This window comes from Myodes glareolus, chromosome 4 (assembly GCF_982192425.1).
Source record: "Myodes glareolus chromosome 4, mMyoGla1.1, whole genome shotgun sequence".
Classification (NCBI taxonomy): Eukaryota; Metazoa; Chordata; class Mammalia; order Rodentia; family Cricetidae; genus Myodes; species Myodes glareolus.
This window is the reverse complement of record NC_142029.1, coordinates 117,153,747-117,256,595: the sequence shown is the minus strand read 5'-3', so window position 1 is coordinate 117,256,595 and position 102,849 is coordinate 117,153,747. Positions and strand designations below refer to the sequence as shown.

General features: G+C 44.9%; 2 protein-coding genes, 1 long non-coding RNA gene, 1 other non-coding gene and 1 pseudogene across 9 annotated transcripts; 2 read left to right on the top strand and 3 right to left on the bottom strand.

Moving 5' to 3' along the window:
- Window positions 1–25,358: 25,358 nt before the first annotated feature.
- LOC125399693 (baculoviral IAP repeat-containing protein 2) lies at window positions 25,359–43,196 on the bottom strand. The gene is made up of 8 exons (XM_048433229.3): window positions 42,323–43,196; window positions 42,136–42,235; window positions 36,648–36,726; window positions 33,926–33,971; window positions 29,470–29,706; window positions 26,550–26,804; window positions 26,074–26,115; window positions 25,359–25,992 (listed from the first exon to the last, which is right to left on the bottom strand). Exons 1-8 carry the CDS (start codon window positions 43,194–43,196, stop codon window positions 25,799–25,801), a joined length of 1,827 nt encoding a protein of 608 aa, XP_048289186.3. The 3' UTR covers window positions 25,359–25,798.
- A 319-nt stretch (window positions 43,197–43,515) lies between these two features.
- On the top strand, window positions 43,516–44,510 carry LOC146894760 (GTP-binding nuclear protein Ran-like; annotated as a pseudogene).
- Window positions 44,511–54,920: 10,410 nt separating this feature from the next.
- Birc3 (baculoviral IAP repeat containing 3) lies at window positions 54,921–72,040 on the bottom strand. 3 transcript variants are annotated; one of them, XM_085689940.2, is made up of 9 exons: window positions 71,916–72,040; window positions 65,673–66,606; window positions 65,470–65,569; window positions 63,706–63,784; window positions 62,909–62,957; window positions 59,600–59,839; window positions 57,022–57,273; window positions 55,992–56,033; window positions 54,921–55,727 (listed from the first exon to the last, which is right to left on the bottom strand). In XM_085689940.2, exons 2-9 carry the CDS (start codon window positions 66,511–66,513, stop codon window positions 55,534–55,536), a joined length of 1,797 nt encoding a protein of 598 aa, XP_085546066.1. In that variant the 5' UTR covers window positions 66,514–66,606; window positions 71,916–72,040; the 3' UTR covers window positions 54,921–55,533. The 3 variants fall into 3 exon arrangements, with proteins under 3 accessions (XP_085546066.1, XP_085546064.1, XP_085546065.1); XM_085689938.2 differs by lacking the exon at window positions 71,916–72,040 and adding an exon at window positions 71,691–71,844; XM_085689939.2 differs by lacking the exon at window positions 71,916–72,040 and adding an exon at window positions 71,691–71,828 and having other exon boundaries at window positions 65,673–68,265.
- Window positions 72,041–73,464: 1,424 nt separating this feature from the next.
- Window positions 73,465–88,884, bottom strand: LOC148122441 (uncharacterized). Of its 4 annotated transcripts, none has more exons than XR_015737768.1 (5): window positions 88,666–88,878; window positions 85,105–85,647; window positions 79,123–79,268; window positions 76,380–76,809; window positions 73,465–76,071 (listed from the first exon to the last, which is right to left on the bottom strand). It is a non-coding gene; the product is annotated as an uncharacterized LOC148122441 (long non-coding RNA). The 4 variants fall into 4 exon arrangements; XR_015737767.1 differs by adding an exon at window positions 79,606–79,661 and having other exon boundaries at window positions 74,986–76,809; window positions 88,666–88,884; XR_015737766.1 differs by having other exon boundaries at window positions 74,986–76,809; window positions 88,666–88,879.
- Window positions 74,817–74,922, top strand: LOC125400944 (U6 spliceosomal RNA). Its single transcript, XR_007232150.1, has one exon. It is a non-coding gene; the product is annotated as a U6 spliceosomal RNA (small nuclear RNA).
- Window positions 88,885–102,849: the final 13,965 nt, after the last annotated feature.

Sequence of the window (102,849 nt, the reverse complement as noted above, 5' to 3'; positions counted from 1 at the left end):
TAGAGGCATGTAAATCTGGAAGTCACCCTGTGACCTCTGCATACACATGCGCAGATGAACACACATAGCACATCCTAAAGTCACCCTCTGACCTCTGCATACATGCGCAGATGAACACATGCTCACCACATCCTAAAGTCACCCTCTGACCTCTGCATACACATGCACAGATGAACACACGCCCACTACATCCTAAAGTCACCCTCTGACCTCTGCATACATGCGCAGATGAACACACACAGCGCATCCTAAAGTCACCCTCTGACCTCTGCATACACATGTGCAGATGAACACACGCCCACCACATCCTAAAGTCACCCTCTGACCTCTGCATACATGCGCAGATGAACACACACAGCACATCCTAAAGTCACCCTCTGACCTCTGCATACATGCGCAGATGAACACACTCAGCACATCCTAAAGTCACCCTCTGACCTCTGCATACACACGCGCAGATGAACACATGCCCACCACATCTTAAAGTCACCCTCTGACCTCTGCATACATGTGCGCAGATGAACACACAAGCATACCCTGAATAGGTTTAATAAACAATACTCAACTTCATGCTCCTTGTGAGAAATTCACTTTGCTTTTAAAGACAAAGTTGAAAAGTGTGGGGATGGAAAAAGATATTTGTATATGAAAAAAGCAAAGTCTACATTTAGATGTATCAACTAAGTTAAAAACTGAAAAGAAGGTTAGTATATGATAGGTCAGTCTGTCAAGGGGATCTGTGTAAAATACTTAACTGTGTTGTATGCATAAGAGAGACCCTCAATACCACAGTCAGTGGTAATCATCACACAGAAAGTCAGCAGGTTAATACTACATAGTAGAACAAGAAGGCCTAAGTCATAGTAATAAAGCAAACCTAAAAGACTATAGAAGTGCCCATATATAAAATAAATCAGATCTAAAATAATAACACTGCAAAATAGTAAAAAAAAAGTGTGCAAATCATACATGTGATATGGGCTAATATTCAAATTTATAAGAACCTCAACAGTAAAAAAAATATTAAAAATGGGCAAAGTACCTGAAACAAACATTTTTTAAAAGAATGTATACAAATGCCCAAAATGTTCATAAAAAAATCTGATGAACATAATTAACCATCAGAAACATGCAAATTAAAGCCACTGTGAAATCCCACCTGACCTGTTCCATCAAAGGGAGGGCAGGGTAAAGGTTGAGAGAGGCCAGAGGAGGGGCCATTGCACAGCTGTTACTGGCAAAGTATGTTGGCACAGCTGCCATCATGGAAAACAGCAGAGAAGTACCTCCAAAAATTGAAAACAAGAACTGTGCACGCTGTCATTCTTACTGCTGGGTCAACACCCGAAGAGACAGGTCAGTGTGGTAAGATCTGCACGGATGTGTCAGGACACAACAACTGTAGCCACAAACCTCTAGTACTGCTGGGAAGGGTGTGCACAGGTGTTAAAAGGGGGTGTGGGAAATCTGGACGTCCCACTTTGTCATGCCCGCCTCGCCAGCAAGGATGATGCAATATCAGACTCTTCTTACTGTGGTTTATTCAGGACCTTTGAATAATCTTCTCACCCTTTCGCCCCGGGGCAAAGCCAGCCTACAGCTTAAATAACCTCTGGGTAGCCAACCCCAGAAAGCCATGTGGGAAACGCAGATAGGTCCAGAAACGCGAAAGCAAGCCAGATCCTTAGCGTTAGCCATATATGGAGTTGTTCACAGCTGAGAGCACTCACCGTTGGGAAGGTGGAAGGCAGAAACCAACGCCACCTTTAAGGTGCGGCATCACACAGCTCTCTACAGTTTCCCCTTTTTGTTTTAGATGCAACACGCAAGAGTAGAGGCCTGATCTCTGAATATAGAATGACATTGGGGCCTTGTACTGATCCTCATTCAGGTGTCATCCACCCGAAGAGTATCAGACCAGTCCGATACCTTTTTTCAGAGGTGGGATCTAGGGTATCAACCCACATGCAATCAGGCATGCTCTTCTCTGGGCCCAAAGTGGCTGACCCTGAGTGCAGTGCTTAGCCTTGCATCCCGAGCATAACAATTCTATGGTCGTCAACCATGTGTGGGGAACTGTCCTGCTTCAATGGCTGTAAAAGCTTGAATAATCATGGCTGCATTGCGTTGTTAAGGAAACCTGATCTTGCATATACACCACAGGCAAGCCAGGGAGACCAACACCAAGAGGTCTGCTAACGTTCCCATGCCTGCCCACTCTTTTAGATGATTCATGGCAGCGGAGATCCAGGACGAGAGTCCTTCAGCCATTCCAGCATCCACTCGGGTAGAATTCATGATGACGATGGCCACCCTCGGCTGCTCCATCATGGCATCAAACTCTCCAGTCCAATTATCTAAAAGATAGCTAGACAATTGCTTAGACAAGTTTGCAGCATGGGTAAAGTTCTCATATTGTATGCTAGTCACACAAAGTCCAACATATCTCCATTGGCAGCCTAGCTGAGCGATTTGCCAGAGGACATCGATTTCATTAGTCCTCCTTTCAGTTGTGCATTGACCCCTTTCTGAACATCCAAAGTCAATGCAACGTTGGCCGAAAGGTTATTCAAAGTTTGCGCAGTCTGCACAGTATGGCTCATGGTAATTGCCGCAATAGTCCTGTGATCTGGTAATATGTAGGAAGAATGCACATGACAATATCCTGACCTTCTCGAAATCTCTGCAATAAGGCACCTTGTAATCTTTCTTCCACCTTTTGTAAAGCCTTTCTTGCCTCATCAGTCAATTGCCTCGGAGAATTTAAAGCAGAATCTCCATTTAAAACATTATATAAGCTAACTTATCCTGACTTATCCTATCTTATCCTAACTTATCTTAACTTATTCTTCCTTATCCTAACTTATCTTAACTTATCCTTCCTTATCTTAACTTATCCTATCTTATCCTAACTTATCTTAACTTATCCTAACTTAACTTATCCTATCTTATCCTAACTTATCTTTCCTTATCTTAACTTATAACTTATCCTATCTTACTTCCCCTTTATTAGGTAAGGCCTTCCAAGCTTTTATACCAATCTTATTAATCTGTTATTGGGTATCCTGCCTGCTGATTGGCAAAACGGCCCTGTTCGAGCAGCATAGCTCTGTCCCACGCTGGATTTCCAGCTGCCTGATGAGCCGCAGCCTGCTCGCTGGTAAACTCAAACAAAAAGGCTTTTCAATCTAAGTACTGTCCAGGGCTCAGGCATGCCCAAGCAAGCCCACTCCAGTCATCAGGTGTCATGCAGTATCTATTCAAGGCTTGTGCCACAGTAAAAGAAGCTGCAACCCCACAAGTTTCCACAGATTCAGCCAATGATCCAGTCACCTTAAAAATCCAGGGCTCTTTGTATCTATTTCCTTGCAGATCCTTAGGCTCTCATTTTCTGTGGAGACGAAAACAGAACCTCTTTTCCAAAACATAAATCCTTAGGCCCATATTTTAAAGTCAAAATACCTTTTTTAGCAGTTCCTAAAATCAAATGTCTTTCTCCTGTCCAGAACACAAAAGACAACACAGTCAACATAACATGCATACCCCGCTTTTGTCGTGGTCACTAACCCACTCTTGTCGTGGTCATTAACCCCACTCTTGACGTAGACTCCCGCTTTACCTGGGAATTTACCAGTGCACTACCCTGCCCGCAGCAAGTTCTGAGTCCAGACGAGAGGTTGTGTCCCCATACGGCTCTTGTCGTTCCCTGTACGGGCCACCAACTGTCACGCCCGCCTCGCCAGCAAGGATGATGCAACACCGGACTCTTCTTACTGTGGTTTATTCAGGACCTTTGAATCATCTTCTCACCCTCTTGCCCAGGGGCAAAGCCAGCCTACAGCTTAAATAACCTCTGAGTAGCCAACCCCAGAAAGCCATGTGGGAAACGCAGATAGGTTCAGAAACGCGGAAGCAAGGCAGATTCTTAGCGTTAGCCATATGTGGAGTTGTTCACAGCTGAGAGCACTCACCATTGGGAAGGTGGAAGGCAGAAACCAGCGCCACCTTTAAGGTGTGGCATCACGCAGCTCTCTACACCACTTCATTAAGCATCACACCTAAAGCTGCCAAGGTCCTCTGAAGGAACAGAACTGGCAAAATGAAAACATAAACAGGGTTTCTTGGGACTGGCCTACAGGGTGTGATCTGCAGAGCCTAACAATGGCTGTCTCAGCCAGTAATTGTTCAGTCCACAGGGCTGCATGTCTCAACAGTCTGATGTGAAGTACTGGAGGATCTGGTTTGCAGAGGACAGTGAAATTCTGAAGAAGTTGCTTCTAATATCAGTGAAGGAATGCTGTACATGAACTTACCGCCAGAGAGAGGGAAAGCAGGCGAAAAGCAGTTTCTTCCTTTACCTTTTCATGCAGGCTGCTATAATGGTTTAAGTAAAATGCTGCAGGTCCCGAGTGGCGGCAGTGGGCAGTGGGCCATGAGACCACGCCACAGGTCACCGAGCAGCAGCGGCAGTGGGTCCTGAGACCATGACGGGTCACGAAGGCAGCCAGTTCCAGGCAGGGAGCAAGTCCCAGGCAGGGAGGCACATGGTGGGTGAGAGACTGAGATGGATAGACACATCACAAGACCATGCCACAGGTCTCTGGTGGCAGCTGGTCCCAGGCAGGGAGCCACACCCCAGGTGAGAGACAGACATGGAAAGACATGCCATGCAGAGTGAGGTTGGATATTTAGTGGGTTGTGGAAGGGAAGGGGAGAAGGGGGAAGAGCAAAGAGAGAAACAAGAGGGAAGGGGAGAAGTGGGGAGAAGGGAGAGACAGAAGCTGCCTCTTTGAGAGAGAAGGAAAAGAAAAAAGCTCAGACTGGAAGTTTGCCTCAGAAGACAGGGGTGGGAAGGGAGTGGGGTGTGGCTTGTCTCTTAAAGGCACAGGACAGACCATTACATTCCCGTCTATTTTTTTATGATAAAAATTTTTTTTTAAAAAAAAGGCAAGAGGTTAGGCACAACAGGTTAAAGGAATTGAGGTGGTGGAGTCTCAAGACTGCTTCCTGCTTATATGTGGGTGTTGTCTTGGGGGGACCTGAGAAAGCTGGGTACTAGTCACATCCTGCGTTAGCTGGTCTGTTTGTTCCTGTCCAGTATTTGTGGTATGGAAATGTCTGATGTCTCTTATACCTGTTTAAGGTACTGACAGAACAGAACAAAGTTAAATTTAGGAAAAAAAATTTAGGACCAGTAAATTGAGAGGGTTATATCTGACCTGTTTAAGGTGGATCCTTCAATTTGGTTCCCTGGAACTCACAAAAATTTTTTGGCTTTGTGGAAACAGAAATTTTAGACATAAACATTGTATAAACAATAGCGTATTTATGTCAGAATGACTGTGACAGATATTTTTGCACAATGAAAAGGCAGCGTGAGAGAAAAATTTTATAACTTCTATTTGTTCTCACACCTTTATAACTTGCAGGTACACACCTTAATAATTTGTGTTTGTATTTTACTGAAATTTGTTTGGTGAGGTTGTTCTTTTAAATGACAAAAATCTTTCAGCTGTCAAACTGTACCAGAAATCTTTGAGAAGGATAAAATTTTACTTGAGTTATTGATTAAAAAGCAACAGAGAACTTACTTGGTTGGCACCTAGAGCTACTCCTCAGGGTCCTCCATGGTCTCTGAGGGTTGTATTTGCCTTTGTTGTTTAGTGCAGGGCTTGCCAGGCTCCAGAAGATCCTGTGGGTTAAAAAATCTGCAGGAAGCCAAGCCTACCTTGACTTAAGCAGCTAGGCTGCCAATTTCAATGATTCTGTCCACTGTCTGGTGATCTTTATTCAGTTTAGATGAAAGACAGTTTGCCTAGTGGTCAGCGCTTGGCAGTTGAAATGAAGTGTGAATGGACATCGTTTTGTGCCCATTTGTCTTCTGTCTTCTTTGGAGGAAGTAGAGTACGGCTGCTAGGAGCCAACCTGTCTTTTTTTGTTATGAAAAGTCTTTTAATAATTAAATATTTAAATGCCATATTCCCTAGATCTCTGAGCAGTTGAGAGCTGTTTATCAAGTACAGCTACAGTATAGAATCTGCCTGGAGAACTGGGTCTAAGCTTGACTGTACTGGCTCTCAACAGTTAAAGCAGAGTTGGATTAAATATAAAGTATTTTTTATAAAAGACTTAAAAGTACATACCAGCTTAAAACATGAGACTTATTGTTTTTGTAGTCTGAAATGAGATGCAATGAACAGATAATTATAACATTTAACAGTAAACATAGGTGCATTTAAGGTACATGTATGAACACACACACAGAGTGAACAGGAGTTGGGTGAAGTGGATGCTCTTGGTGCTGTCACTCAAAGGTATGTCACTGCACAAAGCACACATGCAACAGAGTCAACAAGAGGAATTTAGAGACAAACGCATAAGTAAACCAGGACCAGGCAGAGAATACCTCAGTAAAGATGGCAGTACTTGGTCACCTGACCTGGCTATCAGTTAAGATGGCGGCAAAGTCACCTGACCTCAATTAAGATGGTAGTAAGGTCACGTGACCTCAGTTAAAATGGCAGTGGTCACATGATGTATGGAAGAGAGACGGAGAGGTGTGATCCGCCCTGTTGCCAAGCCGCCATGCCACAAGTCATGGCGGGGAGCAAAAGGCTGGAATTGAAAACAGCCACCTCATGGTTCCCACCAATCTTGTTGGCAGCAGTAGCGGTGGCAGGATCAGTTTGAAGAAAAGTGAAGCCAGTGGAGCCTGCAGGATACCAACAGAGTACGGGTTTATATCATAGCCAAAAACATGAAAACCTGCAATAACAGCAACACCACAAGGCTTACAGGGGGACATCTCCTCTCTACAGAAGGGGTGTGAGATGGCGAACACTGCAGGGCCTGTAGAGGAGCGTCTTCTATCTACAGGCGGGGTGTTAAAGCCTGACTGGCTCTGGTCTGGACAACTAGAAAACCAGAGAGTTAGAGGCCGCTCTGAGCAGTCTCTCACGGTAGGGACCACTGATGAGTGCTCCAAAAGACAAGAAAAAAGGAGAAAGAAAAATCCGAGGGACCCTGGGCCCCCAGTCGAATGTACCACACAGCCAGCGTGTGCAGTGCTAGGACAGGAGGACTGACCCCAGGTCATCTGGCATGTTTTTAGCTATGGAAAACAGCAAACGGCTTAACTGTAGCCATGAAGACTGTGGTCGGGGCTGGAAGTGGAAAACTCACCACCAAAGCTACTGGTGTGCATAGAGGTCAGTGCACAGGCAGATGGAACATGCGACCCTGGGAGAGGGGCAGGAGGGACTACTGAGGCCAACGGCACCAATGTAATGGTTTAAGTAAATGTTGCAGGTCCCCAAGTGGTGGCAGTGGGCGGTGGGCCATGAGACCATGGCGGACCATGAAGGCAGCCAGGTCCCAGGCAGGAAGCTGCATGGTGGGTGAGAGACTGAGACAGGCACACCATGCAGAGTGAAGTTGGATATTTATTTAGTGGGTTATGGAAGGGAATGGGAGAAGGGGGGAAGAGCAGAGAGATAGGCAGAAAGACAGAGAGAAAGAGAGAGAGAGAGAGAGAGAGAGAGAGAGAGAGAGAGAGAGAGAGAGAAATAGGGGAGAAGGGGAGAAGTGGGGAGAAGTGAGAGACAGAAGCTGCGTTTTAGAGAGAGAGATGGAAAAGAAAACCTAAGGCTGGAAGTTGAAGATCAACTTGCCTCAGTGGACTGGGGGTGGAGTGGGCGTGGCTTGTCTCTTAAAGGGACAGGACACTGCCACCAGAAAGAGCAGCTAGAATTTAGGCCTTTTTGCTTCAAATAATATAACTGAGAAAAACCCTTCAGGAATGCCCAGTAGCTTGTGTTTCAGTTGTCGACTCGACAATCAAGATTAGCCACCACAGCTCTTCTAAAAGTTTTACTGTATCTACTTAAAAGGGTCGTTGCGGGGGCGGGGGGCAAGTCTAGTTCCCAGCCACAACTGTAGTGGTATTTTATTTGTATTTTAATAAATAAATCTTGCCTGAAGGCCAGAGGCAAAGCTAAAGCCACTAGAGGTCAGGTGGTGATGACACACACCTTTAATCCCAGGATTTGAGAGACAAAGGCAGATGGATCTCTGAGTCCAAGGCCACCCTGGGCTACACAAGATCAATGGTGAAACAAATGCAGGTGGTGATGGCTCACACCTTTTATCCCAGTACTAGGGAGTCATGCCTTTAATCCCAGCACTACAGGGAATATAGAATGGGAGGAGAGAGAAGCTTAGTCTGTTTAGTTTGCAATCACCGAGCCTTGGCAGAGGTAAGACTTCTCTAATGACTTGGCTGCTTTGCTTTTCTAGTTTTCAGATTGAACCCCAATTTCTGTCTCTGGGTTTTTATTATTCATGCTACACACAACCTACTGTAAACTCAGCTTCAGGAGATCCAATGGCTCTGACCCCTTGAACACCGCTGGACTGTCATGCACATACCCACACATAAGACACAAAAGGATTAAATAAATCCTTTCAAAGAAAGTCACTGAGCTTTGGAGGATAGACTGGAGTGGAGACGGCCCTGAAATGTGGTCGTTTCACCCCTCCCCAGAGTCATGCCAGCAAGGCCAGTGTGGACAGTCAAACTGCCACTTGACATTGCTCCCAAGTGTATGTGGTTAAATGTCCCAGACACTGAGATGTGAAATGCTCTGTTTGCCTTCCGAGAATGTAGCATGCTAAAGGGGAACTTGAGATACTCCGAGCTTCCTGTAATTCTGACTTGTCCTCTGCTTCCCCGTTTGAGGGTATGAAAAAAACCTGCCATTAATATAGTTGGTGGCCTGGGTCACCAATCCTGGCAGCCCTCCAGTCCCGACTCTTGACTCTTTCATTATCTCTTTATTTATTTTTCCCCAGTCCTCCCTTTTGAGATGCTGTCTAAAACCCTGATACAGCTGAGGGACCAGTGAGGTGGCTCATCAGGTAATGCATCTGCCACACAGCCTGATCTGAGTTTGAGCCCTGGAATGCTAGTGAAAATGAAAGAGGGGACCAGCTCCATAAAGCTGTCATCTCATCTCCACTCATGTGCCCTTGACACATGCATACCTAAACACATACCATAAATTAAAAACATTAATATTAGTGTTTTTTATTTCATGTTCCCACTCATGTGCCCTTGACACATTGTTATGAGTCTGTAAGGACAAATAAGTCCAGGAGTTTTAGGAGACAATATTAAATGAAATGATATGAGTTTATAAAAATAAGCCTAGAAATGTTAGACGCAATATTAGGTGTCACACACAAAATGAAACTAAAAAGCATGAAGCAATGTGTGCAGTGGTGATAAGAGATTGAGCTGGTGAACAAGTGTGACGTAACTATATGATAAGCAGACATGTGTGCTAATCTAAAAAGAAAAAAAGTACCATAGCCACAAAATAGTATAAAAACTTGAGGCTCACGACCAGGAGACATTCTCAAAATGACTTGCTAGACATGCTGTCAGAGCGGTCATAGAGAATCCAACGAACCAGCAACTTCACAGCTGAGACTGTCCAAGAGCCAGAGAACTAGCTCTTGCCTGCGGATCAAGACTTGCTGATCCAGAGGCCTACGTCGAGAGCCACGGACCATTATCAGGTCGTATATACAAATGCCTCAGTAAGATAGAATAGAAGACCTTGCCTAGGACACATAGGAACCTTTTGCTGAATGTGTGATGTGATTGAAGGTGTGATGTGATTGATTGGCTAGGATTGTTATAGGTGTGATGTTTACTTATATTTGATATAAGAATAATTAGGGATTTAAATGATTGTTATAGTTTTGATGTTTGCCCATACCTGCTAACAATTGGAGATTTGACTATTGGCATAATAAACTTGTTCCTAGAACAAACACTGTGGTCATCCTGAGTATTTACTTGCAGACCTCTAAGTAAGGGCAGAATGCCCACTCAGGAATAGGGCTCGCGACACACATGCATACCTAAACACACACCATAAATTAAAATATTAATATTAGTGTTTTTTATTTCACGTTCCCACTCATGTGCCCTTGACACATGCATACCTAAACACATACCATAAATTAAATATATTAATATTAGTGTTTTTTATTTCACGTTCCCACTGCTCTTACGAAACGGCTACCTGTCAGAGGTCTGGGAGAACATGAATACCCTCTAACTGTACAGCAGCCTACCTTTTTCATGTGTGCACTTTAGAGGCTCAACTGTCTTTCTGCTGCCACCAAAGAATACCCTGAGCAGTGCTGTTCAAACAGGCTGTGTCTTAAGGCAGATAAAACTTTGCTAAATAGGAGCTACCACTCCTAAGTCTTCTTTCTTATAAAGCATATTTACATCTAATGGTGCTATTGATTCAGTGAATTGATACTTAAATTCTTGTTTTAATTTCCAAGGGGATTTCAGAATATCCAACCAATGTTTTAAAATACTTACTGGGGGCAGGGGTGTGTGCACCACAGCACCACTGGAGGACAGAAGACACTTTGCTGGCATTGGTTCTCTCTTCCCACCATGTGGGCTGCAGAGACTGAACTCAAGATAAATCGACCTTGACAGCAGTGCCTTTAGCCATTGAGCTATTTTGTGGACTCTAAAGAGAGGTTTTTTTTCTTTCCTTCTATTTACCCTTAGTTCTTTAGATTTTTCAATAATTTTTAGGATCATAAAAGGGGTTCTGAGCCTGGCATGGTGGCATTTAGACCCAGCACTAAGGAGGCAGAGGTGAACAGATCTCCATGAGTTAAAGGCCAGCCTGATCTATAGAGCAAGTTCCAGAAAAACCCTGTCTCAAAAAACATAAATAAGGCATGAGTCTAGAGCCTCAGAGAGAGGAGGCATGAGTCAGGACCTCTGTCAGTTCAGCCATTGGTCTGGGAAGAATGGAATAGGCAGGAACCTGCAGGTCTGAGCATGAGTCTGGGAACTCTGAGGAAGTAAGCAGGTCCTCTGCAGATCCAGGCCCACTCGAGCCTAGGACCTCCCAGGCAGTAGACCGCAACCAGAGACCTTTCCAAGTTCAACGCCAACCTAAGGACTTCTGCGGGAAGGAATTCACACCAGGATTTACAGGTGCAGGTCAAAGCCAGTAAACTAGGCCAAAGTTGCCTGAGGCAAGGAACTCCACCTTGGGCAACAAATTCCACTGGAGTGGGGCAGAAGGAGACTCCTAGGACAGAGAGGGCCTGAGGAAACAAGCTCCACCAGGAACAGAAGCCAGGAGCAAATTCAGTCCTGGGAGCTAACCCAGCACCAGAACACTGGTGGATCATGACTGAGCCAGCAACCACATCCAGAGTCAGCAATCTCCACCAGAATGGCTCCAACTCCAAGCCAGGGACTTCTGCAGGAGGGGATCCAGACCAGGTTTTACAGAAACAGATCAAAACCAGCAACCTAGGCCAAAGTAGGCCTAAGACTGCAAACTCCAAGGGAATAGAAAAAAGCACAGAAGACTGAGCTATCTCCAGGAACAGAAGTAACCAATGGGGTAACTAGAACTGTGACACTGACTGTACCATGAGGAAAACCATCTGAGCTTTGGATTCACTGGCATCTAGAAGATTATTCAACAGAATCTCAGACAGCCCCAACCACACCTATTAGAGGAAAAGATGAGTAGAAAAGGTAAGATCACATGCTATAACACAAAGAGCAACATAATACCAGTAAAATCTAAAGACCCAACAACAGCAAGACCTGAACAACCAAATATGGATGAACCAGAAGAAAATGACATAAAAAACAACTTCAAGAGAATGTTTGAAATTCTTAAAGATGAAATGAAAAATTCTCTTAAAAAATCAAGGAAAAGACAAGCAAAAAATTGAAAGATATCAGCAAATCACTTAAAGAAAACCAAGAAAAAGAAATCAAACATATAAAAGAAACTATCCAGGACTTGAAAACTGAAATAGAAACAATAAAGAAAACATAAGCCGAAGGAATTATAGAAACAGAAATAATGAGAAAAAGATCAGAAACCACAAACACAAGCATGAACAGCAGAATACAAGAAATGGAAGAGAGAATCTCAAGCACTGAAGATACAAAAGAGGAAATAGACTCATCAATTAAAGAAAACATTAAATCTAACAAAAGCTTTACCCAAAATATCCATGAAATATGGGGTACCATGAAAAGGCTAAATCTTACAATAATAGGTATTCTATTATTAGAATTCTATAGTAGAAGTTCAACTCAAAGGCACAGAAAATTTACTTAACAAAATCATAGAAGAAAACTTTCCCTACATAAAGAAAGATATGCCTATGAAGATACAAGAAGCTTACAGAACACCAAATAGACTGGATCCAAAAAAAAGTTCTCTTGTCACATAATAATCAAAACATTAAACATACAGAGTAAAGAAAGAATATTAAAAGCTGCAAAGGAAAAAGGCCAAGTAACATATAAAGGTAGACCTATCAGAATTACACCTGACTTCTCATTGCAGACAATGAAAGCCAGAAGGTCATGGTCAAGTATTATGCAAACATTAAGAGACCATAGATGCCAGCCCAGACAACTATACCCAGCAAAACTGTCAATCACCATAGAAGGACAAAACAAGATATTCCATGACAAATCTTAATTTCACCAATACCTAGCCACAAACACAGCCCTACACAAAATACTAGAAGAAAAACTCCAACCCAAGGAAGATGGCTACACCAACAAAAACACAGACAATTGATGATCTTATAGCAGCAAATCCCAAAGAAGAAAAAATGCACAAATTAACATCACCAGCGATAAAAACTAAATTAACAGGAGATAGCAACCACTGGTAATTAATAACCCTTAATATAAATGGACTCAACTTATCTATAAAAAGGCACAGGCTAACAGATTGGATACAAAAACAGAATCCATCCAACTTCTGCATACAAGAAACATATCTCAACCTCAAATACAGACATGGTCTAATAGCTAAAGGGTTGGGGAAAATATACCAATCAAATGAACCTAAAAAACAAGCAGGTGTAGCTATCCTAATTTCTAACACAATAGATTTCAAGCTAAAATCAATCAAAAGAGACAAATAAGGTCATTTCATATTACTCACAGGAAAAATCCATCAAGAAGAAATTTCAATACTGAACATCTATGCCCCAAATACAAAGAAACCCTCATATGGCAAAGAAACACCTCTAAAGCTTAAAACATACATTAAACCCCACACACTAATAGTGGAAGACTTCAACCCTCTATTCTCACTGTTAGGAATATTTCTTAATATTAGCACCTTGCCGACGCAAAAATTCCCAATCAAGTCAAATCAAAACAAGCCAAATTAAGAAATATCCAGGTTTAATGGGAGATCTGCGCTCTCAGGTGGCCCCGAGGGGGAAACCGGGAAGCTGTGGAAGTGCGACTCCCAGGAGGAAGAAAGGGAGACCACATGTTTCTCTTTTAGGGAATCACTTAAATACCCTGGGGAGGGGTCCTGACCCCACCAGGACCTGGTCTGCTGGGATCTGAAGTCCAGACCAGACCTGGGGACTGGGATAGATGCGAGGGGCAGGGGCCTACACTCCCAACTTAACACTCACCACTAAACAGGTCAATCAGACAAAAAATGAGCAGAGAAATAAGAGAACTAACAGATGTTGTGACTCAAATGAACTTTACAGACATCTATAGAATATTCCATCCAAACAGAAAAGAACGTATCTTCTTCTCAGCATCTCATTGAACCTTCTCAAAAATTGACCACGTACTTGATAACAAAACACACCTCAACAAATACAAAAAAAATTGTAATAACCCAATGTACCTTATCAGATCACCATGGTTTAAAACTAGAAGTCAACAACAATACCTATTTCAGAAAACCCACAAACACATGAAAATTAAACAATGCTCACCTGAATCATCAATAGGTCAAGGAAGAAATAAAGAGGGAAATTAAAGACTTCCTAAAATTCAAAGAAAGTGACCACACAACCTACCCAAATTTATGGAACACAATGAAAGCAGTGTTAAGAGGCAACTTCATAGCACTAAATGCCTACATAAAGAAGCTGGAAAAACCCTACACTAAGTGAATTAACAGAACATTTGAGAACTTTAGAACAAAAAGAAGCAAACTCACCCAAGAGAACTAGATGGCAGGAAAATAACCAAATTAAGAGCTGAAATCAACAAAATAGAAAAGAAGAAAACAATTCAAAGAATCAATGAGACAAAGAGTTGGTTCTTCGAGAAATCAACAAACTAGACAAACCTTTATCCAAACTAACCAGAAGGCATAGAGAGAATATCCAAATTAGCAAAATCAGAAATGAAAAGAAGGACATAACTAAAATGCCCTGCAGAGATGAGGAGAGAGCACAAGACACAAACAAACCCACATGTATAAGTTTATTAAGAAGATCTGGACAGACGAGCTGGGGGTGGGGGGGAACGGTGAACAGAAGGGGAGGAAGAGAGTGTGGGAATGGTGCGTTAACTTTTAAAGGTTTCCCAGCACATGAGGGGAAAGATATGCCCATGTCAGAGGCTGATGACGGGCGATGCTACGGGCTGATCACAGGGCTGTGCCTGCGTAAGGGGACTTCTACGTCAGATGCTGGTGACGCAGATGGTGGGCAATTTACGCATGTGCGCCTGGGATACATGCGCCAGCCTCAGGCCTGGAAGTACAGTCTTACAGTCTTACAGGCTAAGGGAATTATAATAACAACAGATATGGAGGAAATACTGAGGATCATCAGGTCATATTTTGAAAACCTGTACTCCACAAAATTGGAAAACTTAAAGGAAATGGACAACTTTCTGGATAAATACCACTTAACAAATTTAAATCAAGACCAGATAAGCAAATTAAACAAACCTATAACTGCTGAAGAAATAGAAATAGTCATCAAAAGCCTCCCAACCAAAAAAGGCTCAGGACCAGATGGTTTCAGCTCAGAATTCTATAAGACTTTCAAAGATGAACTAATACCAATACTCCTTAAATTATTTCACACAATAGAAACAGAAGGAACATTGCCAAACTCTTTTTATGAGGCTACAATTACCCTGATAAGCAAACCACAGAAAGACATTACTAAGAAAGAAAATTACAGACCAATCTCACTCATGAACACTGATGCAAAAATACTAAATAAAATACTGGCAAATCAAATCCAAGAACACATCAGAACCATCATCCTTCATGATCAAGTCAGCTTCATCCCACAGATACAGGGATGGTTCAACATACAAAAATCTGTCAATGTAATTCACCATATAAATAAGATGAAAAATAAAAACCACATGATCATCTCATTAGATTTCAAAAAAGTTGTTGACAAAATACAACATCCCTTCATTTTAAAGGTCTTGGAGAGAACAGAATACAAGGAACACACCTAAACATAATAAAGGCAATATACAGCAAACCAACAGTCAACATCAAACTAAATGGAAAGAAACTTCCAGCACTTCCAATGAAATCAGAAACAAGACAAAGTTGTCCACCCTCACCATATCTATTCAATATAGTTTTTGAGGTACTAAGTAGAGCAATAAGACACCAAAAGGAGATCAAGGGGATACAAATTGGAAAAAAAGAAGTCAAACTCTCACTGTTTTCTGATATGATAGTTTACATAGACAATTCCAAAAATTCTACTAAGGGACTTCTACAACTCATAAACACTTTCAGTAATGTAGCAGGATACAAGATTAACTCAAAAAAATCAGTAGCCTCCTGTACACAGATGATAAAAGGGCTGAGGGAAAAAAAAATCAGAGAATCAACACCCTTCACAATAGCCACAAATAGTATAACATACCTCAAAGTAACTATAACCAAACAAGTGGAAGACTTGTATGATAAGAACTTTAAATCTTTGAAGAAAGAAATTAAAGAAGACACCAGAAAGTGGAAAGATCTCCCATGCTCTTGGGTAGGCAGAATTAACATAGTAAATATGGCAATCTGACCAAAAGAAATCTACAGATTCAATGCAATGCCCATCAAAATCCCAGCAAAATTCTTCAAAGACCTGGAAAGAATTGTACTCAAATTCATATGGAAAAGCAAAAAACGCAGGATAGCCAAAACAATTTTGTACAATGAAAGAACTTCTGGAGGCATCACAATCCCTGACTTCAAACTCTATTACAGAGCTACAGTACTGAAAACAGTCTGGTATTGGCATAAAAACAGACAGGAGGACCAATGGAACCAAATAGAAGACCCTGATATCAATCCACACATCTTTGAACACCTGATTTTTGACAAAGAAACAAAAATATCAAATGGAAAAAAAGCATATTTAACAAGTGGTGCTGGCATACCTGGATATCAACATGTAGAAGAATGAAAACAGACCCATATCTATCACCATGCACAAAACTCAAGTCCAAATGGATCAAAAACCTCAACATAAAGCCAGTCACACTGGATCTTATAGAAGAGAAAGTGGAAAGTACACCTGGATACATTGGCACTGGAGACCACTTTCTCAATATAACCCCAGCAGCACAGACACTGAGATAAACAATTAATAAATGGGACCTCCTAAAACTGAAAAGCTTCTGTAAAGCAAAGGACATGGTCAACAAGACAAAAAGACAGCTCATAGAATGGGAAAAAATCTTTACTAACCCCACATCAGACAGAGGTCTGATCTCCAAAATATACAAAGAACTCAAGAAACTGGTCACCAAAAGCACACATAATCCAATAAAAAAAATATGCAGTACAGACCTGAACAGAGAACTCTCAACAGAGGAATCTAAAATGACTGAAAGACACTTAAGGAAATGCTCAACATCCTTAGTCATCAGAAAAATGCAAATCAAAAGAACTCTGATATTCTGCCTTACACCTGTAAGAATGGCCAAGATCAAAAACACTGATGACAACTTATGCTGGAGAGGTTGTGGGGAAAAGGGAACACTTCTGCATTGCTGGTGGGAATGCAAGCTGGTACAAACCCTTTGGATGTCAGTGTGGTGATTTCTCAGAAAATTAGGAAACAACCTTCTTCAAGACCCCGTAATACCACTTTTGGGTATATACCCAAAGGATGCTCAAATTGTGCCACAAGGACATGCGCTTAACTATGTTCATAGCAGCATTGTTTGTCATAGCCAGAACCTGGAAACAACCTAAATGCCCCTTGACCAAGAATGGAGAAGGAAAATGTGGTACATTTACACAATGGAGTACTACACAGCAGAAAAAAACAATGACATCTTGAATTTTGCAGGCAAATGGATGGAGCTAGAAAACATTATTTTGAGTGAGGTAACCCAGAGACAGAAAGACAATTATCACATGTACTCACTCATAGGTGGTTTTTAAACATAAAGTAAACCAGCCTACAAACCACAATCCCAGAGAACTTAGACAACAGTGAGAACACTAAGAAAGACTTACATAGATGTAATCTACATGGGAAGTAGAAAAAGACAAGATCTCCTGAGTAAATTGGGAGCATGGGGACCTTGGGGGAGGGTTCAAGGGGGGAGGGGAGAGGCAGGGAGAGGAGCAGGGAAAAATGTAGAGCTCAATAAAAATAAATTTAAAAAAAGAAAAGAAAAAAACAAAGCTGGCAAAAATACCTGTGGTGTAGGAGGTCTGCTTAATAACTTAGGACTTTTCATGACAATGAGACATGTCTGCTCCTGGTAGCACCAATCTACTTCAAGAGGAAGATGGGCATCAAAGAGGCTTCTTATGGAATTGGTTAGCCATTTGGGCAAGAAACTGCTCTTGCCTAGATTAATGCGTAAACTAGATATGATGAACCCACAGAGAGAGGACTGCTGAACTTGCCTAAAGGTAAGATGATCCTTCGGGGTTCCTATTTCATAAAAGAGTCTGTGAGACATTCTGCAGGACACAGAAGAAAGTGACTGAACTCTCTTTGAAATTTTTTGCTTCATGGAAAAGACTGCTGGATACTATGGGCCTGTAGGCTGAAGATGGATACCCCAGTGGTACAAAAGAACTTTGGGTGACTGTACAGACAGTGAAATGTCTCTGTCATTTCTAGAGTTTTGGAAGTTGCTAACTTCTTGTTTACTTAGGTAATATATCCTTCTGGAGTCTTTGATGGAGTTGAAGAATAGATAGTTATAGTTTTCCTTTGTTATGATAAAAGATAAAATAGATATAAATGTTGTCAACTGTAATTCTTGCTTGATACATGTTATATGTAATTTCACTATGTAAAAGTCAAAGCCTAGGGGAAATGGTGTAGGAGGTCCTTCTGTTTATGTGTTGCTTTCATTGGTTGAATAAAGAAACTGCCTTGGCCTTTTGATAGGGCATAACTTAGGTAGGCGGAGTAGACAGAACTGAATGCTGGAAAGAAGGGAAGAGTGACAGATGCTATGGTTTTCCTGCCTGAGACTGACGCTGATTAGAATGTTGCTGGTAAGCCACAGTCATGTGGCAATACACATTAATGGAGATGGGTTAAACTAATATGTAAGAGTTAGCCAATAAGAAGTTAGAGCTAATAGGCCAGGCAGTGTTTAAATGAATACAGTTTCTGTGTGATTATTTCAGGCGTAAGCTAGCCAGGCAGCCGGGACAGAACAAAGGGCCCACTCTCCATGTATCATACCTGATGCTACCTAAGGGTTTTCAGTCAGCCATAGCAGCTGCCCAGGTTCCCAAAGCCAGGAACATCTGGGTTCCCATGTGAGAAGTGGTAGTGGTGGTGGTCACTGGACCTGGGTCTGTCTAAGCCTTCACAAACTATTCTGACTATGCCTATGGCGCTATCAAGATGGACACTGGGCTGCTGACTATCCTCATGTCCTTTGCAGTGTAGAGCCATCAAGCCCAGATAACCCTCCAGCTGACCTAGATCTGGCTGGCCATGGAGGATGGAAGGGCCCAGCCTTCCCTTGTTCTGACCACCACCATCTCTGACAGGGAGTCTTGTATGGTCATCACCACGGTATAGCAACCCACCTCTTTCCTTCTGATCACCAGTGCCACTTTTTTGGTACTGATGGAGTTTTAGGACCTACCTCTCCTTCTTGTTTCCCTATTGTCAAAGTAGGGGGACAGCCTTACCAGCATCACCAGACCCCACCACTTAGCTGTATTCTAGGAATAATCCCTTACCTACTCCTTCCTATGGTACCAACCTGTCCTGTCCCATTGCTAGGAAGGGACCTCCTAGCTAAGGTAGGAGCCCCTATGTCTTTTGCTCCCCCATCCTCTTGACCCCAGGCTTACCAGCTGTAAGCTCCTCTTCCATACCACACAATCTGACACACCTTTGCTCTTTTCTTTCCAGCTCCCTTGGTGGATCCCTGGGTATGGGACACCAAAAAGCCCCTCTATAGTCAAACGTTGCTCCCTTCTCATTCAATTACAAAATCCTTTCACTCCCATCCAGTGCAAAAGGGGAGCTGTAGCCCGCCTGCCTGGTTCTGGTTGTTTGGAAAGTTTTGTCTGTTTTTCATACACATTGGGTCTATGTTTTCTGGTGTATCTGTATGCTTCATTCATGGAAGCCGAGATGGAAATGGGCCAGGCTCAGCTGAAGGTCTGAATGATAGTGGCTACTGCATGCTTTGTTTCTGACTGATCATTGAGGTGTGAGATTTCTGTATTCTCTCTCCAACTGCCAGCCACCACTGCTAACACTGACTGCTATGGCTGCTTTGATGGCCAGAGCTCAGAATTTATCTCTGCACTTCCTGGAAACTAGATTCACTTTATGAAAGACAGGACTTGAAAACAATTCCTGTTTAATAGGGGATCAAAGCTCCACCTTCAGGCTTTAACACGAGACTGTACCTCTTGCCATAACCCAACTTCTTACACATGAATCGGCAGTTTCCCTTGGGGTCACCTGAGGGGTCTCCTTCTCCCTCAACTCTTGCCCCACCTTCTAACATACAAGGCTGTGGTGAATCCACAAGTATGCAGTAAACAGACAGTTGACAGAGCTATTGGACTCTCCACGGAAGTATATATGTACACTTCACCTGGAGAACCCGCTTTTGCAGAGCTACGGGAACACCTGTCCTTTGGATAAGTCATTGTCGATTCTGTAGAAATCCTGTGAAATCATGACATTTCTCCCTTCTGTAGTATCCCAGCAGTATATAAACCTGACTTTTCCTGTAGGGCAATCGGATACCTCCCCTCACACCATAAAGCCATGGTGTGAAAAGGATTCAGCCAAGTCCTTGTTCTCACAGCCAAAATCTACATAAAAAGAGTCCCTCACAAACTTTCTCTATTGCAGTAAACACTGATAAGAGAGGAGTCTCATACAGGAAGAGATATGTCTGCTGTTACATACATATCCTGAGGTGTGGTCTACTTCTGCTCTGACCTAACAAGCTACTAATATTCTGTATTACCCTTCACCTTGGGTTCAACTAACATAAGATCATAGCCCAGGAAATTAAGGCCTGAGTTGCTAAAATTAGCTTCAGAGAGAAAAATTCTCACCTGGGCACCCTTCTGGAGTAAAAAGCAAGGTGCCTCCGCCCAAGAGATTCCTTTTAACTCAACCAGCTAGACGCTTATGCAAATCAAGCCCACAGGTTAGCACAGCTGCCAAGGCTGTGTTCCCAGACACAGGGGAACTTCAGAGTCACGCCCACTCTGAGACACAAGGTAGCAGATCCACACCTGTTTTTGTGACTCTGTGAAAATGCATGCATGCTACCATTGTTCTGCCTGTGGGACTGCTAACTTGCCCGTGTTCCTATAGAAACTGAAAGCTTTGTGGAGATCACCCCCTTTCTTACCCTTATGCTTTGCCCTAAATCTTATACCTTATGCCCCATGCTTCTTTTCCCTTCTTTCGTCTTCCCCTAAGGAATAAAGAAACACCAGGTGAAACGTGCCTGAGTCAGCTAGTTTTCTACCTCTCAGATCCTGTTCCTAAGCTGGTCTTCTCTGCTCTGACCCCTGGCTCTCAGCAGCTCTCACACAAGGTCCTCAAACACTCCTCCCTTCCCAACTTCTCTCTTCAGGATGCTGCACTTGTCAGTCATGCTCACGTCTGCCTGTCCACTTCGGAGAGTGCTGGTAGTGTGTCCATCCTGGGTCAAATCCATTAGCTGCTCTGAGCCAGTTACCACTCCCATCCATATCTCTGATCACAGTTTTAACTCCTCCGGAACAAACTTTGACTCAGCACTGCCACCTAGTCCTTCCGTCTGAAAGTTCACAATGCCACAATCCTCTGCAGTACTCATATTTGCGCTGCCTACCCATTGGGTGGTCTGGGACTTGTGCCCTGGTGTTCCTTTTTTTCATAATTAGGGGTTGTACCTGGTAAAGAACCCTTGCAGGTTCCTATCACAGGGTTTACAGAGCATGGCATGACAAATGAGTGGTCCAGGTCCCGCCCTTCCTCACAGTCCTGCTTTAACACCACTGACATCGCCGGCAAAACAGGACTGACTACTTCCCTAGCTATTACCATCAGTTTTCCTCTCAGTTCATCCAGGATCTCCAATGAGTAGCTCTGATCATCTTTACTCTCCAGGGTCAAATAGACTAACTTGCTGCCATCAATGCTACTGTTACGGTTAATTGTCACTTTAAGAGACAAGCCACACCCACTCCCGGTGACCCCTGCCCTTCTCTCGCCATCTTGATTCTCACTGTCCCCTCTTGGCGTGCGCCCCTCTTCTCTCCCGCTCCCCCATTTCTGTTTCCTCTTCTCCTCCCCCTCTCCCCTCTAAGTATTAAATATCTAATTCTACTCTGTATGATGTGTCTGTCCATGTGTCTCCCACCCGCTCACCTGCCCAGCCGCTAGCCGCTGGGAAACTGCACCTTCCGGGAACTCACTGTCACCAGGGACTCACTGTCGCCGGGACCAGCCCAGTCAGGGACCTGCTGCTAGCTGTGAGCTGCTCACTGCCTGCTCACACCCCCAGGCTCGCTGAGACCAGCCCACCCAGGACCAGCCACTGCTTGGGACCGGCAGCGGTCTCTGCCTGGGACTAGCTGCTCTGCTCCCAGAGCTCACTGGCTGTCTACTGCCGCGGATCTTGCAGCATTTTTAACAGCTGCAAAGTCAGCAAGGATGAGATTTACAAACAGCACAGAAAGGTGATCCTTGTCTCTTCCTCAGGAGGAATGTTGTTTCTGTATCAACCAATCAGGTATAGGAAGAGACAAGTGCTGACAACTCCAGATAGGTCTCTGTCTGGTGACTGACCAGTGACTCAGTCTAATAGGAGTTGGATGCTGCCCTTAACCACCTTTCTCCTCTTCTTAGTCCTGGTTGCACCATGCCTTATAAACTTGTCTAGATTTCTTGAACAACAGATTCAAAAGATTTCTAACCGGACTTTTAATCAGTTGCTATTACAGGATTACTGAGCTAGAAAGCCAGAAGCCAATGACTCTCAATTATACCAACAATGAAAATTCAGCGGGAAGTAATCTAATGATAACATCATCTCCCTTTCCCATAACCTGTTTATCAATAATAATCAAAAAGGGGAGACATAAGCCCCTCAAGCCACACAAGTGGCCAGGCCCCTCCCCCAGGACCTCCAACTTGCCAGGTTCCACCCATAGAACACTCTAACTGTCCTAAAGTTTGGACCCACCCCTGCCCTACAGAGCAAAAAGTCCAAGCTCTAGACCTGAAATGCCATCAATGCCCACCGTGGAAAGCTCCACTCCACCCCATTCCCAAGAAACCCTATATAAGCCCTGCCTTCTGCTCAGTTCCTGCTGTTCCTCGCCATAGCAGAGGCAGCCACCCTTCTGGATTCTTCCTTCCCAACCTCTTGTTGTGAGGTGTGCTGTGTGGCTGACTTTGTAGTATTCCTTGGCTCCTGAATACAAGGATAGTATTCCCCTCAGAGCTGGAACACAGATTAGAGCTCTCCTTCATATCGTTTCTCCTTGATCACTGCTTGGAAAGACCTATTTCCCAATACTACTGCATTTTCTGTTACCATATTATAAACTCCAGCACCAAAATTCTGCCCAGAAAACAGTTCCGTTTCTTACAGCACCTAGCACTATGCTTGGCACACAAGTGGGTCCTCAATGCATACTAGTCGGTTAGTAAGCAAAGGGCCAAAGAGAAGAAACAGTGAGTTTTGAAAGGACTGCCTGCCATTTAAGAGAAGGGCACAAAGGGCTTGCTTTTAAGTGCAGCGTCTGAGATAAAATGCGGATGGCCTGGCACACCCTCATCTTGGGTACGTTCTAACTGGGTTACTTGACTGACAAACTACTAATTTTACTTCCTGAGAAAGCTGAAAGCCTCATCAGAAATCATTCATAATAGGTCCAGGTTGAAGATAAAGTTTGGAGAATTTTAGACGTGTTGCGTATTCGGGATGTAAGAGACTTCTTTACATTCCCCCCGGACTTTCTGCTGCTAAAACAAGGTTTTGGACTGAGGCAGCACCATTTATTTACCCTTACATACATGGATCCTGACAGCGCCAGAGAAGCAGCTCGGGGATTTATAGCATTTGCTGCTCGTAGAGATGACCAGAGTTCACTACTCCAGCGCCAGGGTACCACCACCCTCTGCAGACAACTGCACATGTACAGACAGAAACACAGACACAAACAGAAATAAATCTTTACAAAGTATCAGGACAGGAATGGGAACATTCCCAAAATTAGAATGAAGGGCAAAGATTTTAGCCACCTTTCTTAAGTCTAAACCCTAACTTTGTAGAGTAAGAAAACGTGGGGGGTATGATGGCCATTCTTGGTTCTCAACTTGACATCTGAAATTAATGAAAGCCCAAAAGATAGAGGACACACCAATGAGGGACTTTTGCTTAATTTGAAGTGAGAAGATCCACTTGAGATGGGGTCTCTGTGTAGACCAGGCTGGCCTTGAACTCAGAGCTCTGCCTACCTCTGCTTCTCAAGTGCTAGGATTAAAGGTGTGCGCTACCTGCCTGGAGATCCATTTCCCCTCAGGATCTTAAGCTGAGAAGACATGCCTCTAATCCATACGCTTTGAGCTAGGAAACTTACCTCTAATCTGGACCGCACCTTCTGCTGGAAGCCTGCGTAAGGACACAGAAGAAGGAAGCATTTGCTCTTTGCCTCCTTGCTCTCACCTCCCAAGCAGGTCCATTCCTTCACCGGCTTTAGAGCCTACTTCAGGATTCTGGTGCATACTGAAGACCAGCTGAGACACCCAGCCTTGTGGACTGAGCAGCTCCAGATTCTTGGACTTTCCATTCATAGCTAGCCACTGTTGGATTAGCTGTAAGTCATTCTGATAAATCCACTTTCTATACATACCGAGAGTGAGTCATTCTAAAAGTTCTGTTCCTCTAGAGAGCCCTAATACAGAGGGTTCTGTTCTGTGTGTGGTTCTGTCTCACAAGCTGCTCTGGAACTCACTGTATAGTCCAGGTCATCTGTGCTTTATCTTGGTTAGCTTTTTATTGCTATGATAAACACCATAACCAAAAGCAACTTGGGGAGGACAGGGTTTGTCTCAGCTCACAGCTCTCAGGTCACACTCCGTCACTGAGGGGAGTCAGGGCAGGAGCTGAAACAGGCCATGGAGGAGAGCTGCTTACTGGCTTGCTTTTGTGTACCACCCAGGACCACCTGCTCAGAGGTGGCACCACCTACAATGGACTGGGACTTCCCACATCAATCATTAATCAAGAAAATGCCCCACAGACTCTCTGACAAACCAATCTTTGTATTTTCTCAGTTAAGATTCCCTCTTCCCAGGTATGTCTTAATTTGCTGTCAAAATCCAATCAGCAGAGATCCACCTGCCTCTGGTGAGACTGAAGGTCTCTGTACCACCACGCTTTGTTTCATGTGTTTTTTGTTTTTTGAGACAGGGCTTCTCTGTGTAAATCTCCAGCCTGTCCTGGAACTCTCTCTGTAGACCAGGCTGGCCTCGAACTCACAGAGATCCACTTGTTTCTGCCTCCTGAGTGATGGGATTAAAAGTGTGTGCCACCATGTCTAGCTTGTTTTGTGTTTTAAAATACATTTCACATCTTCACAAATCTACCAGACCTACATCTGGGACAGGTCACATCTTCACAAATGTACCAGACCTACATCTGGGACAGGTCACATCTTCAGAAATGTACCAGACCTACATCTGGGACAGGTCACACATGATCCACTCCACAAACACGGTATTGCTTATCACTGTCTGTGTTCTATCTCCGAACCCCACCAAAACCTCCACACCAGGCAAGTTCACTGCTTCTTGTATGTTCTCATGTGAACTGTGCTGAGTGTTTTGATAGTGAAGTCTTCGCCCAATGCTTTATTTGCAAAGCATACACAGTTTGTTAGCTAAAGGGATTTTCATGAATCACATTATTAGAAACACTTTAGCAATTTATTTTATGAATTCATTTATTTTAACCTAAGAGCAAATGAGTGCAACTAAGTCTTCGGGAAATTACTTTTCAGTCGGGAGAAAAGTATGATGCAAGCCTTTAAAACCACTTTATTAGTATGTTTCTCACAAATAGGGGGAAATCTTATTACCAAGTAACACAAAAATCCTTATTTTCCAGAGGGAAAAACACCAAAAAGCATGGGGTACCCTAACCGCTGAGGGCCAGGGCTACCGGTTTCCAGGATTTCTGAGCTCCACGTCACCCAAATCTAAAGTTTCACAAACTCCAAGCCCAGAAACTCCTGAATGACACACAGAAGCACCCACTCCTTCCATAGCTTATCAGCAGAGGAACTTCCCTTGCAACTACACAGATTAAGATTACATATACAACACTACCTTTCATGAAGCAAGATTATTAATTCTGAAGAAGAACAAACATGAATGTACTAGCTGAACTGGTAATTCATTCTTTGTTCAAACGGCTTCTGGTACCCAGCAATACTTTAGAACCACTCTTCATTTATGAGAGAAAAGTACGCACAGTCCCCTTGATTGTACCCCTGCAGATGGGGCACTTTCTCAAGGAAGGGGCACATTCCTGACAGACTACCAGATGACCACAAGGAATGAACACAATAGAAACCTCTCTGTCCATACACACTTTGCAAGTTCGTTCTTCTTGCAATCTCCGCAACTGCTCTTCCAACGACAAGCCTAAGACCAGAAAAGAGTGTGAGTGAAATGTGATGTCTAGGAAGTAACAGAGACAATGGTGGAGTGCTGACTGCACCGTACCTGAGACATCTTCTGCTGGAATATACTTCATATTCTTTTCCACTGAAAAAAGACAGCATACAAAAATCATTACTCTAGCAATATAAAACTTTTTAACTTACTATTTTTATATAGATTTTTGCTATAGTACAAGGAATACTACCTAGACAGTAAAATACACCAGGTTTTTTTGGTTTTTTTAAATATTTATTTATTTGTTTATTATGTATACAGTATTCTGTCTGCAGGCCAGAAGAGGACACCAGGCTTCATGACAGATGGTTGTGAGCCACCATGTGGTTGCTGGGAATTGAACTCAGGACCTTTGGAAGAGCAGGCAATGCTCTTAACCGCTGAGCCATCTCTCCAGCCCCCTGGGGTTTTTTTTAAATAGGTAATATGTAAAGATTACAGTTCAACTGGATTTATTCTGCTTGCTCAACAGAGAGATGAACAAAACCCTAAGGGTATCTAAATACTTTCTCCAACAAACTCACCAAATAAGTTCTCATACAATGTGGAGTCGATTTCCTTCAGACAGGTTTTGAAGATGTTGGCTGCAGCATTTCCTTTGACTAAAATGGTGTCAATCAGTTCTCTTGCTTGTAAGGGTATCTGTGTTTTCTGTCTGATAATATCATGCTCCTGCTTAGTAATTACACTGGCTTCAAGAAGACTGTCCAAGATCGGAAGGACACATGTCAACTGCTGAAAGAGGGCCATTCTATTCTTCCGAATTAACTGCAAGTCACCTTCAGTTAAAAACAAGCAAGAAGAAGGATACATTAAATTTCAAATGCCCCCAAATACACCCAAATGAAGCATTGAGTGTGAAGGAGAAGGAAAATATCGTTTGTATGTCGATACTGCCTTCCTAAACTAAACTCCAGATTAAACTCAGAGTTCCATACAAGCACATACTTTCAAGTATGAACGCTGATGGACCCAGACACATGTCTTCAAATTGTTGAGAACAAACAGAAAACTTTAGAGTAGTAAAACATGTGCCCTCTTTTCTTTCTTTCTCTACCATGGAATTAAAATGTAATTTATTTTTATCTGTATTATATCACTTTACTTCTTAAGTACAGGCAAACTGTTATATTCAAAAAGGCCAAGTATCTTCCAGATAGGGAGCCTCTGAATGGCATGACTGGCTTGTCAAGGGCCACAAAATGAGTTGTCAAACCAGTCCTAAACTAGTTGAGGTTTCTGGTTTGTTAGTTACTGAGACAGGACCTTATATATCCAGGCTCTGATGTAGTCAGGATAGCCCTGACCATCATGACTTTACTTCCCTTCCCAGTGCTGGGGTTACAGGCATGAACCACCCAGCTGGGTTTACATAGTGCTAATGTCCTTTCAGGGTCCACACCATCTGTGAACGCAAGGGCTTAGCTACAAATCAAGATGGACTTTGCTGCTTGCCCAGGAAGCCTAGCCATGTCAGCCTTGTCCCCCACTGTACACCTCAGCTTCCCGATCTGAATAGGAAGAATACAGCACCTTCCTTAGAGGTCAATAAAATGCACATACACCACTTAACACAATACTTGGCACATTTTATAAATCTAAATTTATAGTGCAGCTTTAGAAACTGAATCCAGCTTGTTCATGAGAGATTACCTCACTTCAGAGGTAAGAAATCTTAAGTTTAGTTGAATGAGATGCCTACCTACTAACTGAAAAACATCAGAATTTAAATACAGATTTGTCTCAATCCAGAAATTAGAGTTTCAAACATTTTGCTATATGGACATACAATAAGGCTGTCTTGAACTAGTCCTTTTTTTAAAAAAACAAAAAACAAAAAAAAACCAGTTTCTTCCTTGGGGGTGAGGGTGGAGATGCCACAGCAGGCAGCTTGTAGGGATCAATTCTCACCTTCCACCATGTGGGTCCTGGACATCAAACTCAGTCATCAGGCTTGGAGCAAGAGCCTCACTAACCTAAACTATTTCTACCTTTAGTTAAGGACAAAAGTGTTTTCAACCTAATACTCCTATTTACGCAATACACTGAACCTTTGCTTCCCTGATAGCTCTCTAAGGTTTTTATACGTGTGTGTGTGTGTGTGTGTGTGTGTGTGTGTGTGTGTGTGTGTGCATACACAGTGCCATGGACAACTGTAGGAACTGGTTCTCTCCTCCTATCATGTGATCTCAGGTACTGAGCTAAGACTTTGAGGGCGGGCAGCAAGTACCTTTTCCCACTAAGCCACCTTGCAGGCCCTCTGCCAGCTCCGTGACTGTCTTCTGTAACCTAGTTTCCCAGCTGGCCTACATGCTCCCTGAGAACGACCAGCACTCTCACACCATCTGCCTTTGCTGCTTACATATTTAAACATATGAAAACATTTGTTGAAGATATTACTCAGGAGACTTATTAAGATGTGAAAAAAATCTAACTGGACAGTAGTGGCACAGGCCTTAAATCCCAGCACTCAGGAGGTAGAGGCAGGCAGATCTCTGAGTCTGAGGCCAGCCTGGTCTACAAGAGCTAGTTCCTGGTTAGGCTACAAAGCTATAGAGAAACCCTGTCTCAAAAAACCCATTAAAAAAAAGTGAAAAAATATATGCAAATATCAGAATCATTTATACACTGTTGTTGGGTTGTGCAAAAGACCACAGCCCAGGATGTCATCTGAAGCTGGCTTTTTGGTATAAGAATCACCTACCAAGGACTACTAGTAAAATACCGTATTAGAAACCAAATTTGAAGGAAGTTTATTTAAAAAGTAGAAATATTTGAATCTTTTAAAGAGATTCTTGATATGTAGCCTAGGTTGTCCCTGAACTTAACATACTCCTGTCTTACTCTCCTGAATGCCAGGATTGTAGGAACTAGGCTAGGCCTATTCCACTATAGTAAGCTCTGAATCAATTCTAAAATCTTCCTTTAAAAACTGAAAAGTATTCATTTTTATGTGTATTTGTATGGGCCTGTGGGAATGTATGTGTACCAGGTGCATACAAAGGTCACAAGAGGGTGTCAGATACCCCAGACACTGGATTTGACATGGGTGATGGGAACCAAACCCAGACCCTTTGCAAGAGCAGCAAAAGTTCTTAGCCACTGAGTCCTCTCTCCAACCCCCTAAATCATGCTTTTAAAATTTAGCTATGTATAAGGAAGAAATGCCATATAGCTCAAGAAAAAAAACTTCATTTATTGCAAATCTGGGTACGGTAGCATATATGTCATTCCAGCACTTTGGCAGTAGGGGCCGGGAGCTAGGGGAATCAAGGGTAGTACTAGCTACGGATGGAATATGAAGTCACCTGAGCTTGGCAAACAGTTAATAAATACTGGTAGGGGGGGGAGAGGTGATGTCACCAGCAATTTATGGATGTGGGCTGAGGGTGCTGCCATGTAACACGTAACTTATGTTACACACAGCCACCAACACCGCAATACCTGATGCTGTTTCTTCAGTCTGTCTGTCCTTCTCTTCTCTTCTCTCACCCTCAGCACTAAGAAGCGCTGAGACAATATCGCTGACGGTCCTGTAGTTCTCACCGGTGGCCAGGATTTGCTGCTGAACCGTCTGTCTTACCAGGCTCCTATTGAAGCCCATTTCCAAAGCTGCCTTAACAACAGGCGTGTTCATCATGACCGCGTCTTCTGAACTCTCGCCAGGTCCGAAATGCACAACTGTTTGTAAACAAATTAGCTAATATTAAACTCCACAAAGTTAAAACTACGGAAAATAATTATCTTTATTTCCATATGCTGATAAGGGAAATATATCATATGCATTAGTTAAATTACCATCAATAAAATTTAAACTTGATAATGATTACACGAAAATACATTTAATGTACTATGCATTTTAAAAAAATTACTTCCTATAGTTCATACATCTAGACGTACTTAATAAAAATTTCACCATTGTGGATGAGATGGCTCGGTGGTAAAGGCAACTGTTGCCAAGCCTGACAGCTTTAAGTTCAATTCACAGAATCCATAAGGGTAGGAGAAAAGAACCAACTTCCCAAATTTTCCTTTTTTAAAAAAATGATTTATTTACTTTTATTAAGTGGACTGGTGTTTTGCGCCTACATGTATGTCTGTGTAAAGGTGTTGAATCCCTGGAACTGGAGCCACACAGAGTTGTGAGCTGCCATGTAGGCTCTGGACATTGAGCATAGGTCCTCTGGAAGAGCAATCAGTGCTCTTCAACCCCCAAAGTTGTCCTCTTGACCTCCACACACATGCTGTGACATGTGCACTCACACGTACAAAATACATACATACATTTAAAAAAAAATTTCAAAAATCAAATAAGCAAGATGGTTCATGGTAAAAGGGTTTCTGCACAAGCTGACCCAAATTCAGTTCCTGAAACCCGAAGGAGAGGATGGGTCCTGACATAATTAGCCCTCTCTGTGTCTCTCTCTCATACACAACAATATAAAATAAAAATTAATTTTTTAAAAGATTTTCCTAAATGACTCTAATATACATTCATTTTTAAAAACCAATATGCTACAAAAATAAAGAAGTGAGAAATTACCTCCAAGGAGGAAAATCAGAGAAACAATTATCATGTGATGGAACAGGAAAAGCCTCAGGTCCTTCCCTGATACTCATAAAAGAGATTTAACAAGATATTCCCCCAAAATAAAAATCAATAAATAAAAACAGTAGGAAACAGGGTTAACATGGAGGTACAGCACCTTTGTAGAATGCTTATCTAGCATTTGGTTGATAGCACAGTAAAACTAAACACAACAAACAAACAAAACATTACAAAATTTAAGAAATGGTGGTGTGGCCTAGGTAGAGGACTTGTCTGGCATACTTGAGAACTCTATTTCCAGCAATCAAGCATGTAACTACTCTCTTCCCCTCATAACATGTGATGGCATGTTAGGTGTGCAGCCGGGGCCTGGCACAGTGTGGTGAGTTCTTGCCAAGCACACATGAAGCACTTGGGTTAGATAACACCACCAATGGAGATGTATCAGACTTGAATGATGGATAATGTCTAAACGTTACATACGCGAGACAGAGAAAATAACAAACATGGGAAGGATAAAGATAAAACAAAAACACAGTTAAATAAGTAAAAGGAATGATATTCTGAGTAGAGAGGTTATGACGATGAAAATATAAGGTGCTGAAAGTAGGAATTGAGAGACTGGACTGCCACCTGCTGGAAACTCGCACAATAAACACCCAATGTCAAAGTGTGGAGAGCAACCTCCTGAAAAGCATGTCTGACGAAACCAAAACAGCCTTGATCCCTTACACCTCCTCCAGAGAATAATACTGAAAAAAAAAAACAGTACCCTACAATTGAAATGGTAAAGTAAGCAATGGGAATGTCTGAACAGAACAGCAAACATAATAGCCTTAAAAAAGGACAAAAGCTTGGCATGAAATAAAGGTGGCACTAGACAGTGGACAGCAGCCAATGGCATGCAGCTTTGTAAAGAGTGTCTACATCACCCTACGTTTGCCAGAACTCGAGGAGGGTCTTGAGCAGAGGGCTATTCTGAAGGTGACTGGACACACGCAGAGATGGACTAGTGGGCAACCTAGGATCAGGGAGAACTGTAAGGATACATTAGGTAGCATGGATGAGGCTGGCAGTGGGTAGATGGTGAGTTTCTGGCCAAACTAGGAAGGCATTAGCTGGTTCTATAGCTGAGTGTTATGAACTGAGATGGGGAGGGTGAGAGCAGAACCTCTGAGGAGTGAAACATTGCTTTGGTATATTTACTGAAACAGCTACTTTAGCCAGAAATGGAAGCACTTGGAAACTGAAGCAGAAAACTGGACATTGCAACCTGGCACCCACGTGACCTAAGCACAAGGTACACTTCATATGGTAGTGTGTCACTTAGAAAAGAGCTGGCAAAGAGACTGCTCAGAATCAACGGAAGAATGCTGTCAGGGAAGCTGACCACAGGGTATGCTGAGAACACAGCCCGTGTGCTGGAGTGCAGTCGTCACCCCAGCACTGGGCGGACAAAAGCCGTAAGATCTCACTCTAGGTTAGGGCAGCCAAGAATACAGCACAGCACGCTTCCCAAAGCAGCACTCAACTGCATCAAATGCCAGATGCCGGGTAAGTAAGAGATCTTCTAATACAGCAGCTTCCAGTGACTATGACAAGACTCCTTCCTTCTTTCCATTACCAAATCAGCAGTAGGGGACATAATCCAGAGGACGAGGCCAGGTATGGTGGCATATACCTGTGCTACCGCACTCAGAGGATGAGGCTTCAAAGTTCAAAGCCAGGGCTGGAGAGGTGGCTCAGAGGTTAAGAGCACTGGTTGCTCTTCCAGAGGTCCTAAGTTCAATTCCCAGCAACGACATGGTGGCTCACAATCACCTATGAGATCTGGTGCCCTCTTCTGGCATGCAGGCAAACATGTAGGCAGAACACTGCATACATAATAAATAAAATCTTTACAAAAAAAAAAGTTTAAAGCAGTTGAGTCGAATTATAAGCCCCTAAATTAAAAACGAATGAATAAAGGAGAAATACATAAATAAAAAAACAGAGAAGAGAGTACATGGAGACTAGTGGTTCTGAAAGAGTTCTCTTTCCATTCTATTTTCTCAGTGAAGTACATGAACTACAAAACTGTGGGAAGAGCTAAAGTGCTATCGAGATGGCTCAGAGGGAAAAGTGCTTGCCAGGCCAGCCAGAATGGTCCCCAGAACCCATGTAAAGCTAAGAGAGAACTGGCTCCTGAGAAGAATCTTCTCATCTCTACATGTGCACTGTGGCACTTTCATGCCCAAACATACACCATACACACATGTACAACCTCTTATACATTCTTTTAAAAGAGAATTTTGTAAATTAAAAGCATGAATCTGTAAAGAAAGAATGCGCAACAATCATTCTGAAGACCGGCAAAGTGATTTTATAGACAAAACAAGATGCAAATTTTAAGAGGCTGGAAATATAGCATGCTAAACCAAGACATAGCATGGCATAGCATGTGTCTAGCATACACAAGGCCCTGGATTCTAGCCTCGGCATCAGCCTAAATAAACATTAAATAAGAACAGCTATCCAATTCGAGTCCTGGTCTACAAGAGCTAGTTCCAGGACAACTAGGGCTGTTAAAGAGAGAAACCCTGTCTTGAAAAACAAAAAACAGAAAAACCAAGCAGACAAACAAAAGGACAGCTATCCACTCCTTCACCTTCCCCAGTTCTACACGGGGGAGGTACCACATACTTAGGGACTCCTTCCTCTCCTGACCAAGTCCCTTACCCACTGTGGAGTCCAACAGTTGCCATGACCAAGTGCCTAATCTATTGCTGAGTCATGGTTTCTATATCTTGGTCCCCCATTCTCTGTTACACCTCCACAGCTGCCAATGCCTCTCTTGAAATGGTGAGTCAGACCAGCACTCCCCTCTGATGTGATTAGAACATAAAGTGATGGCTCCTTCAGCCCTGGAGACCACGACACATGAAGATCACATACACAAACTCCTGAGCTATGGCTAAAAGGCAGCTCTAATCCGGAGGCCGGGGCACTTTAGTACTGTGTCCCTGTCTTTATACCTAATACCCAGCCCCATCATAAATCAGCGGCAAGCCTGGCCTTTTCAAACATACTCGAGGCACAGCACCTCTCCTCTCTATAGGTAAAGCTTATTCCACCTTTCATTTGACACAGAGTTGGGCTATTTGTTTTCTATGTGTGTCTTGTCTCTGAAGAAATGTCAGCACTTTAAAGACCAATAAATGTCCTAGAATCTTTTAAAATGTCACAAATCTTACTAAACAAGTAACTTTCCGGTTAATGTCTCACAATTTTCCATCTGACTCCCTTTAATATACTTTCATTCCTAATATTCTTACACAGACTCATAGTTGCATTTGAAGGTTTCCTACTTACTTGGAGGGTCATTTTCTTCTCCTGGGGTGTCTGAAGTGGACAACAGCTATGAAATAAGAGAACACTTAGCAGGTAAATCAGGAGTCTCAAACAGTCTAAACAGCACAGTCAATAAGATAGGGTCTCACTCTGTTGCTGAGGCTGGCCTAGGACTCATGACAATTGTCCTGCCTCAGCTTTCCAAATACAGGGCTGATGGGATGAACGAGCACGCCCAAGCAAGCAACATTGACTTTAATAAATGCATACACCCTTCAGGAAACTGGGTGACTCAGATATTTAGTTTTAAGACAGGTATGCGGCACAGTCCTGTAAGGAAGGAAAACTAGGAGTTCAAAGCATGCCTCAACTCCATGTCTCAAACCTCTGTAATAAATAATTCATATGAACACTTTACTTGGTTTTATTTCACCATAGTTATCATACAGCTATGCATACACTTAATCTACATCCGATTTAGAATTCAAGTATATCTTCCATTTTAGAGAACACCATGATGACAGCAGTGCCTCCTCATTCCACTGAAAAAGCAGTATTCCATTTAGGTAACTCTTAAAAGGTCTTAACTCCTAAAAAGGTTTTTGTTCATCTGTTTGTTTACTGGAAAAGACTAGAGACATTGAAGATAGCTCTTCAACCCCATTAAAAAAATTCTATACATGGCAGGTTATAAGATTTTTCAAAAAAGTAAAAGAAAAAACAGTTATTTATGAAGAAGCCTGAGCAGCAAGTTAGTAACAAAACTATCAAGGATGCAGTACCAATGGCTACATGACATGTAACTCGAAGATGGCAGCTCTTCTAAGCACACACCCACAACCTCAGGTGTCTAAGCACACACTCACAACCTCAGGTGTCTAAGCACACACTCACAACCTCAGGTGTCTGTTAAGCATACACTCACGACCTCAGGTGTCTAAGCACACACTCACAACCTCAGGTGTCTGTTAAGCACACACTCACAACCTCAGGTGTCTGTTAAGCATACACTCACGACCTCAGGTGTCTAAGCACACACTCACGACCTCAGGTGTCTAAGCACACACTCACAACCTCAGGTGTCTAAGCACACACTCACAACCTCAGGTGTCTAAGCACACACTCACAACCTCAGGTGTCTAAGCACACACTCACAACCTCAGGTGTCTGTTAAGCACACACTCACAACCTCAGGTGTCTAAGCACACACTCACAACCTCAGGTGTCTGTTAAGCATACACTCACAACCTCAGGTGTCTATCTAAGCACACACTCACAACCTCAGGTGTCTAAGCACACACTCACAACCTCAGGTGTCTGTTAAGCACACACTCACAACCTCAGGTGTCTAAGCACACACTCACAACTCAGGTGTCTGTTAAGCATACACTCACAACCTCAGGTGTCTAAGCACACACTCACAACCTCAGGTGTCTGTTAAGCACACACCCACAACCTCAGGTGTCTAAGCACACACCCACAACCTCAGGTGTCTAAGCACACACTCACAACCTCAGGTGTCTGTTAAGCACACACCCACAACCTCAGGTGTCTAAGCACACACCCACAACCTCAGGTGTCTAAGCACACACCCACGACCTCAGGTGTCTAAGCACACACCCACAACCTCAGGTGTCTAAGCACACACTCACGACCTCAGGTGTCTAAGCACACACTCACGACCTCAGGTGTCTAAGCACACACCCACAACCTCAGGTGTCTAAGCATACACTCACGACCTCAGGTGTCTGTTAAGCACACACTCACGACCTCAGGTGTCTGTTAAGCACACACCCACAACCTTAGGTGTCTGTTAAGCACACACAACCTCAGGTGTCTAAGCACACACAACCTCAGGTGTGTCTTCCTTCTTAATCATATTTCTTTTCCTAACTATATTGCTTAAAATTGCTATAAGAATTTAATAAACTCTAATTTTGCCTCAAAAATTGATTATGGATTCCCCTTTGTATACTGTGACTATGTTTTATTACCATTGGTTAATAAAGAAGTGTCTCTGGCCTGTGGCAGGGCAGAATAGAGTTAGGTGGGAAAACTAAACTGAATGCTAGGAGAAAGAAGGCAGAGGCAGAGAGATGCCATGTAGCTGAAAAAGGAGACAGACAGCCTGGAACTTTACCAGTAAACCACAATCCTCATGGTAAAACACAAAAAAAAAATTAGGAATGGGTTAATTTAAGATATAAGAGTTAATAAGAAGCCAAAGCTAATAGGCTGAGCAGTGTTTTAATTAATATAGTTTCTGTGTGATTATTTCAGGTCTGGGTGGCCAGTAACAAACAAGCAGACTCCACCAACAAAAAATTTTGTACAAAGAATTAATAAAATTGATATAAATATCACTTCTGAAATTTCTGTACTTATTCTATAGCATAGTTCAATACTGTATTTTTGTTTGCATGTATATGGAGCAAGTATATGGACCTGTTCACGTGGGTGTGTGCAACTACATGTGCATCCACGTAGAGGACAAAGGTAGACACAGATGTCTTTCTCAACAGTTCTACACCTTGTATGTAAGGCAGGCTCTCTGTTCCATTCAACCTAGAACTCACTGAATAGTTCCAATATCTGGATAGAGAGCTCCATGGAGTTATGCATGCTGCCACACCCAGCTTTGTCCGTGGTGCTGGGATCTGAATTCAGGGCCTCACACTGCCTAGGAGGCCCTTTACCAATGTGTCACCTCCAGAGTGCATGTCGGTCTGAAGAACCAGTTTACCTGCTCAAGGAGATGAGGATATCTAGCTTGAATCTCATCAACAAACTCCTGCCCTTTCATCCGGATCAAGAACTCACACCTAAAATATAAAACAAAACTATTTTAAATCATTTCATATCAAAAATGAACTGATTATTCTAGAGGAGTGACTTCCAAATATTCTTGATTATATCCCACAGCAAAAAATTTCCATCACAACCCAGTAGACATGAGAAACCAAACCACCACACACCAGCACACATTCCCAGGGTGGCAGTGCATCCCATCATTTTCCTGTTGCCTTCCACTTACACACAACAAAAGGAAACCTTCTGGACTTAGAAAGGGCAAAAGTTGCCATGTGAAAAACAATGTTACAGACATTGTCTTTTTGTGGTTAACACTATTTCAAACACTATGACTCATTATCTATTAAATTTCATTGTTCACAATATAGTAACTGCTAACCTACTCCAGAGTTCACTCTCCTATCATGAAATACAGCCCCCAACACTCCCTCCAGGAAACACATGACCAAGTACTTTATCTCCACATTTTGTAGCAATGTCTCACAAATATTTAAACCACTAAAACCTCTCAGAGGAAGTTCATATAACAACCACTACCATCCCATCCCTTTGGAAGAAATGTTAAACTGGGTGTCCAATTTCAAATTTTCTTTTTTTTTTTTAAAGATTTACTTATTTATTATGTATACAGTGTTCTGCCTGTGTACATACCTGCGCCCCAGAAGAAGGCACCAGATCTCATTACAGATGGGTGTGAGCCACCATGTGGTTGCTGGGAATTGAACTCAGGACCTCTGGAAGAGCAGTAAGTGCTCTTAACTGCCGAGTCATCTCTCCAGCCCCCTCAAATTTTCTTGTAAAAGCATACAAACTAAAATCTTGACCTATGCTCATGCTATTTGAAAAATTAAACTAAAGATGAATCATATCCCTAGATGTATGTAAAGCCCTTTTGCCCTTCCTTAAGTCATAATGTTGCTACATAAGAAGCTTGGAAGGAAGGCTGGAAATAGCTCACTTGCTGCTCTCACAATTCACTTCCCCGAACCCATGTCAGGAAGCTCACAATCCTTCTATAACTCTAGCTCCAGGGGATCTGACGCTTCTGGTCTTCTTGGGCATCTACACTCATGTGCACATAGCCACAGGCAGTCAAACACTGTGCTGGATAGTTTGGGGTTTTTTTTTGGGGGGGGGGTCTGGTTTTGTTTTTTATTTTTTTGTTTATTTTGGTTTTTGGTTTGGTTTTTGGTTCTTGGAGTTTTTGTTTTTGTTTTTGAAGATAAGAGTTTCTAAATTTAGTCCTTGCTGTCCTAGAACTCACTTTGTAGATCAGGCTGGCCTCCAACTCGAGATTCACCTGCTTCTGCCTGCTGAGTGCTGGGATTAAAGGTGCACACCACAATCACCACGCCTGTGCTGGATAGTTTTGTGTCAACTTGACAAAAGTTACAAGTCTTCTGAGAGAAGAGAACTTCAACTGAGAAAAAGCCTCCATAAGATCAAGCTGTAAGGCATTTCTATAAACAGCAACTGAAGGGGCAGGGCCCAGTCCATTGTGAGTGGTCCCATCACAGAGTTGGTGGTCCTGAGTTCTATAAGAAAGCAGGCTGAGCAAGCCAATGGGGAGCCAGCAAACAGCCCTCTATCATGGCATCTGCATCAGCTTCTGCTTCTAGGCTCCCATCCTGTCTGACTTCCTGACCTGACTTCCTTTGATGATAAACTCTGATGTGGAAGCATCAGCCAAACAAACCTTCTCCTCCCTAAGTTGCTTTGGTTGTGATGTTTCATCTCAGCAGTTCTGTGGAATAATAATCTAGTACACTGTTAAGATTTGTCACTCAAATTGATTTAATAAAATGCTGATTGGCCAGTAGCCAGGCAGGAAGTAAAGGCCAAGCGACCAAACTAAGGATGGTAGGAAGAAGGGCAGAGGGAGAGGGAGTCGCCAGCCAGACACAGAGGGAAGAGATGAATGTGCCAGGCTAATAAAGGCACCACTACATGTCAAAGCATAAACAGAAATATAGGTTAATTTAAGTGTAAGAGGTAGCAACTAACAAGTCTGAGCATTTATAATTCATATTCAGTCTATGAGTGGTCATTTGGAAATGGATGGGGGAGAAATGTCCGATTACACCACAATAGTAATAAGTCTAGAAGTAAAAATATTGATGAACCAAACTGATTCAATCTTAAGGACAGAAGCCATTTTGTTATAAGGTCAGAACAAGTTCATTTCTGTTTGCTGCAAAATTCAAGTAGCTCATGCTTTAGCTGTCACTGGGATTTGACATGCTCCCCACTCTATGGAGTCTCTGGAATCTGACACGCTCCCCACCCTATGGAGTCTCTGGAATCTGACACGCTCCCCACCCTATGGAGTCCCTGGGATCTGACATGCTCCCCACCCTATGGAGTCCCTGGGATTTGACACGCTCCCCACTCTATGGAGTCTCTGGAATCTGACACGCTCCCCACCCTATGGAGTCTCTGGAATCTGACACGCTCCCCACCCTATGGAGTCCCTGGGATTTGACATACTCCCCACCCTATGGAGTCCCTGGGATCTGACATGCTCCCCACCCTATGGAGTCTCTGGGATCTGACATGCTCCCCACCCTATGGAGTCTCTGGGATTTGACATGCTCCCCACCCTATGGAGTCCCTGGGATTTGACATGCTCCCCACACTATGGAGTCTCTGGGATCTGACATGCTCCCCACCCTATGGAGTCTCTGGGATTTGACATGCTCCCCACCCTATGGAGTCTGGAATTTGACTCACCCCCTGAATATATCCTGATAAGATCAGATATTTTGTCAAATAATTTAAAAATGTTCAGCCAAGTGTCTACATAACTAAAATTCCTCTGGAAATTCTCCAACCCTTGAAAACCCCCTAGTCTTACAGTTTTTGAACTATATAAACCCTACCTTTTCCTGTGTCCAATGCTGTTTTTTCAAATCCTGCTTTAGGGAGATGGCCCTGACTAAAAATAAAGCTTGCTTAATTTAACCAAAGAATTTGGGTTATGGTCTTTACTCTCATTCAGTGGGATTAACAAATATAAATCACAGATTAAAGGAGAGTTTGCAAGAATGCTATCAGGAAGATGGCAATGTTCTTGGCTGTGTACTTCTATAACAAACCCAAACTAAAGAGGGCTGTCCTTGGAAGAAACAGCCCAAGCAGGGCTCAATAACCCTATTAACATAAACTGAAGACAGACATATGGGTGGAGGTTGTGGAAGTGGTGGGTGCTTGAATAGCACACTCAATGCCTGAGGCTCAACCACCAGGATCACAAAAGGAAGAGAGAAGAGAGAGACAGAGAGAGAGGGAGAAGAGAGATGAGAGAGAGAGAGAAGGAAGGAGGGGAGGGAAGGTACAGAAGGCCCACTGGGGAGACATCTGGAAACAGATGGGCACAGAGGATCAGTAGTCTGGCAGGTAGATATCACCATGGCTCCTAGGGGCTTGCTTTGAGCAGAAACCCTGAACCTTTGCCACTGAAGTCATCAACAACCAACCCCATGAGGCATCACAGCAAAAATCTCTCTAGTGTGTACTGGCACTGAATTCAGAAGCTCCTCTGTCACGGAGCAGCCAGTTCCCACCACTGCTGCTGAGGAACCCTGGAGGCAGAAAGGAGCAGGAGCTGCAACACTCTGCAAGGAATCACCTCCCTCGCTGCACAACAGTCTGACGCCAGAACCTGTGTCCTAGACGCACTGTTCTTGTGCTCTTCAAGCCCAGCCCTGCAGCTGTTCTGCGCACCTGTGCTCCACATCTGCTCCAGCTGCTCAAGGGACGTGTCCTCATCTCAGACGTCAGCATGGCACGGCACCGCCCAGTGGTCAGTACTCTCTCCACACACTCACACACAGAGATGGTTCTCAAACATCAAGACATCACCAGCGCTACTGCCCCCACCATTGTGAGAATACTAACAAGCCAGAACAGGTGTCAATAGGAGTCCCATTGGCCAGGATGTCTCCCATGACAGAAGAGATCAAGTCTTCAGCCTTGCCACCAAAGCTTTGATATTGCCCTGGACACAGAGAATCTCTACGACCGTCACTGACAAGGACATCAGCTAATAAAGCTGCATGGAGATTACGGCACTGGGCTTCCCAACAAGTCAGAGCCTACCATACCCTGACAAGCCCAAGCCCTCACACCTACCTATAGTTAAAGCTCCTTGTTCAATAAAGTCACAAAATCTAAGAAGAAAGGCTACAAGGAACTTAAAAAACAAAACAAAAACCATAACAAGGTTATGTAATAATTTTCCAAGAACTCAAAAGAAGAAAGAGAAAGGTGCTTACATACGTCTAAATAAGCAATCAATAATACCATCTTCAGGGAGCTTGGTGAGTTTCCACAGAACAAGACAGATAATGTCAGCAATAATGAGAGAATACAGCGAACAATTCTCAAGAGCATAGGCAAGTTCAAAATTTACAGGTGAAGACAAATACAAAATCACCTCCAGATTTCTCCAAACTGTATTGTGGAGTGTAAATCAACCAACTCTAACATAAAGGTGAAAAGGAAAACACTGAGGCTCAGGGTCTGTGGCTATCTACTAGACACAAAGCCAAGATTCAATCTTCAGTACTACCACAGCCCAGTACAGTGCTAAACACAACTGTAGCTGCAATTATAGCTACAACTGTCCTATTAAAGACAGTGTTCTGTAGCTGCAATTATAGCTACAATTGTCCTATTAAAGACAGTGTTAGAAATAACTGCAGCTACAATTATAGCTACAACTGTCCTATTAAAGACAGTGTTCTGTAGCTACAATTACAGCTACGATTGTCCTATTAAATACAGTGTTAGAAATAACTATAGCTACAACTATCATATGAAAAACAAACAATGGCTACACAACTTAAAAAGATACTGTGACATCAAAGCCATGAGATGCTGAAAAGACAGAGGCGGAGATTCTGTGTAGCTGAAATCAACTCATCAGTTTACATAGCAGACTGCTTTAAGATGTGAGGGAGGCGATCTTCAACTGAGGGTCCTCTTCCCAGGTGACCCCGGTGTGTCAATCATAGAAACTAACCAGCAGAACAATGGTTAAAGGCATTAAGTATAGTAGATCCTGACCGCCCTGTATTTCCTTATCCACTCTTCCCTCACAACACAGATTATTACCCCTAGTATCTAAAATATTATGTAACTATCTGATAAATAAGTGAACTGTATGTACTAAAATCTAGTGATAATGATCATCAGTTAGTCTGTCTTTACTGAGATCAAAGATTAGTCACAGTTGAAACCTGTTTAAAGATGCATTGACAAAAACCAGTCTTAGCCATGTTTAATCCAAGCACTCTGGGAGGCAGAGGCAGGATCGAGGCTGTTGAATCCAAGGCCAGCCTGGTCTACAGAGCTAGTTTCAGGACAGCCTAGGCTACACAGAGAAACCCTGTCTCAACATAAAACAAAGAACCAATTACCTTGGAAACCACTTGGCGTGCTCCACCCAGGGGTCATCTCCAGACTCCCAGCACCTCAGCCCACCATCACAGCAAAAGCACTTCACATCATCGTTGCGATCTAAACAAGAAAAAAAGGCCAGAAACTGACTCATGTGTATTCCCACAAACAAACTAATAAAACTCTAATTCTCCGCTAACATCTTACCCATGTAGTAGAATCCAGCGCTTGCCAGCAGCTCGGGTTCAACAGGAACACTAGACGGCCAGTACAAAAACGTCCTCATTCGAGCAGTGTGAGTCTGCATGCTCAAATTTGATACACTAAACCTCTGTGTTTCTGAACAGTTTTCCAGAAATGGACAGTTGGGAAAATGTCTCCGGTGCTCTGACATAGCGTCATCCTTTGGTTCCCAGTTGCTCAGTTTCCCACCACAGGCAAAGCAGGCCACCCTGTCTCCAGGCCCTACATAATAGAAGCCGGCTCTGGCCAGGTCAGCTGGTGACAGAAAGCTTAAGGGCCACACACTGTAAGTAAGAAATCTGGCCTCTTCAGTAGTCATGGCACAGCTGCGGGGACTCGTCCTGGACAGGAAGTCCTCCACTGCTCTGGAGTGCAAAGGGTTTGAGGACGAGCTGGAGTGAGAGCCACCTTGCTCCAGAGGTGAGGAATGTACAAACCCGCTTCTCACAGGGGCTGTGACCTTAGGCGGGCACTGCAGACCAGCTGGAAGCAGGGTCTGAACAAAGCTGCAGCTGGGATACAGCTGTCTGTGCTTTTCGACAGGACTGTCCCCTTGTTTCCAGTTGTCCAGCATCAGTCCACAGCAGAAGCACTTGACCTTGTCATTGACACCCGTGTAATAAAAGCCAGCACGAGCCAGGCTCCTTTCCGAGACAGGAGCTCCGGCGGGAAAAGCCGAGTACGTGGACATTCTGTAGAGCTCACAGGAGAAGTCGTACTTTAGTTTTTCTTTGCTCTCTTTTGTCCACTTTAGTAAGGCTGTGCTATTTTCCATTATCTTCCTGGCTGTTTGGTGGAAAGGACCTTGAAGGACTCTCTGGGAGACAGTTTTGTGCATAAGTAGGGACAGTATTTCTGACAGCTTAAACTGCCCTATGAATCTTCTCAGTTCACACTAAGTAAAATCTCCACCACACAGAGAATGCAAAAACAGGCTCCTAACCAGGTGGAATTCTCTCTGACTGGATTTATGTGAGTTCACCTTCACAGAAGACAACTCTCTTATTTTCCAAGATCCTACACAACTCAGACTCTGGAATCATATGAACTCTTCTAGGTAACCCAAGAGTTATTTGCCCATAATTTACTTTCATTAAAAGTTATGAAGTCAGCTTCAGTCGGACAGGCGCGGAGAGTCTTCTGGAAGGATCGTGGCGATGGCTGCCCAGGGAGTGCCACAGGTCCAGTTCAGTCTCGTCCTGGTGGGGAAGACAACGTCAGTGAAGCGCCACTGGACGGGTGAGTCTGAGGATGATGTAGCCACCCTGGGCGGGGAGGCAGGGGCCTGCACGATGGCTTCTACACCCAAGACCAGGGTGCCATTATCGTGTCTGATGTAACATCAAGAGTTACTGATAAGAATGTCCCTAACTGGCAGAGAGATCTGGTGCGTGTGTGTGTGAAAACATCCCCATTAGCTCACCACATCTAGCTGCACTGGGACTGAACGAGTATGGGATCAAACTGGACCCTCTGAATGTGGCTGTCAATTGGGGCAGACTGAGAAGCCAAAGATAATGGCACTGGGATTTGTCTCTACTGCATGTACTGGCTTTTTGGGAGCTTAGTCTGTTTGGATGCTCACCTTCCTAGACCTGGATGGAGGGGGGAGGGTCTTGGACTTCCCACAGGGCAGAGAACCCTGCCCTCTCTTAGAACTGGAGGGGGGGAGGGTAAGTGGGGGAGTAGGAGGGAAGTGGGAGGAGGGGAGGAAGTGGTCCTATTATCTATAAAGTAATAAAAAATTATCAGAGGAAAAAAGGAGAAAACATCCCCATTGTATTGTGTGACAACAAAGTGGATATTAAAGTCAGAAAAGTGAAGGCAAAAATCTATTGTCATCCACCGAAAGAAGAACCTCCAGTACTATGACATTTCTGCCAAAAGTAACGACAACTTTGAAAAGCCTCTCCTCTGGCTGGCCAGAAAGCTCCTTGGAGACCCTAATTTGGAGTTCGTTGCCATGCTGCGCTTGCCCCACCTGAGGTGGTCATGGACCCAGCTTTGGCAACAAAGTACGAGCATGATTTAGAGGTTGCTCAAACAACTGCCCTCCCGGATGAGGATGATGACCCGTGAGAAAGTGAAGCTGGAGCCCTGTGTCAGAAGTCTAGTTTATAAGCAACTGTCCGGTGACATCAGCGGAGCAGCGTGTGCCACCGTGTTTAGCTAAGCAGACCGTACTTCATTGGATGCTGAAGGAGTGAATGTGGCAGTTAAAATATACTTTTTTTTAACATACCTTTATTTTTTTGGACTTGCATAATTAGCTGTCCGTAATACAGTTGTTTCCTGAAATTTCAAAAATAAGACTGCTACAGTCACATCGCACTATTCAGTCAGTGGTAAAATCTTGCTGCTGTCATTCCCATTCTTTTTGTTTAGAATCAGAATAAAGTTGTATTTCAAATCTAAAAAAAAAAAGTTATGAAATCTAGGTACTAAATCAATTGCTAACTATATCGGAAAAATTATATGCAGGCTTTTTTCCCTTATAAGGACTTTAATACGACATCTAAACTATCTATCAAACACAAGTAACTACACACTCCATGGTCCTGTTTTCTAAGAGCTACTTCCCTACAGCTCATGCTATACTATCTCAGGCGCCTTCTGGGGAAGTTAACACACAGCCCTACTAAGACTACAGTGTCTGGTGAATGGCCTTGCTTACAGCTTAGACTGCTATTCTTTGCACCTGTTAAATCCCTTCCAGTGTCTATCACGTAAACACATCTGCTCGACAGACACTAGACTGCATTTTACAAAGTCCACCTGGGCTTCATTTAAGTCTGTTATAATTAAGGATGAATCAATTTATCAAGACACAGCTTTCTTCAGTTATCCTAAGTATCTACCAACCCATTTTACCTCAGCATTTCTGCTGCACAAGTGTACCATACTGACTAGCCTTCTTTTTGAGAACGCAACATTTTATATAACTATTCATACACAAAAGTACACTCCATGGAATTCAAACTGGATTCTTTATACTTTTTTTTTTTGTACTTCCATGACTGGGTTTATTTCTAGAAAAATACGGGAGGAAATGAAGACTCTTCAGTGTTGTAAATCTGAAAGGAAAGAAGGTATTTTAGAAAACTAATTGCATGGCCTCTTCAATTTATGCAGTAATCCCTAAAACTGTCTCATCCTAGATAATGCATCCTAACTACAGCAGTTTACCCACAGTCTTAGAAAAGCCCTTCCCAGAGCACTGTGCTTGTCTCTGTAATGCACATCTTTATACAGAGCAAAAAGTAAAACTTTGAAGACAGGTGAACATTTCCACCCAGGAAGAAAATTAGTCCCCAATTTCACATTTGTTGACTGTATTTATTGTTTATTTACTGTTAGACATACTTCATGGGCATCTTTTTTTGAGGTTTTTGCTTGGTTGGTTTGGGTTTTTGTTTGTTTGTTTGCAGGGACAGGGTCTCATTCCATAGCTTACGCTGGCTAGGAAGTCAATGTAAAGAAGGTGGTTTTAAAACTTGGAATTCTCCTGTCTTAGCCACCCAAGTGCTAGACCACACTACTACTAGGTTGCTTTTATTTTCTGATTTAAAGATATTTTGATAAGGCACTTCACTGGAGACAAAAGGCACCTGTGGGTAAGGAACAGACATTCTGCAGGACTGCTGATGCAGCTCCATCATGAAGGTAAAAGGTCCTGGGTTTAGTCATCAGCAATTATTTTAAAAAGAGAGGAGGAGGAGGAGGAGGAAGAGCAGCAACTAAACAAAGATTCCCGAGCCTGCTTGCAATTTCAATTTCAACACTTGGAAGATAAGGCAGGATGAGATGCTGCTCTGCCAGTGGGAACAACTGATCTAGTCAGGACTGAGCTGGCCTAGATAAAGGTATCTGGGAGAGCTCATTAACACAACCCGTTAAGGACAATCATTCCTTAACAATTCCAAAGCAACTATCCCAATAAAGCACTGGCCCGTTACAAGGGTTCCACTGAGGCACGGCTTACCCACACCAGGTGTTACGTGTACAGCAAGCACCCGTTCTCAATACACAGTGAAGAAGAGTGGAGATCAGAAAGACGTGTTTCCCCATAAAACCGCGGAGTTGTTTCTCACCTCAATACAGAGAGCAACCAGTAAACTATACGACAAGCGTGACCTCCCTGCCGCACAACCGACTCGGTTGGAAGGCAGTGAAAGCAATGCCTTAGGTGAGCTTAGAACCCTGAGGGGTGGGCGTGTTGGGGCATGCTGGGAGACTGAGGCAGGAGGATTGTCGCAAGTTGAAAACCAGCCCGGAATGACTCAAAAAACATGAATGAACTAATTAATAATAAATAAATGAATAAATGAACCGAAAGCAAAAGAAAACAAAACTGGAAAGTAAGCCGTTGCCAGGGCAAGGACTGGGGAAGCGCGCGGTGATCGCGCTGCGTTGAGAACAGAGGGCTCTTACAACAGCGGCTGCGCTGGCTTCGGGGAGCCCAAGGCGGCCCGCTCGCCCCGCCCGGCGGAGGGAGCCGCACTCACCGCGGAGCCGCAGGATCCGGGCCTCCCGCGCCCGGGAAGCCGCAGCATCCAACAGTCCAGCCGCAGCCTTCCCGAAAGCCCCCGCGCCCAGCGGGACGCTGCAGACGAGCGCGCGACGTCAGCACGGCGCGCGGCCACCGCGATGACGGGTGGGGCAGGGGTTAAATTAAACGCGCGCGACTGTGCCTGCGTTTGCGCCTGCGTGTTAGAGTTTTGGAAGCCGAGCATCCGGGCCTCGGTGCCCGGACCCGAACGAGGCTGGGCTTTCACGCACGCTCGTCCGGACCGCTGCGCTAGGTGTTTGGGGCCTGATTCGTGTGCTTTAACTTGCTGTGCACCTTTAAGGGTAGCAACTAAGCAGCTGCCCGTGACTCGGGACACACTGGAAAAGCCCGGGAAGGCGGCTTCTCGCCTCACCTCGGAGGGTCCTACAGACGGGCACTATGACAAACGCGGCTTCGTGGCCAAGGCGGCGCACAGATGTGTGAGCTGGCTTCGGAACACCTGAGGAAAACGGACTACACTCGTGTGCATGTGCATAAATATAACTTGGGATTTGGGGTTGTTTTTTTTTAAAGATAGGCTTTGACATTGGCAAGCCGGCTGTCCGGCGTGGTGGCGCTACCTGGAATCCCAGGAGTTCAAACCCAGCCGTGGCTAGCTAGCACACCGAGGCTACCTGAAACTCTCTCGGGCGGGGAGGCAGTATGCATTATTTCTTTTTTAATAAAAGCACCAGGCCACAAACAAAAAGATAAGGAAAAAGCAGGGGACTGGTTTTGTCAATAGTATAATGGGGAGAGTATGGTCAAAGTGCATCATATATCTATGACGAAATTGTGGAAGAATACATTTAAGAACTGGAAATTAAAACCTTGATTCATTGCTCGCAGATGTCTCCATCTCCCCACCCCCACCCTCCGCCGCCCCTCCCCGACAAAGCACACTGAGAAGGACTTTGCAATGCTTTTCGCTGCCCTCTTCTGTTGGGTGTTTTGGGTTGTTTTTTTTTTTTTTTTTTCCTTTGGTTGTTTGGACTTTGCTTTTGATTTTTAATTTGTTTGGGAAAGAGTTTTACAACAGGGCTCAGGCTGGCCTAGGATTTAGCATCCCAATTGAGCCTCCTGCGTGCTGGGATTAGAAGTGGGATTTGAAATCAAATCTTCTCCCCGGGAAACTCCATGGGGCAAACATTTCAAAAATTTAGAAATAACAGGCCACTGTTAGGAAGCCAGGGGAATCCCAGGACCCTGAACCGTTTCCCATTTCCCTTCCCCCATCATTTCCGCCCGCCAGTGGGTCAGGCAGTCTTCCGTCCCAGTGTAGGTAGTAAAAAGAAAGGATGTGTCAGTCTGTGACACAGAGAAAATAGTGTCATGGTTACCAATGTATTCCAAAAATACACATGGCTGCCAGTGTTTAATTCAAGTAACTACTTCTCAGAAAGCTACAAACAGTCCTAATACTTGTGGGACTCTAGCAAGAATTGTGCTAAATGAATTCAAGAGTATGTTTCTTTTTCAGTTCTTGTCCTGATCAAAACATAAGATAGAGAATCTACTTAAGTATACAGGAAAATTCCAATTCCCAAAATTCAGAAGCTTAAGAACTTACTACTTTTTAAATACTGTATAATCCTGGAGACCAATCATTTATTTTGTAACATTCTTTCCCTATTGTCCATGGAGAGCTGGTAATTATATATATAAATATTGAGGTGGTTATCATGTCATTTCATCTTTATATACAAAAAATGTACAACTCAAGATAATTTTGAAGGAAAAATAAGACTAAAAAGACTTCTACAACGTAAGTTGTATAATAAAACCAGGAGCTGCCGGAGAAGCTAGGTAACAAGGAGGACCCTAAGAGAGACACATGAATGCCCTGGAAAGGGGAAATAGATGAGACTTACTGGGTAAACTGGGGCTTCAGGGGTGTAGAGGGGAAGAGAGGGGGGATGGGAACACGAGGAATCGGGATGGTCCAGTTGGAGGAGGGACAGAGAGGGAGAGCAAGGAAAGAGATATCTTGATAGAGTTGTGGAGTTAGGGAGAAACCTGGTGCCAGGGAAACTCCCAGGAATCCACAAGGGTGACCCCAGCAATAATGGAGAGGGTGCCTGAACTGGCCTTCCCTGTAATCAGATTGGTGACTAGCCTAATTGTCATCCAGTAATTTATGGAAGTAGATGTAGAGATCCACAGCCAAGCCCTGGGCCAAACTCCAGGAGTCCAATTGAAGAGAGGGAGGAGGGGTTGATTATATGAGCAAGGGTGGTCAAGATCATGACAGGAAAACCCACAGAGACAGCTGACCTGAACTAGGGAGCCTGCATGGTAGTGACTTAGGCCCTCTGCATGTGGGTGACAGTTGTGTAGCTTGGTCTCTTTGTGGGACCTCTGGCAGTAGGACCAGGATTTCTCCCTGACACATGAGCTGGCTTTTTGGAGTCTATTTCCTATGGTGGGATGCCTCACTCAGCCTTGATGCAGGGGGAAGGAGCTTGGTCCTGCCTGAATTTGATATGCCATGCTTTGTTGATTCTCATAGAAGGCCTGCCCCTTTCTGAGGAGCAGATGGGCAACGGGGGGGAGGGGAGGGTGTCAGGGGGAGTAGGAAGGAAATGGTGGGAGGGAACAGGAAGAGAGGAGGGAGGGAAAAATGTAGTTGGTATATAAAATAAATTTAAAAGGGGCTGGAGAGATGGCTCAGCGGTTAAGAGCATTGCCTGTTCTTCCAATGGTCCTGAGTTCAATTCCCAGCAACCACATGGTGGCTCACAACCATCTATAATGAGGTCTGGTGCCCTCTTCTGGCCTTCAGGCATACACACAGACAGAATATTGTATACATAATAAATAAATAAATAAACAAATAAATATTAAAAAAAATAAATTTAAAAATACACTTTGCACATGCAAAGATAGATAGATAGATAGATAGATAGATAGATAGATAGATAGATAGATAGATAGATAGATAGATAGACAGACAGACAGACAGATAGATCGATAGAATAAAGCTAGGGCCTGGAGAGATAGTCAGCAGTTAAGAGCACTGGCTGCTCTTGCAGAGGACCATGTTTAGTTCCTAAAATCCATACCCACACCTCCATTAACTAGATTTTCAAAGGATTCGATGCCCTCTTCTGATGTCCATGGGCACTGCAAACAAGTGATGCAAAGCACAGACACACAGGCAAAATGCACACAAAATAAAGAAAAAGGTAAGTAATTTTCAAGTTCTTAGTAGTACACCTTTCTTCACTTATTAAATTGCAGAGACCACTCAGTATAAACTCATAGAGGCGAATGTTATAGGTGCTGAGATACATAACATAAATACACCATAATATATTCAACTTAAACAATTTGATTTAAAAAGCAATTAAGAGCCAGGGACAGTGGTTCAGGTTGAGGATTGCTGAAAGATCAAGGCCAGCCTGGAATACAAGCAGCCAGTTCCAAACTAGCTTTGTTCCTGTCTCCGTGGCTTTGGTAGTAAGAGTAGAGACCGCCAGGGGGTGCGTGTGCAAGAGCCAGAGGAATAATAGGTTCCTGAACCACAAACTAGCATCAGAGCTAGTGAGCCACCATGGTGTTACAATGATGATAAAGGGAAGACACAGCCAGCTACCAACTTTCATGACCACCACGGTCCCCTCTGCCCACCATCACATAACCATGCAAACCGCAGATCTCAGAGCCCAGGCAAGACAGAGGCCTGTTATTGAAGCGGAGAGGCATGGGATGGCCAGGAGACTTGAGCCCTCCACACTCCACCTTTTTCCTGCCTGACGAAAGCAACAGAGCCAAGACCTTTCCTTTTCTTCTTACTCCTTTTCAAGACAGGGTTTTTCTGTGTAGCCCTAACTGTCCTGGAACTTACTTTGTAAATGAGGCTGGCGTTGAACTAACAGAGATCTGCCCACCTCTGTCTCCCAAGTGCTGGGATTACCAGAGACCTGGCTCAAAGACCACGCAGAATTCAAAAGATTAACCATGTTAAAAATTGAAGAGTTAGTTCGAAGCCAGCCTGATCTTCAAAGAGCTAGTTCCAGAACAGGCTCCAAAGCTACAGAGAAACCCTGTCTCAGAAAACCAATAATAAATAAATAAAATTGAAGAGCTATTTCTAGGCTGTGTGGTACAGTATTTGAGACAATGAGTTCAAACCTCAACATTACAAATAAAATAGTAGAATGAGTTTTCTAAAGAAAAAATATTGTATATCCAGCTCCTTTCCCACTGAGAGGCATTTGGGTGGTCTCCAACCACAAACACTTCTGTAATTAACAGTTTTGGATAAATGTCTTAATTTATAACATTTTGCTAGGAATGGGTTGTTAGCTTCTTGTGTAAAACATATATATTTTTTCTGGACACCTTCATCTGAGGGAATGTTGACAATTGCAACCCAAGAAATGAGACAGGGTCCGTCTCTGAGCCTAGAGCCTGCCTGGCGGCCAGCAAGTATCAGTGACCCTGTCTTCTCCACATTGCTGGAGTTACAGGCACACGTGCAGCCATGTCCAGCAGTTTACTTAGGTGCTGAGGCCCTGTAGTCAGGTCCCCAAGCTTGTGCACAAGCCCTTCATCCTGAATGTGGCTTTTCCAAGAGAGTACAGACGGCGAGAGGAGGGCAGGGCAGACAGGGAGGGCAGCATGAGAAGACCAATTCAGAACAAGGCATAATGATACATCTGGATGAGAAAGCAGGAACCTTCAGAGGGTTTACGGCTCTTGCCAAGAATTTCTAAACTGCCTGAAGTAGACTCGAACGCCTCCTTTTCCAATAAACTCACGGCCAAGATTGCAAGCCCTGCTGTGAGGGTGGAATCTTCACTGCCAGGCACGGCTGTGTGTGCCTGTTATCCCAGGACTTAGAAGTTGAAGGGATCAAGGTCATCGTGGTCACACAGAGAGTGGGAAGCAGCCAATATATGTGAGACCCTGTCAAATTAAAGGACAGAAATAAAAAGCGCTGTAAAAGAGGAGAGGCCTTGGCTTCGATTCCACACCCAGCCAAGGCAGCTGTAGGCTGGTACCTCACACAGGACGAGAGGGTGAAAGCACCCTAGGAAGACACGGAGGGCAGAAGTCTGCAGACACACCAGCGACTTCCCCATCACGGCTGGAAGCTAGCAGGAGTCAGGAGGTGCCACGGGACTGAGGCCCTTACCACACTAACTCCAATACTTTTGCTTAAACTAGGCAGGCGGGTTTTCAAGGGTTAGGTGTGAAGGCAGGAGGAACACAAATCCAGGTCATCTCTGTGGCACGGCAAGTTTGAGGTCAGCCTGCATTTCGTGAAAACCTCTCCTTTCGTGCTCTGATTTCCTATTGCAGAGATACCTGCCATACCCCAAAGTCACTGGGACAGGGCTAACTGCTGAGTAGTAACAGCCCGTTACCGAGAGAAGTCAAGGCACTTGCTCACCCTGACCTGACCTTTCTTTATACCACCCAGGACCATGTGCCCCAGGGTGGCACCACCCACAGATATTCCGAGAGGCCAAAGAGGTCAATCTGATGGAGGCAGTTCAACTGAGAATCTTTCCTGCCAGATGACTCTAGTCTGTGCCAAGTTGACAAAAAAAAAAAAAAAAAAAAAAAAAAACCTAACTAATTTCATAATCTCAGAAAGGTTTTTGTTTATTTGCTTCTGCTATTTTGAAACATGGTGTCAAACTCTAGTCCAGGCTGTCCTGGAACTCATGACAAAGCCTACATTATCTTCAAACCAGCACCACATTTCCCCTCTGCCTCCCTCCTGAGTGCTGAGACGACCAACAGGAACCATCACATCTAGATTCAGAAACCTGACCTAAAGGCTTAAATAGTAAGCTTTAATCATGCACCGTACATTGGAATCTCAACAACTTTAGTTTCAAAACTGAATTCAAGGTTCAGATGTCAACTGTGTTCAGCTCTTGTATGCGGGTCCCTACTTGCTTTCCTCTTTACAGCAGACTTGGCTCCTTAGTCCCAAACCTAACCTAACTCAGACTTGGACTTTGTACAGACGCTTGCTCTGCTCAGCTCTGCTCACCAACCCGTATGTTGGCCGTTTAGAGCCTTTCTGTTGCTCAGCAGCCCAGAAACAGCCTCCTGCGGCTCAGACCAAGAGCCTCCGCCGCCCCTGAGGCGGAGCAGCGTTAGGAGCACGTTGGCACCCCGGACTTGGCTTGCGCCGCGCTCATACTGCTCCATGAACAATGTACCCAGCAACCTGTTGGCAACCTAGGTGCTGCACACACACTTGCTAAAATAACTGAAATGAGTTACTTCCTTTAGCAACCTCTTGGTAATGTTCTACTTCTATTCAGAAAAATCCCAAGACACGTCATACAAACAAGAGAGATGGCCACTTGGTCTAGACCGAATCTGGACTCCTACCCAGTAACACACACTGTATCCTGTGAGTGAACGTTTAGGGAAAATCCCCTATTTACTATCTTATGTTGGGTGTTCATTTGACTAAAATCAGATCCACCATGGGAAGGGACACTTTAAGTGAGCAAAGGTTTCCATAAACTAGTCCTCTCAGTCAAAACGGGGAACCCTCACCATGCCCCTTTGCAACCAAACTCCTTCTTCTCTCGAAGCCCACAAAGCCCAGCCAAGCCTTGAGCATGCTCCCTCTCGTCACCACGCCTCTCTGACACCATTTCTCTCTGAGCCACCTGCCTGCTTTACTTTTGAGTATTCTTGCTACTTTTCAAATGGCGTGCAACTAATTTCACTCTCAATAAGATACTAAGAATTCTGCAAATCCCCAACCCTGACCCAGATCGCCGGGAACACTTCAGAACTCTTCAGCCCAGTCTCCACCCTGCTGTTGCTCGTGGCACTTAGACAAGAAAGGCTTCCTTCTGAAACTCCTCCCACCACTTCCCATCCGAGTCTGGGGGGGGGGGGCCTCCACGAGCTTTCTAGACGGCTTCCCCGAGAGGAACTTCCTGTTTGCAGTAATGTCTTCCCACTGCAGGCAAATAAGGCTCGTTGCACGCCCTGCTTTGTTCTCTGTTGCTGAGAAAAAAGTGACTAAAACTAACTCGGGGAGGAAAAGCTGCTTTTGCTTGCCGGTCACAGTCCATTATTGAGGGAAGTCAACACAGGAACCTGGAGACAGGAACTAAAAGCAGAGATGGGGAGAAACACTGCTCACTGCCTGGCTTTTTTTTTTTTTTAAAGATTTATTTACTTATTATATATACAACATTTCTTCCATGGATGCTTGCATGTCAGAAGAGGGCACCAGATCTCATTATAGATGGCTGTGAGCCACCTTGTGGTTGCTGGGAATTGAACTGCCTTTGGAAGGCAGGCAGTGCTCTCAACCACTGAGCCATCTCTCCAGCCCCTCAACCTGCTTTCTTATAGCATCCAGGACCGGTTGCCTAAGGATAGCACCACCACCATGAGGGCTAATGCCATCCAGGACCGTTTGCCTAAGGACAGCACCACCACTGTGGTGGGTCAGGCCCACATTAATTAGCAACTAAGAAAATGCTCCAGATATTCTCACAGGCAAATCTGATGGAGGCCACTCTTCCTTTGAGACTCTCTCTTCCCAGGTGTGTCAGCCTGACAACTGAAGCTCTAACAGCGAGCTGTGAACATGCTTCCTTTGATTGGTCCCAAATCTTTGAACTCAAGGGTGGCCTTCAGGGAAGAGCTCGCCTGCTCTGTCACACTTAAGTGTCACCAAGGTTCCCTTCCCCCACCCATGACAAACTCATGTATGACCGGGGTAATGTCACCGCAAGAAATAATGGTGGCACACAGAGACCAAAAGCACCTTCTCATTCTGTACGCATTTCCAGTCAAGGAAATTCGCTGGGCTAATTCCCGCAGACGAATGTCATGCTGCCACACCTGACTCTCTGGGACTCTGGGGATTTGAACTCACTTCTCAAGCTTTTGTGCCAAGTACCTCAATGACTCTACCATCTCCTTATCCCCAGCATTTAGGAATTCTTTAAAATGGTACGGCAGGAATACGGCTACGACTAAGCTGCCAGTATCATGAAAATAAACAAATAACAAGAGTATTTTTGTTGCTTTATTAATTTTTCCTGACAACTTTTTTATAAAAATTTCATATCCCTAAAATGTGATTCAATAAATAACAGGAGTTTCCATGCATAAAACACTTAGAAAAGAAGTGGGAAATTCTGTGTTCCCAGTTCTTAAGGCAACTCAAAAAGATTTCAAATTCTGCACCATAAATGCCAACATCATAAACCTTCTCTGAGAATTTCAGGAATGTAGGCAATCCCGCTTTTCAGGAAGAAGAACAGAAGCCTATCTCTCAGCATGGGAGTGCGCACATACATGTCTTCAGAGGCAGGTGTTACATAAATTCGTGTACAAGAAATGGCGTTTTGAGCTGGAGGTAAATAGCACTTTTAAGGAAACGAAATCAGTTTAATAGTTAAAATGATTACATAGCTAATCCATTCATTCTTGAGTTTAGGCACCATTTTTTTCTTTTTCCCCTTGTTTTTCATTTTTATAAGTATTTGTTGGTTTATTCTGAGATGGTGTCTCATGCAGTCCAGACTGGCCTCGAGCCCCGTGTGTCGCTGAGATGACACTAAACTTCCGCCCTCCTCCCCCACCGCCCACGTACTGGGTAGCAGCTGCGGATCATCCGTGCTGTTCAGGAGAGGAAGATGCGCACAGTGCCCTTGATGGTGCCTCTACAGATGGGGCACTTTCTCAGAGAGGGGGCGCAGTCTTTGCAGACAACCAGATGGCCACAGGGAATGAACACGATGGACACCTCTCTGTCCATACACACTTTACACGTTCTTTCTTCCTGAAGTTTCCGCAACTGTTCTTCCACTGGTAGAGCTATGAAAACAGGGAGAATTATTATTTTAAACACAAGCTCTGTGGAGCCCAAGCAACTTCAGACTTTGGTTCTCCCACCTCCAATTTCCAAGTGCTGGTCACATGGCATGATGCTATGTGAGGTAAGAAAAAAGAATTTTAATGGAAAGCAATTTGCTTTTCCTCTAGTGAAACCCTCCTCCTCCCCGCGCGCACACACACACACACACACACACACACACACACAAAGGTGATTTCTGCAGGTTAATGGGTTAGTACTCTTACCTGCAATATCATCTGTGGGGAGACGCCTAATGTCCTGTCGCACTGGGGAAGAAAGAGCAAGGCGTTACTATGGCATCCACGGCTGGTATTCAGCTACAGACTAGGCTTTCTTTATTCAACTTTGTAATGCAGGTATTAAACCCAGGGTGTGATGCATTCATGTTAGGCCAAACAGGCTCTCACTGAACCAAATCCACAGCCCAGAATACAGTCTACAAATTTATTTATCTATTATTAATATTTATTTGAGAAATAGAATTATTCTTGTAACCCAAGCTAGCAAGCTCATAATCTTCCTGCTTCAGTCTCCTGAATGCTGGGATTGTAGGTGTGTATTACCACATCCAGAAGCAAATTTATTTGCTTATGAGTATGTGTGTGCATGCACACACATGCCCAGGATCCCACAGTGTGCATGATGAGGCCAGAGGATGACTTTGAGTTTTCTCTTTCCACTGTGGGTTCTGGGGATCAAACTTGGGTCATCAGATTTCTGCTGGGTTACAGGGTTTGGTAATTTGAAAGGGAGAGGCACTGTTAGGAGATGTGGTCTTGGAGTAGGTGTGGTCTTGCTGGAGGAAATGTGTCACTGTGAAGGCAGGCTTTGAGGTCTCATATATGTCCCAGCCACATCCGGTGAGAGAGACCACTTCCTGTTGCCTGTGCAAGATGTCTGCCTGCATGCCACCATGTCCCATTATAATAACAGGCTGAACCTCTGAACTGTGCGCTATCTCGTTAAATATTTTCTTTATAAGAGTTGATATGGTGATGGTATCTCTTCACAGCAACAGAAACCCTAACCAAGACAAAGGGCAAGCACTTTTACCCGCTGAGCCATCTCACCAGCACCCCTCACCCCCACAGATTTTAAACATTTTACACTTTGAACAAAAAACTCGTAATACTAACAACAAACATCCTAAATTTTTGTGCAATTAAAATTTATAAGTTGGACCGGTTTCTTTCAACAATCTCCAATTTTCCAACTGACGGAGAAAATCCCCCCATATAATGTGCTAGCCCTCACCAAATAAATCTTTGTATAGCACAGGGTCTCGTTCCTGGAGGGCCGTTCGGAACGAGGTTGCTGCAGGCTTCCCTTTTGCTAGCACGGTATCAATCAGTGTCCCTGCGCGCACGCTCTGGGGTTTCTGTTTCACAGCGTCGTACTCCTGCTCGGTGATTGCCCCGGCACTCAGAAGACAGTCGAGGATCGGCGTCACACACGTCAAATGCTGCAATAGCACCATCCTGTTCTTCCGGATTAATGTTAGATCATCTTTATGAGGAAAGAGAGAAGGAGAGAGGAAGAGAGGGAGGGAGGGAGGGAGGAAGAGAAGGAGGGAGGGAGGGAGGGAGGGAGGGAAGGAGGGAAGGAGGGAGGGAGAGACATGTTCAAACTCAGCTCACGAAGGAAATAACTTATGCATTCACAACGTAAAGATGTCTTGTACTCCAGGTTGGCCTTTAATTCACGGTGGCATTAAACTTGTGATTTTTTCCCACTACTTCCTTAGTGCCAGTTTTCCAGATGTGTGATACGAGGCCCAGTGTATGCAGCGCTGTGCACGCGGGGCAGGCGCTCTGTCAATCAAGCGATGTCCGTAGCCTGGCATTTATCTCTTCATTGGCAATGCTCTGTTTTCCACTATAAAGCTATATCTACAAAGTGATGAACACTAATATGACAGATCTGAAGAATCACTTTAGAAGTAGCTAGATTTTAGATAATGCATTGAGTTTGTCACAAGGACACATATAGAATTAAGAAGGACAAAAAATGTTGCTTAGTTAACAAAAAAATCAAGTCATGCATGTGCATTTTGTTTCCTGTGTGGCTTTGTCTTTTCATGTAGCCTAAGCCAGTCTCAAACTCACCTCTCATCACTGAGGATGCCCTTAAATTTCTGCCTCTACCCAAAGGCACAAGAATTATAGGCATGTGTACCACATTGGGGTAAAACACAGGAGTCCTACATGCTTGGCAAGCACTCTACCAATTAATCTACACCACTAGCCCTGTTTGGTTTTGAGACAAGGTCTTATTCTGCTATAACCTAGGCTAGTCTGGAACTCACTGTACAGCCCAGCAATCAGATGGCTAAGGCAGAAGGTTATGTCATCAAGGCCAGCCTGGGCTACACAGCAAGACCCTGTCTCAAAAGCTAAAAGGAAAATGAATAACAGTCTGCTTTTTGGTCCATGTTCGGGAAAGAGATCAGCATAGCTTTAGTCTACAATAGAGTGAGGAGAGCGATCAGTCAGAGTTAGAAGAGAGCTGTGCATGCCCAGAGGAAGGTGGTTCTGCGCACAGAACAGAGAGCGGGGTCACAAAAACAGCTAATACGACAGGAAACAGAATCCGAGGGCTCCATAACTAAGATATAGTAACGGAAGGCAGTTCCTGTATGGGCAGGTAGGGACTTACATATCAATCTGTGCATTAAGCCAGGCATAGTGGTCCATGCCTGCCATCACAGCACTTGGGAGGTAGAGGAAGGAAGATCAGGATTCAACTATATAGCAAGTTCAAGGACAGTCTGAGCTACCTGAGACCACCATCTCAGAAGAAGGGATGGGAATGGGGGAGGCCGGAGGGATAGCTCAGCGGTTAAGAGCACTGGCTGCCCTGGCAGAGGACCCGATACACACGTGACTCACAACCTCCTAGAGCCACATAGTTCTAGGAGATCCAACACTCTCTTCTAGCCTCCAAGGGCTCCTGCACACACACAGTACACTCAAAACTCACACAGGTAAACATAAATTTAAAAATTAATTAAAAAGTTAAACATTGCCACCTAACACATACTGTTACCCTAATACTCAAATTAAGAATTCTCCCGGATCCCATCTCGATTTATAACAAAGGACACCAGTGACCATCCTGGGGTCAAGAACGAGCTGTGGGTCAAGACGGCTCGGGCAGAAAACAGGGCAGGAGCCTAATGACACGTCTGTGACACTGAACCCAAAGTCTGGCTTCACGAAGATATCCTCTGTCTACATGCCACGGCACACACGTGCACACACACGTCTTCAAAATTGAGAACTTATTGACAGTTTGTTGAAATCAAGCTTCTTAGTGAAAATTTTGCTTTAAGAGGAAAATATACAGGCTTACTAATTGAAAAGATCTATGTACAAAGACAGAAAAAAAAAAAAAATCAAAGAGGGTGTGATCTTCCAGGCTTTGGAAAGGTCACATGGCACTTTTGTGTGAGTTTGTTCAACGTATACTATTTTTATTACAATGATCAATTCTTAAGTGTTTTTTAAAAGTGTGAGTGTGTGTGTATGTGCACATGTTCTACAGCATGCATGTAAAGATCACTGGAAACCTGTGTGAGTCAGTCAGCTCTCCCCTTCCACAAGACAGGCTCTGGAAGTCAAGTTCTAGCGCTGAGATTCAACAGAAAACACCCTCACCTGCCAAGCTATCTCCCTGACCCTCCACAATGCACTTTATCATGAAAAATTTTTTTCAGAATCTGAATTCAGAACACGAAACATAAGAAAGATCAGGCTGGATGGATGAGCATCTTTCTAGAACTTGCGTACGGTGACATCCCACCTCTCCGGAGAAGGACCTGGTGGATTCGTACCTGGCTCTGTGTCCTCAGCCGCCTGCTCCTTCTGGTCCTCCCTCATCTCGTCCTCCGCATCAAGCAAACCTATCACGAGATCGCTGACGGTCCTGTAGTTCTCACCAGTGGCCAGGATTTGCCGCTGAACCGTCTGTCTTACCAGGCTCCTACTGAAGCCCATTTCCAAAGCTGCCTTAACCACAGGCGTGTTCATCATGACCGCGTCTTCTGAACTCTCACCAGGTCCGAAATGCACAACTGTAGGAAGAGGGAGATTTAGCAGACATTAACAGCGCCTATATACCTTTTTGTTGAGGCTGTTGTTTTGAGACTCCTTCTGGCCCAGTCAAGCCTCAAGTTTATTAGTAGCCCAGGCTGGTCTCAAAGTCATGGCAATTCTCCTGTCTCAGCCTCCCTAGTGCTAGGACTGCAGGCACAAACCCACATGCCTGGTTCACAGACTTTTAAAATAGCAAGTTATTGCAATATCAACGCCATACAGTCTGAAAAATACGCAGGTACTACAATGTATGCATGTTGCTAACTTTAAAATGATGTATATTCAATGGTCGAAGTAAGAATATGGACTATTACTGCCTTTGGATAGAAGCCTATAACTAGTTCTATTCAAGGACAGGAAAGAGAACTGAATGTCAGGGACCAATTCCTCCAGAATCAAAGGGCTTCCCTTTTCTATATTAGATAAACTAGTAAGTGCTCTAAATCAAATATATATTCTACATATTTGCTTCTTTTTATTAGCATCTATTAGGTGTGTACAACGTTTTTATTGCGATATATTAATACACACATTTCACGAACTTTGATATTTCTAGTTCTTTCCTTTTCCTGCAAATGACAGGGTGTCTCATTTAATTTATGGTTGCATAATTTTTTCTTCCTTTCTTTTTTTCCTGTTTTCTTTGGTTTGCAGGAGACAGGAGCATATCGCCAGGTTCCTGCCTCAGTCTCCCAAACGCTGAGGTCACAGGTATGCACTACGTCATCCTTGTCCATCCATCGGCCAGTGAGAACTTCGGCTCAGCTCTAACTTGACTATTGTGTTTTCCCAATTTTGAAAGAAGCCATTGTTATCACTCAGTGCAAGCGCTCCAGTAGGGCCCCCTTCAGCACTAGAACGCAGCAACTTGAAGAACGTCAACCCGATGGTGTCATACCCCTCAACTTCCTCAAATCCATTAACCCTAGGGAAAGGGCTCCACTTGGAGCTTATATATTCTGATCCAACCACAGCCTCAGCCCTCGCTATTCAAACGCCAAGTGCGGCTTCCTGCCTGTGCCCTTGCATTCTGCCCCTCGGGCTCACAAACTGCGAGCCCTTGGCTCAGATTCTGTTGTTAGCACCACACGATCATCTGCTTGCTGCTCACTTCCTGCCAGCCTAAACTGCCGCGGTTCTTTGAAAGTCTCTAGTCCATGTCGATTAGGTTTCTGACGTTCTCTTTGGGATATGCCCTTCCTGTTACTTAGCAGGTTCCTTTTCTCTTGGGCTCTCTGCCCAAGTATTTCCTCCAGAGAGTCTTTCCGTTCACTGTTTAGTCTGTTTGGTTTTATGGGTTTTGGATGGCAAGGCGGGCATGCCAGGGCATGTGAGCTGTCGGGGGACAGCTTTCGGGAGTCAGTTCTCTCCTACCTATGAGTCCAGGGCCAAGACCTCAGGCTGTGAGCCTGGCAGCACCTAGAACCACTGGGCATCTGTTAGCCATGTTTTGCTCTTTTGAGACAAGGCTACCAGGTTACTAGGTTATCAGGCTGCCTTGGCACTTCCTCAGGCTGGCCCTGGCACTCCCTCAGGCTGCCCTGAACTCCCCCAGGCTGGCCCTGAGCTCCCTCAGGCTGCCCTGAACTCCCTCAGGCTGCCCTGAACTCCCTCAGGCTGGCCCTGAACTCCCTCAGGCTGCCCTGAATTCCCTCAGGCTGCCCTGAACTCCCTCAGGCTGGCCCTGAACTCCCCCAGGCTGGCCCTGAGCTCCCTCAGGCTGCCCTGGCACTCCCTCAGGCTGGCCCTGAGCTCCCCCAGGCTGGCCCTGAGCTCCCCCAGGCTGGCCCTGAGCTCTCCCAGGCTGGCCCTGAACTCCCTCAGGCTGGCCCTGAGCTCCCCCAGGCTGGCCCTGAACTCCCTCAGGCTGCCCTGAACTCCCTCAGGCTGGCCCTGAGCTCCCTCAGGCTGGCCCTGAGCTCCCCCAGGCTGGCCCTGAACTCCCCCAGGCTGGCCCTGAGCTCCCCCAGACTGGCCCTGAGCTCCCCCAGACTGGCCCTGAGCTCCCCCAGGCTGGCCCTGAGCTCCCCCAGGCTGGCCCTGAGCTCCCCCAGGCTGGCCCTGAGCTCCCCCAGGCTGGCCCTGAGCTCCCCCAGGCTGGCCCTGAGCTCCCCCAGGCTGGCCCTGAACTTCCCCAGGCTGGCCCTGAGCTTCCCCAGGCTGACTCAGCAGTTAAATGCACTGGTTGCTCTCCCAGAAGACCAGGGTTTAATTCTCAGCACCCACATGATGGCTCACAACTGTCTGTAACTTAAGTTCCAGAAGACCTAACACCCTCACACAGACGTACATGCAGGTAAAACACCAATGCACATAAAATGAAAATAAATAAATTATTAAAATAAATTGCTTTGAACACTAAAGAGCAGAGTCAAGCATCTGTTCAACTGTTCTCTCCTATCTCTTGGGTTTAAGTAATAGGCAAGTTACATTGGCAGTGTGAGCCTTGGGGTCGCAGTGAAGGGATTGGAACACTATGTTCCATCCTCTCTACGGACAAGAGGAATATGGCAGCACCTGAAGGCACAGTACGTTTGTTCCCACAACGGCCCAACAACAGGTGAAGGCCTGACGCAGGTAGTCTGGACAAAGCGGATAAAGCGTAGCTGCCCAGGGCTATGGGGTGGAGCTCGGTGAAGGAGGTTATGATTGGCATGCCTGAGGCTCAAGGGTCACAGGGCCATCAAAAACAAACAGCAGAAACAACTGTAACTAGAGACCACTTCCACGACACTGACCGTCTGGGGGGGGGGGGCATGACTAGACATCCGCGCTGCTTCCTGAGTGCCCACCAAGCAGCTCTCGCGCACTGAGGCTTGACAGGCAGTAACAGGAGGGGATCAAAGGAAATTACAAATCAGCATGAATGTACATTTACCGTTAGAGCCTTTCAATCCCTTCTGTTTATTTTTAGGACAGGGTCTCAAGCAGTTCAACAGGGCCTTGAATAGACAAACCTCCCGACCTCAAGGATAACCACACCCATCTCCACCTTCAATCTTAGCACCGAATGGCTCACTTGAATGCGCTATGATGATTATACATACTTGGTGACTCTGCACTCTCATCTTCTGGGGTGTCTGAGGTAGACAGTAGCTGCAAGAGAAAGGAGGATATGTTAAAATCGACACTGCACTCCACTGTGCGCTGAAAGGACCAACAGACCTGCTGAACTCACTTAGCCATCAAGACATTCTTTTCAGTCAGAAGCAGGATTGCATTCATTCACCAGGGACCCGAATCGCGGGGCTCTAAGTCGTGTGCTTCCCATGCGCGGTGCGCTGCAGGGAGCGGATCAGCCTCAGCACAGGCTGGAGTCGGGAGGAGCAGCATGTAGGCCTTGCACCTGCAGCCAGTCACCTGCTGGGGAGCCTACACTCCAGATGGTTCCTCTCGCCGTGGCTGACAAGTTTTTGAACCTCAAACTATGAAATAAGCTCTTACTTGCTTTTTCCAAGGTGCAGTAACAAATGCTTTCTCAAGTCGTTTAAGAAAAATTTACTTTCCCCCTCAAATTTAACTTAATTGCTTCAGAGTCTAATTCATGCTGGTGGATTAGACAAACGCGCAAAGAGAAACACAACAAACACTATCTATCTCTCACGCGGCTGATAATTACAGATCTGGTTTCTCACAGAGCAGCTCCTGGTAGTCACAGTAATGCTGAGACTTGCGCATGGAGGTGTGTTTAAAACAACTTTCACCTTTTCATTAAAATATTACTGTGGTTTATTTTACAAATAAATTTCTAAAAATAATTTTTTAAATAATTAAAATTTTAAAAATAAATTAAAAAGTCTCTCTGTTGGGAAGCAATAGTTAAAGAGAAAAAGGTCTTTCCTACCTGTTCCAGCAGATGAGGGTAGCCAGCTTGAACTCGGCCAACAAACTCTTGTCCTTTGAGTCTTATCAAATATTCACAACTATAATGTAAACAAGGAAGTTAGAGGTTTCCTAAGAGAGCAACACTGCTCATCCAGCTTCCAAATGGAAGTAATTTCAGTATGCTCATTTTTATGATTAAAAATCCATTTTAATTTTTTAAAAAATAAAATGTAATGACAAATCCAGGTCTAAGTGTTCACCTCGTGTAAAATCCGGTTACCCAATTGACAGGTTCCTAAGGTTGGGAGAAAAAATCAGTCCAGGTCACTAAGGTCCGAGTCTGCACACGCTCGTTCCCTCTGGGCGTTTTCTAAAGGTTCACTTTTGTTTGTGTATATGTCTCTGCATGCGTATTTTTGCATGTGAATGCAGGGTCCATGGAGATCAGAAACATCTGGTCTTTCAGGAACCTAAACAGCAGGTGAGCTGCTTGATATGGGTGCTGAGAACCAAGGGCGGTAACCACTGAACCATCTCGCTAGCCCCTGCGCGTGAATTTTTGAATTTGCATTTTTAAGGTGATGCCTACTGAGGTTAGGGTAAATTTGATTGACTTCTAGGAATTTTCATATACTTCGGCTGTTTTACAAAATTCGTTTTACTACTTTCTATTTTATAGTTCTATTACTACCAGGGTATACCATGCCTTTCTGGATTTTGAAAATCCTGAAAAGTTTACAGTACACTGGGTGGAGCTAATCTAGCTGTGGGAAGTAAACATTCCTCTTGAGCTTGAACACACACATAAGCCCCAGGCTACTGACTTGGCACAAAGAGGGAAGAATATCCCCTGTACGGTCAAGCCTGAGCCGCTGAGGGGTGGTCATGGAGCCCTCGGCCACCGCCCTCAAGCCAAGACCAACAAAGCGGTCTCTGCTCAGAGCTCTCGCTGCCCGCAACTCTTCTAAAAGGCAACATGGAAGCAGAGAGTTCTACACAAGCCCTCTGAGCACGTCCACGACAGCGTTAGGGGCTGACAACATGCCAACAGACTTGAGGGGAAGAGCGGGAACACTCAACACAACCCCTCCATCGGCGAGTTTGCCAGTCCCTAGAGAACAGAGATCCACTGCTAAATGGACGCAGGACATGAAGTAAGCCAGGCCAGCACTGAGCAGCTTCATGACTCTTCTTGTATTTTACAAACTACAGAAGTGGGGGCTGGCGAGAAGGCTCAGTGGGTGCTTACCACCAAGCTTGGTAACGTGAGCTCAAGCCCAGAGTAGGAGGAAAGAACCAGCTCTCAGAAGTTGTCCTCAGACCGCCACATACTACACACACAGAACAAATAAATAAGTATATTAAAATTTTAACTAGAGTAATAGAAAGCACTTAAAAATCTGGGAATATTTTTTCCCCTTTTTTTTGGCTTTTTGAGGTGAATATTCTTTATAATTGTCACAATGCTTAAGATCTGAAGTAATGGGGCTGGAGAGAGGACTCAGCCATTGAGAGCACTGACTGTTCTTCCAGGATACAGGGTTGATTCCCAGTTCCCACATGTTTGCTCAGAACCATCTTTAACTCCAGTCACAGAGGATCCAACACCCTCTGCTGGCCTCTGCAGGCCTCTGCACAAATGGTACACAGACAGACAGGCAGGCAAAAGACTCACATAAATAAAAACAAGATACAATCTGCAGTACTTAGAGGCAAAAGTGCTACAAAGGAGAATAGTGTATCTCATGAAAGCCAGAGAAGATACAAAGGAGAACTTGGTTACCTTGGAAACCACTTGGCGTGCTCCACCCAGGGGTCATCTCCAGACTCCCAGCACCTCAGCCCACCATCACAGCAAAAGCACTTCACATCATCACTGTGTCCTGAAATTCATTTGAACCAAACTTATGAACACGTAAAATCTGCCCACTCAAAGTGGGGCACAACACAGACGGGTCTTTAAAAGTCTCAGCTGGCGTTTCTCACCTGTGTAATAAAAGCCCGCACTTGCAAGTTGCTGAGGATGAACCAGAGCACTGGACGGCCAGTTAAAGAAAGTTCTCGCACGTGCCGTGAGTGTCTGCATGCTCAGGTTAGAGGCAGTGTATCTTGGAGCAGACTGACTCGAATCTTTTAAGAATGGACAGTTGGGAAAATGTCTCCGGTGCTCTGACATAGCGTCATCCTTTGGTTCCCAGTTGCTCAGTTTCCCACCACAGGCAAAGCAGGCCACCCTGTCTCCAGGCCCTACGTAATAGAAGCCGGCTCTGGCCAGGTCAGCTGGTGACAGAAAGGACAACGGCCACGTTTGATAGGTGAGTAATCTGGCCTTCTCTGAATTCATTGCAAAGTGGGAAGGACTTGTCCTCAAAGCAGGACAATCTTGATTTGCTCTGAAGTTCACAGGGTCTGAGGGGAAGCTTGAATAAGAGCCGCTGAAATAGCCAGTGTTCTCCAAACTTGTAAATAATGAAGGCACTGCAGACGGAAGAGAAGTCTGAGGGCTGGCTTCCAGGCGGCCGGCTGGGCTCAGGGTCTGAACAAAGCTGCAGCTGGGATACAGCTGTCTGTGCTTTTCGACAGGACTGTCCCCTTGTTTCCAGTTGTCCAGCATCAGGCCACAGCAGAAGCACTTGACCTTGTCATTGACACCCGTGTAATAAAAGCCAGCACGAGCCAGGCTCCTTTCCGAGACAGGAGCTCCGGCGGGGAAAGCCGAGTACGTGGACAGGCGGTACAGCTCACAGGAAAAGTCGTACTTCAACTCAAAGGTGTCAGCACTCTTCATCAGCTTGGACAGGAAGGCACTGTCTTGAACCATGTTCATGACGAAACGGTGGGGAGGGGAAGGGACGAGCCTTCCTCTGGGGAGGTAGCTTTGTGCATGGCTTTGGGTCAGTTTTACTACTAGGATGAACACCTAAAATAAGAACAAACTCATTTTTTTCTTCTATGTATTTTGGGATTCAGTAGGATGAAAGTCTAAATCCTACCCTGAAACATTTTAAGGCACAATTACACACAACCATACTTTTGTACAATCTTCATGCATACAATAAAAACTAGATTCTAATAGCCAATGTGTGACAGACGTTAACTCCATTCTGGGCACCTTGTGCCAGGCATCTTGAGGGCAAGCCTGCTTCTTCTCTTTGCCGCTAGGATGCACTAATGGTGGTCACCCGCACAGACAGTCTGCTTCCTGAAGCTGTGTATTTATACAGGATGAAACAAGGTTCAGTACAATTTTAAAATAATAAACCACTTCAAGACTTTGGTTTGGTTTTGTTTCCTTCCAAAGGACCAGGATCAGACTTAACTAATTGGTCCTCTACTCAGAATACCTTTTTTGCTCATCTGGGAAGCACTGAGGAGTGAGCCCAGGGCCTTGGTCTCACAAAGCCTGTGCCTTACCACTGTGTTATATAACAAGTCTCAAACTCTGTCTTTTTCTTTCTTTCTTTTCTGATTTTTTTTTGGAGGGGGGGGTGTTTGTTTGGTTTAGTTTGGTTTTGGAGACAAGGTTTCTCTGTGTAGCCCTAGCTGTCTTTGAACTCACTTTGTAGACCAGGCAGGCCTCAGAGATTTGTCTGTCTCTGCCTCCTGAATGTTGGGGTTAAAGGTGTGGGCCATCACTGTGGACTTGAGACTCAAACTTTTAGTTTTGGTCAGAAAATATCTCACAGAGAGTGTTCCCTGAGCAAGACAATAAATACCTCTATTATCATCTAAACAGCAGAGACCTTCGAATTAAGAATTTCTCATATGAAACTTACTTGCCACTAGAACAATGGCACAGAGTTGGCTGCCACCGGCTGGGGTGGCTTCCTGCATCCCACAGCTGTCACAAGTCTCCCTAGTGCCCCCTTTACAGGGTTATGAAAACTTGGACATTCTATGACGTTTTCTTCCTGAATAAAGCGGCTCGTTTATCAGAATAGCTGCTGCCGTTCCCACGCCTGCAGTCTATCTAAGAGACCTGAAGTGCAGACCTTTAAAGGACCAATGGCCTTGTGGGCGGACAGTTTCTCAACGCTCATGTATTGTCTGTCTGTCTTCCTCTAAATCTGCTGCGCCTACTGGAACATTTTGTTCCTGTTTGTTCTCTCTTGTTGTTGCAATCTTTTAACATGTCAGTGACCTCGTGAGCACACGTCTCTACTCCAGCAGAAGGCTGACTACTCATGTCCTCTGGATAACAGGCACTCATGTCTGGATCTTTCCTGAACACAGGCACTTTTTAAAGCTGCCAGTCAGTGGGAGCTGCCAGGCTACTTCCTGAAGAGTGTCTCAACACTGTGCTCGTCACAGAACTCTTTCCTTTCCAGTGGTCAAATTCACAACCAAATTATAATAACCACACCTCAGAGTGAGAATACAGGCTTCAAATGAGCATCTCAAACAGTGACCCCAAAAGTCCACTTAGTGATTGATCTGTCCTTCCATGCACAGAACTACCCCCCCGAGGTTAGACTAAGTCCCTTTAAGGGTTTTAGGCCTCCATTTTGAGATGTTTTGGTTTACAGAAGAAACTGAAAAAAAGCTACAGGGAGTAGAAGGGTTTGTGTCCTTTGTCAACCTGTTTAGAATAGAGAAATTAAAGTCAAATAATTCAGGGTCATGACACAATGTCTTCTTCTTTCCCTTCTCTCCCCACTCCCTCTCTCTGGAGATGGAATTCCCCTATGTAGTCTAAGACAGACTCAAGCTCAGAACCTTCCTGCTTCCCAAGTGCTAGGATTACAAGCAAGTGTCACACCGGCCTTTTCCTTAAGACATTTTCTCCAAAACAGAGACTGGTATGCACTGAGAAGCTATGCTAATCTGATCAAGGCCCCTGCCTCAGCCCCAGCACTGAGGAAGGAATGCTGCCCTGGGTGTGGCCAGACATCTCACACAGAGCTCACAGTTACAGACCCAAGCTCATGGAGACACACAGACACAGAAATATACTTAGAAATTAATTTATACTTTAAAACAGCTTGCAGAGTTCACATAAACTTTGCACCCAGCTCCCTGAGTTCACATCATAGACAATAATACAGTCACACAACTAGAGGGAAATCCCTTTCCTTCCTGACTGTAAGAGCCTAGGTGCTCTAACCACTGGCCCACCTCTCCAGTCCCAGTGTCCTGAATCTTCACAGTGATTTCTCAAGAGTCACAAGACCTGAGTTCATTCTTCTCATGTGACTTGTTTTCCTTTGTGTTACAGCTTGGGCTGGTCTGGTACTCAGTGTGTAGCCCAGGCTGGCCTGGTACTCAGTGTGTAGCCCAGGCTGACCCCAAACTCACAGCAGCATGCTGCCTCAACCTCCTGAGTCCTGAGGTTACAGGTATGAGTCACCAACTCAGCTTCTAATTGTTGGTATTAGAATTACTAAAGCAGGGACTAGAGAGATGGCTCTGTGGTTAGGAGCACCGGCTGCTCTTCCAGAGGTCCTGAATTCAATTCCCAGCAACCACATGGTAGCTCACAACCATCTCTAGTGGGATCTGATGCCCCTTCTGGAAAAAAGTTGTACATGCAGGCAGAGCACTCACGTAAAATATAGAAATCTTTTTTCAACAGAAGAATTACTAATGTACACTGGTTAATTTCAACAGAAGAATTATTAACGTAAACTGGTGGATTTGACCGTGACATTTACACATCTGCATATGCTGTGCTTGGACCCTTTCTTCAGCCCCTTCTGCCCCTCCCACCTCTCCAGCGTTGGAAGTCACAGTCCCTCTAGAGAAATGAAGGCGTTCCTGTCTTTATACCTCTGCCTTCTTTAACCTAATTTCCTGTCCCATCTATTTCTTTAGATGATACCTGTAATTCTCTTCACAACTGAGTCGTACTCTAGTGTTTACCACACACACACACACACACACACACACACACACCTTTTCTTCATTCATTTATCTGTTAACAGGAATCCAATCTGTCCCACCGTGAACAGTGGTGCAATAGACAGAGTGTGGTGGTTTGAAGGAGCATGGCCCTCATAAGCTCATATATCTGGATGTCTAGTCCTGAGTTGGTGCACTCAGTCCTGAGATGGGAAAGGTTGGAGGAGGTGTGTCACCAGGCTGTCTTTCTCTCTGCCTGCCGCCTGTCCCTTCCTCCAAAACCGCTTTTCCATATTCACTCACTGGCTCTTTTCTTCAGAAAGAGGTGCAGTCCACTGCCTCAGTTCCCCACTGAGGCGCAGCCGGCTCCCTGCCTGTGTTCACAAGCTTATTGGCCACCTCAGAGAAACAACTCCTCCTTCCTGGATCTATCCTCTTGCAGGGCTTTGACCAGGCTCCTCTTCCGTCTCCTCCATCCCTGCACAACCCTAGTCTCTCTACACAGTACTCATGCTGAGTCCCTCAGCTCCCAACCGAAGACCACCTCAAAGGCCGAAGACCACCTCAAAGGCCGAAGACCACCTCAAAGGCCGAAGACCACCTCAAAGGCCGAAGACCACCTCAAAGGCCGAAGACCACCTCAAAGGCCGCCATCTACTGGCTCAGGCCCTTCCTCCGCAACCAAGTCAACAGAACGTTCGTGTGTTCATGAATTCCGTGTCCACACAGCCACAGTCAGTCCGTGGACCCCTTCAAACACTCTCCATATTCCTAACACCAAACTCACAGCAGCGCTGGCATCCGCCACTGGGGCGTACTCCCTCTCAGCGTGTCCCGACTTCTGCCCCTGTCCATTCAGCATGCAGGAGCCCTCTTGCCTTTCCAGTGGTTCCTTAGAGATGAGCTTGGTGCCCCCATCTCTTCTCTGCTTACTCTGCCATTACCAGTAGACCCCAAGGGCTGTTTGGTGTCCCCACCCTCTGGGATGGTCAGCTGTCACCTGTCTGACTACAGGGTCAGCCTGGGACTGTATCTCCTGCAGAATAGGCCGCATGTTTTCATTTCTACAGGAACTGCAGCCACAGGGCCCAGCAAAGGCACTGAGCCTCAGTGGTGTTGTGGGAGACATATACCCCGGGCTGGCTTTGAACTTCTGATCTTCCTGACTCCACTCCCCAAGAGCTACGATTACAGCCTGCACTACTAATCCCAGGAAAACTTCTTGCTGAGGAAGTTCTTAGCACACGGAGCCCATCACCACGTCCATAGTGCCTTCATAAAATTAAAATTAAGGACATTTCCCCTGGGACTGCTAACTAGACCTAGTAGAAGTTTCCTTCCAGGCCCTGGAGTCACACCTCCTAGGGGTTCATGGAAGGGAGTCAGTCCTTTTACAAAGGAAACCACCACGTGGCCAGACACACCTTCAATCCCAGCACTCCAGAGGCAGAGGCAGGTAGATATCAATGACACATCAATGTTCTGTTGAGTTCAAAGTCAGCCTGTTTTACTTTATACAGTTCTAGGCCAGCCAGGGATACATAGTGAGACCCAGAAAAACCACATATGCCTCAGTTTCCCCATTGCGGCACGGAGATAATAATGGGGCCTGCTTCTTACAGTTGATGATTAAATGTAAAACACATGCAAGTCTTTAGGGCAGAACCTGGCACGTGATAGACAGAGAAATGACTACAGCCGTTTACCGACTGGATTCCGAGCACTATCGAGAAACTGGGTGCAGTGACTCAGACCTGTAAGCCCAGCACTCAAGGGGTTAAAGCAGGAGTGTTTTCCAGAGTTCAAAGCCAGTCTCAGCTATAGTGTGAGGCCCATCTCCAACACCTATCACTCCCCAAAAAGAAAGCGCCCTGGTGTTTTTCCCGAGCTGATCACTAAAAAACCAACCACTCCCACTCGGAGCTTCCCCAAGCTAGTCTTCTCAAATGCCTCTTGAAGAAGTAGAATTAGAATTCCAAGGTCTCACTCAGAAACGAAACAGACTTTGAGCTCCAGGAAGGCGCCAGGATGGGCAGCCAGGATCAGTGGACATCGTACAAGTCACCCTCCGGCAGGACCAGAGGTGCAGAGCAGCCGCTTTTGCAGGCCTCGGATCCAGCACCCGCCGCGGGGACCCTCACCCGCTCCTCGCGCGCGTGTACTCACCGCAGCCCGCTCCCCTAGCTCTACACGCCAGCAAGGACCTCTGATCTCGGGGGTGGCACCTGTCCCTGCCTGTGGGCGCCTCTGAGTGTCGCAACGCCTTTAAAGTCCGGGCTGGCCTTGCCGACCGCCCCCACCCTGCCCCGCCCAGGGCTGCGCCCACTCCGGGTGCTTTCCTCCGAGGCTCGGGGAACTCCAGGGTAAAAACCACACGCACTTCCTCCTCACCCGTGGTGGCAACCCCGGTCGGGGATTTCCGTGACCCTTCGGTGCGTGACTTCCTGGGCCAGCTCGTCTGCGTGGCGTTTCCTGAAAGTTTTTAGTTCATGGTGGCCGGCTCACAGGAAGCCTTGAAAACAGACCTGCAGCCTAAGCCTCTGGCTGCCTGGAAGAGGCCCTGCCCCCCGCTAAGTCCCTCTGAGTGAAGAAAAAAAAGGCCACAACTTTCCAGTCTGCAACTGCTGGATTAAAAAAAAAAAAAAAAAAAAAAAAAAAAACCGTTAGGGGAAAAAAAAGTCTCTCTGATTATTTTCACTTTTTGTTTTGGTCAAGAAAGAAAGAGATGAAAAGGTTTTTTTTTGTTTTGTTTTGTTTTATAAAAAAAAAAAAAACATGTAGATCTCCTCTTAGTTTATTTTTATTGTTTTAAAGATCAGAACTGCAGGTAATAGCAAATCTGAGGCAGGAGGCTCTCTGTGATTCCAGGTCAGCCTGGGCTACATAGTGAGATTTTTGTTTTAAAAGGGTTAGGACTACATTTGTTTTTGTATTTGCAAGGGCGGGAGACTGCTAAGCAGTTAAGAGCACTCTTGCGGAGGGCTGGGCTTCTGTTCGCATCCAGAAGGAGGCTCACAGGGAATCCAACGCCCTCTTCTGGCCTCCACGAGCACTGCACTGCATGCGCACAGGCATGAGGCAAACACCCACACATATACATACATAAGTACTTTTTTTTGTTTATTTTTCGAGACAGGATTTCTCTGTATAACCCTGGCTGACCTATAAGTCGCTCTGTAGACCAGGCTGGCCTCAAACTCAGAGATCCACCTTCCTCTGCCTCCCAAGTGCTGGGATGAAAGGAATGTGCCACCAGTGCCCAGCCATAAATACCTTCTTTTTAAATTAAAAAACAACTATTGTTTGGATCTGTTTTAGTGGGTATTTTTCTGTCCGTTGTTTTATAAATAGGATAAATAGACCTAGAAGAACAAAATTCCTTCCTTTAGCTTTTTCTATTACAATGGATGACCCTAGGCTGTATCAGAACTCTAGGAAAAACTTGACTTTTGTGGTCTAACTTGTCAGCCTTCTACCATTTCCAGTGTGTTAGCAGTAAGTTTAAACAGCTTTGCTCTAAGGGCCCTGGTCATTCTAGGAATGGGATGCTGTCCTGTGTGCTCAGCTGAGGCTGACTGAGGGTTTGGCTGCTGCTGCCTCGGACAGTTCCGGCTGGAAGTCTACCGGACACACTAAGTTTGCTGATCACATGGAGATTTCTGGCTACCTTTGAGCCTCTTTTTGAGGGTGGAATCACATCATCAGTCTCCCTTGCAACGTTTGCACAATTTTCTTGCTGACTTTTTGTTATCGTTGTTGTTAAGCAAGGTGTGGCACTAAGCCTATGACCCAGAACTTGAGGCGGTGGAGCAGAAAACAGCTGTGATCTCAAAGACCACCTAGGTTCCATAATGAGTTCCAGGACAGCCTGGACAAGGTTAGACTCTGCCTCAAAATTGATAAGAATTAAAGTTAATTATTTTCTGATAATCCAACTTGATATGGGTAGGAACAGCATGTTTTATTCAATGCTTTATTCTGGCATCAGCAGAACGCTCGCACATAAGATGCTTAGTATCTGATTAATAAACGGAATCAACCAATCCTCTGAGTTTTCTCTATTCTCAACCTGCATTCAAATCTTTAGGAGTAGAGCTCTTCTAACCCTTGGGTACTCCAAGTGTGTCTGCTCACTAAATAGCCATCTAAAGATACCATTAGTCTATTTTTAACTTGTGTGTATGGCTGTGTGTGCACGGCAAAGCGATGCTTGCATAGGACCGAAGGGTCACTAGTGCCCCAGAACTGAAGCTGTAGAGGTGATGCTGAGAACAGGATTTCAGTCCCTGCAAGAGCAGACGCTTGAGTGTTAAGCCGTCTTTTCAGCCCTAAATCGGCTTTTCAAGCAGGGATTATTAAGGCAATATTTGAAGAAAAAAGAAAGGCAGACATAGAACTCTGCTCAGTTTCCGTCTGCCGCCAGTACCCAGCCAGGTGAGAGCACCAGGGATTGCTACAGCCCCTGGCTAATTGCCGCGATGCATCCTCAGCATTTTATTAGAGAACCAACAGCGTTTTCCCCAAGGACCTTGGTTTCTTCCTAAGTGAGAAGTTCACATCATAAAATACCATAGAAACTTATGGTCACCCTTCCCCAACTGTAACTTTTAAGGTTTTAACTTTTATCATTTTATTGAGACATGGTCTTCTCTACATAGCCCAGGCCATCCTGGGCTACGTAGACCAGGCTGTCCTCAGAGTCACAGAGATCCACCTGCCTTCACCTCCCAAGTGTATACACACACACACACACACACACACACACACACACACACACACACACAAATATTCTAACTAAGAGCTTAGAATCAAAAATGAGAGTAAAACCTAACTGGAGGGCTGGGGAGATGGCTCAGTGGTTGAGAGCACTGACTGCTCTTCCGGAGGACCCGGGTTCGATTCCCAGCACCCACGTGGCAGCTCACAGCTGTCTGAAGATCCAGTTGCAGGGGGTCTGACACCTTCACACCAATGTGCATAGAATGGGGTTGGATAAACCATAAAAATATTTTGAAAAAAAAAAAAAACCTAACTGGAACCATGCCACCCTCGTTCCAAAAGAAGTGACAGGCATTTCCTGGGTTAGTGACAAGTTCATGATGTTCTGTATACAGCCAGGGTCAGGCTCAGCGGCATGCCTCTAGTACCATCGCTCAAGAGGCAGAGACAGGCGGGATGTCTGGGGGTTCAAGGCCAGCCTAGTCTACATAGCAAACTCCAGGCCAGCCTGAGCTGTATAGTGAGCTCAGAAATATCTCAAACTGTCTCAAAAATAAAGAAATAGATAAGTACATGCTCGCTTCGGCAGCACATATACTAAAATTGGAACGACACAGAGAAGATCAGCATGGCCCCTGCGCAAGGATGACACGCAAATTGTGACGTGTTCCATATTTTTTAAAAAAAAGAAATAGATAAATACAACCAGATTAATTTTAACAAAGTCCTCATACAAGATCCATTTGAGCAAAAAAAATCATTATTTACTATCAATATCAGTATTCTGTAATGATGAAATTTTCCCCTTACAAATTGCACCTTACTTTAATTTACCCTGATATTATAATTGAATAAAATTTATCTGGCATCAAATTAAAATTTAAAACATATTTTAAATTTTTATATTACATTTATTCATTCATTCATTCATTTATTTATTATGTGGGTGTGGGTGTGTGCATGCTACAGCACACACATGTAAAAGTCAGAGGATATCTTGGGGAGGTTGGTTCTCTGCTTCTACCATGTGGGTACCAGGGAACTGAACTCAGGTAATTATACTTGATTGTGCTATCAAGTGATATCAAGTGATAGATAATGCCATATGAGCCATCTCACTGGTCTAGAGTACAGAATCTTTAAGTATAAACCCCCATAGATTGTTTGTTATTTCCAATGGGTTTTGTGTAGTCCAGACTGGCCCTGACTCTTTGTTCTTCCTGCTTTCTCTTCCTGAGTTCTGGGACGATAGGTATACACTACCATGCCTGGTTTTTGTGGTGCTAGGGATGGAACCCAGGGATTTCCTGTTGCTGGGCAAGCACTCCACACACCATGTTCCACCATTATCCCAGATCCATGGATTGTTTTGGGTCTTTTGAGATGGAGTCTTACCCTGTAGCCCAGGTTGGCCTGGACCTCACTATGTAGCCAAGGCTGGCCTTAAACTTATGGCAATTTTCCTGCCTCAGCCTCCCAAATACCGGTTTATAGGCCTGAGCCACCATAGCTGGCAAGCTCCGTGGGTTTCAGCCAGTGAGTGCTTTCAGACACAGGCAGCCAGACTAAGAACAGGACACTTTCTACAATCTCAGAATCCTCAGTTGGTACCATATTGCCCCTCAGCCCTCCCTGTGTACTCTGGTCAGTACCACCATGACTTCCTGCCTTCCACAAGCCACAGACTTGGTTTGTCTGTTCTTGAACTTCTTAAGACACTTGCTTCTGCCGATCAATACAGATTCCAGTTTCATCAGTGTTGAAGTATATCCACAGTTTGTCTGTGATGGTTAATCCTCATCGCCAACTGGATTAGAGCTGGAGACACCTGTGAGACACATGTTGGATTTGGGTCCTAGACTAAATAAAACAGGGGTGAGGGGAAGAGGAAGCCGGTTGGACACTACCATCCCCTCTCCCTTCTCCTGACTGGGAACACAGTGTGCCCAGCGGTCTTACACTGCCTCCACCACGCCTTCCCATCCATGGTAGACTGTGCCCATCACACCATGAGCAGAAGGACCCCTTTCTCCTTGCATTGCTTTCTCGTTGGTATTCAGTCACAGTGATGAGGAAAGTAGCTCCTGTGTTGTCCTTCCCTCCCAGCGCCCTTCCCTCCTGTCACCGTCCACTTACGCAGGCTCCTGCACAGGCGGTGTTTCTTAGTTCAAGTGAAGAAAGTGGGATGCTATCTCAAAGAAGAACAGACAAAATGACGGCCCAAAATGCTAGTTTCTACTGTTTTAAATTCCCATCAGCAAGGTATAAGAAGGATTTCTGTGTCTTCAAGAACTTTACAAAACTTAGCATCCTCGGCACTTACAGCTTCAGCTCAGCAGATAAGGGGGCATCCTCCTGCTGGGAGCGTGGTCCTGTTCTCTGTGCCGGATTAAATCGCAAAGCTACCCTTTCGGTGTTTGGTTTAGTTTTTGTTCCCTTTTGAGAGAAAGTCTCATGCAGTGTGCCTGGCCTTGAATCTCCAGCTCTACCATCGCCGCGTCCAGCTATTTCTTTTTGATAAGTGTTTCTTTTATTTCTTTTTCTTCATTTACTGCTCCGGTTAGATCTGCAAGTGTAATGAATAGATGTGGCCTGAGTTACGTCTTCATGCATCCCTAACCTTGGGGGAAGGCAGTGCTAATTAGTTTGTTACAGATATTCAAATTGAAGGTGAATTTTCTTTTCTAGGGGTGGGGGTGAGACAGGGTCACAAATCTCTTATATCCTAGGGGTCTCAAACTGGCTCAGTAGCTGAGGATGGCCTCTCCTTCTGAGTGCTGGAGTGACAGGCACGCACCACCTGCTCACTGTGTGCAGTGCCTGGAGTTAAAGCAGCAAATTAAGCAGATAACACATCACACCCACAGGGAAAAATGGAAGCCCTCGCACCACCTTTGCCTGCTTGCCTAGCTTTCTCTTATCTTCTTATATCAGAACCCCACACCCAGGGAATGGTACCATCCAATACCAGCTGGGTCTTCTGATATCAGTGATCAAGACAGTCCCTCCCCATGGCATGCCCACAGGCCACCCTGATCTAAATAACTTCCCCAAATGCTCTCTCTTCCCAGGGAGTTCCAGGTTAGGGCAAGTTGACATTTAAAATCAACTATCACACTAGGCAAGTACTCAACCAACTGTGTGACTCCCCAAGGCCCTGACTGAATTTTGCAGGAGCCAAATCAACGGATCAAACCTTCCTTGGTTGGGACTGTCCACCATGTTGGCTAGGACATACCTATCCCAGGTCAGGAAACCCTGCTTAGCACAGCAAAATGGTCTGAGACCAGCAACAGCGGGACAGGAAGGACAGCAGCTGAGTACTGTTCCCGGTTGCAACACCTGCCCAGTTGCCTGTGTGCCCGGTTTTCTATAGGAAGCATTTCTTAGCCCTATAAGCCCCAGTCCTAAGAAACTTTAGCTGCTGACAGGTGAATTCAGGACAAAGATGGTCATTCCAAATCTTTCTGCCCACTGATGAGAAAAGGAGCAAAGGTGATTTCCCAGGATTCCCTGGGCCCACTGAACCCTTGTACCGAAGGGCGAAGAGCGGGTGCAACCACAGCCCCTTTCTCAAGGACACAGGAGTGTGGCAAGAGAGGAACCAGAGTGCCAGAACCACCCACTCTCACGGTCACCCAGCTCTGCAGAAGTGTGAGATGTGCACCCAGCCCTCTCAGAACCCAGAGCGGGAGAAGCAAGAGAGGGCGGTCCAACTGTTCCTGCACACTTTCTCAAAAACAACAGTTCTGACTACTCCAGAAAGCAGGATGTTTGCTTTAGCAAGTCACCGCTCTGCTGGATAGTGTCCAAGGGCGGGCATAGCAGAGCTCGGAGCAGGCCTGCCTCGCCAGGGCTGGGGCTGTAGCTGGGCGTGGAGAGTACTGGCCTTGGGCTCAGCGCCCAGGGCCTTCGAACAGAACTGTCCAGTCTTGTAAGTGTCCCGTCTTCCTCAGAACCCTACTCGACCTTTGCCTAGCTGTGTGACTGCTGTGGTCATCCAGCCTACACCTCCCCACCCGGGGTTCCTGGGGCTTGAGCGGTGCCAATACTTGTGACCTGCTTCAGTAGCTGGATAAGGCCGGCTGACGGGAGGAGGGCACCTGCACCACAACCCCGCCGGCTGCTGCCATTCCCCATTCTTCTGTGTGGGACTATGCCTAGCTGCCTCCTGCTCAGCCTATGCCCCCTGCCGTATCTGGCCGCTCTAACTTGGGACAGAGTACTCCCCTGCAGCCAGGTATATGTTTCTGACTTCAGTCCAGCTCCTGCAGTGTAAGTGATACCCTGAGTTAGCATTTAGCACCAGTCTCTAATTCACCTGTGAAGTGGGGGTAAACATGCCCCTCAAGGAGAACTGGGAAGATCAAGTTGCTGATAGCTGTCTGGATGTATTGTTACTTTTCTCCTTGCTGAGACAAAATAGCTAACAGAGCCAACTTAGAGGAAGGGTTTATTTGGTGTCACGGTTTGAGAGTACCGTACCCCCTCTTGGGATAGGCATGGTGGCTAGGGCAGCCCAAGCAGCAGTAGCAGGAGCATGAAGCAGCTGGCTACATTCTGTTCCCACCTGGAAAGTATCCATGTAAACACAAGCGTGTGGTCTGGAGAGAGCTCAGTGGTTACAAGCACTTGCTACTCTGGCTAAGGAGCCAAGTTCTGTCCCAGCATCCGCATCAGGCAGCCCACAACTGCCTGTCACCCAAACTCCAGGATGGCCTATACCTCTTCCCTACAAAGGGACCTGCACTCATGTGCGTGCATGCACACACACACACACACACACACACACACACACACATGATTTTAAAGTACCAATGCATACAGGGTTCAGTGGGGCATGTTCCATCTGCTGAAAACATTTGAATAACCCCATTACCGTATTAATCGTCACATTTAAGCCATCGTGATGACACCAACCAGACTGGCAACATGTGCACATGACTTGACACATCTACTCCTAAAACACAGCAGGACGTCACTGTAATGGTTGATATTCTGCAGCAGTCCAGCTGAAAGGTAGCCCTGTTAAAACAGGAGAGCTCTGTTCGTGTGGGGAATTAGCTTACATTTGTTCAAAGTTGTTTGTTTAAGAGGCAGGAGCACAATTATACAAGATAACCGGAAACCTACCAACCTAGCCTTGAACTCACAGACAGCCTCCTGCCTCAGATTTCAGGCATGTGCCCCAGGTCTGGCCTCATTTGTTTAATTTTGACATTGTAAATGCAAGTTTACTCAAATTAAACTGAAAATAAAAATTCATTCCCTTAGTGGTACGGTGCCCTTCACAGTGTCCAATATCCCTGATACTAGTGGTCACCATTTCTGACGCAACTTCTCCAACGCCGCGCTTGCTCACCTCAGTGACCTAGTCGGATTTCTGTTGCTATGATAAAGCGTTCTGACCACAGCAGCCTAGGGAAGGAAAGGGTTGATTTAGCTTACACTTCCCTGTCACCGTCTAACATGAAGGGAAATCGGGGAGGAACCTAGAGGAGGAACTGAAGCAGAGGCCTTGGAGGGCTCTGGTTACCCGCTGCTGGCTGATTTGCTCATCCTCATTGCTTGCTCATTCTGCTCTCTTTCACAACCGCTGCCCCGTGGTGGCACCCACCCACCCACAGTGCTCTGGGTCTGCCCACATCAATCATTGATCAAAAAAAAAAAAAAAATGCTCCCACAGACAAGCCCAGGACAATCTGAGGGTGGCAATTTCTCAGTTAAGGTCCCCTCTCCCCGATGACTCCAGCCTGTGTCAAGCTGACAAAACCTAAGCAGTGCAGCATCTGTCTCCTTTCTGCATTCTTTTTTTTTTTTTTTTTTGGATTTGACTTAGGTCTTTTTTTTTAAAGTAATTTTATTAAATTATAAAAGTTTTCATTTCCGCCCCTCCTCCCACCACCCTCCCACTCCCCTCACTTCCTCTCCTCCTCCCTCTCCATCCCTAAGAGCAGTCAGGGTTTCCTGCCCTGTGGGAAGTTCAAGTTCCTCCCCACCTCCCTCCAGGTCCAGGAAGGTGAGTGTCCAGACAGACTGGATCCGCAAAATCCAGTATATGCAGAGGAAACAAGTCCCAGTGCCATTGTCAATGGCTTTTCAGAAAGACTCCGGGCCAGCCACATCCAGAGAATCCGGCCACATTCAGAGAATCTGGTTGATTTCTGCTTTTTCAAGACAGAATTTCCTGTAGCCAAGCCTGGCCTCACACTATACTGCCGAAGATGACCTTGACTCTTGATCTCCTGCCTCTACCTCCCAAGTACTGAAACTGCTGCAGGCTCTACCCCAGCATCAGGCTTCCCTTTGAACCAGTTTCCACCTTACTCTGCGTTCTGCCTTGGATTCTGTCCTGGATTCTTTCTGCACACCAAACTGACTTCCTCACAAGGTAGGAGCTGAGGACAGGGAAGATAGAACAAGCACTTCTTTTATTTTTCTGCTATTTTTTTTATTGATTTTATTGAGCTCTACATTTTTCTCTGCTCCCACTTCCTCTCCCTTCCCCTTCAACCCTCTCCCAAGGTCCCCATGTTCCAAATTTACTCAGGAGATCTTGTCTCTTTCTACTTTTCATGTAGATTAGAGTCATGTATATCTCTCTTAGGGTCCTCATTGTTGTCTAGGTTCTCTGGGATTGTGATTTGTAGGCTGGTTTTCTTTGCTTTATATTTAAAAACCACTTATGAGTGAGTACATGTGATAATTGTCTTTCTGAGGCAGAGAGAGAATATCCAAGTTAACAAAATCAGAAATGAAAAGGGGGACATAGCAACAGACACGGAGGAAATACAGAGAAACATCAGGTCATATTTTGAAAGCCTGTGCTCCACAAAATTGGAAAACTTAAAGGAAATGGACAATTTTCTGCATAAATATCATCTACCAAAATTAAATCAAGGCCAGAAAGCAAATTAAACAGACATATAACTGTTGAAGAAATAGATACAGTCATCAAAAGCCTCCCAACCAAAAAAAAAAAAGCCCAGGATCAGATGGTTTCAGCTCAGAATTCTACAAGACTTTCAAAGAAGAATTAATACCAATACTCCTCAAATTATTCCACACAATAGAAACAGAAGGAACATTGCCAAACTCTTTTTATGAGGCTACAATTACCCTAATACCCAAACCACAGAAAGACATTACTAAGAAAGAGAATTACAGACCAATCTCACTCATAAACATTGATGCAAAAATACTCAATAAAATACTGGCAAATCGAATTCAAGAACACATCAGAACCATCATCCACCATGACCAAGTCGGCTTCATCCCACAGATGTAGGGATGGTTCAATATATGAAAATCTACACAAAAAAACTGAAAAATAAAACCACATGATCATCTCATTAGATGCCGAAGAAGCTTTTGACAAAATACAACATCCCTTCATGATAAAGGTCTTGGAGAGCAGGGCTACAAGGAACATACCTAAACATAATAAAGGTAATATACAGCAAGCAAACAGCCAACACCAAACTAAATGGAGAGAAACTCCCAGCTATTCCACTGAAATCAGGAACAAGTCAAGGTTGTCCACTCTCTCCATATCTATTCAATGTAGTTCTTGAGGTCCCAGTTAGAGCAATAAGACACCAAAAGGAGATCAAGGGGGATACAAATTGGAAAAGAAGTCAAACTCTCACTATTTGCTTATGATAGTTTACATAAGAGACCCCAAAAATTCTACCAAGGAACTTCTACAACTCATAAACACTTTCAGTAATATAGCAGGATACAAGATTAACTCAAAAAAAAAATCAGTAGCCCTTCTGTACACAGATGATAAAAGGGCTGGAAAATAAATCAGAGAAACATCACCATTCACAATAGCCACAAATAGCATAAAATATCTCAGAGTAACTCTAACCAAACAAGTGGAAGACTTGTATGACAAGAACTTTAGATCTTTGAAGAAATAAATTAAGGAAGACACCAGAAAATGGAAAGATCTCCCATGCTCTTGGGTAGATAGAATCTACAGATTCAATGCAATGCCCATCAAAATCCCAGTAAAATTCTTCACAGACCTCGAAAGAACAATACTCAACTTCATATGGAAAAGCAAAAAAATCCAGGATAGCCAAAACAATCCCATACAATAAAAGAACCTCTGGAGGCATCGCAATTCCTGACTTCAAATTCTACTACAGAGCTACAGTACTGAAAACATCACGGTATTAGCAAGAACAGACAGGAGGACCAATGGAACAGAATCAAAGACCTGGATATTAATCCACACATCTTCAAACTCCTGATTTTTGACAAAGAAACAAAAATAGAAAATAGAAAAAAGAAAGCATATTTAAAAAATGGTGCTGGCATAACTGGATATCAACATGTAGAAGAAGGAAAATAGATCCATATCTATATCCATGCACAAAACTCAAGTCCAAATGGATCAAAGACCTCAAAAGAATCTTATAGAAGAGAAAGTGAGAAGTACACTTGAATGCATTGGCACAGGGAACCACTTCCTAAATATAACCCCAGCAGTGCAGACACTGAGAGAAACAATTAATTAATGGGACCTGCTGAAACTGAAAAGCTTCTGTAAAGCAAAGGACACAGTCAATAAGACAAAACGACAGCCTACAGAATGGGAAAAGATCTTCACCAGAAAGCAGCGAGGGTGCTGGGAGGAGGGTATATAAGGCTCTCCCCATCTCTGAATAAACAAGTCTGCTGTTTGCCTTTTACCTGACTCCCAGTATTTATGCTATTGACTCCACACCTTCTCACCCCCTCCCCTGAGGGAGCTGTTAGAACCCAGCCACAAGGAGGAAGAAAAGAGGTCCTACAGAAAATCCCACTTACACATATGTAAGTGCCATCTGAAGCAAGATACCAGTATGAGCTTGCTAAATGCAGGTGTGTGTGAGTGGCCAGAAATGTAGCAATCGCCTTCTGTCTTAGGGTTTCTATTGCTAAGATGAAACACCATGACCAAAAAGCAAGTTGGGGAAGAAAGGGCGTTATAGGATTTACACTTCCACATCACTGTTCATCACTGAAGGAAGTCAGGACAGGAACTCAAACAGGAGAAGAATCTGGAGGCAGGGACTGATGCAGAGGCCATGGAAGGGTCCTGCTCACTGGAAGCTCAGCTTGCTTTCTTGTAGTACTCAGAACCAGAAACCCAGGGATGGCCCCACCCACCACGGCCCTGCCCCATTCATCTCTAATTGAGAAACTGTCCTACAGCTTGCCTACAGCCCATCTTAGGGAAGCATTTTTTTTTCAGTTGAGGGTCTCTCTTCTCAGGTAACTTACATCAGGTTGACATAAAACTAGCCAGTATATTCTCCATCATACATAGAGAGAACAGTCTGATCCAATACAGCTACTTCCTGCTTTGCTAAACCATGAGACCGGTGATAATGCAAGATGCCTGAGTTTCACCAAAACACCTGAAACTGCCTCTCGCCAAGCCTCTACAGCAATGGTGCAGACCAGCCAGGCAACAGTGCTGTTTTCTCTCTGGTGTGGAGTCGGGTTTGGTTCTTGTTTCTTATGACAGAAGGTTTGGTGAATGTCTCTGAAGAGGTAGTGTTCTTTGTGAAATATTGGAGAATATAACCAAAAATAGATTGGGAATGGCCATGTGTGGTGGCACACACCGGTGGTTCCTTAACCTCAGCAATTGGCGCAAAGCAGTCAGATCTCTTGTGAGTTCTGAGCCAGTCTGGTCTGTTGTTGTTTAAAATATATTAATGTTGACATGTTCCCTGGCAGGCTCTCAGAGCAGTCGCTAGTCCGACAAGGACAGCTGCGGGTCCCTGCAAGATCTCCAGGGTGGCAGGCTGGTCCCGCCATGCGGCTCGGAGAGCAGGCGGGTGAGCAGACGGCAGAGTAAATAGACATAAGGCTGAACATAAAGCTAAACATTTATTACTTAAAGTAGAGGCAGAGAGACAGAGATAGAGAGACAAAGAGAGATAAAAACATAGAGACAGAGGAGACACGTGTGCACGCGCCGAGAGAAAGGGACAGCAGCAGAAGTTAAGATGGCGACCAGGAGGTCAGAAGTGGCAGGGAGTGGGCGTGGCTTGCCCTTAAAGGGACCAGACCCAAAAGAATAACATTGTCTACACAGCAAGTTCCAGGACAGATGGGGTTACACAGAGGGACCATGTCTCTAGATAAAACTAGACAACCCAGTGACTTTGCTCTCTTAGCTTGTATAACGTCTCAGGTTTGATCTTGAAGCACAGGGTGGTGGGGGTGGGGAAACTACTGGATGAAGACATTCTATAGCATTTTTACAGATAGAAGAAATTTGGCATTGATAGTCAATGAATTGGATAAAGTGTTTATGACTCAGGAAGATCTAGGGCTGGAGAAGTATCTCAGTTGGTTTAGTCCCTGCCTAGTATTCAGGCAGCACTGGATTGGTCCACAGCACCACACAAACTGTGCATGGGAGGTGAACAAGAGAGGATCAGAGTTCAAGGTAACCTGCCATTACTTGGTGCATTCAAAGCCAGCTTGAGACCACGTCTCAAACAAAAAGAAAGAGGAGGAGGAGGAGGGGGAGGAGGATTTTAATAATTGGGATTTGTGTTTAAAATCCTATTGTCAGAGATACTGAAAGACAGTGTAGAAATAATACACATTTCCTTCACTACGGCGTAAGCTAGGTCAGACAGAACTGTGGAGCTATGACACAGAGTGTACCTTGTGTTGACCTGTGACCACATGGGCATGGAGGAAGAGGGTGTGGAGAGTGCTGAAGTCTCCAGTAAAGGGGACACTCCCAGTTGTATCTGGAGACTATAATCACCGATCTCTCTAACCTGTGACCCCCCAGGACAGGACCTGGGAGGCTCCTTTGCTCTCAGTGAACAGCGATAGTTACCTCAGTAACTGGCACTACTGTGCCAGCTTTGTGGCCTCTCAACCTCTGCCCTGGGGGTGGTCTCAGGGTGCAGCCTCCACTCCTGTGGGTGGTCTCAGGGTGCAGCCTCCACTCCTGTGGGTGGTCTCAGGGTGCAGCCTCCACTCCGGTGGGTGGTCTCAGGGTGCAGCCTCCACTCCGGTGGGTGGTCTCAGGGTACAGCCTCCACTCCGGTGGGTGGTCTCAGGGTGCAGCCTCCACTCCTGTGGGTGGTCTCAGGGTGCAGCCTCCACTCCTGTGGGTGGTCTCAGGGTGCAGGCTCCACTCCTGTGGGTGGTCTCAGGTTGTTACCATTGTTTGGTTCCATCTACACCCCAACACCTCCTCTGTCCTGTTGCTCTTAGTCAGCTCTGGCCAAACACTCAGTTTCCATGGTTCAACGCAGAGCGGTGACATTCAAATATCAAAACACTTTTCATTGCACATGACTGGTCCTATCAACATCCTGCCATGAGACAGGGAGAGACTCACAAGGCCTGGTGATCTACAGGCAGTTCATGGTCACTGAGGGAAGACAGGAGAGACATCCTTTTTAGTGGGAGCCACTGGAGGTGCCCAGCGCCTGTAACTAACCCTCATGTGTACTCCTGTAAGTATCCCTGATGGAACTCACTAAATCTGTCTCTCTCTTTCTCTCTCTGTCTCCCTCTTTCTCTCTCTGTCTCCCTCTCACTCTCTCTCTCTCTCTCTCTCTCTCTACACACACACACACACACACACACACACACACACACACACACAGGCACACAGTTGTAGAACGAGGACTAGTTAAGAGAAAGGAGTTCAGCAGGACTAGGAGAGAATGAAAGAGGGTAATGAAGGGGGGTGAATACGATTTAAACACATTAAGCATATATACATGCATGAAGCAAAATAAATAAGATGTAATAAAAGTAAAACTATTTATGACTGTTTTTGTGTATGTGGGAAAGGTCACTCCCATGCTACAACACAAGGGTGGAGGTGAGAAGACAATTTCGAGGGTCCTTTCTCTCCTTCCACTGTGCTGGCTACAGGAACCCAACCTGGGTCCTCGGGATTGGCAGCAGGTGCCTTCACAATGTAAACCTGCGATAAAAAAGATTTTAAAACCAGCTTTCTTACAAAGGAAGACGGCTTGCTCTCTAGAGGACGGGAATGAGAGTTTCCAGTCTCTCAGCTCTGCTCGCAGTGCCGACATTGAAGCCCTCCCACCACCACCCCTCACAAATAACACTCACAGCCGCAGGCCGTATTCCTGCCCTGTAGTGAGGTGAGAAAAAGGAGGTTGCATCCTCAGTACACAGAACCCAAACAAGGAATTTGTTGGATAAATGTACAAATATACATTTTCTCATTAAGGAATGATTTTATTTCCAAATGGAAGACACAGCCCGGTGGTGCCTCAGCACTCAAGAAGCAGAGGCAGAAGATAGAGCTCAAAGTCAGGCTCTGGTTCTTAGTGACTTCAAGAGCAGTGTGATCCCCATGACACCCTATCTGAAAGAAATCTATCTAAAGGAAAATCACAGACATATTCCTAGAAAATATTGTTAGATAAAATGACTTAAGAAAGAAACCATGAATAACCTCCTCTAACAATTGACCAGTGTTTGGTGAGCATATGCAGGGCCCAGATTTCCTCCCCAGCACCCAAGCAGGGAGCAGGCAAACTGACTACACACATAATCTTTTTTGCAAAAAATAAAAACAATGCCAGGTGATGGTGCACACCTTTAATCCCAGCATTTGGGATTAAGGCAGGAGGATCTCTGTGAGTTCAAGGCCAGACTAGTCTACAAAACAAGTTCCAGGACAGCCAGATCTGTTATACAGAGATACCCTGTCTCAGAAAAATAACATAAAATAAAATAAACAAACAAAAACCTCTCCAGACCTTAGCAGTTTTACAACTTATCCCGAAGAAACAGTCCATGCGGTTCAGAAAAAGCAGTCTGAGAATTCCCGCAGAACCGTGAGATACCGTTGACTGTAAAACCCAGCTGCCGGCATTACAATATCTGGTCTCAAATGATAAAGTGAGTGGGAGGAAATAAATACAATGGAGGACCCAGAATAAAATGCCATAGCTATGCCTGAAAGGACCGAGCGGATGCCATGACAGGCTGCTCAGTCTTCTCTCAGAGTCTCTCGCGCCTCAGTTTCTGTTTCCTGAGACCGAGCAATCAGTTTCTGAGGAAAAGTCACGCATAAAAGACAACCAATTTCCGACACCCTCAACAGCAAGGAGGAGAACTGGTATAGGCAGTAGTAGGCCAGGCCTGAACCAGCCCCACAGCAACTCTGGGACAGGGCTGGGACTTGTCCAGGCCCGCAGGCCCGTCCAAAATTGGAATACTGCAGCTCTGACCAGCCCCTGACTAGCCCTACTCAATTAGAATGTACTAATATGATTTCCACTTGCTTAAGTCATTTGTCACATCTAAAATGACCTAACTTCCTTAGACAATCTTTCAGTAAACCTTAAAAGAAGCCCCACCTCCCTCTCAGGTTGTCCTCATCTTGCCTTTGTGTAGGATGGTCGGGCCCAGCATGCTGGAATAGTTAAAAAAAAAAAAGACTCTTTGTTTTTGCATTGGAGCTGATCTCTTGGTGGTCTTTGGGGTCCTGACTCTGGGCATAACAATGCTCACTTAATTTTTGACAAAGCAGAAAAACTGGGGAAAACAAAAATAAAAACAAAAACAAATAGTAACAAATTGGCTTCCTACCTGAAAGAAATTAGATTCTTATCTTTTCCCTTATACAAAAAAAAAAAACAATTTAAAATAGATAAAAGACCTTCATTTACAAATGGAAACACCCCAGCACTACGGTGGCATGGGCAGGCAGATCTCTGTGAATTCAAGGCCAGCCTGGTCTACAGAGCAAGTTCCAGGACAGTTAGGGCTGTTACACAGAGAAATCCCATCTTGAAAAACCAAGCCCAAACAAAACAAAATCAGAAACATTAGAACTTCTAGAAAAAAACATACTAGGGATACCCTCTGTTATTCCTTTGATCTCTGGTCCCTTTAAGGGACAAGCCACGCCCACTCCCAACAACCTCTGACCTCTCATCGCCATCTTTAATCTTTCTTTCTGTTCTCTCTCTTGGCGTGTACACACGTGTCTCCTCTCTGTCTCTCTGTCTCTCTCTTTCTCTCCTTTAAGTAATAAATGTTTAGCTTTATGTCTATTTACTATTGTCGCGAGCCTTATTCCTGAGCGGGCATTCTGCCCTTACTTAGAGGTCTGCAAGTAAATACTCAGGATGACCACAGTGTTTGTTCTAGGAACAAGTTTATTATGCCAATAGTCAAATCTCCGATTGTTAGCAGGTATGGGCAAACATCAAAACTATAACAATCATTTAAATCTCTAATTATTCTTATGGCAGATATAAGTAAACATTAAACTTATAACAATCCTAGTCAATCAATCACATCACACCTTCAATCACATCACACATTCAGCAAGGGTTCCTATGTGTCCTAGGCAAGGTCTTCTATCCTATCTTACTGAGGCATTGGTGTGTACGACCTGATAATGGTCCGTGGCTCTCGATGTAGACCTCTGGATCAGCAAGTCTTGATCCGCAGGCAAGAGCTAGTTCTCTGGCTCTTGGACGGTCTCAGCTGTGAAGTTGCTGGTTCGTTGGATTCTCTATGACCACTCTGACAGCATGCCTAGCAAGTCATTTTGAGAATGTCTCCTGGTCGTGAGCCTCAAGTTTTTATACTATTTGTGGCTATATTACTTGTTTTCTTTTTAGATTAACACACATGTCTGCTTATCATATAGTTACGTCACACTTGTTCACCAGCTCAAACTCTTATCACCACTACACACATTGCTTCATGCTTTTTAGTTTCATTTTGTGTGTGACACTTAATATTGCGTCTTAACATTCCTGGGCTTATTTTCATAAACTCATATCATTTCATTTAATATTGCCTCCCAATACTCCTGGACTTGTTTGTCCTTACAGACTCATAACAACTATGTACTGTAAGCCTTTTATCCACTGCCTGCTCACCCGCCCGCTTGGGTGACTCTCCCGGCTGCATGGCAGGACCAGCCTGTCTGGGATGAGCCACCGCTCTGCCGCTCGCGGCTGCTCTGTGAGCCCGCTGCCCAGGAATCTTGGGCAGGCCGCTTGGGGGGCACACCAGGATTTTTAAGAATATTACCCGCCAAGATATTAAGATAGGCAAGAGCTTTCTGAATGGAGCCACCGTAGCACAGGAAGTATCCCACGTATCGACCAATGGGACTACAGGAAATGACTCTTCTCTGCACAGTGAAGGAAACCATCAGCTGACCACAGCGCCCATGGGTGAGAGAAAAATCTTATCCAGCCACACTTCAGACGGGCTAATACCCAGAATTTACAAAGACTTGCAGAAAGTAAGTACGAAGGAAACTGCCAATCATTGGGCAAGTGACTTGAGTGAGGTTTTCAACAAAGAAACACAAATTACCAATAACATTTTTAAAAGTTCAGTTCCCATAGCTATTGGTGAAATGCAAATTAAAATTACTTTGTGACCCCCACTTCACCGCAATCAGAATGATTGCCATCAAGAAACCTGACAGCAACAGCAAATGGTGAGGAGGGTGTGGGGAGAAAGGACCAATGAACAGAACTGTTAAGGAAATCAGTTTGGACTCAGCTATTTCTCTCCTGTCACATCTCCAAGAACTCCACACCCTACCACAGATGTCTGCAGACCCGAGGTTATTGCTACTTTGTTCAATAATGCAGAATTGAAATCAACCTTGTTGTCTATCAACAAATGAATGGATAATAAAAATTTGATTCATGTATAAGCTAGAAAACTATTCTGCTCTCAAGAAAAAGGAAATCACAATATTTGCAAGAAAATAGATGAATTTAGAATGTCTGATATTAAACAAAATCACAAACTCTGAAAGAAAAAATACTGTGTTCTCCCTCATAGGCAGACCCTAGCCTACAACATATATGTGAGCACGTGAACAAGTGTACCCTAGCCTACAACATACACATGAACACGTGAACAGTATACCTTAGCCTACAACATACACATGAACATGTAAACAGTATACCTTAGCCTACAACATACACATGAACATGTGAACAAGTGTACCCTAGCCTACAACATACACATGAACATGTGAACAAGTGTACCCTAGCCTACAACATACACATGAACATGTGAACAAGAGTACCCTAGCCTACAGCATACACATGAACATGTGAACAAGTGTACCCTAGCCTACAACATATACATGAACATGTGAACAAGTGTACCTTAGCCTACAACATACACATGAACATGTGGACAAGTGTACCCTAGCCTACAACATACACATGAACATGTGAACAAGTTTACCTTAGCCTATAGCATACACATGAACATGTGAACAAGTATATGTGTGAGTACAGTATAGCATGCAGAAGGAACAAGGAAGGGTAAATTTTAGGTGATGGGGAAGGGCTGAAAATAGCCAGTGGACAATGGGTCATTAAGAAGGACATACAGATCTTACTAGTTCCAAATTTGTCATGAATTTCCTGGAATTTGGTGATGTGGAGTCCCGAGCGTTATAGAGTTGTCCTGGCTGTAGCAGAAGCTTGTGCACACCATGAATGTTTGCTCATATGTGAGTTCTTCTTTTTTTTTAAACACCCCAGTAATTTCTCTTTTTTTAAGATTTTATTTATTTATTTATTTATTTATTAAGTATACAGTGTTCTGCCAGAAGAGCGCACCAGATCCTATTATGAACCACCATATGGTTGCTGGGAATTGAACTCAGGACCTCTCGAAGAGCAGCCAGTGCTCTTAACCTCTGAGCCATCTCTCCAGCCCACGAGCTCTTTATAATAAAGTTTTAATGAATAAACAGGGGAAAAGGACAATTGTAACTGATGTCTAACACTCAGGAGACACAGGCAATTGGGAAAATTTATGACAAAATTTCCTGCCTATTTCCATGTGCTGAGAACTCTCTTTAAAACTATGTGTAATCACTCAGAGATTTCATCTTACACCTGTCAGAAGGGCCAAGATCAAAAATACTGATGACAGCTTATGCTGAAGAGATTGTGGGATAAAGGAAACACTCCTGCATTGCTGGTGGGAGTACAAACTGGTATAACTGCTTTGGATATTAGTATGGCAATTTCCCAGAAAATTAGGAAACAACCTACCTCAAGACCCAGCAATACCACTTTTGGGTATATACCCAAAGGATGCTCATACCCCAAGGACTTGTGATCAGATATTTTCATAGCAGCATTATTCGTCATAATCAGAACCTAGAAATAACTAGAAATAAATGCTCCTCGGCCGAAGAATGGATAAAGAAAATATGATACATTTACACAGTGGAGTACTACACAGCAGAAAAAAAATAACATCTTGAAATTTGCAGGCAAATGGATGGCGCAAGAAAACATCATATTGAGTGAGGTAACCCAGACCCAGAAAAACAAATATCATATGTACTCACTCATAAGTGACTTTTAAACATAAAGCAAAGAAAAATCAGGTTACAAATGACAATTCCAGAAAATCCAGACAGCAATGAGGACCCTAAAAGAAACATAAGTGGATATAGTCCACATGGGAAGTAGAGAAAGACAAGATCTCCTGAGTAAACTGGGAGCATGGGAATCAGGGCAGAGGATTGAAGGGGCATGGGGACGAAGGGAGGGGAGCAGAGAAAAATGTAGAGCTCAATAAAATCAATATTAAAAAAAACTATATGTAATCATGTGCTAACTCCCTTGATGGCCAATGATGAAAAGAGCTATCACCTTAATCTTACCGATGGAGCTGACAGCCCAGAGGGTGTGTTTCTTAAATCTCCAGGTCACACACCTAGACATAACCACAACATTTTGTACTTTCACCCTGTCATTTAATCTTGAGATATTAAAATTAAAAGCATATAAAGTATTAACTTGACAATATCGTTTGGCTTAGCTTCCATGGCAATAACAAAGCTTGGCTCTCATTTATGGTTACAGAGTGTTCCATTACACTGCGCAGCACGAGACATAAGGCAACCTGTAAAGAGAATGGCCGTAGCCAGCCATCTCTTGGTTGCCCTTCTGATACGGTGACGCAGATTTGAGAATCGTTATCACCAAGTCCAAGAGTCTACCTCTCACAGCCTTAGCCCCTGCAGGAGCAGGCACTGTTGTTGTTTCTCTCTCTCTCTCTCTCTCTCTCTCTCTCTCTCTCTCTCTCTCTCTCTCCCCTGGTTTTTTGAGACAGGGTTTCTCTATAGCTTGGAGCCTATCCTGTAACTAGCTCTTGTAGACCAGTCTGACCTCGAACTCACAGAGATCTGCCTGCCTCTGCCTCCCGAGTGCTGGGATTAAAGGCGTGTGCCACCACCGCCCGGCTGTTTTTCTTTCCTTAAGCTTCATTTACTTACTTACTTTGTGTGTGTGGGGGGGTGTTTTTCCTTACTAGTAAAGTGGACAAGACAGAGCTGGAGAGATGGCTCATCAGTCACGAGCACCCCCAGGGCTCACAACAGGCGACTCACAATCACTGTCAGCTGTAGGGGCTCCAGTGCCACTCCCTGGCTTCCTCGACCACTGGCATGCATCTGGTGCGCATACATGCATACAATTTTTTTTAATTGAGAAGGTTTAATTGAAAAGACTATAGTTTTTTAAATTAAGATAGTTTGAAGTCACTTCAGAGCATAATCTCATTGTAAATATGAACTATAGTTCTGTCAAGAATGACCGTGTCAGTTGTTGGAGCACACACCTTTAAACCCAGGATTTGGGTGGCAGAGACAAGAGGATCTCTCTGAGTTCAAGGCTAGCCTGGTCTACAGAGTGAGTTCCAGGACAGCTGGGGTTACATGGTGAGACCCAGTCTCCAAACAAACAAACAAACAAACAAAAAAATGATCATGGTATTTCAGAGGGCTTTGGTAAGACGGCATTTGCCACCAAGCCTGATGACCTGAGTTCAATCCCCAGGGCCACACATAGTGGGAAAAGATAAATGATTTCCCCTACGTTGTCCTCTGACCTCCATGTGACACATTCATTAGGCAAACACACAATAAGTTAAGTACATAAGTATAAAAAAACTTAAAGGTACTTCAGAAAATGTGGGACTGTCTGTGTCTCTCATGGCGCTTTGCTTTACAAAGCCTGTTTGCAGATCGATTGTTACTCTTTGTACAGTACAGCACACACTTGGCAGCGCAGACAGGACGCCGCATGATTAGTAGAAAAGCTAAGAGAAGGAAATGTGACTAGGAAGCACTGACAGGCTCACTCTCTCCTGCTGCTTCCATCGCATTCCCTGCAGCAGACCATGCGACTGAGCTCTGTTCTTACCAAATATGGGCACGAGAACGGGAAAGCTGACACACGTCTACAATCCTGGCATTCTGCAGACGAGATACAAGAATCAGTAGTTTGATTCTAGGTTAGGGTATATTGTAGGGTCCAGGCTAGCCTGGGCTACAGGGTGAGAATGAGGTAGGCAGGGGTAAGAAGAGCTTAGGAACCTGGCATTGCAGAGGCTACGTGCACAGCCCTTGCCTAATGGCGCAGTTGTCAACCTGGCCCCTCAGCTGCATCGAGGTCCACACACACACACACACACACACACACACACACACACACACACACGCATGCCACTTTGAGCAAGGGTGGTTGCTCCTCCCTGATTGCTGGAGGGCAATGTCCCATTTCCCTTCAAACATGTCAAACAAGTTCCAACATACACCTGGGAGTGGAAGACAGGGGCTGTCAGACCTAAACAGTTTCGGGTGCACACATTTAAAGGCAGAGCCTGTCCTCTGCCTGAACTTTGGGGAAGGGAGATCTGTATCCACCATTTTATCCTGTGCGTGAGTGAATGTGCAGATTCCTAAATTCAGATGCATCATGGGAATAGACATGAGCAGAAAAGCTTACATATTATCCAGGCCTGTCAATAAAATCAGAGAACCCGGACAAGAATATTGCTCAGCTGATAAAGCGCTTGCTGTGTAGCCCTGCTGAGCGGAGCTCACCTGGACCCACACAAGAAAGAACAGTTTCCTGAAAACTGTCCTCTGAACTCCACACATGCACTGTGGCATGCACGTGCTGACGTGCACACACACACACACACACACACACACACACACACACACACAAATAAAAATTTAAAACTGGAGAGATATTTCAGCACAGACCATACTACTTAAGTTCCTGGAACCTGTGACAGCAGGAGAGCACTGACTCCTGAAAGTCGTCCTTGAGATTTCATAATTATGTCATTATTTTGTAGATAAATATTTTTGCTGTAGTGATCTTCATTCCAGGATATTTTCTCTCTTTTTCTCAACAAAAGACTTTACTATTTATTTTCACTCTAGTAGTGGTGCTTAGTAGATTTTTGCGTGATTTTCTGGTGTGCGCAGCCTAGAGGAAAACTCAGGAAGCATCCGTCTTAGGCTTTTGAAGACAGGGTAGGTTGTTCGGCCAGCAACTCTCAGGAGCCTGCCTGTCTCTGTCTCCCCAACACAGCTATGACAAGCCCACGTCACTCACCACGCACAGCTATTTTATAGGGGCTTGCAGGTTGGAATTCATGTCTCTGTGCATGCAAAGCAAACGCTTTACTAACGGAAGAGTCTCCCAAGCCCCTTGATAGTTTTTATTGTATTTTCCCCTAATTACATGTCTAATTTTGACAATGAAGAGCTTTGTTGGTTCACTGTGGTAGGTGAGTAGAAGATGCTTACTGCTTGAGTAACCGACCCCCAGCTGGGTTTGTGGGTCTCTGGGGAAAGGTGCATTTGGCTGACATTGCTGACATGTGGTGATGTGCTTAGCCCGGGATCAGCTATGACGGAGCTGATCTGCTGAGGCCAGGACACCTTGGAACTGCAGCCCCTGAGCTCCAGGATGTGATGCTGGTGTTTGCACCAGGGCCTTTCACATTTAAAGAAAAAGAGGCCAGCTGGCTCCAGGGCTGGTTTCAGGGTCAAAAGCAAAGCCAGTAGACTCGCAGCACGCAGGACTTCTCAAAGTTCCCCAAGACTGAAAGGAAAGTGGCAGTCCACACAGAAGTTAGGTGTAGGGGCTCCTGCCCGCCAGCAAGCCAGCGCTTGAGAGGGGGAAGTAGGGGATTGAGGTCATCCTTGGCTAGAGGACTAGAGTGAGGGTGGGATGTGTGAGGGTTTGGCTCAGCTATAGCACACCGGGAATGGGAGCTGACTGTGGTGACCGGATGACATGTGTGTACAAGAAGATGACATGTGTGTACAAGGAGTGGCACCAGCTCCAAGCAGGAAACTCTCAGTGCGTGCATCTTTAGTGCACGGATATCTCACACATCATACTTATTTTGGACCCCAAGTTTGAGACAGCTAAACTAGATCTTTTATTGAGATGATTCTGCCATTGTGGGGCTAGGGGTTTACCTATCTCCTGTTTCGTTGGCCTGAAGTTGAAATATAAAAGTCGATATCTAAAACTACTTCCAAAGGGAAAAGGTCTCATTAATTCTCAACACCCTGGAAAGCTGGTTAGGGAGAAAGGTGAAGCTGTAGGTAGCTTGGGTAAGGGGGTGGGTGCGGGTTTAGGTGCATGGGCAGACAAACCCTGAGATAGGATACTACCTTTTGATATTGGGATGCAACGTCATGTACAAGGGTTCACACTCACTCCTGACCTGTGCAAGCAGATCATAGGAATGTTGTCCGTTTCCTTCTTTCTTTATTCTTCTTTCCTTCTTTCCTTCTTTCCTTCTTTCCTTCCTTCCTTCCTTCCTTTTCTTTCTTTCTTTCTTTCTTTCTTTCTTTCTTTCTTTCTTTCTTTCTTTTTCTCTTTTTTGGTGTGTGTGTCAGAGAGAGAGAAAGTCTCAAATAGCCCAGGTTTGTTTCAAACTCACTACAGAGTCAACTGTTGGGATTACAGTAGTGTATGACCACACCTGATTATCCAGTGTTGGGGATCTGAGCCAGGGCTTTGCACAAACTAGGTGGAGACAGCTAGATCTAGCCTCTCATGAAGTCTCTGACTTTGTGCTGGGCTGCCCAGATGCACAGGCCCAAGTGAGTATTGCCATCTAGTGGCAACTCCTTTAAATTTCACCCATCCACACATCATTTGTAACCCGTGTCTGCCTTGGGTCAGGTACCACAGACATTATACAATCTCGTCACCTGGGAGATTCTCACCCCACAGAGAGAGTCCAAGCCTCACAGTGATATTTCACCCTTCAGTAGCTTACCTAGCTGAAATTTCTTAAAATTTAAGGTAAAAACCAAAAATAACATACTGGCTGAGTGGCTGTTCTTGCTTGGTTATTCTTTGAGAAAGTATGCCACCGTGCATCCCGGACACCTTAGAATTTGGGTAACCCTCCCACCTCAGCCTCTGAGTGTGGGGATTAAAAGCATGAACCACCACATTTAGCCTTCAATTTCTTTTCTTCTTTTGTTTTGTTTTGGTTTGGTTTGGTTTGGTTTTTTGTTTTATTTTTTCTTTTCTTTTTTTTCTGAGGCAGGGTTCCTCTCTGTGGCTTTGGAGCCTGTCCTGGAACTCACTCTGTAGACCAGACTGACCTCAAATTCACAGAGATCTTCCTGCCTCTGCCTCCTGAGTGCTGGCATCACTGCCTGGCGTTCATCTTAATGAAGTGAGAACTCCCTTCCACAGAGAAGATGCACTAATTACATACCACCAAGCAATTCTGGAGCAAGGCAACTTGAAGGCCCCTCCCGGTGCTGTTATCAGCACTATCTCAGCATGCTCCCCTCACCTCTTAAACAGCATGCTCCCCCTCACCTCTTAAACAGCATGCTCCCCCTCACCTCTTACACACGCTCATGTGTTTTCCTGTTGCCAGTGAACACAAAGAAAAACAAAATAAACGCCAATGTAAATTTGTTCTTTTTTTGAAACAAAAAACAAAAACAAAGAAAAAAAAAGTCCAAAACTTTCCTTCTGAAGGTTGGATAATTAAGTATTATGTCACCCAATGACAAAATGTGTGTTTAGCGTGCACAATGCATACAAAGTTTGGGCTAATCCCTGGCTTACTCATTCTTGCCAGCCTACCCTGCCCCCCAAAACCTACATTTACTCTACTAAAATAAATTAGCAGTAGATTTCTATGTCAAAAGATAAAGAGATTTATTAACACACACACACATGCATGGAAAGCATACAAAATATGAGATTCACAGCAAGGGCCAAGTGACTGGAGTTGATCTACTGCCCGGGAAGGAGTGGGGCTTGGCTCCCAAAGCGTAGTGGCCACGCACACCTGGATCCTGAGAGAGGAAAGGCAGGGGGCTCCCTTGGGCATGAAGCCTCTCAGATAACACAGATTAGAAGCTGGGACATCTCCAGGCCTGGTGTAGCTACCGTCTTCCTAGACCCCAGGTAAGGCAGATACGGAGCCCGGAGAAAGCCTGCATCTGTCTCCACGACGGCAGACATCCTCTGAGATTTGTTCTCTCCCCCAGGAAGACAGCTTTTCTGAGCAACTCAGGGTCTTCAGCCATCTTGAAATATTCTAGAGAAGCACAGTCTAAGATGGCTACTCTACCCCCTCCCCACATTCCTTTGCAATTAGTTTTTGGTGGAAAATGGAGTCGGGGAGGAAGATTGAAGAAATGTCTCAGTGCTGAAGAACACTGGCTGCTCTTGCAGAGGACCCAAGTTCAGTTCCTAGTACCCACATGGCAGCTCCCGGCACATCGACAACTCCAACTCCAGGGGCTCCAACGCTGCCTTCCAGCCTCCATGGGCATTGTATGGACATGGTGCACATACGTAACTGCAAACATATGTACACACATACATCCATGTCTTTTTTAAAAAGAGAAAAACACATAGTTTAGATTGGGATGAACACTCAGTGGCGGAGGACTTTCCAGCTCGTGTGCGGCCCTGAGCTCCATCCCCAGCACACACGAGGCGGGGAGTCATATTTGTGCTTTAATGTGGAGAACAAAAGCATGAAGAAAGCTTAGGCTTTGACTTCCTTATGCATTTCTCCAGTCCTGGCTTTCATTTCAATTTAAGCTGAACTGTTCTTTGTTGAGAAAGCACTCAGAAATCGATTATTGCCTGGGGTAGCCTTATCCACAATGGGCCATTCATCAGGGGTGGACATACACACCTGTCGTCTCAGCGTGCAAGAAGCGGAGGTAGGCCTGCCACAAGTTTGAGGCCCATTGGTCTAGCGAGTAGCAGCCAGGGCTACATGTGAGGCTCTGTCTAAGAAACAAAGAAAAGGGCTGAAGGCATTTGCAGCCAGTTGGCCTTAAACTGCACAGAATGCCCCCTTACTACTCTTTCTTAAAACGTATTCTTACAGTGCTGAGGATCAAACTCAGGGCCTTGCATGTGCCAGGCAAACATACCACCACGGAAGTACATTTCCAGCTCTTGTTTTTTTGGGGTAGGGTCTTGTTCCACAACCCAGACTGGCCTTAAATGCATGTACTCCTTCTGCCTCAGCCTCCCAAGTGCTGACGTACAAGCATGGACTACCACACTGGCGTACTCCTATTTTGAGTTCTGTAACTGTTGTGGTGTGGTGTAGCTTAGTTTTGTTGAGAGGATCTGGCTGTATAGTCCAGGCTGACCTCAAAATCACCTAGCTCCTATTCTTCCTAAAGCAACCTCTCTTCCCCTCTCCTGCAAAGCCCCTGGGACTCTAGTGTTCCCTTTTCACTCACAGTTATCAGGCCCATGTTCAAAACACACAGAGTCTCGTTCTGGACATGGTGTAGATGATACAGAACTCGCAGCTTCTCTACTGCTGTATGATTTGTATTTGAACAAGAAGCATGAAGCTTTGGGCCTGGTGTGGTAGCTCAAACCTATAAACCCACTCTGAAGCAGGAGGGTTACTGTGAGTTTAAGACAGCTAGGTCTGCCTGGTAAGAACTTGTTTGTGTGTTTGAATGAAGTTTTATCCAAGCTATGAAAAGCGGCCAATGGCTAAAGCCCTTCTTTCTAAAGTCTCAGGTAAACTTTCACTGCAGAAATTCCAGCCCTCAGGAGTCGCCCCTTTCCTGTAAGAGGAAAAACAGGCGACTGTCCCCAGGAGGAAGGGCCTTGGCTTGCCCATGGTAGAATCCCCAGCTCCTAGTCAGGGACTCCAGCCAAACCTGTCCTCTACCCCAGATTCAGGGCAGGTTCAGACAAATAGTGTTCTCTAAGAAAAGTGAAATAAGAACAGGATTGTCCATACCTTGGAAACACCCACACTTGAGATCTGTCGTGCAAAGGGACCTGCTTGCACAGGAACACTTAGAGGAGAGGTTCAACCCCAGGAGGTCTTCCAGCTTGCCATGATTTTGTTTCTGCAGAAACAGGCTTACTAGCTAGCCCAGGCTGGCTGGGAACTCTACCCTCCTGCCTCAGCCTCCTCAAGGCTGAGATTACAAGTGTGTGCCAACACATCCTGGATCAAATTCAGATTTTTTTTTTTCTGAGACAAGATTTTTCTGTGTAGCCCTGGCTGTCCTGGAACTTGCGTTGTAGACCAGGCTGGCCTTGAACTCACAGAGATCCACCTGCCTCTGCCTCCCAAGTGCTGGGATTAAAGGTGTGCACCACCACCTGCCTCAAACTAAGATTTTAAGACTCAGTACACAGAAGGTGGAAAGGCCTGAGGGCTTGATTGACAACTAACAACCCTACAGCAATCTCCTGTCTATCAGAGTGCCATTGTTTCTATTGAACAATAGTTTAGAACACAAACTCTCAGGCTTACCAAGGAATACAGAATAGTCACTCAAGACAGCAGAACCCACAATGTAAAATTCTTATCCAAGGACAGTGCCGTGCACACTATTTACAGAATGTACCGCAGCGCGTGCAACTCTAAGAGCAGAGCCGGTTCTGGACAGATGTCCAGTGGTTGGACCTCCTGACACCCACATGGTGACTCACAGGTCCCAGATACACACGCAGTAGGCACAAATACATGAAGGCAAACATTCATGCACATAAAATAAAATAGTTAAAACCTTTTTAAAAAACCACTTGTTTTCTTGCCTTGTATTTTGTTCCCTGTCCACTAGGTGATCTAAGATGTGAAACTCCGCTCCAGGTGCACACGGTAAGCTAGGGCCTGCAGCTTGGCCAGAGGCCTGACCTCGGGTTAGCGGTTCTGATTCCATCCCACTTTTCAGCCCTTTGAAGTCAGCCCAGCATTCTGCTAAGTACTTGGCACACTTTAGAGTGCACACGTCTGTGGAGCCCTGGCCTTCATGCTTCCCCTCACATTACCTTTCACCTACTTTAAAAGAAACCACTCATTGTTTGAGCGAGGAAAGTCCGATTTGTCCTCCTCAGAGTCATCTGTGATGGAGTGAAACGTGCCCGGAGGCTTGCAGAGAGCTGATGACCTGGGCAGGGACTTGGAGGGAACCCTTGGCCAAGCTCCAAATTTTTGGGGAGTGCTAGCGTATTTCCTTGTGTATTTGCACTTTTTTTATATATTGAAATAATGACAGAAAATGTACAAAGATGTAAGAAGCTTGCCTGTGGATTTTTAGCAGGCTTGTCTTTCCGGCTGACGAGGCGTGTTCCCAGTTCGTCACTTGGAGAGCACAAGAACTATTTTAAATATCTCTGAAGGGCTTGGGTTGTGGCTCAGTGGGACAGCACCTGCCTCCCACATTAAAGGTCCAGAGATTGGTTATTCCAGCATCACGAAATAGATAATTAACAGGTTATTAAAAATAGAAAGAAGGCCTGCCAATTATGGATGCCATAGGCGATAATTAAAACACAGAATTCATTTTGTTTTGTTTGAGACAGTCTTCTCAGAGGTAAACTGGCCCTAAATTCTCTGTCTTGAATCTATAACTCCCCTGCCTCCACCTCTCAAGTATGAAAATTACAGGCACGCACCATTATGCCCGAATCAGAACTCTTAACTCTATAATCAATCATTGTAGAATATGAAATGGAAATTCCACACCTAGTGATTTGACTGAGGTGCACAATGTCCACCCACACACTTGGATATCCAAGCCAGCAGGCTCCAGGTCCTGGTGGCATTTTGTGAGGCTCTAGATCCTTCGGAACGTGGATCTTGGGGTACAGGTTTTGTGTTTATAGCTTGGTCCCACTTCCTGCTTGACTGTCTTGATCTGTCCAGGTGTGAGCCTGTGGCCTTTCCTAGCTCCCACAGCTCAGCCCGGAGCCTCCTGCGACACCGCCCTCCTTACCACGACGGCCTGTGTGGACAAACCCTCAGCCCAAGCCCAGCCTCTCCTCCTCCAGCTGCTAGCTGGGCTTCTCTGCTGTGCCCGCTTTCTGTTGCTGCATCAGGCACACCTCACTCAGGAGTCCTTTGTTCTGACTGCTCTAGCCCCTGCCGCTGAACTCTGGCTTCAGCAAATACTGGTCTCCAAGTGCAGTGTTCTTTTCCTTTAGAACATTCCATGAAATTCCTGTTCCCCTTCACGAGTCAACTCAAATATTGCTTCCTCTGTTATTCCTCTGTCTCCTAGATCGATCAGTTTAGCTGCCCCTTTGTTCTTGACCATGGTACCCTAACCATGCCTATGAGAGGGTCCCTCACAATACTCTGTAATTATCAACGTCTGTTTTCTGTCTAGACTCTAGAGTGAGCTCTTAAGATCACGAGAAGGAACTGTGGCTATTGATATTATTTTAAGACATAGTCTCACCTATCCCAGGATGGCTTTCAACTCACTATGTAGTTGAGTATGACCCTGAACCCCTACTTTCCTGCTTCTACTTCCCAAATGCTAGAATAATAGACCTGTACCAATTTCAAAGCAGTTCCCACTTGGGTTTGATGAGGAGTCTCTCAGGGAATTCCAAGTAAAGAGAAGACTGTGTGGAAGTAGTGAGTCAATACGAAAACAACGTAGGTCTTCAAAGCGAGCCGGGGGTAGGGCAGCCAGCTCAGAGAATGCTCGCCGTTAAGCTGGACAACCTGAGTTCATCCTCAGAAGGACCTCACATGATGAAAAGAGAACTGATGTCCTCAAGGTGTCCCCTAACCTCCACATGGCACCTGCACCCACACATACATGGACAAAATAAAGAGATATGAAGTAATAAAGATAAATGCTTTAAAAAGACAAAAAACAAAACCAAACGTGAGACTTGAATCACAGCCAACACTGAGCTCATAGCCATGGGAGCAGAAGGACTGTGAGGAGCGAGGGGAGGGCGAAGACAACAGATCGAGGACGCACACCAGCCTCAGAAAGTGTGCGCTCCCAAAATCATACATGTGCAGGTGAAGTGAAAGTAGATGTGAAATTATCTGTGGATGGGGGGACAGAGGGGACTAAGGATGGGGGACAGAGGGGGCAAATGGTGGGGGACGGGGGGGGCTAATGGTAGGGGACGGGGGGACTAATGGTGGGGGAGAGAGGGGGGCTAATGGAGGTGGGGAAGTCATGTCAATATTCAATATTTCCTGTAAAGAAAAAAGACAGAAAAAGAATTTTTAAAGATTAAAGGAAGATGTGTGGATTAAAACCAAAACTTGTTTGCTACAGGGTTCTGGATAGGGTTTCGTTTGAGAAACTGAACTGCATGATGAGGATTGTATTTTGCAAGGCACTGGCCACTCTAGAGAGCAGATGTGATTGGTCCAGGAAGGGGAGGGAGGCCGTGGAAACAGATCTGCTACCCCCAGTGTCCGCTGTGCCCGCAAGCTGGACGGATGTGTGCTGATGGAGGCCACCTCT

Excerpts from the sequence above, each read along its gene's own strand:
- Birc3 (XM_085689940.2), bottom strand. The coding sequence starts at position 66,513 with ATGAACATGGTTCAAGACAGTGCCTTCCTGTCCAAGCTGATGAAGAGT. Across the intron at positions 62,958-63,705 it reads ACCCTCATCTGCTGGAACAG|CTACTGTCTACCTCAGACAC; the intron begins GTAGGAAAGACC and ends TTTCTCTTGCAG. Across the intron at positions 55,728-55,991 it reads CCCCACAGATGATATTGCAG|CTCTACCAGTGGAAGAACAG; the intron begins GTAAGAGTACTA and ends CTGTTTTCATAG.
- LOC125399693 (XM_048433229.3), bottom strand. The coding sequence starts at position 43,196 with ATGCACAAAACTGTCTCCCAGAGAGTCCTTCAAGGTCCTTTCCACCAA. Across the intron at positions 33,972-36,647 it reads ATCCTCATCTCCTTGAGCAG|CTGTTGTCCACTTCAGACAC; the intron begins GTAAACTGGTTC and ends CTTATTTCATAG. Across the intron at positions 25,993-26,073 it reads TCCAGCAGAAGATGTCTCAG|GCTTGTCGTTGGAAGAGCAG; the intron begins GTACGGTGCAGT and ends TTCTGGTCTTAG.